This window comes from Kogia breviceps, chromosome 6 (genome assembly GCF_026419965.1).
Source record: "Kogia breviceps isolate mKogBre1 chromosome 6, mKogBre1 haplotype 1, whole genome shotgun sequence".
Taxonomy (NCBI): Eukaryota; Metazoa; Chordata; class Mammalia; order Artiodactyla; family Physeteridae; genus Kogia; species Kogia breviceps.
Window position 1 is genome coordinate 33,028,340 of NC_081315.1, and position 144,179 is coordinate 33,172,518.

Genomic DNA, 144,179 nt, shown 5'->3' on the forward strand with positions numbered 1-144,179 from the left:
ACACGCCTCAGATGAGATCACTGTAAGCCAAAGTAGAGGTGGGATGTCCACAGTGGGTTGTACCAAATGTGTCAGATGTGATGATTAGAAAATGATTGTAATCGGAAGGATGCAAATCATGCTTTATTTGTTTATTCCATTGCTCAGCTTCTCTTTAAATTCTTTCCACACAAAGTGCCAGTTGTTATTCAGTTCTCTAAATTCTTGGGGTCATCTCTAAAATTAGAAAAGAATATCAATATTAAATGTAGGATTAAGGATTAGAAAATATTTCAACATGGAATACATTGCTTCTGGGGTAGGTGTGCCATGCTATTCCAGCCCTAGTGAATAATTAATGCCTTGGACGATTCCTATCACCACGGGTTGCCAGGCCACCAGATAACGAAGCCAGTCCAGGATTCGTCCATGTAAAAATTGTGTGTGGAGGAGCTTCAAGATGGCGGAAGAGTAGGACATGGAGATCACCTTCCTCCCCACAGATACATCAGAAATACATTACACGTGGAACTGCTCCTACAGAATACCCACTGGACGCTGGCAGAAGACCTCAGACTTCCCCAAAGGCAAGAAACTCCCCACGTACCTGGGTAGGGCAAAAGGAAAAAGAAAAAACAGGAACAAAAGAATAGGGACGGGACCTGCACCACTGGGAAGGAGATGTGAAGGAGGAAAGGTTTCCACACACGAGAAGGCCCTTCGTGGGCAGAGACTGCAGGTGGAGGAGGGGAGAAGCTTCAGAGCCACGGAGGAGAGCGCAGCCACAGGGGTGCAGCCACAGGAGTGCAGAGGGCAAAGCGGAGAGATTCCCGCACAGAGGATCGGTGCTGACCATCACTCACCAGCCCGAGAGGCTTGTCTGCTCACTCGCCGGGGCGGGCGGGGGCCGGGAGCTGAGGCTTGGGCTTCAGTCGGATCCCAGGGAGAGGACTGGGGTTGGTGGTGTGAACACAGCCTGAAGGGGGCTAGTGCGCCACAGTTGGCCGGGAGGGAGTCCGGGAGAAGTCTGGAACTGCCGAAAACGCAAGAGACCATTGTTTCGGGGTGTCCAAGGAGAGGGGATTAAGCGTGCCGCTTAAAGGAGCTCCAGAGACGGGCGGGAGCTGCGGCTATCAGCGCGGACCCCAGAGACGGGCATGAGATGCTAAGGCTGCTGCTGCCATCACCAAGAAGCCTGTATGCAGGCACAAGTCACTATCCACACCTCCCCTCCCAGGAGCCTGTGCAGCCCGCCCATCAGGGTCCCAAGATCCAGGGACAACTTCCCCGGGAGAATGCATGGCGTGCCTCAGGCTGGTGCAACGTTATGGTGGCCTCTACTGCCGCAGGCTCGCTCTGCATCCATATCCCTCCCTCCCCACGGCCTGAGCAAGCCAGAGCCCCCGAATCAGCTGCTCCTTTAACCCCGTCCAGTCCAAGAGAATAACAGACGTCGTCAGGCGACCTACATGCAGAGGTGGGGCCAATCCAAAGCTGAACCCCAGGAGCTGTGTGAACAAAGAAGAGAAAGGGAAATGTCTCTCAGCCGCCTCAGGAGCAGCGGATTAAAGCTCCACAATAAACTTGATGTACCCTGCATCTGTGGAATACCTAAATAGAAAACAAATCATTCCAAATTGAGGAGGTGGACTTTGGGAGCAACAATAAATATATTTTTTCCCCTTTTTCTCTTTTTGTGAGTGAGTGTGTATATGCTTCTGTGTATGATTTTGTCTGTATAACTTTGCTTTTACCATTTGTCCTAGGGTTCTGCCTGTTATTTTTCTTTTTTTTATTGCTTAAAAATTTTTTTCTTAATAATTATTTTTTATTGTAATAACTTTATTTTATTTTATCTCCTTTCTTTCTTTCTTTCTTTCTTTCTTTCTTTCTTTCTTTCTTTCTTTCTTTCTTTCTTTCTTTCTTTCTTTCTTTCTTTCTTTCTTTCTTTCTTTCTTTCTTTCTTTCTCTCCCTTTTATTCTGAGTCATGTGGATGACAGGCTCTTGGTGCTCCAACCACGCATCAGGTCTGTGCCACTAAGGTGGGAGAGCCAAGTTCAGGACACTGGTCCACAAGAGACCTTCCAGCTCCACATAATATCAAATGGCAAAAATCTCCCAGAGATCTCCCTCTCAACGCCAAGACCCAGCTCCACTCAATGACCAGCAAGCTCCAGTGCTGGACACCCTTTGCCAAACAACTAGCAATATAGGAACACAATCCCATCCATTAGCACTGAGGCTGCCTAAAATCATAATAAGGCCACAGACACCATGAAACGCACCACCAGATGTGGACCTGCCCACTAGAAAGACAAGATCCAGCCTCATCCACCAGAGCACAGGCACTAGTCCCCTCCACCAGGAAGCCTACACAACCCACAGAACCAACCTTAGCCACTGGGGATAGAAACCAAAAACAACGGAAACTATGAACCTGCAGCTTGCAAAAAGGATACCCCAAACACAGTAAGTTAAGGATAATGAGAAGACAGAGAAACACACAGCAGATGAAGGAGCAAGGCAAAAACCCACCAGACCTAACAAATGATGAGGAAATAGGCAGTCTACCTGGAAAAGAATTCAGAAAAATGATAGTAAAGATGATCCAAAATCTTGGAAATAGAATAGTAAAGATGATCCAAAATCTTGGAAATACAAGAAATGTTTAACAAGGACCTAGAAGAACTGAAGAGCAAACAGAGATGAACAACAGAATAAATGAAATTTAAAATTCTCTAGAAGGGATCAATAGCAGAATAACTGAGGCAGAAGAATGGGTAAGTGACCTGGAAGATAAAATAGTGGAAATAACTACTGCAGAGCAGAACAAAGAAAACAGAATGAAAAGAATTGAGGACAGGCTCAGAGACCTCTGGGACAACATTAAACATGTGAACATTCGATTTATAGGGGTCCCAGATGAGAAGAGAAAAAGAAAGGGACTGAGAAAATATTTGAAGAGATTACAGTTGAAAACTTCCCTACCATGGGAAAGGAAATAGTTAATCAAGTCAGGGAAGCACAGAGAGTCCCATACAGGATAAATCCAAGGAGAAACATGCCAAGACACATATTAATCAAACTATAAAAATTAAATACAAAGAAGAAATATTAAAAGCAGCAAGGGAAAAACAACAAGTAACACATAAGGGAATCCCCATAAGGTTAACAGCTGATCTTTCAGCAGAAACTCTGCAAGCCAGAAGGGAGTGGCAGGACATATTTAAAGTGATGAAGGAGAAAAACCTACAACCAAGATTACTCTACCCAGCAAGGATCTCATTCAGATTTGATGGAGAAATTAAAAGCTTTACAGACAAGCAGAAGCTAAGAGAATTTAGCACCACCAAACCAGCTTTACAACAAATGCTAAAGGAACTTCTCTAGGCAGGAAACACGAGAGAAGGAAAAGACCTACAATAATAAACCCAAAACAATTAAGAAAATGGGAATAGGAACATACATATCGATAATTACCTTAAATGTAAATTGATTAAATGCTCCAACCAAAAGACACAGACTGGCTGAATGGATACAAAAACAAGACCCTTATATATGCTGTCTACAAGAGACCCACTTCAGACCTAGGGACACATACAGACTGAAAGTGTGGGGATGGAAAAAGATATTCCATGCAAATGGAAAGCAAAAGAGAGCTGGGGTAGCAATTCTCATATCAGACAAAATAGACTTTAAAACCAAGACTATTACAAGAGACAAAGAAGGACACTACATAATGATCAAGGGATCAATCCAAGAAGAAAATATAACAATTGTAAATATTTATTCACCCAACATAGGAGCATCTCCATACATAAGGCAAATACTAACAGCCATAAAAGGGGAAAATTACAGTAACACAATCATAGCAGGGGACTTTAAAACCCCACTTTCACCAATGGACAGATCATCCTACATGAAAATGAATAAGGAAACACAAGCTTTAAATGATACATTAAACAAGATGGACTTAATTGCTATTTATAGGACATTCCATCCAAAAACAACAGAATACACATTATTCTCAAGTGCTCATGGAACTTTCTCCAGGATAGATCATATATTGGGTCACAAGTCAACCCTTGGTAAATTTAAGAAAATTGAAATCATATCAAGTATCTTTTCCAACCACAGCACTTTGAGACTAGATATCAATTACAGGAAAAAATCTGTAAGAAATACAAACACATGGAGGCTAAACCACACACTACTTAATAACCAAGAGATCACTGAAGAAATCAAAGAGGAAATGAAAAAATAACCTAGAAACAAATGAGAATGAAAACACGACGACCCAATAGCTACGGGATGCAGCAAAAGCAGTTCTAAGAGGGAAGTTTATAGCTATACAAGCCTACCTAATAAACAAGAAACATCTGAAATAAACAACCTAACCTTACACCTAAAGCAATTAGAGAAAGAAGAACAAAAGACCCCCAAAGTTAGCAGAAGGAAAGAAATAAAAAGATCAGATCAGAAGTAAATGAAAAAGAAATGAAGGAAACGATAGCAAAGATCAGTAAAACTAAAAGCTGGTTCTTTGAGAAGATAAACAAAATTGATAAACCATTAGCCACACTTATCAAGAAAAAAAGGGAGATGAGTCAAATCAATAGAATTAGAAATGAAAAAGGAGAAGTAACAACTGACACTGCAGAAATACAAAGGATCACAAGCGATTACTACAAGCAACTCTCTGCTAATAAAATGGACAACCAGGAAGAAATGGACAAATTCTTAAAAATGCACAACATTCCGAGACTGAACCAGGAAGAAATAGAAAATATGAACAGACCAATCACAAGCACTGAAATTGAAACGGTGGTTAAAAATCTTCCAACAAACAAACGCCCAGGACCAGATAGCTTCACAGGCCAATTCTATCAAAAATTTAGAGAAGAGATAACACCTATCCTTCTCAAACTCTTCCAAAATATAGCAGAGGGAGGAACATTCCCAAACTCATTCTACGAGGCCACCATCACTCTGATACCAAAACCAGACAAAGATGTCACAAAGAAAGAAACTACAGGCCAATATCACTGATGAGCATATATGCAAAAATCCTCAACAAAATACTAGCAAACAGGATCCAACAGCACACTAAAACGATCATACATTATGATTAAGTGGGCTTTATTCCAGGAATGCAAGGATTCTTCAATATACGCAAATAAATCAATGTGATACACAGTATTAACAAATTGAAGGAGAAAAACCATATGATCATCTAGATAGATGATCTAGAGAAAGCTTTCGACAAAATTCAACACCTATTTATGATAAAAACCCTCCAGAAAGTAGGCATAGAGGGAACTTACCTGAACCTAACAAAGGCCACGTATGACAAACCCACAGCCAATATCGTCCTCAATTGTGAAAAACTGAAACCATTTCCACTAAGATCAGGAACAAGACAAGGTTGCCTACTCTCACCACTATTATTCAACATAGTTTTGGAAGTTTTAGCCACATCAATCAGAGAAGAAAAAGAAATGAAAGGAAGCCAAATTGGAAAAGGAGAAGTAAAGCTGTCACTGTTTGCAAATGACATGATACTATACATAGAGAATCCTAAAGATGCTACCAGAAAACTACTAGAGCTAATTGATGAATTTGGTAAAGTGGCAAGATACAAAATTAATGCACAGAAATCTCTTGCATTCCTATACACTAATGATGAAAAATCTGAAAGTGAAAGTAAGAAAACACTCCCATTTACCACTGCAACAAAAAGAATAAAATATCTAGGAATAAACCTACTTAAGGAGACAAAAGACCTGTATGCAGAAAATTATAGGACACTGATGAAAGAAATTAAAGATGAAACTAACAGATGGAGAGATACACCATGTTCTTTTTTGGAAGAATCAACATTGTGAAAATGAGTCTACTACACAAAGCAATCTACAGTTTCAATGCAATCCCTATCAAACTACCACTGGCATGTTTCACAGAACCAGAATAAAAAATGTCACAATTTGTATGGAAACACAAAAGACCCCGAATAGCCAAAGCAATCTTGAGAAAGAAAAACGGAGCTGGAGGAATCAGGCTCCTGGACTTCAGACTATACTACAATGCTACCGAAATCAAGACAGTATGGTACTGGCACAAAGACAGAAATGTAGGTCACTGGAACAGATTGAAAGCCCAGAGATAAACCCATGCACATATGGTCACCTTATCTTTCATAAAGGAAGCAAGAATATACAATGGAGAAAAGACAGCATCTTCAATAAGTGGTGTTGGGAAAACTGGACAACTACATGTAAAAGAATGAAATTAGAACACTCCCTAACACCATACACAAAAATAAACTCATATTGGATTAAAGACCTAAATGTTAGGCCAGACACTATCAAACTCTTAGAGGAAAACATAGGCAGAACATTCTATGACATAAATCACAGCAAGATCCTTTTTGACCTATCTCCTAGAGAAATGGAAATAAAAACAAAAATAAACAAATGGAACCTAATGTAACTTAAAAGCTTTTGCATATCAAAGGAAACCATAAACAAGACAAAAAAACAACCCTCAAGGCTTCCCTGGTGGCACAGTGGTTGAGAATCCACCTGCCGATGCAGGGGACATGGGTTCGTGCCCTGGTCTGGGAGGATCCCACATGCCGCGGAGTGGCTGGGCCCGTGAACCATGGCCACTGAGCCTGTGTGTCCGGAGACTGTGCTCCGCAATGGGAGAGGCCACAACAGTGAGAGACCCGTGTACCAAAAAAAAAAAAAAAAAAAAAAAAAAACCAAAAAAACCCCTCAGAATGGGAGAAAATATTTGCAAATGAAGCAACAGACGAAGGATTAATTTCCAGAATTTACAAGCACCCCATGCAGCTCAATATCAAGAAAACAAACAACCCAATACAAAAATGGGCAGAAGACTTAAATAGACATTTCTCCAAAGAAGATGTACAGATTGCCAACAAACACATGAAAAATGCTCAACATCACTAATTATTCGAGAAATGCAAATCAAAACTACAATGAGATATCACCTCACACCAGTCAGAATGGCTGTCATCAAAAAGTCTAGAAACAATAAATGCTGGAGAGGGTGTGAAGAAAAGGGAACCCTCTTGCACTGTTGGTGGGAATATAAATTGATACAGCCACTTGGAGAACAGTATGGAGGTTCCTTAGAAAACTAAAAATAGAACTACTGTACGACCCAGCAATCCCATTACTGGACATATAGCCTGAGAAAACCATAATTCAAAAAGAGTCATGTACCACAATGTTCATTGCAGCTCCATTTACAATAGCCAGGACATGGAAGCAACCTTAGTGTCCATCAAGAGGTGAATGGATAAAGAAGATGTGGCACATGTATACAATGGAATGTTACTCAGCCATAAAAAGAAACGAAATTGAGTTCTCTGTAGTGAGGTGGATGGGCCTAGAGTCTGTCATACAGAGTGAAGTAAGTTAAAAAGAGGAAAACAAATACCGTATGCTAACACATATATATGGAATCTAAAAAACAAACAAAAAAATGGTCATGAAGAACCTAGGGGCAAGATGGGAATAAAGATGCAGACCTACTACAGAATGGACTTGAGGATACGGGAAGGGGGAAGGGTAAGCTGGGACAAAGTGAGAGAGTGGCATGGACATATATACCCTACCAAATGTAAAATAGATAGCTAGTGGGAAGCAGCTGCCTAGCACAGGGAGATCAGCTGGGTGCTTTGTAACCAGCTAGAGGGGTGGGATAGAGAGGGTGGGAGGGAGGGAGATGCAAGAGGGAAGAGATATGGGGATACATATATATGTATAACTGATTCACTTTGTTATAAAGCAGAAAGTAACACACCATTGTAAAGCAGTTATACTCCAATAAAGATGTTAAAAAAAGAAAAAGTGTGTGTGCTCCGAGCTGAATCTCAGTTAAGTAGGTTGCTCTACCTACAGCCACATAGCAGAAATAGTCATTGTTGTTTACACTACACCTAGTTTCCAAAAATAAATCGAATCCATCCACTTTAAAATCCCCAAATATCATAATCCCAAAGAAGAATAAAAGTCAAGGGTCACATACTAAAAAAAAAAAAGAGGAAAGTGGGGAATGGTTACAGTGGAAAACCAAGAATAGTGGGAACTACCGTAGTGAGCAGAAACAGCTCTGGGCTCTCCTGCCGTCAGCTCATCAGAGGTAACTCATTGCATATTACAAAGAAAAACATTAGTTCATAGATAATACGTACGTTATCCTGGTATGTTTGATAAATTATACTAAGGGAACTTAATTAATACTTGGTATCTCTGTTAGCAATGTTCCACACAGAAAGGCAGATTTTTCACAGGTAGCTTTTATCTTACACTGAGTCTCAATAAAGAGTATATGTATTTCTTTAGCTGCCTTAGAAGAATGACGATTGTTAGGATGTTACATTCAGAAATAAAGTTCTGTATCTCATAGGGGAAAAAAAGAGTACATGTAGTATTCAAAAGTTTCTTCTCTCAAGACCATTTCTTTCTCTCAGAGAAACCAAGTGTCCTTTGTTATTTAAATGATTGTTAAGGTGACATTTATGATCATATCACCAATTTTATAACAAAGATTTATGTACTGCAGTTTCATAAGTAAGTTATTAACCAAAAGCTGTTCTGGACTCGTGTTAGGATAAGTGGAAGAGAGGAAGGCGCATGACAGGCCTTCAGCCTTGCCTGTGCCTGCCTCGCACGGACTCTGCGAGGAAGGCCAGGCCTGGGAAGGGAGCTGGTGGCCCCAGAGGGTGCTGTCTGTTGTTGGCGTGTGGCTCTGAGATCCAGGGGCCCACGCACGCTGCCTCCTCCACTGCCCTGCTTGCAAGTCCTTCCTTGGTTTGCAGTCCCCAGAGATGGGGGCGTTGCTGCCAAGGCTGCCCGTTCAAACTAAACACTTAGGGTTTGAAGAGTCGGCGGGGCAGGGCGCAGGGTGGGGGTCTCCTTCAGCACTGTGAATGCAGGTGACTGGAACTCAGAAGGAGCCGTAAGGCGGTCACTTAGGACAAGAGCGAGTACTTGGCAGGCAGAAACCATCCCCTCAGTGCTCTTCTGCTTAAGGGGGCATATGTTTTAGTTCCATTTACGCCCCTGGGAAACATACACTATGGTCTGGCGCCAATGGGGGGTTGAGGGCTAAGTGTTTGTAGTCAGCTCTGGATGGGGACATTCCCTTCCTGGGACCTTAAGGGGATTTGGGTTTATTCAGTCGGGGATCCCTGCTGTCTGTAAAAATCCTTTTGCTGCCATGTGCCGAGCAAAGCTGTAGTAGGTCTTCACTCCTTTCAATATTATTATTACTTAGGTTGGCCTAAGAAAAGATGAGCTGTAGCGAGGAATTAAAAAAGCCAAAATTCAGGGGAAAACACCCCTACTCGTGTCTGGAAATAAAACAATTTGGTACACCTTCAAAATACTTTTCTATTCTAGCTCACATTTGGGGCCTTTACAATTTCAATTCGAATCTATTTGTCTCCCCACCCACTTGTCCCAGCCACCTGTTACCTATCATCTCTCTATCTGTTTGCCTATCTATTATCTATCTATCTATCTATATCTATATCTATCTGTCTGTCTGTCTATCTACCTACCTACCTATCTTATCCTTCCATATATTCACCTATCTTTTGCGATGTCCCATCACATTTCCACTAAAGCCCTAATAGTGGAATATGTGGAATATAAAGAGTAGAAAGTATCTTTATTGGCATTTAACTTCCTAACTAGAATGGTAAGGTAGGCACAGGGGAGAAAAGAAACCAGAAAGTTGTTTTGAAATAGGTGGTTAGGGAGAACAGAATGTTTTCTGCTGTACCTATAATGAAGATAAGGAAAGTGTAAAGAATACATCTCCAGAAAAACATTTAAGATAATATTTCATAACTTTATAAAAAAGGATACAGGTTATTGATTATCCTCTTCAAATCGACCTTCTCTTTGCAGTAAGGGCATGTCTGCTTTTTACCAACAATACACCAACCTCGGATGCAGAATTCATGAAATCTTAGGGATCTTGTTAGGGAAGCTTCTGGATATTAAAGGACAAGGTCTGCTTCATGATGATGTAATGGAAGTGATCCTACCTGTAGGGCAGAGTGGTGGAGGTGGGAATGGCTCTCGGTTATGACTCGGTTGTGTCCATCACTCTCTTAGGGAGATTCTGCAGGACAAGGGAACCACCAAGTCCCAGAGGAGCCTGGAGTCAGAGCTGGAATAGTTTATGACCCTGAGGAATTTACTGATCTTCTTGGCCTTACGTGTCCTTACCTCACTCGATTCTTGTGATTGAATTAGACAAAGAATGTGGACATGCTTTTTTACAGGAATGTCTTACATAAACATATCATTATATTTCTCTGTCTCGCTTATCATGCATTTTTCTGTGTTTACTGTAGCATCTCTCCATTCGGCATTTTGTGCACCTACTCACTACCTACTATGTATGTAACCAGACTTGTCTTAGGCACTAGACAAGTTTAAATTATTTGTGATCAAGAATTTGTACAAATATTTCTGTTAGCTTCATAAGTTTTTTCTCAACTTTTTATTACTGATAAGGGGCCAGTTATTTTTTAATAGAATATAAACCTATAATGAACATCTAAAACTCTAGGCATTTACAGATTCAGTTGTATACAACCCCTTGTCCAGAAAGTTTGACCCTTTGGCCCCAAAGTTGCCAGCGAACTGTATGTTTTTCTGCAGCACCAGGGACGGAGTCTTACAGAGCACAAGTCACTCTGTGTCATGACTTTCTGTGTATTTACATGTCTCTCCTGGGCAATATGTTACCTGTGGGACCATGATTCATTCATCTCTGTGCTCAGCACCTTAAACAGTGCCTAAGTGCCTATTTATTGAACAAATATTTGAATGAATCATTCAAAACCGATTACTTTTGCAAATGTATTTCCCCCAGATTCCACAGCTTATAGATTTGGGTAAAATGATTAACTTTAATGAGATTCATCGTGTTGATTTATTTCTACAGTCGTTGACCCCAGTGTGGCTTTCTGGATCAAGATCACACGATGTTCTGTCTGACCTGCTACACACCTGTGTGAACAACAATGATGTTCCCTCTCTAACAGATGGAAGGTATGAAGGTGGAGGCAAGTCAAGGCCATGTAGATGATTCCTCAATATTAGATCTGTGTGCAACTAAGGGTTCCCACTCTTTTATGTTCTTGGCGTTGGGGTCACTTTTGCAACATGCTTGGGTTAACATACAGTGTATTATAACAAAGATTCTGAATCAAAACCCATACAGCTCTTCATTCAAAAGGGCTGGAGTACAGCCCCATCTTCCAGATAGGTATGGAGTTCAGGGGTCATCGAGCCAGCATCGAAATGTCCATCTCCTCTTTAATATTCTTTCATCTTCAAAATCTCATCTGCAAAGCTTCCACACTGGCAGAATTGCCGTAGAGCAAGACTCAGATTCCTGCCCACTTGTTAATATGATTCCAGTTTGCCCACTCCTTGTTAATATGACTCATGCTAAAGTGGGCCATTAATAATACTCCCTGCAAAGCAAATTGAAAGGTGACTACATTTTTGATTACATATGCACACATGTACGACAATCCCTAAGGGCTTTTAAAGGTGAAGAGAGAGAAATACTTCCACTTGCAAATGGTGGAAGGGGCTCTGTTCCAACATTTGAAAAGTAAATCATATTTAAAACGAGGACCAGACTTGGAAAATTTCTACTAAGAATGATAGTTTTTTGGGAAAGATATCACACTGAGAAACCACATAGACTTCCACATGGGGTATCTTTGTGTTTCTCACCTTAAAATGTTGAGACTTAAATGTTGGAATAATACATTTCAGATGCATTTGGTCCAGTTTTTGACTCTCAGGATTGAAAAAATGGAATCTGTCCAGATTAAACAGAATCAAATCATGAGTGCTGCACATCTAGGGTATTACTGATTGAGTTAGGTGGGCTTCAGAGGCAAAAGACAGATGGTTTAACCACCTCATAATGCCAGAGCTTTGAACAGACTGAGTGCATAGCAATATTATAAAATTGATATTGTACTATAAAATAAAGATAAATGATGCCTTCTTTTCCCTCTCTTAAGAAAAGAATTAAAATACTGATTGTTGGGCTTCCCCGGTGGCGCAGTGGTTGAGAGCCTGCCTGCCGATGCAGGGGACATGGGTTCGTGCCCCGGTCCGGGAAGATCCCACATGCCGCGGGGTGGCTAGGCCCGTGACCCATGGCTGCTGAGCCTGCACGTCCGGAGCCTGTGCTCCGCAACAGGAGAGGCCACAACAGTGAGAGGCCCGCATACCGCAAAAACAAAAAAACACAAAAAAACAAAAAACCAAAACCTACTGATTGTTGGCCAACGCAAACACAACTCTGGTATCCAGAGTCACTTGCTCAGGCAGGGCAGGCTGCTGGGCTCTTGACCTCAGCATCTTTCAGCACAGTGGAGATCTTCCTCACGGTGACTGGAGTCCCACAGGATGCTGGTTTCCAGGCCCAGGCTGGTCTGGTCCCTAATACCTAAAGATCCCTCAGCCACTAGACAGCGATTTGGGGTACAGCCCATAGGCGGAGGAACCAAATAGTCCAAGAATTGGGTGCTCACGTTTTGGTCCCTCCTTGTGTAACTTAAGGTGTCCTGCTGCCTGTGGCGTTATCCTCTTTTCAAGACCAAAGCTGATACTTGGCTTCCCCCATCACCACTGTTGACACAAACAGGTTCCTAAGGATTATTTCCAGGCAAAGAACACCACTTTGTCATTCTTGTTCTGTGAGACTCAGACACGGGCTCCACCTGGAGAGTCCTGAGTTCCTCCCTGCACCTGAAAGTTCACTCTGTTTTTCACTCCCCAACCCTTTCTCTCTCTCTTCCTTCTTGGCTACCGGTTCGCTTATAGCTTTGCCAGCTTTCCCAGCCAGCCTCTGCACAGATGCTGCTGCCCTCCTGGCTGTGTGGCATGTAGATTCCTTTTTAAAAAAGAAATTACTGGAGGAGGAGGAGGTTCACCTCCTGCTAATTAAGAGCAGTTCCTTATTCAGCAGGGATTGCCAGGAAGTCTCAAAAAGAAGATGGGTGGGAGGATAAAGGCTTGGGGTTTGGGGAAGAGCGTTAAGCAAGGCAGAGGGTGGGGGCAAGGGGAGGAAAGGAAGGAGGACGGAAGTGATGAGACAGTCTTCCCTGACTGGCTATCTCCCACGCCCGACACAGATTATCTGAAAATTGCCTCTTGGCACTGGCTTGATGAAGACCAAAGGGTCTCCCATGAGAAGGATACACATGCTGCTTGCTTGCACGAAAGCTGGTAGGTGTTTCCTTTTCTTTTTTGTGTGTGTACTAGGCGGGCCCCTCACTGCTGTGGCCTCTTCCGTTGCGGAGCACAGGCTCCGGTCGCACAGGCTCAGCCGCTCCGCGGCACGTGGGATCTTCCGGAATCAGGGCACGAACCCGCGTCCCCTGCATCGGCAGGCGGACTCTCAACCACTGCGCCGCCAGGGAAGCCCTGGTAGGTGTCTTCAATGAGTCCTTCTTCACTGAGCACCACGACGATCTGCTGCCCGCAGACGGCACAGATGTTGTCTGACAAGTTCCTGGTGGGCCTCCCACTGGCTCTGTAGAACTGTTGGGGGAAAGGCGCAGAGCGCCACCGTCCTCGGAGCACACGGAAGCCACTGCCAGGCTTGGGAACATAGTCTTTACTGTTTCTCTGTTGGTTTCGAACTTGAAACACTTTTTCCCATAGGGACAATGCTACTGTGAGGTAAAGGTTTCTAGGCAAAACCCCACTGAACCCCAAATGGACCCAAAGCACATCGCTAATTATAACTACCTAACCTCCCCACCAAGGAATCCTTTGAGAGGAACAGTTTTTATCCAGAGCTGTAAGTTCAGACTCACACGGGAAGCTTTTTAAGCTCACTCAGAGCCTGACCCTTCCCTTTATTTTCCTGGAGACTCTGATTCATAGATCTGGAGTAAACCCAGGCATCTATGTATCTTTTAATTAATTTTAATATAATTAAAATTTTAATATAATCCCAAGTGATTATACGGAACACACAGACTAATCCTATTAGAAGGCAATGCATCCAGAACCCTAATTTAAGACACTGCGTCTCCCCAGGGCTGTGGATGAGGAGTAATTCTCAACATTGGCAGCACATTAGAATGTCTCAGAAGCTTTTTTTTTTAAAAAAAATATTTATTTTATAATAACTTTAAACTTAAAGATACGAAGATAGTACGGAGTTCCCATACCAAGTTTCCCCTATCAGTAACATCTTACATTAGTATGGTACATTTGTCACAATTAATGAGCCAACATTGATACATTATTATGAAATAAAGTTTATACTGTATTCAGATTACTTAGTTTTCCCCTAATGTCCTTATTTTGTTTCAAAACCCCACCTAGAAAAAAAAAAAAAAAAAAAAAAAAAAAAAAAAAAAAACCCACCTAGGATACCATTAACTATCGTGTCTCCTTAGGCTCCTCTTGGCTTTGGCAGTTTTTCAGACTTTGTTTTTTTTCTGACTTTGACAGTTTTGGTGGCAGGTATTTTGTAGAATGTCCTTCAACTGGAATTTAGCTGATGTTTGTTCTCTTGATTACGCTGGGGTTATGGTTTTAGGGAGGAAGATAACAGAGGTGAAGTGCCATTCTTACCATACCGTAGCAAGGGTACATGCAGTCAATATGACGTCACTGTTGATGTTGACCTTGATCACCTAGCTTGACGTAGTGGTTGTCAAATTTCTCCACTATAAAGCTACTCGTTCTTATACTTCTTTTTATACTGTACTCTTTGGAAGGAAATCATCATCACCATGAGCAGCGCACACTTAAGGAGTGGGAAGTTATGTTATGCTCCACCTCTGTATTAGTCAGCGTTCTCCAGAGAAATGAAACTGATAGGATATGCATGAGTGTGTGTGTGTGGAGAGAGAGAGAAAGAGAGAGAGAGAGAGGGAGGGAGAGACGGAGGGAGGGAGGGAGGGAGAGGGAGAGAGAGAGACTCATTTTAAAGACTTGGGGCTGGGAAGTCTGAAACCTGGAGGGCAGGCTAGCAGGCTGTAAACTCTGCAAAGAGTTATTTCAGACTTAAGGCAGTATTCCTTCTTCTCTGGGAAACTTCAGTTTTTGCCCTTAAGGCCTTCGACTGATTAGCTAAGACCCATCCATATTTTCAAGGGTATTTTCTTTCCCTTAAAATTAATCATATCTACAAAATACATTCAAAGCAACAGGTAGACTGGTGTTTGATCAAACAACTGGACACCAGAGCCTAGTCAAGTTGACACATAACATTTAACCACACAACCTTCTTAAGGGTGGAGTATCTACAATAATTAGGTGGAATTCTTCTGCATAGGAGATTTGTCTATTCTCCTCTATTTATTTATTTAATTTATCTATCCAATCATTTATTTATGTCACTATGGACTCATGGATATTTATTCTATACTTTGAGTTATAACCCAATACTATTACTACTACTACTACCTACTATTGTGTTGCTCAAATTGTTTCAGCTTTGGCCTTTGGGATCTCTTTCAGTTGGCTTCTGTGTCTCTTTGACATATCCCCATCATTGTGGGTTTTTTCTTGTGTGGGGCTTTTTTGAGCACTTCCTTACTTTCTGACACTACAAGATACTCCAGGCTCATATTGTATATTCCCTGCCAAGATCAGAATCAGCCATTTTTCCAAGAAGCACTGCTTCCTCTTATTATAGAATCGTATTAGAAACCAAGATCTGGGTACTTGGTGTGCTCACTGCTACTGAGGTGTCATTGCTTCTAGGGCTTCGCAGCTGACAGAGCAAGGAAATATGTCTGTATATACTAACCCATGTGTATACACATATCTATAAATATTTCTATATGTATCATCTACATTAAGATACATTAAGCTAAACATGAGTTCAGACTGATGTCCTTGACTAATCCATTACTACATAGATCATTCTAGCCTTTTCTCCTTGTTTGTATGTAAGCTCTGAGAGTAAGAAATGTAGCTCCCACAATCGGTCTTCCATTTACTTGGTAGTCCAATTCCAGTATACAGGTATAGTCGTATCAAAATTGTTAACCCAGAGCCCTGAGGGAAACCACTTTATGAACTAGCATACAGTGCTTATGTATAGTTCCTTTTGCTTTTAATCTTAGATCTCCACTCATTTCAAAGTGACTTAGGTCAGCACTTTCCCCCCACTCCCTTCAGTGAGGTTATTTCATACATTTGTAATACAGTTAAACTCTTTTGTCACAGTCTACATTCTATCCTGGCATTCCCTGACATCCTAAATGATTTTTTTAAGATTTGTATACATTAAGGTTTACCCTTTCCACTGTAAAATACTGTTGATTTTGACAAATGCATAGTGTTATGTATTCACCATTAGAGTATCATACAGAATAACTTCACCACCCTAAAAAATTACCTGTGCTTCACACATTCAACCCTTCTCCCTCCGTAACCCCCTGGCAACCACAGATCTCTTTAGCGTCTCCATAGCTGTACCTTTTTCAAATTGTTGTAAAAGTGGAATCGTATAGTATGTAGCCTTTTCAGTCTGGCTTCTTTCACTTAGCAATATATATTTACAATTCATCCAAGTTTGGCATGGCTTAATAGCTCATTCCTTTTCCTAGGGAGCTTTTAAAACAAAGCAGATGCATTGGCTCCACTCCCAGAGTCTGACAATTAGTGTGGGGCTTAGGGGCTGGGGTGAGAATGGAGAGTGCTCATCCTTTGCTTCCTCTTTACCTCTGTCACAAGTGTGCACACCCCCCCCCCACCATCAGATGTTGAAGACTGGTGGGCTGGGGTCAGGTGAGAAATCTCCAGGATATTGATGCTTAAAGACTTGGTTGTCTCGCCAGGTTAAATCTCTTCTTCCTGGTCCACTGGAGAACAGAGGACATACAACTCTTCTCTTCCTCTCCTGTCCTTAAACAAGCACAAGAAGCTTTGGGAATTTTTTAAAGGGGGGATGGCTCTAGTTTTTGTTGGAGGAACTAGGAGTGAAAATGCTCCCTCCTGTGCTCACCTTAAACCTTATAAGAAAGGCACTTGTCTCAGAGATTAGGCGTAGCAGGGCAATTCCAGAATTTCACTATAGAAGTTGGATTCCAGGCCCTAGGAAAAGAGTAAGATGGAGCCTACAGAGATGGGGGATGAAGTCAAGGTCTTGTTTACTCAGTCCTGTCCCATAAAGAGAGGGAGAACAACAGTCTAGAAGTTCACTCCTCTCTTGCCACTCACACTGGCTTTTCCATTTTACATCTGGCTGTGTACCAAAAGACTGGTAGAGGGCAGAGATGTGGAATTTCTGAAACCACTGGGTCTTCCCTGGAGCCCTTGGTATGCAAGTTTTTAAGAGATGTACATGTGTTAGACACAGATGGATACTCCTAATATCTGAATCTGGAATCCATCTAACCAGAAAGTATGTCCATTCTGAGTTTTAATTTTAAGAGAGTTAAGAAAAAAACTATTAGGTATTTTTTTAAATTCCAGGGAAGAATATTATGGTTAGAATACATTTAGCACACGTTTTTTTGTCTTCTACTTCTTCAAATGCTGTATAATGATAACTGCTGTATAATGATAATGATAGTAACATCTTTATGATGAGTATTACTCTGAGGCATTGGTTGATTCTAAAGTGTTTTATGTGCATCAAATATGACTTTTGTTTGCATTAGCAGAGATCAGGTGTTTTTGTTATTGCTGAATTTTTACTAATCCTTTATTTTTATTTTTTTAGATTAATTTTTACTAATCCTTTATATGTTGGCAATTGGAGTATGCTAGACATGGTTACTTCCAGATAATCTGATGCCAGGAGAATCCAGGGAACAGTTGGGCTGAGAGAACCAATAAAGACTTATCTATTTTTGAAAATGGATGCAAATGTGTAAGATGAGACCATTTTTCCATGTACCATAATGATTTCAAAGAATGAAAGCAACACTTTCCCTATAGTAGAAGCCAGGTAATCTGAGCAGACCTCTGCAAAGTCTCTCCCCATTACTCCATAGCAGAGACCATAGAACAAGGGTACGATGCCCAAATCCATGGAATCTCTAGCCTTGATTCTATTGAAAACAACAGTGAAGGGAAGTAAGGATGTGGCATTTGCGGGGATCCACGAGGGCTGCAGCTTGGAAACTATTGGATTGGCCAAAAAGTTCATTCGGTTTGGTCAAAAACCCTGAACGAACTTTTTGGCCAACCCAGTATTTCCTGCCATGGTATCTAACAGAGCCTTGGTGGTATTTCCCCCCACTTGTTTGTTTAATGTTTTTTTTTTTTTTTTTTTTTGCAGTACGCGGGCCTCTCACTGTTGTGGCCTCTCCCGTTGCGGAGCACAGGCTCGGGACGCGCGGGCTCAGCGGCCATGACTCACGGGCCCAGCCGCTCCGCGGCATGTGGGATCTTCCCGGACCGGGGCACGAACCCGTATCCCCTGCATCGGCAGGCGGACTCTCAACCACTGCGCCACCAGGGAAGCCCCTGTATTTTTTTTTAATGAAAGAATTTAAAGTTCTCTCAATTCCATTCAAATTTTACTACTCAGGTATAAGTGGACAAAGTCATTATTGAGCGTGTTTAAAGGCTTCTTAGGACTGCAATGCTGAGAGCAGCCAACTCTAACCCTCAGTTCTCAAGCTTGGCTGCGTGTAGAAAAACCTGGGCAGCTTGTAAAAACCTCCATCCCCAGGCTGAACCCTGGGCCAATTACATCAGGGTCTCTGGGGGTGGGGCCTGTGCAGCAATATTTTTGGAGGCTCTCTAGACACCAGGCGATTGCAGTGGTCTGCTAACATTAGGAACCTCTTTAATAATCCAATGGTTCTCAGCCCTAACTGTAGATTGGAATCACCTGGAGGAGATTTAAACATATACTGATACACGAGCCCACTTTCAGGGGCTCTACTTTAAGTGGCCTGGCGTGAGGTCAGGACAGCAGCTAGGGTTGAGAATCCCTGCTATCAAACTTAGATTTTACAGAATGCTTTCAAATACTTCATCTTTCCTAAAAATATTTCAGATAGATATTATTATCCCCAATTTACCTTTGAAAAAACGGAGACTTTGAAAAAATGATTTGCTTAACATGACAATTGGTACAAAATGAAACCAGGAATCAAGTGCAAATTTTGAGGCCCTTTGCTGCTATGCCATGGTTGCCGTGTGTTAATAAAAAAAAACTTTTTGCAAGTTGGATCGTGTTTCAAGTGCGCTAGGATTCTCTATGACAACCCCTATTTCTTTTTTAAAGGTAAAGGTTTCTTTAAAAAGTAAATGATTAGTATCACCTCACACCAGTTAGAATGGGCATCATCAGAAAATCTACAAACAACAAATGCTGGAGAGCGTGTGGAGAAAAGGGAACCCTCTTGCACTGTTGGTGGAAATGTAAATTGATACAGCCACTATGGAGAACAGTATGGAGGTTCCTTAAAAAACTAAAAATAGAATTACCATTTGACCCAGCAATCCCACTACTGGGCATATACCCAGAGAAAACCATAATTCAAAAAGACACATGCACCCCAATGTTCATTGCAACACAGCTTACAATAGCCAGGACATGGAAGCAACCTAAATGCCCATTGACAGATGAATGGATAAAGAAGATGTGGTACAATGGAATACAATGGAATATTACTTAGCCATAAAAAGGAATGAAATTGGGTCATTTGTAGAGACGTGGATGGACCTAGAGACTGTCATACAGAGTGAAGTAAGTCAGAAAGAGAAAAACAAATATTGTACATTAATGCATATATGTGGAATCTTGAAAAATGCTGCAGATGAACAGTTTTGCAGGTCAGAAATAGAGACACAGATGTAGAGAACAAACGTATGGACACCAAGGGGGGAAAGCAGGGGTAGGGGGTATTGGTGGTGGTGGGATGAACTGGGAGATTGGGATTGACCTATATATACTAATACATATAAAATAGATAACTAATAAGAACCTGCTGTATTAAAAAAAATTCAAAAAGAAAGTAAATAATTAGCTTCTAATGTAATGTCTGGATCTTAATGCTTGAACTTTTGATGTGCTATCTCCGTAAACAATCTCAAATACTAGCAATGGATGTAGGTGGGTCTGACCTAGCTGGGAAGGAAGTGGAGAGAGGAGAGGTGTTGGGTAGTCTGTCTCTGGAACCTTCTTCTGGTAGTTTTTGTACTTTTATTTTGAGGAGGAAATGGTAAAGGCAGAGAGCTGTGTAGACCTAGAGGGCAGCCATCTTTCAGTAATGTGAACCGGGAATTCCAACACAGCGGGTGGTTTCATCCTTTCAATATTTGAGAATTGGGGCAGTGAGGAAGAATGAAGATGACCTTCCCTCCATGCCCAGGGGAGCACGTATTTATAATCTAATTGATAAAAAGTGTAGCAATGAACTCGTGGTTCCACAGAAAAGAATCTTAATACCATAATGCTCAACAAAAATTAGTAGTGAAAAAAATAGTTCCTTCCCATCTGAGGGGTTAGATTCTTTGAATGCCTCACTATAGGAGAATTCGTGGTTAAGGATCTTAAAAGTTGTATGGATAATAATCTTGGGGCAACTCTATCCCCAATTAACTTCATAAAAGTCCTTATGAATACTTTTACATTCATTAAAGTAATACAGACAGTATGCTGAAAAATAAATCAGTGTCTTTCTATAGCTTAAACTAATAATAATAGATCTGTACAGTTATTGTCTATCCCTTTCCTGCTAGAGAATGGTAGGAGTTCCCGCTCTGAAAGTTTCATGAAATACTTATAAAATCAGATTGCTATGTTGCCACAGGAAGAGCCCTTCCTCCAGGGCTGGCTCTCCATCTGATTGTCTTCCTTATTTAATTTATTTATTATTATTACTTTTTAAAGTAGTTTTTAAATTTTATTTTATTTTTGGCTGTGTTGGGTCTTCATTGCTGCACGCGGGCTTTCTCGAGTTGCAGCGAGCTGGAGCTACTCTTCGTTGCGGTGCACGGGCTTCTCATTGAGGTGGCTTCTCTTGTTGCAGAACATAGGCTTTGGGTGTGCAGGCTTCAGTAGTTGTGGCATGTGGACTCAGTAGTTGTGGCTCACGGGTTCTAGAGCACAGGCTCAGTAGTTGTGGTGCACGGGCTTAGTTGCTCCACGGCATGTGGGATCTTCCTGGACCAGGGCTCGAACCAGTGTCATCTGCATTGGCAGGCGGATTCTTAACCACTGCACAACCAGGGAAGCCCTGTCTTCCTTATTTTATGAGTTAAGGGTTGCTGACCTCTGCCTCTGAATTTCTGTTAAGGTCCTAGAGATTTAGAGTAACTTTGATGTGACAGATCTTCCAGGGAATTTTTCATTTGAGATGTTTTCCATGGCTGTGTGGTATGTCTTACATTCCCTTTCTAGGACATAGGTTGATTACACAGCCTCAGCTCTGCCCATGAGACCCTCACCCATAGCACATCTCAGCAACCATCTTCACAACGGGAGCACGGTTCTGAGTCATAGATATTATTATCCCAATTTCCTTTATTTCTCCTTAGACTTTCTTGTTTTTTTATCTCTTCACCTCTCTTTCAGTGAAAGTTTCAGTACTCAGTTTCCTCTTTTCCTAACTGCTCCCAGCAAAAGGGATTTCATGGATACCAGAAACAAAATTCTAGAGTAGTGCTGTCCAGTGGAAATATAGATTGGGCAAAATTAAAAGTTTTCTTGTAGCCACACTAAAAAGGTAAAAAGAAACACATGAAATAATCTCACCAATACATCTAGAGTACTATCATCTCAGCATGTAATCGACAGAAAAATTATTTTCTAATGCTGTCTTTGAAATCCAATGTGTATTTTAGACTTACAACACCTCTTATGTCATAATTTAAGTGCTCAGTAGTTACATAGGCTAGTGGCTACTGTATTGGATAACATACTTCTAGAGGTTTTAAGGAAGAAGATCTATAGAAGGAGTTGACACTTCAAAATTTTGTGCAAGGGAAATTTGTAGTTCAGTAAGAATTACTCTACCATAAATGTCAGCCTACTTTTTTTTTGGTTTGTTTAAATTTATTTATTTATTTATTTTTTGGCTGCGTTGGGTCTTTGCTGCACGCGGGCTTTTCTCTAGTTGCGGTGAGCGGGGGCCTACTCTTCATTGCAGTGCGTGGGCTTCTCATTGGGTGGCTTCTCTTGCTGCAGAGCAGGGGCTCTAGGTGTGCAGGCTTCAGTAGTTGTGACACTCGGGCTCAGTAGTTGTGGCTCACGGGCTCTAGAGCGCAGGCTCAGTAGTTGTGGCGCACAGGCTTAGTTGCTGCGCGGCATGTGGGATCTTCCTGGACCAGGGCTCGAACCCATGTCCCCTGCATTGGCAGGTGAATTCTTAACCACTGCGCCACCAGTGAAGCCCTGTCATCCTGCTTTTAATGGTGATCTTTTAAACTTATAGACCACGTATAGATTATCTTTAAAGCTTATAATTTTTGGAAAACTTTTAAATCTGTGGGTTTTCTCTTCCTTTTCTCCTGGTTTTCCCCAGTGATATCTATGATACCAATGATAGGCCTATAAATAACATGTGCATTGAAAAGTATAGGGCCAAACGTGGCTTTCAGAGACAGAGAACTTGACCAGGTGAATGTTATAAGCAAGTGCTTAGAGATATGAATGTCTGAATTGGAGATACTTACTTGAAAAATAAATTGAATCCACACATTGTAAACATGATAGCCAAATAACCCACAGCACCAAATGCACAGCTGAATTTGCAGATGAGAAGAAACCATTTGTAGACCAATCTGTGGAGTAAAAAATGGGGAGAAGCACAAAACATGATGTACTATAAAATATTTTACCTTTTTAGAACATTGTTATAAGTCAATTTTTAGTTTCTAAAATTCTATTCATTATGCAATATACAGATAATGAGTATATTATATCAGCTAAACCCCATAAAAATCTCGAGTTTTAATACACTATCAACAAGCAGTATATAAACAGTACTATCATGCACATGTTTCTGTGTATATGCATATGTAAATTTATTGTGACTTATTTATGTTCCTCATGTAAAAATGGCCTTCAGGACTGGTTATTCTCTATGGAACCCTGCCTACCTTCCTCTCCTCCTTTTCTCATTTGGCCCTAGGTTAGCTGACAGTGGTTTTGGCAGGAGTACCTTGGAGGCAAGCAAAAGATGGGAAGAGAAGTCTAGAGGGGAGACCCCCAGGAGTTTCTCTCCCCTCCTGCTCCTGTTGCCCCAGCCCCAGGGCAGGCTTCACCAGCCCTCACCCCATCGCCTCTCCACTCGGACAGCACCCCACCCCCCAGTCCTGGAACAAGAGTGCTTCAGACTTGTTCTTTCTGCTATGTGGATGGGTCCTTTGTGTGTCCCACACTCACCATAATGACTTCTAAGGCCTTCCCCGCTTCCCACAGGGTCCAAGTGGAGAAGGAAGAGTATGGAGACGGAGGGCAAGAAGTGGAGATGATCTAGAAGGAGCCATGTACCCTGTTCATTGCCCTCATTCCAGGCAGTAAAAGCCCTTAGAAAAACTACAGAAAGGCCACACGGCTGCTTTGTGCCCGAGAGAATGTGGGAAGAGGATGGGGGCACAGCTCCATTCCTGGGACACCGTGGTACAAGGGCACTGCCCACTGGAACAAGAAGAGAGGGTGGAAGGAGGAGGGCTGGGGGGCCCAGGCTTGGTGCCCAGAGAAGATAGGGGGTGCTGGCACGTTACACACAAGGGTGAACAATGGCAGGGGACCCTGTTCACCCTCAGCCCTTTCCCTCCTCATCCTCTTGAAGCCCCTCCTGCATTTCACCCCAAACTTCATTCAGAGTCTCTCTTGAAAGACTTGGCCTCCCCCTTTTACCTCTGACCCCTGGAGCACTGTCCTCAACTCTCACCTTCCCCAACCTCCTCCCTGTTGGAGACATTGCACCAAATGCTTATGTTCTATGGTATTACTGATGCAATGTTTCACCGTTATTTAATTTATTTATGAAAAATTTTTATTGAAGTATAGTTGACTTATGATATTATATTGGTTTCAGGTGTACAGCATAGTGAGTTGACATTTTTATGCATTACAAAATGATCACCACTATGAGTCTGGTTACCATCTATCACAATACAAAGTTATTACTATATTATCAACTATACAGGCAGACCTCGCTTTATTGCACTTTGAAGATACTGCGGGGGTTTTTTTTTGTTTGTTTTTACAAATTGAAGGCATGTGTCAACCCTTTGTCAAGCAAGTCTATAGGCGCCATTTTTTCCAACAGCATTTGCTCACTTTTTGTCTCTGTGTGCCATTTTGGTAATTCTTGCAAGATTTCAAACTTCATTATTATTATATTTGTTATGATGACCTGTGATCAGTGATCTTTGATGTTACTATTGTCATTGTTTTAGGGTACCACAAACCACACCCATGTAAGATGGCAAACTTAATTGATAAATATTGTGTATGTTCTGACTGCTCCATCCACTGGCCATTGCCCCATCTCTCTCCCTCTCCTCAGCCCTCTCTATTCCCTGAGACACAATAATATTGAAATCAGGCCAATTAATAACCCTACAGTGGTCCCAGTGTTCAAGTGAAAGGAAGAGTTGCCTGTCTCTCACTTTAAATCAGAAGCTAGAAATGATTAAGCATAGTGAGGAAGGCATGTCAAAAACAGAAATAGGCTGAAAGTTAGGCCTCTTGCACCAAACAGTGAGCCAAGTTGTGGATGCAAAGGAAAAGTACTTGAAGGAATTTAAAAGTGCTGCTCCAGTGAACACAGAAATGAAAGTGAAACAGCCTTATTGCTGATGTGGAGAAAGTTTTAGTGGTCTAGATAGAGGATCAAACCAGCCACTACATTCTCTTAAGCCAAAGCCTAATCCAGAGAAAGACCCTAATTCCCTTGAATTCCCTGAAGTCTGAGAGAGGTGAGGAAACTGCAGAAGAAAAGTTTGAAGCTAGCAGAGGTTGGTTCATAAGATTTAAAGAAAAATGCTGTCTCTGTAACACAAAAGTGCAAGGTGAAGCAGCAAGTGCTGCTGCACCAAGAAGCTGCAGCAAGTTATCCAGAAGATCTAGCTAAGATAATTAATGATGATGGCTGCACTAAACAACGGATATTTTAAAAATTAAAAAAAAAAAAAAAAAAACACAACGGATTTTCAATGTAGACAAAACAGCTTTCTATTGGAAGATGCCTTCTAGGACTTTCACAGTTAGAGAAGAGAAGTCAATGCCTGGCTTCAAAGCTTCAAAGGACAGGCTGACGCTCTTGTTAGGGTTTAATGTAGCTGGTGACTTTAAGTCGAAACCAATGCTCATCTACCATTCTGAAAATCCTAGGGCCCTGAAGAATTATGCTCAGTTTATTCTGCCTCTGCTCTATAAATGGAACAACAAAGCCTACATGGCAGCACATCTGATTGCAACACGGTTTACTGAATACTTAGTACTCCTCAGAAAAAAAGATTCAAAATATTACTGCTCATTGACAATGCACCTGGTCACTCAAGAGCTCTGATGGACAATGAGATTAATGCTTTTATGCCTACTAATACAATATCCATTCTGCAGCCCAGGAATCAAGGACCAATTTCCATTTTCAATTCTTATTAGTTAAGAAGTACATTTCATAAGGCTATAGCTGTCATAAATAGTGATTCCTCTGATGGATCTGGGCAAAGTAAATAAAAAACTTTCTGGAAAGGATTCACCATTCTAAATGCCATTAAGAATACTTGTGATTCATGGGAACAGGTAAAAATATCAGCATTGACAGGAGTTTGGAAGAAGCTGATTCCAACCCTCATGGATGACTCTGAGGGGTTCAAGACTTCAGTGGAAGAAGGAACTGCAGATGTGGTGGAAATAGCAAGAGAACTAGAATTCGATGTGGAACCCGAAGATGTGACCAAATTGCTGCAATCTCCTGATAAAATTTGAACAAATGAGGAATTGCTTCATATGGATGAGCAAAGAAAGTGGTTTCTTGAGATGCAATCTTCTCCTGGTGAAGATGCTGTGAACACTGTTCAAATGACAACAAAGGATTTGGAATATTACATAAACTCAGTTGATGAAGCAGCAGCAGGGTGTGAGAGGACTGACTCCAATGTTGAGAGAAGTTCTATGTGGGTAAAATGCTATCAAACAGCACCACATGCTGCAGAGAAATCGTCCATGAAAGAAAGAGTCCATCGATGCGGCAGACTTCGCTGTCTTATTTTAAGAAATGGCCACAGCAGCCCCAGCCTTCAGTGACCACGACCCTGATCAGTCACCAGCCACCAACATGGAGGCAAGACCCTCTGCCAGCAACAAGATTACAACTTGCTGAAGGCTCGGATGATGGTTAGCACATTTTAGCAATACATGTTTAAAAATTAAGGTATGTACATAGTTTTTTTGAATATATTTCTATCGCACACTTAATAGGCTACGGTATAGTGTAAGCATATATGGTGTAAACTTTTATGTGCACCGGGGAACCAGAAAGCTTGTATGACTCACTGTATTGTGAAATTCACTTTATTGCAGTGGTCTGGAACCCGATGCCAAAGGTATGCCTGTACATTGCATTCCTGTAACTTACTTTATAACTTGAAGTTCGTACTTCTTTTTTAAAAAATTATTTAATTTATTTTTGGCTGCCTCGGGACGTAGCTGCAGCACGTGGGATCTTCACTGAGGCATGCGAGATCTTTTGTTGCAGTGCGAGCCCTCTTCATTGTGGTGCGCGGGCTTCTCTCTAGTGGCGAGCAAGTTTTCCTCTTCTCTAGTTGTGGTACGCAGGCTCCAGGGTGCGTGGGATCTGTAGTTGTGGCATGCAGGCTTAGTTGCCTCGAGGCATGTGGGATCTTAGTTCCCTGACCAGGGATCAAACCTGCACCCCCTGCATTGTAAGATGGATTCTTTACCATTGGACCACCAGGGAAGTCCCAGAGTTTGTACTTCTTAATTCCTTTCACCTATTTCACCCATTCCTCCAATCCCTTCCCCTGTGGCAACCACTAGTTTGTTCTCTGTATCTATGACTCTGTTTCTGTTTGGTTATGTTTGTTTTTACCTTCATATAAGTAATTTATGGTATTTGTTTTTGTCTGACTTTTAAACTTAGTATAACACCCTCTAGGTCCATCCATGTTGTCCAATCAAAATGCAAAATTCGATACTTTTAATGGCTGAGTAATATTCCATCGTGGGTATATACCTCATCTTCTTTATCCATTCAGCTATTGATGGACACCTAGGCTGCTTCCATATCTTGGCTATTGTAAATAATACTGCCATGAACATGGGGGAGCACACATTTTTTAAATTAGTATTTTTGTTTTCTTTGGTTAAATACCCAAAAGAGGAATTGCTGGATGGTATAGTAATTGTATTTAAACATTTTTTTAAAGAACCTCCATACTGTTTACCATAGTGGCTCCACCAGTTTACAGTCCCACCCACAGTGCACAAGGGTTCCCTATTCTTCACATTCTTGCCAACACTTATTACTTCTTGTCTTTTTGATAATAGCCATTTGACAGGTGTGAGATAATATCTCATTATGGTTTTGATTTGCATTTCCCTGATGATTGATGTTGAGCATCTTTTCATGTGCCTATTGGCCATCTGTATGTCTTCTTTGGAAAAATGTCTATTCATGTTCTTAGCCCACTTTTAAAATGGATTGCTGGTTTTTGATAGAGTTGTATAAGTTCTTTATATATTTGGAGATTAACCTCTTATCGAACATATCATTTGCAAATATCTTCTCCCATTCAGTAGATTACCTTTTCATTTTTGCTGATAGTTTCCATTGCCGTGCAAAAGCTTTTTAGTTTGATGTGGTCCCATTTGTTTACTTTTGCTTTTGTTATCCTTGCCTGAGGAGACAGATCAAAAAAAATTTGCAAAAACTGATGTCAAAGAGTGTACCGCCTATGTTTTCTTCTAGGATTTTTATGGCTTCAGGTCTTATATTTAAACCTTCAATCCATTTTGAGTTGATTTTTTATATAGTGTAACAAAATGGTCTAGTTTCATTCTTTTACATGTAGCTGTTCAGTTTTCCCAATGCCATTTACTGAAAAGACTGTCTTTTCTCCATTGTATATTCTTGTCTCCTTTATTGTAGATTAATTGACCATATTAGCATGGGTTTATTTCTGGACTCTCTATTCTGTTCCACTGACCTAAGTGTCTGTTTCTGTGCCAGTACCATACTGTTTTGATTACTATAGCTTTGTAGTATGATTTGAAATCAGGGAATGTGATACCTCCAGCTCAGTTCTTCTTTCTCAAGATTGTTTTGGCCATTTGGGGTCTTTTGTGATTCCATACAAATTCTAGGGCTGTTTGTGAAAAATGCCATTGGTATTTTAATAGGGATTGCATTGAATCTGTAGATTGCCTTGGGTAGTATGGATACTTTAACAATGTTAATTCTTCCAGTCCATAAGCCCAGTATATCTCTCTATTAGTGTCATCTTCAATTTCTCTTATCAGTGTCTTACAATTTTCTGACTATAGGTCTTTTACCTCCTTAGGTAGGTTATTCTTAGGTATTTTATTCTTTTTGATGCTATGATAAGTGGGATTGTTTCCTTAATTTCTATATCTGATAGTTCATTGCTAATGTATAGAAATGCAACAGGTTTCTTTCTCTTCATTTTATATCCTGCAACTTTACCAAATTCATTAATGAGCTCTAGTAGTTTTCTGGTGACATCTTTAGGATTTTCTATGTACAGTATCATGTCATCTGCAAACAGTGACAGTTTTACCTCTTCCTTTCAAATTTAGATTCCTTTTGTTTCTTTTACTCCTCTGATTGCTGTGGCTAGGACTTCCAAAACTATCAATATGTTGAATAAAAGTGATGAGTGTGGGCATCCTTGTCTTGTTCCTGATCTTAGAGGAGAAGTGTCCAGCTTCTCACCATTGAGTATGATGTCAGCTGTGGGTTTGTCATAAATGGACTTTATTATGTTGAGGTATGTTCCCTCTATACCGACTTTGTTGAGAGTTTTTATCATAAATCGATGTTGAATTTTGTCAAATGCCTTTTCTGAACACATTGAGATGATCATGTGATTTTATCCATTGTTTTGTTAATGTGGTGTATCATGTTGATTGATTTGTGGATGCTGAACTATCCTTGCATCCCTGGAATAAATCCCACTTGATCATGGTGTATGATCTTTTTAATGTATTGTTGAATTTGGTTTCCTAATATTTTTGAAGATATTTGCATCTATGATCATCAAGGACATCAGCCTGTAATTTTCTTTTTTGGTAGTGTTTTTGTCTGGTTTTGACATCAGGGTATTACTAGCCTTGCAGATTGAGTTTGAGAGTGTTCCTTCCTCTTTAATTTTTTGGAATATTTTGAGAAGGATTAGTATTACCTCTTCTTTAAATGTTTGGTAGAACTCCTTGTGAAGCATCTGGTCCTGGACTTTTGTTTGTTGGAAGTTTTTTGATTACTGATTCAGTTTCATTACTAGTAATTGGTCTTTTCAGATTTTCTATTTCATCCTGATTCAGTCTTGGAAGATTGTATTTTTCTAGCAATTTATCCATTTCTTCTAGGTTGTGTAATTTGTTGGCATATAATTGTTCATAGTAGTCTCTTATGATTGTTTGTATGTTTGTGGTATTGGTTGTAATTTCTCCTATTTCACTTCTGATTTTATTTATTTGGGCCCTCTCCTTTTTTCTCAATGAGACTGGCTAAAGGTTCATCAGTTTTGTTTATCTTTTCAAAGAAACAGCCCTTAGTTTCATTGATCTTTTAAATTTTTTTAAAGTCTCTATTTCATTTATTTCCACTTTGATCTTTATTATTTCCATTCTTCTACTAACTTTGGGCTTTGTCTAGTCTTCTTTTTCTAGTTCCTTTTAGGTGTAAATTTAGGTTGTTTATTTGAGATTTTTCTTGTTTCTTGAGGTTGGCCTGTATTGCTATGAACTTCCCTCTTAAAACTGATTTGCTGCATCCCATAGATTTTGGATCTTTGTGTTTCCATTTTCATTTGTCTTGAGGTGTTTTTTGATTTTCTTTTTATTTCTTTGTTCACCCATTGGTCATTTAGTAGCAAGTTGTTTAGTATCCATGTGTTTATATTTTTTCCAGTTTTCTTCCTGTAATTGATTTCTACTTTTATACTGTTGTGATCAGGAAAAACACTTGATATGATTTTGATCTTCTTAAATTTATTGACACTTGTTTGACACATGGCCTAGCATGTTATCTACCCTGGAGAATGTACCATGTGCACTTGAAAAGTGTGTATTCTGCAGTTTTTGGATTCAGTGTTCTATATATATCTATTAAGTTCATCTGATCTAATCATTTAAGGCCAATGTTTCCTTACTGATTTTCTATCTGGCTGATCTATCCATTGATATAAATGGAATAGTAAAGTCCCTTGCTCTTACTGTACTGCTCTCGATTTCTCCCTTTATGTCTGTTAATATTTATTATATTGTGCTTAGGTCCTCCTAATGTTGGGTGCATAAATATTCACAGATGTTATATCCTTTTCTTGGACTGAACCCTTTATAATTTTGTAATGCCTTTCTTTGTCTTTTGTTTTAGTCTTTGTTTTAAAGTCTATTTTGTCTGATATGAGTATTGCTACCCTAGCTTTCTTTTAGTTTCTATTTGCATGGAATATCTTTTTCTATCCTTTTACTTTAAGTCAGTGTGTGTTTTTAGATCTGATGTGAAGCCAGCATATAAATGGGTTTGGGTTTTTAAAAATCCATTCAGCCACCCTATGTCCTTTGATTGGAGCACTTAGTCCATTTACATTTAAAGTTCTTATGATAAGTATGTACTTATTGCCATTTTGTTAATTGTTTTTTGGTCATGTTTGTAGTGCTCTGTTCCTTTCTCCTTCTTTTAGTCTCTTCCCCTGTGGTTTGAGGAGTTTCTTTAGTGTTAGGTTAGAGTTCTTTTCACTTTATTTTTTCGTATTTCTATTGTGGGTTTGTTTGTGGTTCATGAGTTTCATGTACATGTAAGCATATATATATATATATATATAGGTGTTTGTTTTAAGCTGATGGTCACTTATTTGAATACATTCTAGAAGTACTACATTTTTACTCCCCTTCAGCCCATGTTTTATGGTTTTGGCATCAAATTTTATATCTTTTCACTTTGTGTATCCCTTAACTACTTATTGTAATTATAGTTTATTTTACAAATTTTGTCCTTTAACCTTCATACTACTGGTGGTTGATCCACTGCCTTCACTATCTATTTGCCTTTGCCAGTGAATTTTTTTTCTTTCACATATTTTCTTATGTCTAGTTATGGCTATTTGTTTTCCACTTAAAGGAAACCCATCAACATTTCTTGTAAGTCTGGTTTAGTGGTGATGAACTCTTAGTTTTTGCTTACCTGGGAACCTCTTTATTTCTCCTTCAATTCTGAATGATAACCTTTCTGGGAAGAGTATTCTTGGTTGTAAGTTTTTTTTCCTTTTAGCACTTTAAATATATCCTGCCCCTCTCTTTTGGCTTGTAAAGTTTCTGCTGAAAAATTGGGGGTTTCCTTGTATGTCACTTATTTTTTCTTGCTGCCTTTAAAATATTCTCTTTAACTTTTGCCAGTTCAATTATGACATGTGTTGATGTGGATCACTTTGGGTTCATCATGTTTAGAATTCTCTGTGCTTCCTGGATCTGGATATCTGTTTCATTTTCCAGGTTAGGGAATTTTTCAGTCATTATTTCTTCAAAGAAATTTTCTGTCCCTTTCTCCCTCTCTTCTCCTTCTTGGACCCCTGTAATGTGAATGTTAGTATACTTGATGTTGTCCCAGATGTCCCTTAATATATCCTCATTTTTAAAAATTCTTCTTTCTTTTTGTTGTTCTGATTGGGTGATTTCCACTATTCTGTCTTCCAGGTCACTGATCTGTTCTTCTGTATCATCTAATCTGCTGTTGATTCTCTCTATTGAATTTTTCATTTCAGTTTTTGTATTCTTCAGCTCTGATTGGTTCTCTTCCTAACTATATGTTGAAGTTCTCACTGTGTTCCTCCATTCTTCTCCCAAGATCTGTTAGCATCTTTATGACCATTAACTGAATTCTTTATCAGGTAAATTACTTATCTCTGTTTCATTAGTGTTTTTCTTTTTCCGGAATTTTATCTTGTTCTATTCTTTCAAATTCCTTTGTCTCCTCATTTTGTTTGGCCTTTTGTATTTGTTTCTATGAATTAGGTGTAATAGCTACCTCCCAGTCTTGAAGGAGGTGGCCTTGTGCAGCAGCACCCCTGTGTGGACTGTGTGTGCTGGACAGCTTTGGCAGGCTGGCTAGGGCTGGAGTGGGCAAGGGCTGGGGATTTCCTAGGGCATGCTGGGGCTGGGCTGCCTTGGCAGGATGGCTGGAGTGGGTGTGGGCTGGGGCCAGTGCTATTTTAAAAGATACTGTGCTTCACTGAATTCTGGTTAGTTAGGAGGGACCTTATGAAACATGATTTAAATGGGGGTTTGTGGGCTTACCTGAGAAATGATTTGTCATTTACATTATTTCTATGATGAAATGCTTTCTCCACTTCAAGCAAGTGACATACAAGAGTTATCTAGATAGCACCTTCTCCTATAGGTGCAATCCTGCCTCATCAGAGGGGTCAACAATGGAGAGTTACTTGGAGCAGGAAACTCACATGGGCTGTACAAGGTGTCTTAAATCACTATGAGGCTGTGTCATCTCCAAAGGGAGCCAGAAAGGGCTTTTGGGGTCTTTTTGCCACAGTGACTCCTTGGGCCATCGGTCCTTATGACTTGCCAGTGCTGAGCACTGTGGAGCATTGTTCAGTGCATCGAGATAAAGGCAGAAGTTAATGTTGCCAAAAAGGGTGATGATGGGAAAAGTGGGAAAAGTGGCAGCTCTTAGAGGATATCCCCTCCAACCCTCACAACATTGGCAGCACCAGAGTGGGCTTCCCTGAGCTCCACATGTACTTTCTGCCCATCTCAAGGTTGTACCAGCATTAGAGGTGTGTCTGATTAATAACTGTTTAAACTGCAGGGTTTCTCTGTGCAAAGCAGCTGGTTGATGGAATTAAGCCACAGCATGCTCTTGGGGCAGAGGCTTTGCATTCCAGTAGTCCATGGCTTGATTCTGGGCTCCCTGGCTTACTACCTGTGGGACCTTGGCCACCCTATTTAGCATTTCTGAACTGTGATTGCCTCATTTATGAAGTGAGGAGGGTAGCACCAGATCCTAAAGCAGTCCTGAAGATTATGTGAGAAAATGTAGTAACTCAATATGTCATATTGTTGTTATGGTTGTGTTATGTTTTCCAAATGTACCCCTCCCTCCCCCCACCCAAATCTTCCTGCTTATTGGCAGTATGAGTTTGTAAAGCACAGAACTTCCTTGCTACTCAGATTACACTGGACGCAAATATGCTAGATTAAAAATTGTATTGGTGTCAGAGCAGCCTCCACAAAGGGAAGCTTGACCTTAATTTGGAGTTGATGTGATTGAGCCCAGCTCTATGTGGCTGACCCTTGACCTGTTTTTGAGCCTGAATATTGCTTGACAGACAACCCAGCTATAGTAGAGAGGAAACCCACTTCCCTTTCTCTGTTCTCTTTTCCACAGAGGAGCCCTGGTGTACTCTGGGAGAGGATCAACCAGTTTTTAAATGGCGTTGGTACTGGAGGCTCTTCTTGGGTTTGCCTTCTGCACCATGCCAATTTGCTCCAACCAGCTTTCCTCGTTTGTCATGAAATCCTCCACTTCCAAATGGAACATAGCTAATATGAGACTTACCTATAATATGATGAATAAGCAACGATCCATAAAGATCCTTAGGGTGTACTACCTCTCATGAACTGGAGCTTCTTTATCTAGGAAGAAATGGGGCCTTAATGAGCCTCTCCCATTGTTGTCTCTTAAGATGTCAGTGGAGCATCTTGGCTCTCAGCCTGTGTGAGGGCTCAGAGCTGAGCAGCCCGAAGAAGCTGGAGTGGGAGCACGGTGAGCGTGACCAGCAGACAGCATGGGCCCTGGCCATCTGAGATGTAGGAGCTGGGAAGGGCCATGAGGCCGCATTTGCATATTTTTGGTATTGGAGTTCTTCTTCCTGTGCACAGAAATACAGCATTTAACTCAGGTAATTCATTATACAGTAGAAAAGTGAACCATTCTCATTGAAATAGAATATGGATTATGTTCAGGGGATGAAAACAAGTAAATTTCAGTTCATCCAAAACTTAGATCCCTTTCACAAGTTTTAAACAACTTACATTTTGTAAGAAGGAGAAAGGGAACCATATGTCCATTTACTGATGGATAAACCAGGCCCTACAAAGGCTGTGTAAAACTCCAAACTGGCCAGTTTAGAAGGTCTCTTAATACCACCCTAAAGCTCTTCCCCAAATGGGATTAAATTAAGATACTCATAAACCAGAATTCATTTATTTGAATTTTAATCTTTATCTTGACATTTATTTATCTGGTTTCTCTCACTGAATATATTTTCCTTCTCCAAAGTAGAAGAAAAAAATTGATATTTGTCTCTCCCACTTTTCTAGAGGATTAAAAAAGAATACCTGAATGGCTAAAAAATCATAAAAATATTTCATAGAAGCTTATGATTTATTCTCCTACACAGATTAAAATTTGACATTGCCTTATTATCATTGAACACTACACATTTTCTCTTCATCTCATCAGTTTTATCTGGATTGGATTCAGATCTTGTTCAGAACAAGAACACAGAGAGCAAGAACAAACTTGTGGACACATTATGAGATTATAAGCCCTTTGGAAAGATTTGTGAATGATCTGATGGAATTATATACATTTCAAGAGGTTGGCAATGGTAATTAAAGTGAGCATTGGAATATTAAAGCCTCATTTGTTATGAGAGTAATAGCTTGTCCATTACTCATGATTTATCAGACATAAAATACATATGTAGTTGTTAGAAGTACAAACTTCTAACTCTAGCTTTATGATAAAATGTATGTGATGTGACTTAACATGGGATCCACTAAAATGCTGAGATAAAAGTCAACATGCAAATAGTGCTCTAAAAAAGTTAAACAATAGTTTCACTTCTCTTTCTCCAGGCCTTCACTAGCTGATGTCTAAAATAATAAATTTCACAGACATGTTGGAATCACCATTAAATAGGAATGTGAATGCACAGCAGTAGAACAAATCTCCAGTTTTGCTACAAAGGGTCAAAGAGGTGTAATAACCTCCTCCCCAACAGGAAAATGGAAATTCAATGTACTTTCTAATGGTTAAAATTAAGGGTGTGGTGGGGAAAGAATGAATGGAATACATACTGTGGTGTTCTCCCTGGGAGGGGTTTTTGGGTAGCGCTGAAGAGGATGTAGCTGGTAATAACTGAGAACATTCCCCACATAGACAGAAATCACCACCAGTAAAGTTTTTTATTTTAACGTCTTTATTGGAGTATAATTGCTTTACAATAGTGTGTTAGTTTCTGCTTTATAACAAAGTGAGTCAGTTATACATATACATATGTTCCCATATCTCTTCCTTATTGCGTGTCCCTCCCTCCCACCCTCCCTATCCCAACCCTCTAGGTGGTCACAAACCACCTAGCTGATCTCCCTGTGCTATGTGGCTAATTCCCACTAGCTATCTATTTTACGTTTGGTAGTGTGTATATGTCCATGCCACTCTCTCACTTTGTCACAGCTTAACCTTCCCCCTCCCCATATCCTCAAATCCATGCTCTAGTAGGTCTGTGTCTTTATTCCCGTCTTACCCCTAGGTTCTTCATGACCTTTTTCTTTTCTTAGATTCCATATATATGTGTTAGCATACTGTATTTGTTTTTCTCTTTCTGACTTACTTCTGTATGACAGTCTCGAGGTCCATCCACCTCACTACAAATAACTCAATTTCATTTCTTTTTATGGCGAGTAATATTCCATTGTATATATGTGCCACATCTTCTTTATCCATTCATCTGTTGATGGACACTTAGGTTTCTTCCATGTCCTGGCTATTGTAAATAGAGCTGCAATGAACATTATGGTACATGACTCTTTTTGAATTATGATTTTCTCAGGGTATATGCCAATAGTGGGATTGCTAGGTCATGTGTTAGTTCTATTTGTAGTTTTTTAAGGAACCTCCATACTGTTCTCCATAGTGGCTGTATCAATATACATTCCCACCAACAGTGCAAGACTGTTCCCTTTTCTCCATACCTTCTTCAGCATCTATTGTTTCTAGATTTTTTGATCATGGCCATTCTGACTGGTGTGAGATGAGATCTCATGGTAGTTTTGATTTGCATTTCTCTAATGATTAATGATGTTGAGCATTCTTTCATGTGTTTGTTGGAAATCTGTATATCTTCTTTGGAGAAATGTCTATTTAGGTCTTCTGCCCATTTTTGTATTGGGTTGTTTGTTTCTATGTTATTGAGCTGCATGAGCTGCTTGTAAATTTTGGAGATTAATCCTTTGTCAGTTGCTTCATTTGCAAATATTTTCTCCCATTCTGAGAGTTATCTTATGGTTTCCTTTGCTGTGTAAAAGCTTTGAAGTTTCATTAGGTCCCATTTGTTTATTTTTGTTTTTATTTCCATTTCTCAAGGAGGTGGGTCAAAAAAGATCTTGTTGTGATTTATGTCATAGAGTGTTCTGCCTATGTTTTCCTCTAAGAGTTTGACAGTGTCTGGCCTTACATTTAGGTCTTGAATCCATTTTGAGTTTATTTTTGTGTATGGTGTTATGGAGTGTTCTAATTTCATACTTTTACATGTACCTGTCCAGTTTTCCCAGCACCACTTATTGAAGAGGCTGTCTTTCAGTCTTGGCAGGTTGAGCATTTCTAAGAATTTGTCCATTTCTTCCTGGTTGTCCATTTTATTAGCATAGAGTTGCTTGTAGTAATCTCTCGTGATCCTTTGTATTTCTGCAGTGTCCGTTGTACTTCTCCTTTTTCATTTCTAATTCTATTGATTTGAGTCTTCTCCCTTTTTTTCTTGATAAGTGTGGCTAATGGTTTATCAATTTTGTTTATCTTCTCAAAGAACCAGCTTTTAGTTTTATTGATCTTTGCTATCATTTCCTTCATTTCTTTTTCATTTATTTCTGATCTGATCTTTATGATTTCTTTCCTTCTGCTAACTTTGGGTTTTTTTGTTCTTCTTTCTCTAATTGCTTTAGGTGCAAGGTTAGGTTGTTTATTTGAGATGTTTCCTGTTTCTAAAGGTAGGATTGTATTGCTATAAACTTCCCTCTTAGAACTACTTTTGCTGCATCCTATAGGTTTTGGGTTGTCATGTCTCCATTGTCATTTGTTTCTAGGTATTTTTTGATTTCCTCTTTGATTTCTTCAGTGATCACTTCGCTATTAAGTAGTGTATTGTTTAGCCTCCATGTGTTTGTATTTTTTACAGATCTTTTCCTGATATCTAATCTCATAGAGTTGTGGTCAGATAATATACTTGATACGATTTCAATTTTCTTAAATTTACCAAGGCTAGATTTGTGACCCAAGATATGATCTATCATGGAGAATGTTCCATGAGCACTTGAGAAGGAAGTGTGTTCTGTTGTTTTTGGATGGAATGTCCTATAAATAGCAATTCAGTCCATCTTGTTTAATGTATCATTTAAAGCTTGTGTTTCCTTATTTATTTTCATGTAGGATGATTGGTCCATTGGTGAAAGTGGGGTGATAAAGTCCCCTACTATGATTGTGTTACTGTCAATTTCCCCTTTTATGGCTGTTAGTATTTGCCTTATGTATTGAGGTGCTCCTATGTTGGGTGCATAAATATTTACCATTGTTATATCTTCTTCCTGGATTGATCCCCTGATCATTATGTAGTGTCCTCTTTGTCTCTTGTAAGAGTCTTTATTTTAAAGTCTATTTTATCTGATATGAGAATTGCTACTCCAGCTTTCTTCTGGTTTCCATTTGCATGGAATATCTTTTTCCATCCCCACACTTTCAGTCTGTATGTGTCCCTAAGTCTGAAATGGGTCTCTTGTAGACAGAATATATACGGGTCTTGTTTTTGTATCCATTCAGCCAATCTGTGTCTTTTGGTTGGAGCATTTAATCCATTTACATTTAAGGTAATTATTGATATGTATGTTCCTATTCCCATTTTCTTAATTGTTTTGGGTTTGTTTTTGTAGGTCTTTTCCTTCTCTTGTGTTTCTTGCCTGGAGAAGTTCCTTTAGCATTTGTTGTAAAGCTGGTTTGATGGTCCTGAACTCTCTCAGCTTTTGCTTGTCTGTAAAGCTTTTAATTTCTCCATCAAATCTGAATGAGATCCTTGCTGGGTAGAGTAATCTTGGTTATAGGTTTTTCTCCTTCATCACTTTAAATATGTCCTGTCACTCCCTCTGGCTTGCAGTTTCTGCTGAAAGATCAGCTGATAACCTTATGGGGATTCCCTTGTGTGTTATTTGTTGTTTTTCCCTTGCTGCTTTTAATATGTTTTCTTTGTATTTAATTTTTGATAGTTTGATTAATATGTGTCTTGGTATATTTCTCCTTGGATTTATCCTGTATGGGACTCTCTGTACTTCCTGGACTTGATTAACTATTTCCTTTCCCATGTCAGGGAAGTTTTCAACTGTAATCTCTTCAAATATTTTCTCAGTGACTTCCTTTTTCTCTTCTTCTTCTAGGACCCCTATAACTCGAATGTTGGTGCATTTAATGTTGTCCCAGAGGTCTCTGAGACTGTCCTCAGTTCTTTTCCTTCTTTTTTCTTTATTCTGCTCTGCAGTAGTTATTTCCACTATTTTATCTTCCAGGTCACTTATCAGTTCTTCTGCCTTAGTTATTCTGCTATTTATACCTTCTAGAGTATTTTAAATTTCATTTATTCTGTTGTTCATCATTGCTTGTTTCCTCTTTAGTTCTTCTACTTCCTTGGTAAATGTTTCTTGCATTTTCTCTATTCTATTTCCAAGATTTTGGATCATCTTTACTATCATTATTCTGAATTCTTTTTCAGGTAGACTGCCTATTTCCTCTTCATTTGTTCGGTCTGGTGGGTTTTTACCTTGCTCCTTCATCTGCTTTGTGTTTTTCTGTCTTTTCATTTTGCTTAACTTACTGTGTTTGGGGTCTCCTTTTCACAGGCTGCAGGTTCATAGTTCCCATTGTTTTTGGTGTGTGTCCCCAGTAGCTAAAGTTGGTTCCGTGGGTTGTGTAGTTTTCCTGGTGGAGGGGACTAGCGCCTGTATTCTGGTGGATGAGGCTGGATCTTGTCTTTCTGGTGGGCAGGTCCACGTCTGGTGGTGTGTTTTGGGGTGTCTGTGGCTTTTTTATGATTTTAGGCAGCCTCTCTGCTAATGGATGGGGCTATGTTCCTGTCTTGCTAGTTGTTTGGCATAAGGTGTCCAGCACTGTAGCTTGCTGGTCGTTGAGTGAAGCTGGGTGTTGGTGTTGAGATGGAGATCTCTGGGAATTTTTCACCATTTGATATTACGTGGAGCTGGGAGGTCTCTTGGACCTGTGTCCTGAAGTTGGCTCTCCCACCTCAGTGGCACAGCCCTGACGCCTGGCTGGAGCACCAAGAGACTGTCCTCCACACAACTTTTGGCAGGTCTGAGGTCTTCTGCCAGCGTTCAGTGGGTGTTCTATAGGAGCAGTTCCACGTGTAGATGTATTTCTGATGTATGTGTGGGGAGGAAGGCGATCTCCGCATCCTACTCTTTGCTATCTTCTCCTGTCTCCACCACCAGTAACGTTTTATTGTGAAATACTAAGGGACAACCCACATCTGGAACAGGGTCACCAGCTATCAGAGAGATAAACAGAAAGACTCCTTCAGTGACTGAGGGCCAGATGGCACATCTACTATTACACGATTCAGAAGCTACTCTGGGGCGGGGGGAAGCCACCTTCACCATCCTGTCTGGAACATGCACCTGGCTCACCACCCACCTGCAAGCTGCTCTGTACATGCACAGCTATGGAGGGCACAGTTATTTGAACATTCGTGTGGGAAATAATCCAAAATATCCATTTTCTGTCACCTCCTTCTCCAGATATTTCAGATGAAAGGAACTTTAGGGTGCAACAGCTATGTGATTTTGGACAAATGAGCTGCACTTTAGTTGTAAAATTGGGGGCCACAATGTCTGTTTCCCCTGTGTTGACTGAGGTGGGGAACAAATGAGACCACAGCTGAGAAAGTGCTCTGGAAGCAGTACTGGGCTACAGGGAGCCGAGTGGCTGTTGTTACTGTGACTGCACATACGCAAATGCACTGCAATGGCAAAGGAGGGAGTGGTGTCGATGCAGCAGCCTCTGGGGCTCTCCTACCTGCTGTCCCACTGCACTCTGCAGGGCTACTCTCGCATCCCTACTGTGGAGTTACCTTGTCACTGATGATTGGATCTGCAACCCACCATATTTCTTCTTGTCTTTTCTCTTCAGTTATTGGTACCCTGTCCAGGCAGCCCCAGATGTGGATCAGACTCTTTCGTGTCCCTCTGTGTGTAACCCCTTTGTGGCCTATACCACTGACTTAAGTCCAAGTAGCCTTCAGAGGGTCCTTTAAGTTGGCTGGCCTCAATCCCACTTGGCAGGAAGCAGGATAGACTGCTGACGGACTGTGGGGTCAATGACTTGTTATGGTTACCATAGTGACACTCTTACTCTATAGATCAGGCATAATGCCAGCTATACTCACCTCCTTATAAAAAGCACAATAGCAATAACCTTTGATCTTGTATGTTTTATCACATTCAGACTAACCACCTATGTATGCTCAGCACCAATATACGAGGAGGCTGGCAAAGAGGTTTTGTCTCAGGTGTAGACTTTAATAGGTAGTGGCACCTGGCAATACTCTGTTGAGGAAGATTCTGAGCTCAGGTCTTAGTTTAGCAGTAAAGAGTATCATGTTCAGTTAATTATGTCTGCCAGTGATGTGGAAAAAGTTGCCAGAGCACGCATGTCACATGTTTGTCATCTGAGTATAAAAAAGACTGATGTCATTTGTTTGTTTACTTTCTTCATCTTCGTGATAAAAAGAGGTGGCTTAGAAAAAAAAGTTTGTGAGTATATTTTTGGGTCCTTTAATAAGAACTTGGTTATAATAGTCTCAAGGTCAATAACCAAAATTATTTGATAGAACTTCAAGATTTAAACCAAAAAGGCCCAAGGCCACAGCCATTCTTCTTTCCATGTCAAATAAGAAGACATCTTCCAGGCTTTTTATTCTTTTTATTTCTTCATCTCATAAATGGCCTGGATCTGAAGTCTTCTTAGAGTGGCTCTAAATCTTCTTTCAGAGTACACTACAATTGTTATTATATATATGCATTTGAACAAAAATACACACAGACCAAATCTGAAGTAACTATTTGGAGAGCTCAGGAAAAAATATCTTATAACTTACTTTTTTTTGTCTTTAAATTCCAGGCAATACTTTCAGGGAAGAGTAAATACTCTTTATTTCTGTCCAAATTAGTCAGATCATTGCTTTAATTTTCCACTATACTTTGTGGGTACGGTCAAAGCTAATGAATGAGTTTGCACCTTTCTTTCTGAAATTGAGATAATATATCTAAACAGGAAAAACAGGCTTTACTTAAGGAAGTAGTTTTCATGAGGGCCACAAACCACATGCTAGGTAACCAGGACTCAAGATATGTTTCCTTTAGCACTCAGCGTCAGCAACTTTGACTCCACTAGTGATAATGAAAGTGTGCAGCCCCTTGAAAAATCTCCTCCGTATCTAGATCATTCATTTCCCATAGCTGATCATGGAGATTGTTAGCTATGATAAATGATGGATTTTGGCTTTTTTCTTAGTTTATTACTTCTGATATTAAAAGAGGAAATGGACATAAACTCCATCTTTCAAAATCTAATCATCTCTCATTTGCATTTTTCATCTTTTTGTTTTAAGAATTTGATTCACTTTTATACTACCCCATAAAATGCTGAATTTTTTTAAAATAAAAAGTTAAGATTCAGTTCAGTTTAATTTAGTGAAACTACCATGCTCCTATGTTTTATACTTTAGATTATAAGCCAAAATTTACAAGACTAATCCATTTCCTCTAATCAGTGGAGCTACACTCTTTTACAGTTTGAAGTGATGACTGGACTATATTCTTATAAAACTAGTTCTTTCCCTGTAGGTCTATAAGTACAACCTATTTCTAGTAGATGCCAAATTTCTCTTACTTGATGCCTGGATTTAATTAACAGTAAATAACAATGTTCAAATGTATACACATGCTACTTAATAAAAATAGGCCTTGGAGATCAGAAATAAAAGGAAAGCAAAAAATCATTATAATGTATTGTGTATGCAAAAATTTAATTTCTTAACTATCTTTAAAGTGGATACCCAGTGCCGTGTTTTCTCAATATGCAGGGGGAAAGGTCAGAAGTTTGCATGATGAATTCAATAATTGTATGAGAACTCATTTTGAAATGAGGGCCACATTTCAGAGCAATTTAAAAGATTCTTTATCAATTTCCAGAGCAGTTAGAACTTCTCATTTTTAATAATAACTGCCACATATGAAATGTAGGAATGTTGTGCCTCATAAATAAACACATGAAATATGTGAAATTGAGGCACATGCATGCAAAGGAGGAAGCCTGGCAGCTGGGACACATTAATAATGCCAGAGGGGTCACCATCTGGGCATGTGTGGATAAAACACATCTGCATTCCTGGCAAAGGGCAGCCTGTGCATCTGGATCACATCATCCCATCCCCCCACCCACACATCATGGCAGGAGGAATTTCCTGACGAATAAGATGCTGCCGAAAGGTACCATGTTTGTTCTTGCAGCCATGCACATAATTAATCTGAAAATAACTGCTAATCAAGTCAAAACAAAGGAATCTTTTCATTTGTCTAATTGTACAGAATGATGAATGAGTCACACAGAATGAAAGAAAGAAAGAAAGAAAGAAAGAAAGAAAGAAAGAAAGAAAGAAAGAAAGAAAGAAAGAAAGGAAGAAAAAGAGAAAGAAATTTGTGTTATGCCCATTCCCTTTGCACTACAAATCCCGAACTATCTGCAACCATTTGTGGTGTGTCTGTGTGTATGTGTATGGGTGGGGCTGGAGGGAGAACTGGGGGATGCTTAGAGGTAAGCAGAAAATTATAATTTCCTGGCTTCAGGAAATATTGCTGCTATCAGTTCAAAGTCAATGAAGGAGAGTGTGGACAAATCGAACAAGTAAAAGTATGGAATCCTGGCATATGAAGGGCTCTTAGGAATTCACTTTCTCCATATTTCTATCTTTAAATCAATTGACTGTTGATTTTGCTACTTAAATTCTTAAAGGGGATTCTGCAGTGGCATATATATATGCATGTAAGTATGTATGCAACTATGTATGTGTTTGTGTATTAAAAAGATTCAAATAGATAACACTTTATTGGTACAATAATATGTTCTAGTGTTTCACAGCTATTAATAGGCAGGAAGTTTGATTTAAATAGGGCAAAATTTCAATCTGTGGCAAATTATTTGCCTGTGTATTGAGGCAAGTTAATGTATCTGAAGCTGAAATTCTGTGTATTTACTCATCAAGCCTTCTATTAATTTGAAAGACAGTAGAAAGATTCTGTTTTGGTGTGCCCTCCTCCATTTCCTGCAGATACGAAAAACAGGATACATAAAAGAAGGTGGCAAGGGTGTTGTTGAATGAAATTTTATTTTTAATTAAATGCTGTTAAAAGCATTGGGGAATAATTTAACTTTGAGGCTTTGCCTATGTCTATACTGTATCAACACTAGCAGCTGGAAAGAGAAAAATTCAAATATCCAGATGTTCAGTCTATGTTGTGCTAAAAATGTGATCGTGTATTTGCAAACATTCAGGTATTTAGTAGTATCTCAAACAAAATATTTAAAATTTTTTACTTTCTACCCACACTTTTTGGCATCACCTAGGAGCAGTTAGTGTTATATTTTTCAACTTTATTTTCTTAATAACCTGTTTCCTTTGCTTTAGGTATTTATGATAAGCTGCTCTGATGTACACAGCTCCTATAGACCATACAACAGAATCAGTCTAGACAAATTAAATGAGCACTTCAGAAGACAGACATATTTGTTAAAAGCTGTATCTGAAAAAATTCTGAGCTTTTGGATTGGTCTCTTGCCTCTGAAGTACCTGGTCCAAATTATGCATGAAATAATGTGAAAGTAATAATACTTTATGCATAATAAATAATACCTTCAGGGCATAAATATTATGTATAAATAATAATAACACCTTCAATGTACAAAGCTGTTCACACACATTATTGTGTGTGTACTTCCTACTTTTTTTTCTGAATTCCTCCCTTTTTTATCTGTAAACTCCCACTCCCACCATTTATCATTGATTGACTGAATTGTTCCATCCCAGTACACAAATACAGGAGTATCAGAATTGTTAACCTGTACCCCACGGGAAACAACCTTACCCACTAGTGATCACATGCAGCTCCTATTGCCTTCATCTTACAGACTCCTCTCATTTCCAAAGGTACTCAGAGCAGCACCTTTCCCCCTAATTCCCTTCAATGAGGTTGTTTCACACACTTGTAATGCACTTAGATTTTCTCTTCATGGTCTGCATTTCTCCCTGGGATTCCCTAACCTTCCTAAATGATTTTTTAAAATTGGCATACCTTAAGGTCTGCTTTTTGTGCTGTATAGTTCAATGGGATTTGACAAATGCATAATATCTTGTAAGCAAAGTTACAGTATCATACAGATCGGTTTTACTGCCTTAAATTCCCATTTCACTTGATTATCCTTATCCTTTTCCTTCCCTGAGCCACTGGCAACCACTGATCATTTTATTGTCTTTGTTTTTGCATTTTCCAGAATGTCATATAATTGGAATCATACAGTATATAGCCTTTTCATATTGACTTGTCCATGTCTTTTTGTGGCTTGATAGCCCATATCTTTTTACTGCTGACTAATGCTTCATTGTATGGAGGTACCACAGTTTGCTTATTTATTCATATTTTAAAGGACATCTTGGTTGCTTCTAGTTTGGGGTGATTATGAATAAAGGTGCTATAAATATTTTCATGCAGGTTTTTGTGTGAATGCAGGTTTCAATTCAATTGGGTAAATACCTAGTAGTGATTGCTAAATCATAAGGCTACGTTTAGCTTTGTGGGAGACTGCCCAGCTGCCTTCCAAAATGGCTTTACCACTTTGCATTCCCACACAGCAAGAGTTCCTGCTGCTCTGCATCCTCATCAGCATTTGGTATTGTTAGATTTTTTATTTTAACCATTCTAATAAGCATGTATTGGTAACTCATTATTGTTTTACCTTGCAATTCCCTAATGACAAATGATGATGAGCTTCTTTTCATATGCTTATTTGCCATCTGTATATCTTCCTTGATGAGCTGTCTTTTTAGATATTTTGACATTTAACTGAGCTGATTTTTTTTTTTTTTTTTTGGCGGTACATGGGCCCCTCACTGTTGTGTCCTCTCTCATTGCGGAGCACAGGCTCCGGACGTGCAGGCTCAGCGGCCATGGCTCATGGGCCCAGCCACTCCACGGCATGTGGGATCTTCCCGGACCGGGGCATGAACCCGTGTCCCCTGCATCGGCAGGCGGGCTCTCAACCACTGAGCCACCAGGGAAGCCCCATTTATTTGCTTTTTATGTCCATGAGATCAGTAATAATGACCCTTTATTCTTTTCTTATATTAATAATTTGTGTTCTCTCTCATTTTTCTTTGTTAGCTGGCTAGAGGTTTATTAAATTTATTGATCTTCTCAAAGAACTAACTTTTGAACTAGTTTTGAACTCTTCTCCTCTTAGCATGACTTGTAATTTTTGGTTGAGAAGTTCTTATTGAGGTTCTTATTTGGGTAGTAAGAACATTTAGTGTGAGATTTTGTGTTAATTTGGCTAGGCATTGGGCTGTGTTTTTTGCTTGCTATGTGTTAGAGGCTTCGATTTCCATTAGTATAAGTGTTTGTGTCTCCCTTTTTGTCACTGGTTTCCCTAGAAATGCATTCTTGTGTAGCTTGCAGCTCTCTCAGTTGTAATCCACTGTTATACTGGATGCCTGATGATGTGGGGGTCAGGTGATGGGCTGTGGAAGTGTTCTATTATTCTGTGATTAAGCCTTGGCCTTTTAGTAGTCCCCATACTACGACCTTCACAGTGTTTCTGAACTTTTTGTTTTCCCCTGAGGTGAGACAAGAAGGCTAGAGGGGCCTGGAGTTGGGTAATTTCCCTTTCTGCACATTGGCTAAGGCTCTGATAAAATCTTTTTCCTTGTGGTCCAGGTCTTTGTCATGGTGAACACTCTGGGTCTAGTTTTCCCCTAACCTTGTCAGAAGCACAAAAGTTTTTCTTGGCTTTTTACCATGAGAAGACTTGGTGGGATCCTTGGAGGTAAAACGTACAAAAATGTGGGCGGTCCTTAAGACTGTGGCCCCAGGACTTTCTCACTCTCACACTGGCCTAAACTCTACTCCCAGCAATTCTTCCAAGTTACCCATTAAGTGTTTCCTCCAGTTTATGGCTCTTGCAGCTTCTGCTCCCAATAAGCAGATCTTAGTTTTGAGTTTCTGTATTCATCTGTCTTTCCAGTTTTGTGCGTGATGGCTTTCCCTGTGACCTCAATTATCTGATAGGTCCAGGAAAAGTCACTGACATTCAGTTTGTTCAGCTTTTTTTTTTTCTTGTTAGATGAGAGTGATGACTTTCAAGCTTCTTCCATATTAGAGCTAAAACTAGAAGGCTTTCCTATTTTTAAAAATTCCATCATTTGAAAGATCAGGAAACTGAGGCTCACTGTGGTAAGATGAGTAGCTAGAGTCGTCTAACTCCTAAGCCAGTGCTCTTCTCTTCACAGCCTGCCCCTGGTTCCTGGTAATACATCTCACAGAACCAGCTCAGGGAATACTCCCAGACAAAGCAGATGGCAGAGTAGGAGGGTGTGCTAAGGCAGGGTAAACAGGTGTGATGTTTGAAAAAACAATACATCAAAATCTCCTAACAGAGAATGTAAATTAATGGGGGGTGTATTCATTTTAGCTTTACAAAAGCATTCAGAAAAGGACTCTTTTATTAGTAAACTGCTTTTACAGTGTATGATTAAATTTGCATAAATGTTATATACAAGTCATATCACTTGAATGTATTCAGAGTTAACTAATGGTACTGAACACTCACTGTGTATCTAGAAATTCTCACAGGGAAATATTCTGAATCACAAGTCTGGTAGATGGGCTTTATCTGCAGTGTTTGCATTTTGCAGATTACGAAACCATGATTCAGAGATATTGAAGGAGCTGATCCTTGATATGAGAGCAAATAACTAGTGAGGTTGGATTCTTATCTCCTCTCTGCAACTAATTAGTGATATGACCTTGACCAAGTTATTTAATCTCTCTGAACTATATTTCACAAAGGGAAGAAAAAAATTATTATCCCCATAAGGTTAACAGATGATCTTTCAGCAGAAACTGCAAGCCAGAAGGGAGTGGCAGGACATATTTAAAGTGATGAAAGGGAAGAAACTACAAACAAGATTACCCAGAAAGGATCTTATTCAGATTCAACAGAGAAATTAAAACCTTTACAGACAATCAAAAGCTAAGAGAATTCATCATCACCAAAACAGTTTTACAACAAATGCTAAAGGAACTTCTCTAGGCAGGAAACACAAGAGAGGGAAAAGACCTACAATAACAAACCCCAAACAATTAAGAAAATGGTAATAGGAACATAAATATCATAATTACCTTAAATGTAAATGGATTATATGCTCCAACCAAAAGACACAGATTGACTAAATGGATGCAAAAACAGGACCCGTATATATGCTGTCTATAAGAGACCCACGTCAGACCTAAGGACACATACAGACTGAAAGTGAGGGGATGGAAAACATTATTCCATACAAATGGAAAGCAAAAGAAAGCTGGAGTAGCAATTCTCATATCAGACAAAATAAACTTTCAAATAAAGACTATTACAAGAGACAAAGAAGGACACTACATAATAATCAAGCGTTCAATCCAAGAAGAAGATATAACAATGGTAAATATTTATGCACCCAAAATAGGAGCACCTCAATACATAAGGCAAATACTAACAGCTATAAAAGGGGAAACCGATAGTAACACAATCATAGTGGGAGACTTTAACACCCCACTTTCACCAATGGACAGATCATCCACAATGAAAATAAATAAGGAAACACAAGCTTTAAATGATACATTAAACAAGATGGACTTAATTGCTATTTATAGGACATTCCATCCAAAAACAACAGAACACACTTCCTTCTCAAGTGCTCATGGAACATTCTCCATGATAGATCATATCTTGGGTCACAAATCAAGCCTTGGTGAATTTAAGAAAATTGAAATCATATCAAATATCTTTTCTGACCACAGTGCCGTGAGACTAGATATCAATTACAGGAAAAAAAAACTGTAAAAAATATAAACACGTGGAGGCTGAACAATACACTGCTAAATAACCAAGAGATCACTGAAGAAATCAAAGGGAAATAAAAATATACCTAGAACCAAATGACTATAAAAACATGATGACCCAAAACCTATGGGATGCAGCAAAAGCAGTTCTAAGAGGGAAGTTTATAGCAATACAATCCAACCTCAAGAAAAAAGAAAAATATCAAATAAACAACCTAACCTTGCACCTAAAGCAATTAGAGAAAGAAGAACAAAAACCCCCCAAAATTAGCAGAAGGAAAGAAGTCATAAAAATCAGATCAGAAATAAAGGAAAAAGAAATGAAACAATAGCAAAGATCAATAAAACTAAAAGCTGGTTCTTTGAGAAGATAAACAAACTTGATAAACCATTAGCCAGACTCATCAAGAAAAAAAGAGAGAAGACTCAAATCAATAGAATTAGAAATGAAAAAGGAGAAGTAACAACTGACACTGCAGAAATACAGAGGATCATGAGAGATTACTCAAAGCAACTATTCCAGGTTACCAATAAAATGGGCAACCTGGAAGAAATGGACAAATTCTTAGAAATGCACAACCTTCTGAGACTGAACCAGGAAGAAATAGAAACTATAAACAGACCAATCACAAGCACTGAAGTTGAAACTATGATTAAAAATCTTCCAACAAGCAAAAGTCCAGGACCAGATGGCTTCACAGGTGAATTCTATCAAACATTTAGAGAAGAGGTAACACCTATCCTTCTCAAACTCTTTCAAAATAGCAGAGGGAGGAACACACCCAAACTCATTCTACGAGACCACCATCACCCTGATTCCAAAACCAGACAAAGATGTCACAAAAAAAGAAAACTACAGGCCAATATCACTGATGAACATAGATGCAAAAATACTCACAAAATACTAGCAAACAGAATCCAACAGCACATTGAAAGGATCATGCACCATGATCAAGTAGGGTTTATCCCAGGAATGCAAGGATTCTTCAGTATAGGCAAATCAATCAATGTGATACACCAAATTAACAAACTGAAGGATAAAAACCATACAATCATCTCAATAGATGCAGAAAAAGCTTTTGACAAAATTCAACACCGATTTATGATAAAAATCCCTCCAGAAAGTAGGCATAGAGGGAACCTACCTCAACATAGTAAAGGTCATATATGACAAATTCACAGCCAACATTGTTCTCAATGGTGAAAAACTGAAACCGTTTCCACTTAGATCAGGAACAAGAAAATGTTGCCCACTCTCACCACTATTATTCAACATAGTTTTGGAAGTTTTACCCAGAGCAGTCAGAAAAGAAAAAGAAATAAAAGGAATCCAAATCGGAAAAGAAGTAAAACTGTCACTGTTTGCAGAAGACATAATACTATACATAGAGAATCCAAAAGATGCTACCAGAAAACTACTAGCGCTAAACAATGAATTTGGTAAAGTAGCAGGATACAAAATTAATGCACAGAAATCTCTTGCATTCCTATATACTAATGATAAGAAATCTGAAAGAGAATTTAAGGAAACACTCCCATTTACCACTGCAACAAAAAGAATAAAATACCTAGGAATAGACCTACCTAACGAGACAAAAGACCTGTATGCAGAAAACTATAAGACACTGATGAAAGAAATTAAAGATGGTGCAAACAGATGGAGAGATAGTCCATGTTCTTGGATTGGAAGAATCAGCATTCTGAAAATGACTATACTACCCAAAGCAATCTACAGTTTCAATGAAATCCCTTTCAAACTACTAATGGCATTTTTCACAGAACTAGAAGAAAAATATGACAATTTGTATGGAAACACAAAAGACCCTGAATAGCCAAAGCAATCTTGAGAAAGAAAAATGGAGCTGGAGGAATCAGGCTCCCTGACTTCAGACTATACTACAAAGCTACAGTAATCAAGACAGTATGGTACTGGCACAAAAACAGAAATCTAGACCAATGGAACAGGATAGAAGCTCAGATATAAACCCATGCACATTTGGTCACCTTATCTTTGATAAAGGAGGCAAGAATATACAATGGAGAAAAGATAGCCTCTTCAATAAGTGGTGTTGGGAAAACTGGACAGCTACATGTGAAAGAATGAAATTAGAACACTCCCTAACACCATACACAAAAATAAACTCAAAATGGATTAAAGACCTAAATGTAAGGCCAGACACTATAAATCTAGTAGAAGAAAACATAGGCAGAACACTCTATAATATAAATCACAGCAAGATCCTTTTGACCCACCTCCGAGAGGAATGGAAATAAAAACAAAAATAAACAAATGGGACCTACTGTAACGTAAAAGCTTTTGCATATCAAAGGAAACCATAAACAAGACGAAAAGACAATCCTCAGAATGGGAGAAAATATTTGCAAATGAAACAACTGACAAAGGATTAATCTCCAAAATATACAAGCAGCTCATGTAGCTCAATATCAAAAAAACAAACAACCCGATCCAAAAATGGGCAGAAAACCTAAATAGACATTTCTCCAAAGAAGATATTCAGATTGCCAACAAACACATGGAACAATGCTCAACATCACTAGTCATTAGAGAAATGCAAATCAAACTACAATGAGGTATCATCTCACAATGGTCAGAATGGCCATCATCAAAAAAATCTAGAAACAATAATTGCTGGAGAAGGTGTGGAGAAAAGGGAACCCTCTTGCACTGTTGGTAGGAATGTAAATTGATACAGCCACTATGGAGAACAGTATGGAGGTTCCTTAGAAAACTGAAAATAGAACTACCATATGACCCAGCAATCCCACTACTCAGCATATACCCTGAGAAAATCATAATTCAAAAAGAGTCATGTACCATAATTTTCATTGCAGCACTATTTACAATAGCCAGGACATGGAAGCAACCTAAGTGTCCATCAATAGATGAATGGATAAAGAAGATGTGGCACATATATACAATGGAATATTACTCAGTCATAAAAAGAAACGAAACTGAGTTATTTGTAATGAGGTGGATGGACCTAGGGTCTGTCATACAGAGTGAAGTAAGTTAGAAAGAGAAAAAGAAATATTGTATGCTAACACATATATATGGGATCTAAAAAGAAAAACGTTCTGAAGAAATTAGGGCAGGACAGGAATAATGATATAGACATCGAGAATGAACTTGAGGACACGGGGAGGGGGAAGTGAGATGGAGTGAGAGAGTGGCATGGACATATATACACTACCAAATGTAATATACATAGCTAGTGGGAAGCAGCCTCATAGCATAGGGAGATCAGCTCAGTGCTTTGTGACCACCTAGAGGGGTGGGATAGGGAGGGTGGGAGGGAGACACAAAAGGCAGGGGATATGGGGATATATGTATACGTATAGCTGATTCGCTTTGTTATACAGCAGAAACTAACACAACACTGTAAAGCATTTATAGCCAATAAAGATGTTTAAAAAATGTAAAAATTAAAAAAAATAAATAAAAAAAGGGAAAAGAGCCAGGAACCTCATGAACATGTTCAAAGCTCTAGCTCTGGTAGGTCCTACATAATCTTAAATGACAAGGGAAACAAGTTAAAAGTTAGGTTATTTTTGGATGATAAGGCTATTTAGGTCAGCTTTTGTGGAAACATGTTCAGCAAATTCCATCCCAAAGATATTAAACTGAGTAAAGTATTAGGTTCAGGTTTTTGGATACCGTTCATGCAGAGCACAATAAAAAAGCTGGAAACCAATGCTGGAATCAACTACTGGTGCTCTGGGGCCCATTTCCAGGCCCAATGTTTGCAAATGTCACCAAGAGTTCCTGAAATGACTGAGTTCTGATGTTGGCTCTTGTAGTGAACCTCTAAGTACGGATGCACAGCACGGGGCAAAGTCAGAGCTGCAGCATGGGGAAAGCTCAGCCTCACGTGCTGGATCTCACCTTGAGCTACAGATTGTCATCAGAGACATGCAGGGGAAGGGGGTTACTCCACCTGTTCCTTTGGGGCAATACAGTAATAGATGGACAGATGGGCAAAGAAGTAGAAAATACTCCAACTGTATTTTCAGCTGTATCTATGAGCCAACCCAGAGCAGTTCCAATGGCACCACAGTTCCAATGAGACCCAAATCTGTCCTTGACCCCTGAGGGCATCTTTAGACTCCTGGCTTTGTCAAAGTGCCAGACTGGGTCATCTTAAGAGATGCCAGGGTCACAGTCACCTGGTTACCTCCAAGGTATCCTTAGGACCACAGAGGCCCTCTGGGTAGCCATAAAATAGCACAGCTGTGTGACAGAAGGACACAGAAACAGGAACCTCAGGGAGAAGTGGGGTGACTAAGGGAGTCTAGTTGGGGTGGGGGAGTGGAGCACAGTCAAAAGCAACGTCCCTGGAGAGGCATTCTAGGCAGTACAACTTGTGTAGTGAGCAACAGGAAACAACTTGGGCAGACCACTCCAGCTAACCAACAGCTGTAGCCTGAGCCACTAAGGGTCGGAACCTCCAATGGCAACAAGCCCTTCAAGGGGCCTCTGACTCATGGGCAGGTGTATCTGTGATATAGCCAGTGTGTGAACTCCACACTGACGGACGCAGTGAAGAAAATTTGTCCAAGTGGAATATAGAGGGTGTTCATTTTAATTGACAAGGCAATGGTGACATGGTAGCACATGGATGCATTTGCTTAAAAAACAAACAAACCCCTCCCCCCAAGATTCCCCTTTCTAAATAAATGGTCAAAATTACCTAAATTAACATATTATAGGGAACTCAAAAGAATTCCTTTAGATCCCGTGCTATGTAGGAGGTAATATTTATGATGGGTAAAAAGAAAATAAAATACTGGTCTAAGCCAGCCCTTCATATGTCACAGGCAAGTCTTCTTATACAACGACCAGTCCAAGACCCGAACCATGGAGAGCGTTAATTGAGGACCTTTCTCCTCTGCAACGTTTCTCCACTCACGCCATACTCAGGTCTAAACCATGGGTTCTCAGCATGCGGTCCTAGGACCAGTAACATCAGTACCACCTGGGAACTTGTTCGATGTGCAAATTGTATGGCCCCTATTGAATCAAAAACTCTGGGGATGGGACCTGGGAATCTGATTTAAGGAGTCCGCCAGGTGATTCTGATGTGCCCTGAGATGTGAGCACCGCTGCTCTCCACATTGCAGTAGCCTGGTCTCAGGTCCAACGAGCCCGGGGTATGACTGTGAGGCCATGAGATGGGAAGGCTTCAGTGGGCGTGCTTGGGTGAGATTGGTCTGTGACAACAGGATCCCGCTCTGTGTGGCCAAGGTCAGCGCAGTGTCTGCCTTATCACGCTTCCTTGGATATGGAAACCATCGACGCCAAGACAGTTTATTGCTAATGAAGCAAAGTTAGACAGACTCAGTCTTTTGTTTCGGCCATTCCTAGTCTTCCTGTCCTGGGCCACTGACAGAAGTAGTTCATGCCCAAAAGGAAAATTGGGTTACTTAAACCAGGGTTTCTCAGTCTTGGCACTATTGACATTTTTGTCATGAGGAGCTGTCCTGTGCATTTTCAGTGGCGTCCCTGGCCTCTACCCACTACATTCCAGTAGCAGCTCCTATCCCCCCTCCCCTCCCGCTAAGACGTGACCATCACAAATGTTTCCAGATGTTGCTTCCGAGAGCAAAACTGTACTGGGTTGAGAGCCACCAACTTCAACCAAACCATTTCCTTCGAAGTGATAACAAAGGAGGGATGTGATGGGAAGAGGAGCAGGCTTCCAGCGGCCCCCGGGGTGACCCACGTTGTAGGAATGACCCTGCTTCTGTCTCCACTGCACCAGCACTATCTGGGCAATGACCAGGGCACAGAGGAAGATCAAGTTCATCTCCATGTGCATGGACTCATGGCCCCGGTGCATCCTGTACCTCCTCTCCTGCTGCAGGCTGGAACCAGCAAAGGAGGTCAGCTGAAAAAGCCCTCAACTCTTACACATTTTTTAGCAGAACAAGAAAAATTGATGGGACTCATAAGAAGCAACTGGAAATTTCAAATGTAGGGTTTTTGAAGCTTTGATTACAAAGTTGTCCAAAGTCCTTGTTGGTTCCTCCCTTTCCCCTGGGCTTGGGGAAGGGACAGCTGAGAGGAGGAGCCTGAGTTTGTCAGCAAAACCAATTCCTCTCAGCCCTTAGCTTTCCCACGTGCTTTTGGCCTCAGCCTTGTCCTTTCAAGGAAAGTGATGGGGCCAAAAGCTCACCTGATGGGCCCTGGGAGGACCTGGGTTCTAGCCCCTGATCTGCCACGTTGATCGCCTTGGGAAAGTCACTTATTCTATGTGAGCCTCAGTTTCCTCATTTGCAAATCTCAAATAATGACCCCTCTGTGACTTGCAGGATTGGTCTAAAACTGTAAAGCACATATATATTTTATTTGTACCTATATGAGGAATAATAATTGCTATTAGGTTGAATTATATGAAATTGCCCTTTTTGAAAGTTAAAAAAAAAAAACCCAGTCAAATATTGGTAATTTCAAGTAATTGCTAACATTCCCAAGTACAAGGATATCCTAAAGATGGTGCCTGTGAAGAGAATATTATCCGCAGGGCTACAGAAAACTCCTGAATTGTATAAATCATTTTCATTATAAGGAGAAAGAAGAGGCCTAAGTATTATCTTAGGCACAAACATTCAGAGGATGGCTAAATGCTTCAGTGTTTAGTTGGACTCTTAATTTTATACAATGGTAGAGAAAACCACTAAAATATTATGTCATCTGGTTTAACTTCCTACAGCAGAAGTGGTCTCTAACAGAGTCTAGAGCAGAGGCTCTTGACTTGGTCTGTGAGTTGGAAATTACTGGGGAGCTTTTAAAAATCACAGTGCCCAGGCTGGACCCCAGATCAATTAAGTGAGCATTGCTGGGTGTTCTGGGCTGAACTGGGTCCCCTCAAAATTCATATGTTGAAGTCCTAACCCCTAGGACCTCAGAATGTGACTGTGTTTGGAGAGGGAGTCTTTAAGGAGGCAATTAAGGTAAATGAGGTCATTAGGACGGGTCCTAATCCAACATGACTGGTGTCCTTATATGTGAGGACACAGACTCCCACAGGGAAGACCATGTGAAGACACAGGGAGAAGGTGGCCACCTGCAAACCAAGGAGAGAGGCTTTAGAAGAAAACAAAGCCTGCCGACCTCTGGATCTTAGACTTCTAGCCTCCAGTCTGTGAGAAAATTGATTTCTGTTGTTGTAGCACCCAGTCCGTGGTGCTTTGCTATGGCAGCCTGAGCAAACCGATAGAGATTTCCAGGATGGGATCCAGGCATCAGTAATTTTTAAAGTTCCCTGTGTGATTTTAAGGTGTAGCCAAGATTGAGATTCACTGGCCTAGAGGAGAGAGCAGTCCGGGATCAAGATTAGGGAAAAGGGAGAAAAATATGAATCTTGCCAATCAATTATTTTATAAATATTGGTCAGCATTATCTTTCACCCCAAGTGGGGAACCATCAGTCACAAAATCTCTCAGTGTCCACTTATGACTGGTCACAATATATATTTAGTTAGAGCACTGATCAGAAAGCACTCCAGGGTAACATTCTGTGACCTTTTAAAGGCACTTGTTGGGTACCTGGGTTGGGTTTTTGTCTTTACCAGCATTTCTCCAGAGCTGCCTCAGTAAGAGCCCCATCCAAATCCCAGGGGTGCCCCCTGCTGGAGAATGCACAGAAATGAGCCCACAGACCCTCATAAATATTCCTGCTTGAGTTCAACTTTTCTGGGATGGAATCTGCAAATGTTAGTTAGTGCTGGGAGGTACCATAGATGTACTGAGACTCCTTCGTTTATCAAATGAAGAAGCTGAAATCCACATCAGGTAAGCAACCTGAATAAAATTCCATGGCTATTAGTTTCTGTGTTGGAAGCTGAGCTTAGGAGCTGAGAATGATTTCTAGAAGCTCTTTAAAAAATATATTCATTCTTCTGAAGAAATGGGAAGTGCAGAAAAAAAAAAGGGTACAAGCACTTAGTTATAGATTTTACAGCCCCAAATCCCAAATAACTATTTAATATTCTCTGTAATGAGTGGACTTCAACTTAGGCCATGTAGATAGAAGAGTGAATTTATCATCAGTCTAAAATAGGGCTTGCATAGATATCAAACAAAATATACTTTATGACATTAATCTATTTTGTGCATATACAGTAAAATGTATGTCAGATGGCTAACCTATGTGAAAGTACTTTGGAAAGTATAAAGTAGTGTACAAATGTAATAAATATTTCCACTTTGATTAGGAATCCATTCATAATTGATAACCATAATGCAAAAAAGGAGGAACATTTCGCTTTTATTTCATTGGTGCCCATAGGGGTCCAATGGTCCCACAGTAGGTACCATAGCACAGGGGAAACAGCCTATAAAGAAAACCAGATGTGTTTTGTGCCTCAGAGGACAAGGACATATAAGGACATGTATTGAGGGACATACACATTTGTGGGACTGCATGGAGCCTACTGCAGAAAACAGATGAAATCCCTGTGGTTTTGGTCTATATAATCACTGTGCACATGGCCATGCTAACCCACCTTCTATCCTGGGAAATTTATAAATAAAATGATGGCTTCATTTAATTTCTCAAACTGTGAAGATGGAAGTCTAATTTTTAGTATACCAGCTATAAAAAAGTACAAATCACTTACTTCCACTCATCATCTGCAGAAAGCTTTGTGTGAGAGATCTGAAAAACATAAAAAGGGCCCTTCTCAAATTTTTCTTGTTTTCTTAGCTTGCATTTTACAGCATTACATGAGAAACCCAAACCATGAAAAAGAGTGATGTTTCTTAGGACTGGAATAATTTAGGATGAAGGTGCTAATAAAATATTTGCTTATGGAACTAAAACATACATACACACCCTAAATAAAACAGCAATCAGGTCACTATTAATAAATACTTGATTCTTCTGTCTAAGGTCAGAGAACCAGATGAGGCCCCATTCCGGTGGTTTTGTTTGGCAACTCAGTCAAGGTTGTAGATAGCGGCCTCCTAATGGGCAATGTTACTCTGGCTTCTGGTATATGATCTGTGAATTGGAGAACCTCTAAAAAACATCTGTTTTGCTGGTGTCTTAAATGATGCCAATGAGTAAATATCATCTCCAAGTTCAAGGTTTTAGAGTCAGAGCTGACCAGCTACTTGTTTGCAGCGTTTTTGTGTCCTCCTGTTAATTTAATTTAAACCCTGACCCCAGGGAAGGGGGGTAATGTGGCCTTGCCCTTGCACACTGAGCGGGACAGCATAGAGACCATCCCCAGGAAATGCTTTAGGCTGATCTACAGAGTGTTCCCACGCGCTGCCTGCTTCCTGTTGGTCACTGCTAATCCACTACATTGGGTCATCTGAAGCCTTTAAGGCCAATCTTCGAAAAGACATCATCGTATAACCTTCATGGAGAACACAGGCTGCTTAATCTCTAGTCCAGTAACATCAAACGCTAAAAATCCCTAATGATGGCAAAGAAGAGAAGGCAAATAAGACATATGTTACACAAATCTGACATTAACTAGCTTTTTCCCCTTTGTTTTCTTCAAATAGCATAAGCAATTCCGACAGATGGAAAGAAACAGCGCCATCCATATTTCAGGCTAGGCCTTCTCTGACTTGAGGTCAACAGGTTCCGTAAAACACCTATACCTTGGTCAGAGGCTGGAGGGGTTCCCTTATAAGAGAGATGAAAGCTCCAGGTGATACAGCTAAGCAGAGGCTTGGGCAGTATTTGCACAATGCGAGGGCTGGCTGGATGATGCCAGGAGAGGAAGTGGGTGAGGCAGCAGGGGATGCTGGCAGCTTCCCGGGCTCTCTGTCCACTGGTGTTCCCAGCAGGTGGTCCCTGATATCCAGTTGGAGGTCACAGCACCTGGGCTCAAGGCTGCTTTCCAGGAGCAAAACCTTAGTGGCAACCTTTAGGGAAGAGCGGTACCTGAGTCCCCTCCTTTGTCTGATAGGGCCCACTCGTCTGACAGCTGCTTTGGGGGAGAAAACACCCGATGGGCTTGGAGCCCTGAGCCATGCAGCCACCCAGCACTAAACATGGAGCTGACTGGGGCTTTGGGTGATCCAGGGCACATCACCAACCTGTGTTTGTCTCCATTTCCTTCTTAGAGACTGGAGATTGACATAAAAGCTGCTCTTGTCTACTTCACTGGAACACTGTGAGTATAAATAAGACAATAGATGAGAGTTTTGTAAGAAGGTGCTTCATCCAAGGGCCAATTATCTCAGTAAAAGTTGTAACCAAAGACTCCCTGGGTCCTTTTCTTTTTGCTATTCAAGATCTTTGGGTTCACAGTGCTTTTTGTTCAGATAACCTTAAAACAGGGAACTGGGTTTTTTGTTGAGAAGATAAATTCCCTTTGACTTTTACAAGCTCTATAGCCCTGGGCATAAATGTGTAACTATCAGATTCTAAGCCTTTTTATTAAATTGAAGTATAGTTGATTTACCGTATTATATTAGTTTCAGGTGTACAGCATAGTGATTCAGTATTTTATAGATTATACTCCATTGAAAGTTATTACAAGATAATGCTATAATTCCCTGTGCTATACAGTATAACCTTGTTGCTTATCTATTTTATACATAGTAGTTTGTATCTCTTAATCCCACACCCCTAATTTGCCCTCCCACCTCCCTTTCCACTTGGGTAACCACTAGTTTGTTTTCTATATCTGTTAGTCTGTTTCTCAAGTCATTTTAAAAGAAGTATGATAAATTATTCTACAGAAGACCAGGAAAGCTTAGGGAGTAGAAATTATAGCTGAAAAGATTTCTGCTAAATATTGGATACAGTTAAGAACTTCCTTAGATCAAGTGATATTGAAATAATATTCTTATTTCCTAGGGAAAAAGAAAACTATTATGATGATGGAAATGATAGTGATATGCTTAGAGACATCTCTTTCCTAGTAATAGTTCCCTATAGTACAATATTTTTTTCTAGGGTAGAATCTAGTTTTTGACAATTTTTTCTGGTATGTAAGTCCATCTTGGATCTTAAGAGGATTTATTTTGGAAATTTAAATGACACTAAGACTTATGCTTATCTGAAGGATAAGTATAAGGATAGCCAGGAAAATTCAGAAGAGGAGTAAAGACTTGGCCTATCAGCCACTGAAATCTACAATACAGCCACAGAAATTAATTGAAAGCATTACTGGCCCAGGAAGAAGAAGACAGGTGAGTGAACAGGACACAGAGGCCAGGAACAGACCCAACTACATATGATAAGCAGTGAGAAATCAGTGAGAAAGAAATGGATTGTTCAATAAATGGTGCTGAGACCATTAGCTAGTCATTTGGGAAAAATGTAAAGCCGGATCCATACCAGACTTCAGAAGGATCAAATATTTAAATGTAAAAAGGAAAATCTTAAAAGGGCTAGAAGTAAATATGGGTAAATATTTTAATAATCACGCAGTGAAGAAGGCATTTCTAACTATGACGTGGAGCCCAGAAATTGTAAAGTAAAAAAATTGATGAACTTTGAGGACATAAAAATCAAATACGTTAAAATCACCTATATTTGAAAGACAAATTAAACTAGAGAAGATATAACATATGTGAAGGCAAGAAGTGAATAACCTGAATAGAAAAATAGCTTTTACAATTTAATCCAAAAGAGACAAAACATTTCCAAAGGGCAAGGCACATGAACAAGAAATTCATGAAAGAGGAAATACAAATGGCTCATTTATGAAAAGATGTTTCAACTCACTAGTAAAAACTTTGGAAAAGCCTTTGTGAAAGAAGACTGATTGTGCTGAAGACCCTTGGGAGGGCTGAGGGGTGAAGGGGTCCTAGCACTTCTGGAAGTATGGGTGCAGCTGGGTGAAAACAGAAGGTTCAGTTAAGAGTGGTGGGAGGCTTTGTGTCCTTCTCCCCTGCACCCCACCCCTAGGGCGATTGGACGGGGCTCAGAGGCCCAGGAGCTGGGAGGGAGGGCGGAGGCATTGAAAGACTGTGTCTGGAGGAGGGATCTCAGGCCCATCCTCTATCAGGCCCCACGGGCATTGCCTTGCTCTACAAGGCCCTGTGCATCTCAAACCTGGAAACACAAAAACTTTTTGTTTTCTTTTCTAACTCTTAAGAAAATATTTTGAAAGTTTTGTCGCTGATTGAGTAGAAATTGACAGAAGAGGGCTGGTGTAGGGTGGAGGCCCTCAGGTGGGTTGAGGGAGAAGGGTGGAAATAAAGAAGAGCCCCAGCGCTGGGAAATCAGAGACAGAGTTTTAAATTTGCCCACCCCCCACCCAGGCCACCCGAAGCTGGTGTCTAAGCAGCTGGGGTCCCCCTTGTAACTGCACTGCCTCTCTCCCTCCACTGCGGTGGGGTAGTTTGGAAGGAGCTAGGAACAGCCTGGAAATTCTGAGTCTGAGAAGTGAGGAGGTAAGGTGTGGGGGGGGTCCCTTTCAACCCGGGTCCTTGGGGCATCTCATGGGACCAGTCCTCCTCCCTGGTTTCCGTGCTGCAGTGAGTTGAACTATGTCCCTCCACGTCCCCCCCCCCACCCCAAAGATATGGCCAATTCCTAACCTCTGGTACCCATGACAGTGATCTTATTTGGAAATAGAGTCTTTGCAGATGTGATCAAGTTAAGGATCTTGGGATGATCATCAAGGATTTACAGTGGGCCTTAAAGCCAACGGCTGGTGTCCGTATAAGAGAAAGTCAGACGGAGATTTGACCCCCAGAGACACATAAGCACAGAGGAGAAACATGCAGGAGGAGGCCACCTGAAGACAGAGGCAGAGACTGGAGATACGCAGCTATAAGCCAAAGACACCTGGAGTCCCCCGAGGCTTGAAGAGGCAAAGCACCCTAGAGTCTTTGGAGGGGTCATGGCCCTGCCTATACGCAGTTTTTGGACTTCTGGCCTCCAGAACTGTGAAAGAGTAAATTTCTAATGTTTTTTCCCCCTTTTCTATCACTATTTCTTTTATTTTCTGTATTTTTAAAATATTTTTTATCAGAGTACAGTTGGTTTACAATGTTGTGTTAGTTTCAGGTGTACAGCACAGTGATTCAGTCATACATATAAATGTATCTATTCTTTTTCAGATTCTTTTCCCATATAGGCCATTACAGAGTACTGAGTAGAGCTCCCTGCGCTATACACTAGGTCCTTATTAGTGATCTGTTTTATATATAGTAGTGTCTGTATGTCATCCGAATCTCCCAATTTATCCCTCCAGTAAATTCCTATTGTTATGGCAGCTCCGGGAAATGGATACACGCATGTCCAGCCCTAGCAGGTCGTTATACACTCCGGTTTGCAAGCAGCGGGGCGGGTGGGGAGGGCGTGACCCCTGTAAGCTCTGGGTCAAGCAGGCTGCGCAGGTCCCGGGTGGACGCTGCAGGCAGGCCTGGCAGAGCAGCTTGGCTTATAATCTTTAGACGTGTGGCATGTGGGACTTTATTTGTACTCTTGCCCTGGGCCTATCGGATGCGGGCCTGCCACTTGGCTGGGGGTGCTGGCTGCCAGGCAGCGCATGGAAGACCAGAGGACTCTTTGTAAAACCAACCAGGACAAGAGGAAGGACTTACAGATGTGGACCGTCATCATTCTTCCCGTGAAAAGGCCCAGGTAGGTCCCCTTCCAGCGCAGCCTGCCTGTCAACAAGTTCTCTCTGCTTACGGGAGCTTCTGAACAGTGTTTTAGTGTCTCCCCTTAAATATAAACAGATGGCCAAAGATCACCAAGTCCTTGAGTCAGGAAAGGGTTCTGCAATGATGACAAGGACCCCAGGCTTTAAAAATGGAAACAAACAAAAGCTCTTAGAAATGAAAAATTTGAGAACAGAAATTAAAAATCTAATGGAAAAGTTGAAGATAAATTATGAAACTCCCTCAGAAAGAATAACCAAAAACCCCCAAAGGAGATGGAAAAGAAGAAAGAAAATATATGAAAATTAGAGAATCTGGCCAGGAAATCTCAAACCCAAAATTGAGTAGTTCCAGAACAAGAGCACAAGATAGCTGAGAGTAAGAAATTTCAAAGAAATTTCTACAAGAAAATTCCCAAGGATTGAAAGACACCTGTTTTCAAATGAAAGGACTCACCAGGTGCCCAGCACAATAAAGGAAAAAAGAGCCATGTCAAATCACACCAGTTGGAAATTTGAAAATTGTGCTTCAGAAGGAAGGGCCTATTCAGAGAGAAAACGCAGGTCAAATGTAAAGGATCAAAACTCAGGATGGCACTGACTCCTGAACACCATCTCCACAAGTTACAAAGAGAGCAGAACAAAGTGTTCAAACTTCCAAGGGAAAATTACTTCTATAGACAAACTACCAATCAAGTCTGGAAGCAGAATGAAGATATTTATGGACATGCAACATTTCAGAAACATTCATCTCCCATGTGTCCTGTCTCAGGAGGCTCAGAGTAAATTGAGAAAGAGAAAAACCGGATTTCCAGGAAAGAGGGGTGCAACCAGGAGAGTCCCCTCCAGGTGAAGGGACGCCCCAGGAGGACGGTGGAGGGGCGTCCAGGACTGGTGTCTGGGCCTCAGACTGGGGATGCGGCCAGCCTAGACTGAACCAGGCGTGGGGGTTTTCTCCAAGTGCATCTCCAAGAAACAGATGAAGCTGAGAGATCAGCCAGTGTGTCCTGGCATGTTGAGAATATCCATACAATTCTAGCAGTGGGTTTGGGGATGAAAGGGCGACTGGTACAGAGATAACTAAGGAAAGCAGAACATGAAACTCAAGGGAAAGCGGAATAGTACAGAGTGCATGTGTAGCGGCCCGGCTGGGAGTGACTAGTACTCATCTGAGCCGCTCCCGTAGGCAGTGAGTGAAGACTTAGCCAAAATGTGTGATGTAACTAAATGGAGAGGATGGAAGAAAGGAAAGCAGTGGGGGTTGGGTGGACAGGCTGGTGGGAGAGAGTATAGTTCTCATCATCCACACTAGGGAATCAATCAGATAACACCAGTGACTAAAAATCAAGAAATGCTTCATGATCGTGTTATTGAAAATATGGACCACGTACCAGAAAAAAATGGGTGGAAGGGTTGAAAATTGTTCCCTCTGGGGAGTGGAAATCAGGAATGGGGAAAGGTGAGTGAAAGTGGGGATGCTTGTTTTGGTTTGTTTTAAGTCTTACAGAATTATGTACGAGTCTTTAAATTGGGGAGGTACAAAACTTTGATAAAAATTAACAATAGAAAGAAAAAATTCCCATAACAACAAGGTCTAATTTTCACTGAAAAGAATGACAAGGGGGAAAATAACCCTCTCATGCATGTCACGTGTGGGTGTACATTAAGACAGTGTCTCTGGAGAGAAATTTGGCAATGCATATCAAAATTGTAAGTGTTTATCTATTCTAGTGTAGAATGTTCTAGGAATATTCTCTCAGGAAATGAAGAGACAAGGAAGGATGACACAGGTGTTCACGTAATTTTATTTATAATATTGCGAAACTGGCAACAATCTATGTGTCGGTGTGTGGTGGATGAGTTAATGAGTTATGGTATCTCTCTGCAAAGGAAATCCATGTAGCTCTGTAAAATGATGGTGCAGAGCCCTATCTATCAACGCAGAAATATTTCCATGACGTATGGTTAAGAAAAGATGCATATGCTCCAAAAACAGTTGTGTATAATATGAGCCTATCAGTGTAAATGTGCAGTTATATAGAATGAAGAACAGAGACATCCAGAAGAGAGAGAGATCCAGAACAGTTACCAAAACGTAACTATGACCCATGGGTGGTGCTGGATCTTGGGATATTTACTTCTTTTTTTTATATTCATCTATATTGAATATATTCTACATGAACACGTCACTTAAAAGAAATCAAGCAGTCACGTTTACTTGGCCCTCTCCTTGCCCCTTCTCCTTGTCTGTCAGTTGCCAAGCCCTTTTCTTCCTATCCCTGCATCATCGTTGCAATCGACCCCTCCTCTCCTTTTAAGCCAAATCTCACTTTTGAGCTCTGGATTCTTCTACTGAAGTGACTCCTACACAAATCCACCTGGATGTCCCTCAGGCACACGAACTCAACCTGCCCCAAACTGAATACATTAATTTCACCCAAACTGCTCCCGTGTCAGCGCCCCCCACGTCCCCCAGCAGCCCCACACCCCATGTACCCAATCGCTCAAAGCAGAAACCTGGGACACCATTGTTGATCTAACCTTCCGCCTCCAGCCTGTCACCCTCCCTTTGACACTACCTCTAAAGACCTCGCAAACCACTTCTTTCCACCTCTATGGCCTCTATACCATCCATGTTTTCAGTCATTCAACAACTATTTATTGACCACCTCCTGTGTGCTAGGCACTGGGTGGGGCTGGCATACAATGGAGAATAAGACAGACAAGGTTCTGTTCTCATGAATGGAGCCTTGTGTGCGACTGAAAGGGTGGACAATAAACAAATAAACAAAACAATTACCTAATGGAGTAAATCCTAGAAGAAAATAAACACAATGTGTGATAAAGCATAACCGGCGGCGGGGGAGGGGTCCTGACTCTAGATGGGGGGCGGGGAAGGCGCTCTGAGCCAGGAGAGATGGAGATGGAGCCAGGCACCAGGGCGCTCCCCTCCTCCCGGGGCCCTTGCCTTCGCCTTTCCCCTCTTCAAACAGTGAGGTGATCTTATCAAAAGCCGACTGATCACATGAGCAGCCCCCCGGCCACCCTTGTTAATGTCCCTCATGAGGCCTCGTGTCTCTTTCTGGCCTCACCTCCGTCCACTGCCCCTGCACACCCTCTGCTCCAACTAAGCAGAACCTTCTGTCTCCTGAATGCTTTTTCTGCACCCCCAGCCTCCCTGTGGGTGGCTCTGGACCCACTTCCTCCAGGAAGCCCTTCAGGTTTGGCCCGTGAACACTGTTGCCGCACTGCACCGTCACTGATGACTGTTTCCGTGTCTGAATCTGCAGGAGGGCAGGGCTGGGCCACCCACCACCAGTGAACCCCCACTGGTGCCAGCTCTCATCCTTTCTCACCCCAGCTGCTACCTTTCCCTTTCAACTCTTCCCTTATGACAATCCATCTGATAGAAGAATCTTGCTAAAACAAGCGGCAAAAGCAGAACAGAGAACTCAAACTATTGATGTCCCTAGGGCACACGTGAGCCGGAGGAAAGGGTGTTAGGTTTGGAGCGCAGCGTCCAGCGATAGGGAATTCGTGTTACAGGAGGAGGACAAAATTCCCCATGCATAGAGGGGAGGGCAGGGCTGTGAGGCAGAGAGCAGTTTTGGAGCAGAGGTGGGTCTTCTCGGGGGACAATAGAGCCCGCAAAGCTGATCTCAGTCAAGCAGAGGAGGGAACACGTGAATCCACACTCTCTGCTCTCTTGCACTCCAACTTTGAGGCGGCTCAAAAGCACACGAGGCTAGCTGGCTCAGCAGACTCCAGGGGTGCCGCTGAGCTGGGGGGAGTAGGATGGTGGTGAATGGGGTGGACCTCTGCCACAGAGAGGTTCACTGGGAGCTGCACAGACTGTGTCCCAGGTCATGGGGTTGTCTGCTCATTCGGCCACTCATTCATTCTTTCAGTGAATATTTCTTGACATCCTGCCATTTGCCAGACTGTTTTCAGTGCTGGAAACATAGTAGCTAGTAAAACAGATGAAGTGCCTGCTCTCTTGGACCTTGGGAGGTGATGGAGGCTCTTAGAGAAACAAATACACAAATAGACTACTTCAGGTGGCAATGGAGAGGAAGGAAAATAAAACAGGGTGAGGTTTAGAGTGAGAAGGTGATATAATATATAGGGGGGTTAGTAAATTTTTACTGGGCGCTCAATAACCCTATCTATTTTTCTTTTGTTATCCCCGGCTCTTGTAAAGTCTGGTTTAAACCAGCACTTCTCAAACTTTGATGTGCAGTCACCCAGGGGTCTGGTTAAAATGCAGATTTTCTGCCTGCCGATGCAGGGGACACGGGTTCGTGCCCCGGTCTGGGAAGATCCCACATGCCACGGAGCGGCTGGGCCCGTGAGCCATGGCCGCTGAGCCTGCACGTCCGGAGCCTGTGCTCCGCAATGGGAGAGGCCACAACAGTGAGAGGCCCGCATATCACACACACAAAAAATAAAAAATAAAAAAAATGCAGATTTTAATTCAGTACGTCTGGGGTGGGGACTCAGACTCTCACTTCTAAATAACTCTCAGGTGACATCTTGGCTTCTGGTCCCTGGACCACACAGCTCTGCCTTTGGGGCTAAGGGGAAAGCTGTGAGTCCCTCCCAGTTAACAGAGGGACCATGCCTCCTGACGGCGACGGCAAGACAGTGATGTCAGCCTTAAGGGAGAGCAAACAGCAGCAGCAAAAGTGTCCCTTGCCAGTCTTCTGCCCCTCCTGGTGTGCAGAGGTCTTCATCCATAACTCTCTCTGCATGATCCGGGTTTGAAACCAGCAAGAAAGCCATGGAGTTTCCTTAGAGCTTCTCCATTATGGAGACGAACTCCCAAATGCATAGTGCGGGACATGAGGCCTGCAGCAGCCTAGCTCTCTCCCTTACCTTTCAATGCAAAGCTTCATGAACCCTGGATTTCTACCAGGGTCACAGCGAGTACTGTTCCCTCTCTCCTTTCCCCAGGGTCTCCATCCCCCAACAATGTTTTTCGCCTCCAAGCAATTTGGTACTGCTGTTCCCTCCGTTTAGAATTTCCATTCCACAGCGTCAGATCTCACCCATCCTCCAAGGCCCAGCTCAAATGCCATGCCCCCCACCAGCCTTGCCCATCTCCCCTGCCAGGAGCAATCCCTTGCTTCTTTGGAATCCTACAAAGCTTCACTTGAAACTGTTTTGGGTTCAGTAATTTCTTCCTCCCCCCAATGAGTAAGTTGTGTCCTAGTTTTACTTTCCTTCCAGGATGTGAGCTCCCAGAGGAAAGGCCCACCTCTAATCGCATTCTTCCCTGCCCCCACCCCAGTTCCCAGTACCTGGTCATGACCTAAGAATTGTCCTATGAGTGAAAAATAAATGAACGATTGGGTTTGAAATCACCACCAGCAGGAGGGAGAACGTGCTAGCCCAGTGATTCTCAAAGCTCAAGCAGTAGCACCCCCTGGGAACTGGTTAGATTGCAGATGGTCAGGCCCTACACCAGAGGCGAGGCTTGGAGACTCTGGGGGCAGAGCCCAGCAATCGATCTACATCTAATTTTTTTTAAATTTATTTATTTATTTTGGGCTGTGTTGGGTCTTTGTTTCTGTGCGAGGGCTTTCTCTAGTTGCGGTGAGCGGGGGCCACTCTTAATCGCGGTGCGCGGGCCTCTCTTGTTGCGGAGCACAGGCTCCAGATGGGCAGGCTCAGTAGTTGTGGCTCACGGGCTTAGTTGCTCCGCGGCATGTGGGATCTTCCCAGACCAGGGCTCGAACCCGTGTCCCCTGTATTAGCAGGCGGACTCTCAACCACTGTGCCACCAGGGAAGCCCTACATCTACTTTTTAACCAGCCCTCACAGTGGCTCTGATGCTTGCTCCAGAGTGAGAACCATAGAGTTGAGCCTGATGTACATGCATCATTCCTTAGCTGTCCTCCTGCAGTGCCGTGGCCTTCACCCGGTTCTGCCAGGCAGCAAGGAGGAGAGAGGGGTGCAGGCAGCATGGAGAGCAGGGAATGGGTAGGGCTGAGCAGAAGGCTCATGCTGGAAGAGATGGAGTGGTGGGGAGACATGGAGGGAAGGGGGGGGCAGGAAAAGAGGGTGAGGGGCGAAGGGAGGGGCGAAGAAAAGGAAGGAGGCAGAGAGGGAAATGGAGAGGAGCCCCGCCTCCTGGGGTGGGGTGGGGTGGGGCGAAGAGACAGCATTTTCCAGAAGGTCATGCCTCCCTCCATCCCTGGCCAGTTCACACCGGGTGCTGGCGGGGGACCCTGGAGACCTATCTGTGCGGCCTCCCAGCCCCAGGCAGTGCGGTCCCGGTACCAGCGTGGGGAGCCTCCTGCAGAGCAGGGACGCTCATGATGGTCACCATCACCGCTGAGGAGACCCTCTGGGTCTTGGGGCCCTCAGCAGGGTAGCCATTTCATCAGCCACCATCGCTAGTGAAACGTCCTGTGACCCCCCACTGCCACCTTCCTGTGCTCTGGGCTGGACCCAGTGGCTCTGTTACCAGGCTACAGGAAGGGTAAGATATAGGGAGTCTAAGAGTGAGCAGTGGAGATAAGAGAGGAGTGAGGACGAGCGAGGTCGTTTTCTCCTCAGTTCTGTCCCTCAGAAGTGTTTATCAGAAGACAAGAGTTCAGGTGATGGTCCACATGCCCGGAGACTGACCCTCTGCTGCCTGCCCAGCCCCGTGCGCCTTCCTCCTCAGTTAACTGCAGCCTCAGTCAGGTGAAACAGCTCCCTGGAAGAGTCCCATCGGCCCCTCCACAGATGACAAAGGAGGGAAACTCCACTGTGGGAGAATGCAGAGCCCCTTCACCCCTGTGCTCCTCCAGGACCTGGGCTTTCCCCTGGGAGATCACCTGAACTCTTGTCTTCTGGGTCCAGCCCGTGTAATTTGCAACTTTGTTTCTCAAATCAAATGGTTGGCAGCTGACTCTGTCATCAATGCAGAAAAGATGAACTTTAGTCCTGTTGTTTAGCTGTAATTTCTTCAGCATGTTAGCCCCAGTCTGCTGCCCCCATCCTCTCCTGGTGTAGAGCCCCGAGGTGATTGTAATGATGTAAGAGAAGAAATGAGATAATGTCATAAAGGTGCTTGAAAAACAAGGTGGAGTCAAGACTAGATAGACAAATATGGTATATTGTACAAGAAGAGAGAAATAGACCCATGGGACAGAGCAGAAAGACTCCAAATGGACACATGTGTTGACAGGAACTACTTTTATGAGAAGAATGGCAAATCAGTGGGAAAGGATGGACTGGGTAGTAATTAGCTTATCCATGTGAAAAAAGTTGCAGCATAAGACAAACAGATGGTTTAAAAGGCAAAACTTTAAGAAGACAATTTAAAAGAATATCGTTGTCATCTCAATATAGTAAAGATATATTAAACAAGAGTCAAGAAGAATAAACCATGAAGCAAAAGATTCATAAGTTAGTCTATGTTAAAATGTAAAATTTCTGTACAATGGAAAGTTGCCATTAAAAAGAAGCAAGCCGAGAGGGCAGACAGCAGAAGCAAGAAGAACTACAATCCTGCAGCCTGTGGAATAAAAACCACATTCACAGAAAGATAGACAAGATGAAAAAGCAGAGGGCTATGTACCAGATGAAGGAACAAGATAAAACCCCAGAAAAACAACTAAATGAAGTGGAGGTAGGCAACCCTCCAGAAAAAGAATTCAGAATAATGATAGTGAAGATGATCCTGGACCTCAGAAAGGAATGGAGGCAAAGATCAAGAAGATGCAAGAAATGTTTAACAAAGACCTAGAAGAATTAAACAACAAACAAACAGAGATGAACAATGCAATAACTGAAATGAAAACTATGCTAGAAGGAATCAATAGAAGAATAAATGAGGCAGAAGAATGGATAAGTGACCTGGAAGACAGAATGGTGGAATTCACTGCTGTGGAACAGAATAAAGAAAAAAGAATGAAAAGAAATGAAGACAGCCTAAGAGACCTCTGGGACAACAGTAAATGCAACAACATTCACATTATAGGGGTCCCGGAAGGAGAAGAGAGAGAGAAGGGACCAGAGAAAATATTTGAAGAGATTATAGTCGAAAACTTCCCTAACATGGGAAAGGAAATAGCCACCCAAGTCCAGGAAGTGCAGAGAGTCCCCTACAGGAAAAACCCAAGGAGAAACACACCGAGACACATAGTAATCAAATAGGCAAAAATCAAAGACAAAGAAAAATTATTAAAAGCAGGAAGGGAAAAATGACAAATAATATACAAGGGAACTCCCATAAGGTTAACAGCTGATTTCTCAGCAGAAACTCTACAAGCCAGAAGGGAGTGCCATGATATACTTAAAGTGATGAAAGGGAAGAACCTACAACCAAGATTACTCTACCCAGCAAGGATCTCATTCAGATTCACTGGAGAAATCAAAAGCTTTACAGACAAGCAAAAGCTAAGAGAATTGAGCACCACCAAACCCGCTCTACAACAAATGCTAAAGGAACTTCTCTAAGTGGGAAACACAAGAGAAGAAAAGGACCAATAAAAAAACCCCCAAACAATTAAGAAAATGGTAATAGAAACATATATATCAATAATTACCTTAAACGTGAATGGATTAAATGCTCCAACCAAAAGACACAGGCTCACTGAATGGATACAAAAACAAAACCCATATATATGCTGTCTACGAGAGACCCACTTCAGACCTAGGGACACATACAGACTGAAAGTGAGGGGATGGAAAAAGATATTCCATGCAAATGGAAACCAGAAGAAAGCTGGAATAGCAATTCTCATATCAGATAAGATAGACTTGAAAGTAAAGAATGTTACAAGAGACAAGGAAGGACACTACATAATGATCAGGGGATCAATCCAAGAAGAAGATATAACAATTACAAATATATAGGCACCCAACATAGGAGCACCTCAATACATAAGGCAACTGCTAACATTGATAAAAGAGGAAATCGACAGTAACACAATAATAGTGGGGGACTTTAACACCTCACTTACATCAATGGAAAGATCATCCAAAATGAAAATAAATAAGGAAACAGAACCTTTAAATGACACAGTAGACCAGATAGATTTAATTGATATTTATAGGACATTCCATCCAAAAACAGCAGATTACACTTTCTTCTCAAGTGCTCATGGAACATTCTCCAGGATAGATCACATCTTGGGTCACAAGTCAAGCCTCAGTAAATTTAAGAAAATTGAAATCATATCAAGCATATTTTCTGACCACAAAGCTATGAGATTAGAAATGAATTACAGGGGAAAAAAAAGGTGAAAGACACAAACACATGGAGGCTAAACAATACGTTACTAAATAACCAAGAGATCACTGAAGAAATCAAAGAGGAAATCAAAAGATACCTAGAGACAAATGACAATGAAAACAAGATGGTCCAAAACCTATGGGATGCAGCAAAAGAAGTTCTAGGAGAGAAGTTTATAGCTATACAAGCCTACCTCAAGAAACAAGAAAAATCTCAAATAAACAATCTAACCTTACACCTGAGGGAACTAGAGAAAGAAGAACAAACAAAACCCAAAGTTAGCAGAAGGAAAGAAATCATAAAGATCAGAGTAGAAATAAAGTTAACAGAAGGAAAGAAATCATAAACATCAGAGCAGAAATAAGTGAAATAGAAACAAAGAAAACAATAGCAAAGATCAATAAAACTAAAAACTGGTTCTTTGAGAAGATAAACAAAATTGATAACCCATTAGCCAGACTCATCAAGAAAAAGAGGGAGAGGACTCAAATCAATAAAATTAGAAATGAAGAAGGAGAAGTTACAACAAACACCACAGAAATACAAAGCATCCTAAGAGACTACAAGCAACTCTATGCCAATAAAATGGACAACCTGAAAGAAATGGACAAATTCTTAGAAAGGTATAACCTTCCAAGACTGAACCAGGAAGAAACAGAAAATGTGAACAGACCAATCACAAGTAATGAAATTGAAACTGTGATTAAAAATCTTCCAACAAACAAAAGTCCAGGACCAGATGGCTTCACAGGCGAATTCTATCAAACATTTAGAGAAGAGCTAACACCTATCCTTCTCAAACTCTTCCAAAAAATTGCAGAGGAAGGAACATTGCAAACTCATTCTATGAGGCCACCATCACCCTGATACCAAAACCAGACAAAGATACTACAAAAAAAGAAAATTACAGACCAATATCACTGATGAATATAGATGCAAAAATCCTCGACAAAATACTAGCAAACAGAATCCAACAACACATTTAAAGGATCATACACCATGATCAAGTGGGATTTATCCCAGAGATGCAAGGATTCTTCAATATATGCAAATCAATCAATATGATACAGCATATTAACAAATTGAAGAATAAAAACCATATGATCATCTCAATAGATGCAGAAAAAGCTTTTGACAAAATTCAACACCCATTTATGATAAAAACTCTCTACAAAGTGGCCATAGAGGGAAACTACCTCAACATAATAAAGGCCATATATGACAAACCCACAGCAAACATCATTCTCAATGGTGAAAAACTGAAAGCATTTCCTCTAGGATCAGGAGCGAGACAAGGATGTCCATTCTCACCACTATTATTCAACACAGTTTTGGAAGTCCTAGCCACAGCAATCAGAGAAGAAAAAGAAATAAAAGGAAAAGAAGAAGTAAAACTGTCCCTGTTTGCAGATGACATGGTACTGTACATAGAGAATCCTAAAGATGCCACCAGAAAACTACTAGAGCTAATCAATGAATTTGGTAAAGTAGCAGGATACAAAATTAATGCATAGAAATCTCTTACATTCCTATACACTGATGATGAAAAATCTGAAAGAGAAATTAAGGAAACACTCCATTTACCATTACAACAAAAAGAATAAAATACCTAGGAATAAACCTTCCTAGGGAGACAAAAGACCTGTATGCAGAAAAGTATAAGACACTGATGAAAGAAATTAAAGATGATACCAACAGATGGAGAGATATACCATGCTCTTGGATTGGAAGAATCAATATTTTGAAAATGACTATACTACCCAAAGAAATCTACAGAATCAATGCAATCCCTATCAAGTTACCAATAGCATATTTTATGGAACTAGAAAAAATCATCTTAAAATTTGTATGGAGCCACAAAAGACCCCAAATAGCCAAAGCAATCTTGAGGGAAAAAAGCGGAGCTGGAGGAATCAGACTCCCTGACTTCAGACTACACTACAAAACTACAGTAATCAAGACAGTATGGTACTGGCACAAAAACAGAAACATAGATCAATGGAACAAGATAGAAAGCCAAGAGATAAATCCATTGACCTATGATCAACTAATCTATGACAAAGGAGGCAAGGATATGCAATGGAGAAAAGAAAGCCTCTTCAATAAATGGTGCTGGGAAAACTGGACAACTACATGTAAAAGAATGAAATTAGAACACTCCCTAACATCATACACAAAAATAAACTGAAAATGGATTCGAGACCTAAATTTAAGACCAGACACTATAAAACTCTTAGAGGAAAACCTAGGAAGAATACTCTTTGACATAAACCACAGCAAGATCTTTTTTGATCCACCTCCTAGAGTAATGGAAATAAAAACAAAAATAAACAAATGGGGCCTAATGAAACGTAAAAGCTTTTGCACAGCAAAGGAAGCCATAAACAAGACGAAAAGACAACCCTCAGAATGGAAGAAAATATTTGCAAATGAATCAATGGACAAAGGATTAATCTCCAAAATATATAAACAGCTCATGCAGCTCAATATTAAAGAAACAAACAACCCAATCCAAAAACGGGCAGAAGACCTAAATAGACATTTCTCCAAAGAAGACATACAGATGGCCAAGAAGCACATGAAAAGCTGCTCAACATCACTAATTATTAGAGAAATGCAAATCAAAACTACAGTGAGGTATCATGTCACACCAGTTAGAATGGGCATCATCAGAAAATCTACAAACAACAAATGCTGAAGAGGGTGTGGAGAAAAGGGAACCCTCTTGCACTGTTGGTGGGAATGTAAATTGATACAGCCACTATGGAGAACAGTATGGGGGTTCCTTAAAAAACTAAAGATAGAATTACCATCTGACCCAGCAATCCCACTACTGGGCATATATCCAGAGAAAACCATAATTCAAAAAGACAAATGCACCCTAATGTTCCTTGCAGCATTTTTAGCCAGGTCATGGAAGCAACCTAAATGCCCATCGACAGACGAATGGATAAAGAAGATGTGGTACATATATATAATGGAATATTACTCAGCCATAAAAAGGAACAAAATTGAGTCATTTGTTGAGATGTGGATGGATCTAGAGACTGTCATACAGAGTGAAGTAAATCAGGAAGAGAAAAACAAATATCGTCTATTAACGCATATATGTGGAACCTAGAAAAATGGTATAGATGAACCGCTTTGCAGGGCAGAAAGTGAGGCACAGGTGTAGAGAATAAATGTAAGGACAGCAAGCAGGAAAAGCTGTGGGGGGTGGGGATGGTGGTGTGCTGAATTGGGCAATTGGGATTGACATGTATACACTGATGTGCATAAAATTGATGACTAATAAGAACCTGCTCTATAAAAAATAAAATAAAATTCAAAAATTCAAAAATAAATGTGGTATACACACACACACACACACACACAAATAAAAATAAAAAAATAAAAAGAAGCAGGCCTTGGACCGAGAGAATATATTTGCATTTATCTAGCTGTCAAAGGATCAGTGCTCAGAATAAACAGAACTGTTAGAAATAATTTTTTTTTTAAATTCTAAATCATTAGAAAATGGTCAAGGGATGTAAACCAGTTGGAAGAAATAGTTATGAGATGTTTTGTAATTTAAAGAGAATTAATTACTGCATTTACGTATATGAGTTAATCTAAAGTGCATGCTTCTTATGCACTTTAGAAGAAATGCATAAGAAGCATGCACTTTAGATTAACTTGTAGATGTTAAATTATACAACTATATGTTATTGTATATGTTATGATATGTTGTATGCCTTGTATATGTTAAATTACTGAATGCAAAGTGCGTCCCTTCCACCCATTCTGACCAAAAGTTCTGCACTTCAGTTATTCTTGGGGTCAGGGGCAGCCTGGGTCATTGATGGGGGCAATCATCCCTTAAAGGAAAGCGGCCCCAAAGCCAGGTTCTACCTTGGAAGATGGAGCGGATGCATAGAGATACTTAGGTTGACTTTCCATCCCGGCACTTCAACCCCCATCCTCTCATCCACCTCTGGATGATAGGTTAGCCTTCAGGCGTAGACGCTGGCAGAAATCACTCAAGCTCGTCTGATTGCTGGCTGCCTGGTCTCCTGACGACAGTAGCAGTGTTCCCAGGCCCCTCAGCCTCACGGGGTAGACCTTTACATTTTCCTTTAATTAAATCTGCTTTTGCTTAATCACTAGTACTCAAGACAAATGAAAGATGCTCAACTTTATTATCTCATTCTTTAATTATTAGTATTGTAACATTATTGACTTCTATTTTTTTGGCTAAAAGGTACAGTATTTCACTATATTATGGTTACATGGAGTTTTGTGAGCTGGCGTGTGGCCCTAATCACCATTTATAACATCGCTACTTTGGGAAAGTGTATTCTGCCTTTCAAACTACAGCCTTCCAAATGCACATTTGGAACACAATCCACTTGTGAGCTTGGAACTCTCTGTACTGATGTCTCTTGGCCCAGGGCAGCCCCACTACCAAATGACATGTGGTTTAAAGTTCATGTAACAGTTGGTTCATTTAAATAACGTTAGCTGGAGCTCAGCTTTTAGGTTCTCGGGTTTCTGGTTAATTTAAAATCGAGGTGGCAGCAGAGTCGCAGTGATCAAACAATAGCATGTATGGGGCTCCCGCTCCCTATAGAGAGATGGCACATTCCCGCTCTTCATGGTTTTCCCTGCAGGTTTTAGGACTAAGCTTCTTCTGAGGGCAAGCTTTCCAGTTCTGCTGAATAACTGATCTTGAAAAGACCTCCTTTTTAAAAACCAACTATACTTTGAAGCCTGAAAGTTCAACCTGGGTCATTTCAGTTTATTGAGTGCAGGGGTCCTCTCAGCAGGAGGAAAAACCACATTTAAATCCTTGATGGGGGTTCTTCCCTCTCCCCTCTCCTTGTTTTCCTTTCCCAGTGCCTCCTCTAAGAAGTCTCATCTTTACTAAGTTAGAAGCCAGACATCCTGTCCCAGGCAAGCCAGCCTCTCTCCTGTCCTATCAACAGAGTTAATATTTATCAAACACCTACAACATGCCATGCTCTGGGCTAAGCAGGCTACGTGTCTAATATCACTTAATCTTCAAAATGACCCCCAGTGACAGGCATCAGCATCTCCACTTTGCAGATGAAGCCATATAAGTTAGAAGAGGATAATTGTTTCATCTAACAATGCTGAGCTGCGACACTGCCCCACTAGTGCCCTAATCCCTGGTGGGGTAGGAGGTCCCCTGCTTCATGGAGGTGCCCCCAGGAAACCCCGTCCTGGTGTGGAAGTTGTATCTGTCATTTCTAGTTAAGACCAAGGACTTGCCATCGTAATTCCTCTACCTCAGGTTAATTGCCAAGATCACGCTGCACCTTTTTTCCACAAAAGTCACATTCTCATGAAAGAGAAGTACTAACATTCCTATTTTCTCTTGACTTTAGATATTTGTCCTACTTGGGGGCTTGGAACAAGATCAGTTATAGAAGCAATGCCAAGAGGACACAGTTATTATTTTCTGGAGTAAAAAGCCTTCCAGTGTGCCTTTCTGGCCTTACTTACTTTGCTCCCTACCTGCCATAAGAGCTAAGACTTTTTCTAGTGCCTACCAGTGCCAAGTACTTTACATATATTTAATCCTCAAAACCACCTTATGGGGTAGGTGTACTATTCTTACCGTTACTTACAATTAAGGACAAATAAGGGCTTCTGGGCCATCCCCTCTGCTTATAATGCCCTTTCCTGTCCTCATTTGGATCTGCCCAAGTGTCACCCCTCACCCAAGGGCCTGGACAATTTTGTTCTCTCACCCGGCTTTCCCAGATCCCAGGTGGGAACACATCTCTCTCAACCCTGTGCTCCCACAGCATTTTGCATTTGCCTCTCTATTCCAGACTGCTTTGTGTTCAAGGTGCTGGCACATATGTCTCTGTCAGCCACCAACTGCAAAGGCCTGGAGAGCAGAGACCCATTCTCATCTTTATTCCACCTCTGCATCTAGCGCGATGCCTGGCCTGGAGCCAAATGGAATTGGTGGTGTGGTCACATTCCCAGGACGGATGTTTTCATTTTTTCCTTTTTTTATAACATCTTTATTGGAGTATAATTGCTTTAAAATGGTGTGTTAGTTTCTGCTTTATAACAAAGCGAATCAGCTATACGTATACATATATCCCCATATCTCCTCCCTCTTGAATCTCCCTCCCACCCTCCCTATCCCACCCCTCTAGGTGGTCACAAAGCATGGAGCTGATCTCCCCGTGCTATGCGGCTGCTTCCCACTAGCTATCTAGTTTACATTCGGTAGTGTATATATAGGACGGATGTTTTCCCTTAGCCCATTGCCTGCAGAACTTCCTTCAGGAAGGGGACGGAGCTGCTGTCACTGTGGCCACAGACTTTCATCATCTACGCATTACAGGACCATCGAGAATTCTGTACATCGATACGGACTTAAAATAAGAGGCCTAAACTGTGCCCTGAACATAAATCCATCCAGTTCAGAATGTGCGTATACTTCTTGCTTTATGATGTGGCATTGTTCACCAGGGCAGGGACATACTTTTGCCATCACTTAGAGATGCTGACATGGGATTGGGAGAAGGAAAGCCGTGCTTGGTTAAGGCTTGAGTCTGTTCCATTCTTCTTATTTTATCCTTGTGTCGAAGGAACATAAGTTTTGGTGTTTAGCCACATAACTGCTGAAAATATGTGGCACATGAGTGTTGATGATATAGTTGCTTTTCTAATTTATTCCATAAATGCAGTAATCCTAGCACATCATATAATAGTTGGAATAGTGCATGGATGGAAATAAAACACATATTTATATTACTTTAGAGTATGAGAGAAATGGAATATTAGTGTCTTTGGTTGATTGTTGTTGATTTCACCTTTTTTGCGGGGGAGGATGAAGGATTTCAATTTCCAAGTAACTAAATAGTTATAAACAAAACTTTGGGGCTGGGCATGTTGTCTAATTATGGCTATTTTTAAATTTTAATATCTTGGCATAAAATTACTTATGTATGTTTAATTTTTATAGCAAACATATTTTGCTAGGTCTCAAAAGAAGGAAAATTTTAGAAGCTATCCTAGATACAATAGTTAGTGTATAAGTCAGGGAATAGTTCGACTTTACCAGTTTAAAGTTTTCCTGAAGATATCCGCCAGAATGCCCGTAGTCTTGGGATGACTTTAAGAGAACAACTCAAAGGAAGTTTCATGTGGAGACAAGCATGTGTGATCCCAGTGAGCAGCAAGACTTGAGTCCAGGTCCTACTTCCACTGCTGGCTCTCTAGAAGTTTCTGGAGACAGGGTCTTTATCATTTCCTCTTAGTTGCTATTGTGTTCATATCCTAAAGCATTATTAATGTGAAATAAGGATGAGAAATCTCTTGGGAATATGTCATCTGTGTGAAGAGTTAGCAAAGAGAATGGTCAGAGCTGGTAACATGAGCCTGAACACTTGATCATTTACTGGACTTGGGGGGAGTTAATTATCTTTGCTTTCCAAATAGCCTGAGGAATGGAAAGGACAGCAGCCAACTAGGAATAACTCCCAGTGAGAGCTATTCATAAAAGGAAGATAAGGTTGTGGAAGGTGAAGTTAAATTTGGCTTAACACATGTTGATTTTTTTTCAAGTATGTTCAGTATCATTTTATTGACATCTGAATACATAGGTTGAAATAACTGGAAAAAGATGTCGAAGGCAGATCATGATAAGACATACATTGAATAAAATGATAATGATAATAATAAAAATCAGCAGTCACTGATTGCATTGATATGTTATACATTGAGTTAGGAATTTCAGATAATTAATTATTTATAGTCATTTGTATCTTTGCATATTTATAGCAGCAATTCTGTGAAATGGATTAAGAAATGCTTGTTCTAATTTTACAGATGCATAAATTGAGGATATACTTTAGGCATTTTATTTAAGGTCTTATGGATTGAGTGTCTGCCCTTCATACAGACTTTAGTTAATTTAACACATGTTGATTTTGAGGCCTCTCTAGGCCATGCAGGCAGAGTAGTCCACAGTGAGAGACAAGTCCACTCAGGAGAAAAATAAGGGATAGAGATAGAGATCTGGTGTTGGCCAAATTCACTCTATAGAATGAATGGCATTGTCTTGAAAGTCTGTAATGTGAAAAAAGAAGGCAGCCCAGGAGTATAGTTGATAGTTAAAGACAATGAGTTTCAGAATCAAGCAAGCTTCAAATGTCACTTACAACATACACACTGTGTCACTTTAAGCCTTGGGATACCTGACATTTTTAAAAATAATAGACTTGAGATATAATTCACATACTATACAATTCACCCTTTTAAAGTATATGATTCAGCAGTGAAACTATCACCACTATATAATTTCAGTACATTTTCATCACCCCCAAAAGGAAACCCATATTCATTAGATGTCACTGCCCATTTCCCCTTTCTTCCACCCACTAGCAACCACTAATCTACTTTCTGTCCATACAGCTTTGCCTGTTCTGGATGTTTCATATAAATTAAATCATACAGTATATGGCCTTTTGTGTATAATGTTTTCATTTAGCATAATGTTTCAGGTTGTAACATGTAACAGTACTTCATTTCCTTTCATGGCCAAATAATATTCCATTTTACAGTTATACCACATTTTGCTATCCACTCAGCAACTGATGGGCTTTTGGGTTGTTTCCACTTTTTGGCTCTTATGACTGATGTTGCTATAAAAATTCAGATACAAGTGTTTTTGTGGATATATGTTCTCAATTCTCTTGATCATAACATCTAGTAGTACAATTGCTCTGTCATATGGCAACTCTATGTTTAAGATTTTAAGAAACTGCCAAACTGCTTTTCAAGTTAGCAGTACCATTTTACAATCCCACCAGTAAAGCATGAGGGTTCTGATTTCTCTACATCCTCTGACTTTTTGTTTCTAGCCATTCTGGTGGGTGTGAAGTGGTATCTCACTGTGATTTTGATTGTATTTCCCTAATGACTAATAATGTCAAATGTATTTTCATGTGATCATTGGCCATTTGTATATCTTCTTAGGAGAAATGTCTTTCTTTGCCCATTTTTAAATTGGGTCATTAGTCTTTTTATTATTGAGTTTTTATATATTCTGGATATCAGTCCTTTAGTAGATATATGATTTGCAAATATTTTCTCCCATTCTGTGAGTTGCCTTTTAATTATTTTGATGGTAGGCTGTGAAGTGCAAAAGTTTTAAAATTTACCATTTTTTCTTTTGTACCATGTTTTTGGTATCATATCTAAGAAATCATTGTCTAATCTCAGATTGTACAAGTTTACTCCCGTGTTTTCTTCTAAGAGTTTCATAATTTTAATTCTTATATTTAAGTCTTTGATTCATTTAAAGTTAATTTTTGTGCATAGTGTGAGGTAGTGGTCCAACTTTTTTTTTTGCATGCAGATGTGCAGTGTTCTGGGTACCATTTGTTGGAGACTATGCTTTCCCCATTGAATCATTGTCTTGGCACCCTTGTCAAGAATAAATTGACCATAAATATAATGGTTTATTTCTGGACTCTCAGTTCTATTCTTTTGACCTACAGTTCTATTCTTCTGTCCTTATGACAGTACCACACTGTCTTGATTACTGTAGTTTTGTATTAGGTTTTTAAATTGGGAAGTGTGAGTCCTAGAACTTTCTTCTTTTTTTCCAAGATTGTCTTAGCTACTTTTGGTCTCTTGCATTTTCATGAGAATTTTAGAATCAGCTTGTCAGTTTCTGCAAAAAGTAGCTGGAATATTGATAAGGATTGTATTGAATCTGTAGACCAATTTGGGAGAGTATTGCCATATTAGCAATATTAAGTCTTCCAATTCATGAACATGGATGTCTTTTCATGTATTTAGTTCTTTCATTTGTTTCAATGATGTTTTATCATATTCAGTATAGAAATCTTACACTTCATTTGTTAAATTTATTCCTAAATATTTTCTTCTTTTTAATTCTATGGTAAATGGAATTGTCTTAATTTCATTTTTGGATTGTTCAATGCTAGAGTATAGAATTACAATAGATTTTTGGATGTTGATCTTGTATTTTATAGACTTGTTGCACTCACTTGTTAGTTCTGATAGTTTTTTAGTGGATTTCTTAGGATTTTCTGTATACAGCGTCTTGTTATCTGCTAATAGAGGTAGTTGTTTTACTTCTTCCCTTCTGATCTGGATTTTTGTACTCTTTCACTCTCTTCTTTTCCATTCCCTCCCTTCGACCTTTCACCTTCCTTCTTTATGTCCCCCCTCCTCTCTTCTTCTTCTTTTTTTCCCTTTTTTCCTTATCATGCTGGCTAGAATTTTCAGTAATATGTTGAGTAAGAGTGCTTAGGGTGGATATTACTCTTTTTTCCCCCTGATCCTAAAGAGAAAGCATTTATTTTTTTCACTGTTAAGTATGATGTTAATTGTGGCTATGTACATGGCTTTATCAGGTTGAAGAAGTTCTCTTTTATTCCTAGTTAATTAAGTGTTTTTATCCAAAAAGTTGCTGAATTTTGTCAAGTGTTTTTCTGCATCTATTGATATGATCATGTGGTTTTTGTCCTTCATTATATTAATATAGTGTATTACATTGATTGATCTTTGTATGTTAAACCAAGCTAGCATTCCTGAGATGAGCCGAATTTGGTCATGGTGCATAATCCTTTCAATATGTTGCTAGATTGTTGAGGCTTTTTGCATCTATATTCATAAGGAATATTGGCTCGAAGTCTATTTTCTTGGGATTTCTTTGTTTCATTGTGGTTTCAGGGTAATATTGGCCTCATAGTATGAGTTGAGAAGTGTTCCTTCCTCTTCTATTTTTTGGGATGAATTTGTGAATGACTGATGTTAGTTCTTCTTTAATGTGTGTTAACATTATCTAATTTATTGGGTTAAAATTGTTCATAGTATTCCCTCATAACTTCTGTGAGGTTGGCGGTAATGTCCCTCTTTTCATTCCTGATTTTAGTAATGTGGGTCTTATCTCTTTTTATTTTGGTCAGTCTAGCTAAAATTTTGTCAGTTTTGTAGAGTTCTTTAAACAATCAGCTTTATTTTCATTTATTTTTTCCATTGTTTTTCTATTCTCAATTTTATCAGTTTTCTTCTCTAATCTGTGTAACTTACTTTTTCTGCTCACTTTGGGCTTAGTTTGCTCTTTTTGTTTTTTAAGGTGGAAGATTAGGTTGTTGGTTTGAAATCTTTCTTCTTTTTTAATATAGGCATTTACATCTATTTCTCTCTGAGTGTTGCTTTAACTGCATCTTACATGTTTCGGTCTATTGAGTTTTCATTTTCATTCAGCTAAATTTCAAACACACTTAGAAATGTGGTGTTTAATTTTCACATATTTGTGAATTTCCCAAATTTCCTTCTGTTATTTATTTCTAATTTCATTCTTTTGTGATTGGAGAACATTCTTGACATGGTTTTGGCCCTTTTAAATATATTGAGCCTTCTTATATGGCCTAACATATGGTCCATCCTGGAGAATGTCCCATGTGCATTCACTTGTGTGTTGAGTTTGAGGATTTGGGGGCTGATCAAGGAAAGACTGGAGCATGAGATGGCTGTGGTGCACAGTGAGCTTATTGGGCAGTATTTGGACAGGGCTGCATGAGAGGGGAAGAGCCTCACAGCAGAAGATTTTCCAGAGACAGGGGCCACCATCCAAAACGGGAAGAGGGTAAGTGAACTCCCAGAGAAGAGGGAAATGGAGAGGGGGCTTAGGTGTCAAGGTGATGTCACTCAGCAGCAAGGTAGGGGGGTTTCTGAGTCAGAGAGCTCTGAGGGGCAGCAGTGGTTCTGGGTCCTTTATGCCTACAGGGTTTGTCTTCTCTATGGCTTGCAGATATTGGGTGCAGTTTTGCAGGGTATACAAAGCAGGCAGGCTCTAAAGGCTAAAAATATGTTTACTTTGGATATATTTTAAAGCAATTGGGTATGTAAAAGTTTGAGTTTGGCTTTGGGTTGATGGTGCCAACTTCTTGTGAAAAAGTAAACAACATGAGGGCCAATATACAGAGGTCACTTATAGAACAATTGGAGAAAAATGTGTATTCTGCAGTTGTTTGATGGAAAGTCCTATAGACGTTTGTTTGTCTGGTTGGCTTATAGTGTGTTGGAGTCTTCTGTTTGCTTTTGATCTTCCAGCTATTCACTCCCTTGCTGAAAGTGGGTTTTGAAGCTTCTATTATTGTTGAGTTGTCCATCCACTTTGTCCCCTCCCACCTTCTCCTTTGCCTAGATAACTCCTTCTCATACCATAAACAGTCATTCAGGATTCAGGTTTTTGGTCTGGACCTGTTGACCAGGGGGTAACTTTACTGGTCTGGGTTGGTTTTAGTTTAAATTTTATTTTCTAGTCTTTCATCACAGGCCAGTGTGCACATTCTAATCCTCTGAAGGACAAGAATTTAAAGGAGCTAAGCCAGGAAGCATGAAGGGACCATGCTACACTCAGAACCTCTCCCCTTTCTATATCAGCAGTAAGTCAGTGTTCAGATTGTTAGAAGTCCAAAACACTAAAAATATTGTTAGGACCTCCCCACATCACCCCCATATTTTCATGCTGTAAACAAACAAACCCCCCCACCCAAAACAAAAAAACCCACTAACTTATTTTAAAAGGTATAAGTAAGCATACAATGGTTTGGTTTTCTTCTATGGTGACTATGTTGATGCTTTTTTATAAAATCAAAACCCAAAATCATTTGTTTTCCCCACAGTTGTCCTGTTTTTAGGACCCCTGCTTTACTGGCACGCTAAACACACTGTGTTGCCCACCATAGAATCAAGTACTGCAAGTCTCCTTTGCTCCCTAGGGCCTGGGTGGCAAGCATCTGGGGCGTGGCTACCACTCCCTCCTCCCAAGCCCGTGGTAGATACCATCAAGGCCACATGTATATCCTCTTCCACTGAATGTCTGTTAATGTCTTTACCCATTTTCTAAATGCATTGTTTGATTTTTTTACTTTTGACTTCTGAGAGCTCTTTATATATTCTAGATACAGGTCTTTTGTCAAATATGTGGTTTGCAAGTATTTAATCTGTAATTTATCTTTTCATTTTCTAATAGGGTCTTCCACCACCCCTATGTTGAGGTATGATTGACAAACAAAATCGTACAATATTGAAAGTGTACAATGTGATGAATTGATATACATTTAATGGGGTTTTCTTGAATAGCAGAAGTTTTACATTTTGAAGAGGTTTCATTTATCAGCTTTTCCTTTTATGGATTGTGCTTTTGGTATCAAATTTAAGAACCCTTTGCCAGGTCCTAGGTCTTGAAATAATAAATTTATCTTGTTTTTTCAAAAACTTTTATAGTTTTACATTTAAGTTAATGACACATTTTGTGTTAGTTTTTGTATACCATGTGAGGTTTAGATTTTTTTTTTTTTTTGCCTATAGGATATTCAGTTGCTCCAGCACCATTTGTTGAAAAGGCCATCCCTACTCCATCATGTTGCTTTTACATCTTCTTAAAAAATGAGCTGGGTTCATTTCTGGGTTCTGTATTCCATTCCATCGATCTATGAGTCTATCCCACAGTACCATACTGTGTTGATTACTGAAGCTCTAGAATAAGCCTTAATATTAGGAAGAATGATTTTTCTTGCTTTATTCTTTTTCATAAATATTCTGGCTATTCTAGGGTCTTTCCCTTTCAATACAAATTTTAGAATAACATTGTCCATATTTACAAAGGAGCTTGCTGAGATTTTGATAGAAATTGCATTAAACCCTTAGATCAGTTTGAAGAAAGCTGACATCTTCACCATGTTGAGTTTTTCAATTTATGAACATGGTATGTCTCTCCAATTATTTAGGTCTTTTTTGATGTCTTTCATCAGTATTTAGTAATTTTCAATGTACAGAACCCATACATGCTTTGTTACATTTATACCTAAATATTTTAATTTCTTTGGAGCAGTTGTAAATGGTATTATGATTTTGTTTTGATTTCTACTTGTTTGTTGTTAGTATATATAAATACAATTGATTTTGTATGTCAATCTTGTATCCTAGCTCCTATCCATTCCTAGTTTGCCAAGAGATTTTATCATGAATAGGTATTGAATTTTGTCAAATGCTTTTTTTCTGCATCAATTGACACGATTGTATGATTTTTTTCTTTAACTTGTTGACATGGTGGATTACATTGATTTTTGAATATTGAAATAGCCTTATATACCTTGAATAAATCCAGTGTGTTTGTAGTATATTATTCTTTTTACACATTGCTGGATTTGATTTGCTAATATTTTGTAGAGGATTTTTGTGTCTAAATTCATTAAAGATATTAGTCTATAGTTTTCTTTTTTTGTCCTTTATTTGGTTTTGGTATTAAGGCAATACTAGCTTCATAAAATGAGTTGGGAAGCAGTCCCTCCTCTTTTATTTTCTGGAAGAGATTATGTAAAACTGGTGTCAATTATTCTTTAAATGTTTCGCAAAATTCTCTAGTGACACTTTCTGGGCCTAGAGATTTTGATTTTTAATATTATTTTAATGTGAACTTATCTGTACCCATAAGAACAAATGGAGCCTAGGAAGACTGTGTTCAGGAAAGTCTGGAGAATTTTGGGTCTCAGTTAATATTGTATGTCACATGTGTATATGACACATTAGCCTTTGTTCTTCTTGAGAGTAGTCATGTATGTTGGTCATTGTTGGGACCTCAGCACCTAGGACAGCACCTGGCACATAGTAGGTATTCAATGTAAGGTTGCTGAATAATTGAAACGACTCTCAGCACTCTGCTGCAGATTGGAAGCCTGATGCTGTTAGAGGGCAGCATGGAAACACCCGAATCTCCTTTGGGGGTGGAAAAATCTTTTGGGAAGAAGGGAGGAGTAGATAGTACTTATGGTTCCATTTTTTCCCTCTTATTTGCCTAAGCTGCTTCCAAGCAGGCCATGGTCAGCCATACCACCTAGAGCAACCCAATGTTCTCAAGAATTTGAAGAGCATGGGTTGCTGGTGGGGCAACAGAGTGTGTCGGGGTAGGACTAGGGCTGGTTGCAGACTGGTGCTCCTTCCTGTTCTGGGTGCCTCCATACACAGAAACAAGCTCTGAGAATTCCACCTTAAAACAGACGATGAACAAGAGATGAGAATGTATTGAGATTAAGCTTAACTTATAGAGTAATAATTCTTAATTATTTATTGATGAGTAGTCTCAGGCTTGCAGAAACTATTGACTTGCCTAGGTCTCTCTGAATTTCGAAAGCTACACCAAGGTGCTTGCCACTTGAACTGAAGTTTCTAGTCTGGTAAGTGGTTTGTTCTGACATCCCTTAGATTATACAGTTATAGATTTCCTTCCAGAACTACATTTGTATGTGGGTGTACAGGAAAGCACATGCATGCATGAGGAAGTGCATAGGTTTTTAGGTATTGCTACTGGGAGCCAGTAAATGACAGTAAGTTCTCGTGCTTTGCACATTTCATGGTATAGTAGAATGTCTGGGTTGTTAAATTAATAATTATTATTACTCTCTTCTGGGACATCTTGGGACAGTTAAATTCTTTGGTTTTTTCTTCTAATGCTATCTGTATTAACTGCTATTTTTATCAATAGATTTTTTTTTTAAGCACCTATCTATCTGCATTATTCTCTGGACAATCATGGACGGCTTTAAGAAATATTTTATTATGCTCACTTGCTCTTTGTTTCTCAGCTAACTGTGAATTCATTTGTTTGTCATTTGAGGGTGTGGGGATTTTATTGATTATAAAGGCAAAGGGCCTTATGCCAGGTTTATTTGTAGTGTCTAGAACAATACCTTCAGCACGATAATTGCACAATGTTGAGTCGTCAATATGTAAAACTGATGATAAATACTTAATTTCTAGGGCTCTGTCCTATTAGAAAATATTCTGGTACAACTCAGTGAAAGCTCTCTCCTTGCAAGCACCTTTACCTGAGTTCGACCTGAACCAAACATTCTATTTTCTACCCGAGTTGATCCAGTCTCTCCTTTATGCCATCCCTAGGCATGTGCATACCTCCCTCTTAACACAGCATGTTGGAATTATTTGTTTGCATGCCTCTCTCTCTTACTGGATTGAGAGTTCCTTTTGGGAAGGATCTGCCTATCTTCAGTGCCTAACACAATTTCTAACTCTAGAATAGAAGCTGAAGGAGAGCGTGATCACTGTGTATTCACCACCTAGAACAGCACCTGGCATGTAGGGTAAGCACTCACTACCTGTTATTGAGTGAATACATCGATGGTGATAGTTGGTGCTCAGAAAATCTTTGCTGAGTTAATGAATTAATGTGCATTTGTGCAACAATTTCATGGGCAAAAATCACATTGTTTCATAATCCAGAGGCAGTGACTGCATGCGGGATACATATGCCTGGACTTGCTTTCCAAGGTGACCCCTCCCGCCATCAAGAACATTGTAAACCTGGTAGTAAACAAGATTTGAAAGGTAAAAAATCAAATTATCATTTGATGACAGAATAGGGAATGAAGACTGGAGGGTGCTGTTAGATAAAATGGATCTTTTTTAACTCTATGAATTTCAGTGCATGTGGACAGAGCCTTTGAACACTTAGGAAATGTTGCCCCCAAAGTCTTATAAATGTGTTCTTGTACACAACTCATTTCTCAGGTTATTTAGAAAAGGGAAGAGGAGTTACATGTGTAGTAGATGTGTAGTTTTTATATCTCTAAACTTTCCTGATCTCCTATTTGGGGCATTTTAGCAGTTTATTAACAGGTCATGAATCATCTTAGGAAACTCAGAAATCCAATGTTTTCTGATAGCTTGCTTTCTTTTTCCAATAATGGGTGAACATTTGTGTTTTTATCTGCCTACAAAAGAAATCTAATAATTGAAAACCTAATGAAGAATACAGCCATGATTATTTCAAAAATGAGCCATATATATATTTGAATCATCGTGCAAAAGAAAACAATAAAACAGAATGAAAAATGAACCAAAAACCTACCTGCTCTGTCCAAACATGTCTCATTGGCTTATAGGCTTGCCAAAGATGGGAACAAGATGTGTGTGGGCATTGGAAAGTCCATAGAGAGGCCCATAAGGCAGGATGCAGGCACGGGAGTGATGCCTCTACTACTTCTTTACAACATGACCAAAGGAGACTGTGTCTGGCATTAACGAGCTCTCCAGAGAGTTTGCATCCCTTAACACCGGCAGGTGGCTTTTGTTTTGATTGGAAAGGGGGCATTCAGACAGGTCAGTTTCTTCCAAATGGTTTCTTTCCACTACTTTTGGATGTGTTGTACCTATTTTCACTTTCTAATTCCTAAATCCTTGGTTTACTTTCTTTTGTCTTTTATCTCCCCCCCACCTCCCTTTCTCTCACCTTTTCCAGGGTTCCTAGCTTCCTGTTTCAAATGTTTACAATGAGTAATGGCCTTGATCATGAGTGTCCCTTTTCCAGTCCATGCGTGCCTTTTAGGAAGAGGGTTGTGCCATGAGTTTGTGGAATCGGTGAGAAGCAGAGTCAGGTGGTAATCCAGAGAAAGATGAAAGGAATCGTGCAGCTCAGGTAGGCAGAGGGCTCTATTGACTTTTGGAGCTAGAAGAGCTTGAAGCGCTGTAGAGAGATCATGGCTGTATGTTCAGGAAACTTTTAAACTAAATCAACAAAATGCTATCAGATAAAAGTCTTCAGACTAACACCACTAAAAATTTCAGATTTGCCGAGGACACTCTGTTGCTTTCATGTATTACCTGTCCTTATGCTTCATGTAACTTATCAGTAGTAAATATATAATTGTAATTGTGGTTATTTTCTTTCACTCTCTCATGTAAACACCATGAGAACAAGGACTGATGTCCATTTCCACAGCACTTAGAACAGGGCCAAGCATGCAGCAGATGCCCAATCAGTATTTGTTGAATAGATGAGTGCCACCCTGTTCCTATAATCCATCCTGGATTAAATAGAAGGTACAATTTGTCATCTGAAAAGCCTGAGTTTTAGCTCTGACTCTACCTTGTGGCGGTGGGTCCATGCCGCCTAACCCCTCTGAGACTGTTTCCTCGTGTGTTTAATAGAATTTCTCTGGAGGCTCCTAAAATAGAACAACGAAGCGTTTGGATGGACGCTTTGTGGATGGGTGCCCTTCTCACCTTCATGCTGTTTTTTCACCATCCCCTCCCTACCCTCTGCCTTCCAATGGCTACTCTTCAAATCATGGCTCTGTTTAGCTGAGCATTAGAGTTGAAGTGGGGAAAGAATGAACATTTTTGCAATGGTGATTCTTTTTCATTATAAAAATCTGCAGAAATGAAAAGCACAACTGTCAAGCTTGTGAACCGTAGGCTAAGACTAGTGTCCCCACGAGCTGCCGCGGGACTGCTGAGACCAGACAAAAGCCTGCCCATCCCTGCCTCCCAGCAGGGTCCGCAGTGGTAAAACCTGAGTGAGATGGGAGGTAGGAGTGGGTGATGGGTGGTGTGGGGAAATGCACTTCCTGAGTCACAGAGGAAATGGGCACTTCAAACTGTGGGAAGGCTGGGCCTCAGGACAAAGGAGGTGACAACTCTTGTTCAGCTCCCTTCCCAGTTCCTCCCACAAAGAAGACAAGACCCAAGACCAAGAGTTGGTAAAGCAGGAGGTAAAGTTTATATACAAGAATATAATGTTTATCTGAAATATTTACAGTGTTGGTTAAAGCAGTATTTTTACAACTTTTTCAGGTCAACTACTATGTATATTACAGGTAAGCTACAATGGTTTAATTTGCAAAATTAAGTAAAAAAAATGTTTTAAACAAAGCTTAAAGTACTCGGGTCAATCATAACATCAGTCTGTCTTGCCCTTTATTTGAAGAACTCATGCTACGGTGGTTAATGTGGTTTTTATAAATGGAAGTACTCTACCTGGAAATGCAAAATGTAATACATGCTAGAGTTGTAAGTTCCCAACAGGGATGTAAAATGACAGGTGAATTGTTATAAGACTTAGATGCCGAGTGTCAGGCTGGAGCGGACAGAGAAGTTGAGATAACAGCCAGCTTTATCTCAACTGGGTTTTGGACCCACAACAGAAAAGTGAAAGTTTGGGCCACATAGAAAAGTAAAGCTATTTGCACGTTATGGCAACCTCAGCAGAGAGTGAAAATCAGTTGACCCAAACCAAACAACCAAAAAAATTCAAACCCAAGTCACAGTTGCACGTATTCAAAACTAGCTTTTCAGTGAGCTATTTTAAAACTTCATAAAAATCTTCGTGATTTTATTAGTTGGAAGATTTCGACAAGATTTGGGTGGGTTATTCCTTTATGTGAAAACAACTCTTTGTTCCTGAGGCCTCCTGGGGCCTTATAACTCAGAAAATGCCAGGGGTGCAAACGTGCAAAAGACAGGGGAAGCCGCTCCAGGCTGGGGCTGGAGCTGCGGGGACTGTGCTTGGGAATTGAGTGCTGAGGTCCCACAGCGGGAGTGGAAAGGGTTAGGGTTAGGGAGCCCGGGGGTGGCCCCGGGACTAGCACTGCAGCTTGCGGATGCTGCGGGAGATGCGCTTGAACTCTCTCTGCCCCTTCTGCCACCGCTTAACAGAGGTGATGACCAGCTCTCCGCCCAGTTTCTGCCCCATGACCAGGTAGGGCGCATTGATGTCATTCATCTCCTCGCACGTGCACTGCAGGCTGTCTTTGAGCCACAGCACCGACTTCTTCAGGTCCCTCTCGGACACACCGTTCAGCTTGTAAATGGTCTTGCTCTTGGTCTCCAGGATGATTTTGGTATCTCTGTTGATGTAGGTGATCTCCTTCACTTTTATTTTCAGTGCTACAAAGACAAGAGAGGACAGGGTGCTAAGGAGGGAACACATCCCACTGCATATTTGTGACTCGGCTTGGGAGAGGGAAGAAGAGCTTCCCAGGGCTGACGGGACTGTCAGGGGCTGCGGGTAGGGGGCTGGGAGTTGAGGGCAGCAGGTGGCTCCATTTCTAAAGCCTCAAAGGGTTTGTCAGGCACTTTGTTTCAAACCAGCCATCCTTTAAAAACTCTCTTTGCGGGGACTCAATTGACTTTTTTCCCTGCCCTTGTGTTCTTGTGTTTGTACGTAGGCTGCCTGTGGTGTGTGCTCTCCTTGACAAATGACTTCCCCTATTGGAAACTTCAGCATGAAAAGAAATGCCTGACTCTTAGGTGAAACACGATCCTTCTGTGGCCGTAAACGTTAAACTCAATTTATTACATCGGAGAGGTTTTTGGACAAACCTGTAAGGAAATTATATCACAAAATCATTGTTTTCTAAAGAACGAACTACAGGGAAGGAGAATTGATCTTACAGCTGCATTTGATTTGGTAAAGTAACTCAGAAAAGACAGCCAAGACTCTTTTTAAGAGAACAACATGTTTAGCTGTAAAAGTGTTTTTCTGAAGACCTCATCCTCATATGCTATCATTTGCCTGTCAGAGGCCAAGGCGTTTACAGATCATATATGTACTGTTTCCAAGATGGATATGTAGACTCATTAGAATGCTAAGACCAAAAGTAAGTGGTTTACGATAAAAGACACATTTTATAGTCATGAACAGTATGCTTTGGGAAAGACAACCCTACAAACATACATGCTGGAATTAAATTTCAAGACTCCATGAAGGCAGGGAAAGGATAGAATTTTAAGGTTGGAAGGGATCATCCAGTTAAAATCTCTTCTTGGTACACAAAGAATCTGAAATCCAGAGAAGTTTAGTGACTTAACATGAGGTCACCCAGTTAGGCTGTGCCCTGGCTGAGTCTAATTCCCAGAACTCTGGTCCCCAAACCTCCTCCTGTAACACCACTGTGATCTCTTAGGCATAGTATCGAATTTCTTGTCCTGGTTGGTGCATTAATACGCCCACTGTAATGTGTCTTCAGACCCTTGGTGACATGAACAATTGTTCCATATAGATGACATGCAGGTGTGACTTCCTGACTCTGATGGAGTTTAGTGCATTGTTTAAATTAGTAATAGATGAAGAGGTTTTTTTGTGTATATCACTTTTCTGGAAACTTCTTCCTCTTGCTTTCTTTCTCTCTCAGAAGGAGAATTTGACTAAGCGTGGCTTTTCTAGTCAACCAGGAAATGACTGAGGCTCAACCAGGTAAATCAAGGATACTGGGACTGGCCAACCATTATTTGTCTGATATGCATCTGGGCTGTAGTACTGAGTTCTCAGGGTTTATCATGAGATAAGCCACATGGCAATGTCACATGTTCCTATGGCCTCTGCCTAAGGGCTGGGAGTGGGGAAGGCATATGGTGGGAGAAGTGATTGTAATGTTACCTGGGAGCCTCATCCATAGCACAGACAGAGCATGTGTGAGATTTCGCCTGGTCAAATTAGACATTCTTGTGCTCCACATATCAGAAGAACCATCACTTTTAACATGGGGGGAGATTTATTACTCATCTTTCTCTAGCTATGAAATAACCAACTTTGTAAGAGCTTACCATGGGAAAACTTCAGACATTTCCTCCCTGGGTTTTCAGCTGGGACCAAATATAGGGAATCAAAGCCCTCAAATAACTTTTCCTGCCCTGGAAGATGTGAACGGAGATGCCACACATGGTAGGAGGCAGGGGTGTTGATACTTGTCTGCTCCAACAATAGGCTGCATACAGAGGCAGGCAGTTCTGGGCTATTCTTTCTCCACCAGTACTTTCCCCACTGTAATAAGGAGGTCTTCTTCATCTTCCCTGTACTCCAAGTGCAGGGGGGAGAGTGTCATGCTTTCATGGATGATTCAGATTTCTACCCTTGTTCCTTCTACTCTTTCATTACTCCCCCAGAGTACAGAGGCCATGTGGAGAACCACTTATAAACCAGTATAACATGCACCCCCTACAATTTAGGTTCATTATCCCCTTTGGGACAAATTGAATGTGGAGAAATAGAAAACAAAGCTTGTGAGGTAACTGCATGTGTGATACCTTAAGTGCAATGACTTCCAAGTTGTTTTGAAAGGCTCTCTCCTCTAAGGAGAGGGAACGTTGAACACACACACACACACACACACACACACACACACACACACACACACACTTCTTTGGCCCAGGTCTTGATACAGCATCCTTAGAAAGGAGGTCTTCTGTAAGGTAAGCCACAAAGCAAGCAGGTAATGTGTGTGTGCGCGCGTGTGCTCTAATTTCAACTTTTTTGGAGCCCCACTAAACTTTTTCATGGAAGTCAGGAGAGAGATCTGTACTAAATCTAGTGCAAAGGTCATAACTTGCCAGAAGAAAATGATATTTTATATACATTTTTATAGAAACTTTATTAAAATTATATTAAAAAGTTCTTAATCAAATCCTGTAGCATGGAAGCTAAGAACGTGTTTTGGGCAAGGCTCTGGAGCTTTAGGGTTGCTGCTGCCAACATGCCTGGCCCTCTCCTACTTTGACAGTTGTATGTATTAGAATATAGAGATTTGAAACCCTATCATCCATCTGTGGCTCTCACTGAGGGGAAGGACTGGCTAGGACTCAGAGTTACATCCTTCCTTTCCCCTTCCTCAGCTGTTTGAAGCTTCTCCTATAGCTACGGCTGTCCCGGGACCTGCTAAGGTTAAGCCCAGGGCCCTTCCTGCAAGAGACCTGGGGTTGTAAGGGGCAGTGATTGGGTTGTTTCCAGTTTCAGGGACCTGGCCACGTCTGAGATTTCTGGGCTGGTAAGTTGTAAGGAGAGGGTGGGAGGGCAGTCCTCCACAGTGGGCACTGGAGTGATTTCTCTGTCTCCAGGACTTAGTTGAGTATGTAGAAGTGTTCATACAGATCTGTTACAGTCTGTTATAGTTAGCTAGAACAGGGACCACATCTGTTTACCAGTAAATTCAACCTTCTGCCTGAATAAATACTTTTAAATACCAACCCCTCAAACACACCCCAAAGTGCCTGCTCTTGGAATGGGAGGAAAACACAAATGTCTCAGGTATCTCGGCAAAGTTCCTGGACACCCCCAACTCCTCCCCCAACACAGCACTGATCCTGTGTCTAGCTGGCTCCTCTGCTCCCCTTGGAGGCCTGAGGACACAGATGAGGTGCTGCTGGAGCTCTCGGTGGACAGTCTCCAACCCTCCTTCCTCTTATAGTTCTTTCTTAAGGGGAGTGACCCACACGCCGTGGAACTTGGGTATCATAGCTCGCACATTATTTACTGTCCTCCAGAACCTTGTCATCACGACACCTTGCATGTATCTTGCCAAAGTAAACTCCTAGCTTTATTGTTTCTTCTTTTTAAATTTAAGGAAACTCTCCCCGACATATTATTAACCAGTACCTTGGATATATTCACTGAGGGTGGAACATGGGAAGCAGAGCATCATGGGTTACAAATAACATAAAAATATTTGTTTGGCACTGGAGTAAATTTCAATTTTTGGCCAACTTCATGCCTTGAATCTGTTTTGCTGAGGCTAATATTTACATGTTCCCATCCCTGGGACACATGTTAAGTGACTAAAAGAGAACATGGTCCAAGATTATGCTTGTTGGCAAGAAAAAGCCATAGTGAAATGAAAAATGTGCCATCGGAAATTCATAATGTAAACAATTCTCATTACTTGATTATTGCTTAACGGAGCAATGACTCTCACCTAAAAAGATACAACTCGATACAAGATAGTTACACAGGGAGGAAACTAGGATAACACAGATGATTAGCTCAAGGAAAGACGAGCTGTGACGATATGTCACCCAAACTTTTATCTAGTAACATCTTAATGAATAGTACCTTTAAGTTGTACCGGGCAATAAAACTTCTGTTGTTGGTGGGGTAGTACTTACCAAAATCATTTTTACAAAGAGTTTCCATTATGTCGTTGTCATCTTCATTTTTACTTTTGCAGGCTTCACATACCTTTGGAGCTAGAAATGTGAGAAGTTAGTAAGTTTGCTTAAAATGAAACAGCAGATGGCATTTGTAAACAACTCACAGGGGCTTATTCAGGCAAGAGTAGCAATTGTCCTGTAAGACCTCAGCTTCTGCCTCATTTATGAAAGTAGGACCACTCATTCCTAAGAGAGTCTCCCATGTCTCCCATCTTTCGGACAGGCAAAAATGCCCACATGCTGTGTATCGTGTATGATGACTCCCCAGGCAAAGGGCGCCCTGGTGGAGTGTGCAGGTGCAGCCGCAGGTAACTGAGACACGCTGCAGCTTTTCACTCTTCCTCCCACTCCTGGGACAAACTCGGTCTCTGAAAAAGTTAGTCCCAAAGCCTCTCTGAGGAGAAAGCACCAAAAGACCCTTAAGGGATTTTGGAAAACTAGCAACCACAAACTACGGCCAGAAGATCATCTTTCTCAGCTGCAGGTCACTGGTGCAGCCTGGCCTCTGCTGGGCTCTTCAGCTGACTTGTCTCTCGGGGGAGTCATTTCAAGATATTTTCAGGTCTGGACAGGGCGGGGTGGCTAGCATTGTAAGGCTCACATCTGGGAAGCACACCTTGGAAGCACACCTTGCTAATGACTATAGCCTGCTCTAAATGGTTCTGTATCACCTCGTGCTCTCTGCCAAGTTTGTGCTTGAGTTAAGCAGCATTTATTTCACTGTTATCTTCATCCCTGGTGCAGATTCTTCTTGCCTCTCTTTGCCTGTTTCAAACTCTCCAAAACAAACAGACAAAACAACAGCAACAACAAAACCCAAACAAACAAAAACCCAAAGCTTCTCCTGAAGCCAGTGAAAATCTGACCAAACCCAGGAAGGTACACTAGCACAATCATGAGAGAGCCTGCTAAAGGCTCTTCGAAAAGAGTCTGATTCCTTGGGAAAAGGGAAAAAAGAAAACATTCATTTTCTCCCACTTATAAATGTACTAATGCTGTCTTTAAAATTTAGGTGAAATTTCATTAATATGAAATTGCATTTTCGCAGGGAAAAAACTATATGACTCATTTTAGAAGTAATTTATCAAATAAGAAAAAGCACAGAGCAGATTTTGAAACACATAAACTTTTATTTTGAAGGGAGAAATGCCTTTTTGGAGAAATGTAATATATAATGTTGGTGGGACTGTGAAAAATAAAACCAAAAGCAACACACATAAAACTGCCCTTAACTCCCCTGTATCAAACAAAATGAAGCTTTTCCAATTAGGAGCTCTAGGAGTGTATATAAAATGTTACTAACCTGTGTTGGTTGGTCTGTGGTATATGTTGGACAAATGTTTGAAATATGCCAAACATTTGCAATAAATTATAAATCTAACCAATAAGATGATTGCAAACTCACGGTGCCTGCCAGGAAAGATTGCTAAGCAACTTTGCATTTTCTTTAGTTAATGATGGCTGTAGGAAAACAATTAGAGATGGAAAGGGAGATGCTGGAGGAGCCCTGAAAGGGATTAGGAAGCCCCCTTTCCATCCAGGGGGGACCTAAATCAGCTCAGACACATTGTATATGTTTTCCTTTCAGGAAGACTATCAAGAGCCCATGAGGTTTTCATTGCTTTGATGGTTTCTGCACAGGAACTCCCCCTCTATTTTCTAAAAAACTTGGGAAACTCTCTTTTGCACGATTTTCTCCAGTTAATTAAAACCACTCCTAAGATAAAAGCTGATTAGCGATAGAAAAATGATTCCTGGAGATTCCCTTTGTGCCCTCTTTCTTGGACTTCTGAGCAGTTACAACCAATGCTCAATTTTCAACACGCAGGAGCCCGTCCTGCTTTTTATTTTCAAAGCCTAAATAGGCAAAGAACAAGAGAGTGCCTTAAACGACTATCTGTTTGCACATTTTGGCGATCGTGCCTGTAGGGAACGTCCCTGTGCCTAGAATCCTGCCCAGTGGTAAGAACGTGCTGCGGGAGGCTGAGGCCAGCGTGCTCTGGCCAGCGTGCTCACCGCCAACCCCTCCTAGCAGGACCACTTCCAACACTCTCAGTTGCGGCCCCCGTGCTAGCATCTTCAGAAAGAATTGTACATATATCTACACGGGAAAGATCTCTTCCAGTTCTACGTTTTCTCCCCCCACCCCCCTTTTAAACTGTCCCTAAGAAAGAGCAACTGGTATAACTCGGGAAGGGAATGAGAGACTTGGCGTGTGTGTTTCGGGGGAAGGGTATCTCAGATTTGTCACGATGACACACCAGGGCAAGGAGAGCGTCTGCCCTGCCTGGGACTGGCACCCTCGGCGGGGAAGCATCGCGATTGGGGGGCGGGGGCCGCGAGAACACCCCCGGAAAGTCTTAGTGGAGCTGGTGGGGGGGGTGTAATAAGGAGGAGGGCTTACCTTCCTCGGTGGCCGGCAGGAGGTGGTCGCTGCTAGCGAGGGGGATGCAGAGATCGTTGTCCTGCGGGAAACGGTCGCACTCAAGCATGTCGGGCCAGGGGAAGCCGAAGGCGGACATGACCGGAGCGCAGCGGTCCTTCACCTGCACGCAGAGCGAGTGGCACGGCTGGATGGTTTCGTCCAGGTCATCGAGGCAGACGGGGGCGAAGAGCGAGCACAGGAACTTCTTGGTGTCCGGGTGGCACTGCTTCATGACCAGCGGGATCCAGGCGCCTGCCTGCTCCAGCACCTCCTTCATGGTCTCGTGGCCCAGCAGGTTGGGCAGCCTCATGTTCTGGTACTCTATGCCGTGGCACAGCTGCAGGTTGGCCGGGATGGGCTTGCAGTTGCTGCGCTTGTAGGAGAAGTCGGGCTGGCCGAAGAAGAGCCCGCGCGCGGAGCCCAAGCAGCAGTGCGAGGCAAGGACGAGCAGCAGCAGCGAGCCGGGACCCTGCGGCATCGTGGGCGCGCGACCCCTGGTGGGGCGGAGGGAGCCAAGGCGGGGAAGCGCGAGGCGGCAGGGGCCGGAGCTCTTCCCGGCCCGCTCGTTGCGCTCGGCGCGCCTCGGGGCCTGGGAAGCGGTTGGTGGGAACGCCGGGACGCCGGGCGCGCGGACTGCGGCGGCGAGGTGCTCTGCGTTCGGCTCCGCGCAGCAAGTCCGCGCGCAGCTCCAGGGGCCTCCGACCCGGGGGAGCGCAGTGAGCCACTGCTGGGGCCCGGCCAGCGTTTTCTTGGCCTTTTTAATGCAAATCTGGAGGTGGGGGGAGCGAGGGAGGAGCCAGTGGAGAGTAATCCGAGGAGGTTTGGTCACTACTCTCTGGGTCTGGTTTTCCGTTGAGAATGCCCCTCACGCGCTCCCTGGAAGGAAATTCTGGCTGCGCCCCACCGACCCCCGTTCCCCCCGCCCCACAGGATGCTGCCAAGCGCGCGCTCTAGGACTGCTGTAAACAACAAACAAACAAATAGACCAGCCTGGCAGCTGCTCCCCAACAGTGAGCGTGCAGAGCACGGGCTGCGGGAGATAGAGGGACGTGACCAGCGGCCTTGTCGCCAGGTCCCTGAGGGAACGCGCTCCGCCCCCCGCGAGGCCCGGGCGTGGGTTTGTTTGACCCCAGCACGAAGTTTCTGCTCGGGCCCCGGGGCTGCGGGGCGGAACTGCGTTCCAGGCAGTCGCGAGCCAGCAGCCGGCAGGCTTTTTGTGCCCCTGGCCCGCGCCCAGGACCTGCCCGCCAGAGGCCGTCTCGGCCTGGTTGCTCTCCTCTCGGATCCCCAGCCTCGGTTTCCAGCCTGGCCCAACCCGTACAGTGGCTCCCGCCTGCCCTTTCAAATATCAGAATATATATAAGTAGAGTCGTATGAGCAAAACTTTTACATGAAAAAGGAAATATCGTTAAAACCTTGGGGGTGTTGTTGTGCTGGGGTAGGTCTAGAAAATTTGGCCATTGTGGAAGCACCTCTACAGGGTTTCGTCAGAATCACACACGACTGCCCACCATTTCCCAGTTTGGGAGAAGAGACCTGCCCTCCCTGCCTAAAGGAACGGGTTGACTCAAGGCTCGAAGGCACCACGCGCCCTAACCTACTCTGGCCCTGGCGGCGGGCGCTGAGGAGTGTGTGCCCTCAGGGCACGGTTTGGAAAGGCTGGTGCCCGGCACAAGGGACTGGTAGAACAGGCTGGGAAGGGGTGGGGACAGAGGAAGAAGCCCTGCTTAGACAGCCACGAAGCCTGGGCAGAGGCGGCTCCTTCATGCTACATATGCCGGCGGGAACCGGGTGTACGGAGGCGAACAGGCAGAGGGCCTGTGCGCTCGCGGAGATGGGGATCTCGTGCCCCGGATGACTCCAAACTAAGTTCACAGCTGTATACCGGCACTAGGGTGTCAGCAGGAGGAAGAAGGTGCGTGTGTATGTGGGGGGCCTCCTTTCTTCTAATCTCCCCGAGTTTCCCCTTGTGGCTGATCGTCTCCTCCCTCTTAGCCACTCCCCCCTCCCCGCAGGTTGGCAGTGCAGCTCCAAAGAGAGAATCCCCGGAGAGCGAGACTCCAAGGTTCTTTCATATGGAAGATGGGCGCATTGTTATCACTTCACGGTCACTTAGAGCCATCAGTGGGCTCCGTCCGCAGCTTCTTTATTTCCCTCCTTCCGGAAGATGCTTTGGCCCTGGCGGCCCCCCAGGCCCAAGTCGCCCAGCTAGCTTTGTGGTCCCACTGCTTAGAGGAGGGGGTTAACGTGGGATGGCAAAAGCCCACTTAGTGTTTTCTCTTACCCCATCCTGGCCGTGAACCCACCAGGAAAATCGCCACCCGGAAGGAGAGTATCTTTTGATTCTGACCCAATAATCTGGGTCCTTAAAACCCCAGCTTGCGTCTTGTCTCCTTTGACGCTGGTGCTCTGCAGGAGAAGGGCCGGGGGCGGCAGCAAAAGGCCGCTCTTCCGCCGAATGGGTCCTGGGTCTTTTTCGTGTCTAAGTAAAGCACTAAGATGCCTAAAAGCCCCGCTCCCCAGTACAAACTACTTTGAAAATAAATCCCCAATAAAACGGAAGCACATCGAACCAAGCAGCTAATCAGAGCATCTCTGAGAGATGCTAGGACTTGGACCCGGGGCTGGGATGAAGGCCCTCCCGCCTCCACCGCCCCCAGCCCCAACGCCTTCCCCTGGGTCCCCTCCACTTCTCAGACCCCCTCGGGGGTCAAGGAGCCCGAAGCCGGTCGGGCTGCTTCGAGGCGGTGCGCGGCCGTGCACCCGAGAGAGGCTGTGGGCCCAGGAGCCCTTGGGGCCCGCGCGGCCGGCCGCATTGTTTCGAGAACCCGCTGCCACACTGGCCGCCAGGGGGCGTCGGGAGCCGCACTAGGAGCTCCATCGCGGCCGCGCCTAGTTTCGCGCTCGGGCCTGCCTGGTTCCGGGGTCGCGGCCCCTCCACGCACCCGCGCCGCCCAGCCTAGACCTCACCCTGCACAGGCTGCGTCTTCCTCCCCCACCTCGGGTCGCAGCCCGCTCCCTTTCCCTTCCGCCGCTCATTAGCGCCTGGCCAAACGCGTGCGCGTGTGACAGGCTCACCAGCCAGACGAGCAGATTGCAGACGAACAGGAGAATAACCTCTCACCGAGGCCCGGACGCAAGCGCGGACTGTTGTCTGTGTGACTAATGCTCGAACACAGATGCTTGGCGCGTCTCCCCCGCCCGGGTCGCTATGCCACCGCAGAGAGATGGACGCACGTGGTGCAGCCCAGCGGCGCCTTCAGTAACCTGGACTCTTCTGCCCTCCATGCCGGCCCTTGGGCCTACAGGTCTCCTCCGATCCATGCGAGTTATCAAAATCCGCCAAAGGCTTTTGTTTTCCACAAATGGAGAATCCATGCTTACCCTCCTCACCCCTCCAGCCCCCACTCCTCCGGGGTCTATTTAGTACTTGACGACGTTTTTAGGAACGGAAACTATTCGCCCAAACCCAGGATAAGTAGTGGGGGTGACCACTCCTCTGAGGACCGAAGTACCTCGCCGGGCGACCTGCTTAAAGGGGTGGCCCATGGGCCCCAGGTGACGGGGTAGGGCGTGCTCGCCCCCCACGGTGAACTACACCCCACCCGAATGCTGCAGGCCTGAGAACCTCAGCAACCTCATGTTCTGGATTTGGCCCCGCTTCTCTGCTTGTTTTCTGTTGTCAAGGCACTAAATAATCTTGAGGCACAAAGAAAGTTCCTGCCAATCTCGCCAAAACGATTCGGCTGCTTGGTTAAACCTGTGCTGGCTGGAAGAGTTTCTGGGCAGGCAGGACCCTCATTCTGCGGCCCAGAGATTCTGCCCTGGGGCTGGGGGCGGTCTCCAGGGGGCCTCCAGACCCCTGCGTCTGCTCTGCTTCGGCGGAGAACCGGGGAAACCGAGCCTTCCAACGCCCCCTCCCTCGAGAATAGTTGAGTAAAGGCGTTCAGACTCTTATTTCCGAGAGGGAGTGCAAGCAAGAAGGGAGGGAACGACACGTGTGATAAACCGACGTCTTAATTTCTCACAATCCAGCACCGGTGGAGGGGCAACCTCTAACTGGAAACAAGCTTCTTAGCCCCCACTAGATTGGAAAGCTTGGCTTTCGACGCTCCCTGTTAAAATGTACGGCCTTTTGCGATTTAAGCCTTTACAACAACTCGTGAGCGAGGAAGAATGCAGTTACAGAGGGCAGGCCCGGAGCGCCCTGGGTAAGCACGGAGGACGCCCCGCGCCGAACCCCTAACAGACCGGCTGAGCGCTACCCCTGTTCCCGGAAATCCTCACTACCACACGGCAGGTGGGTGTGATTATTATCATTTTGCAAATAAGTAGTCACGAAGAAACTGAGGCACGGAGGGGTTAAGGAACTAGAACAGGGTCACACAGCGTGTGGCACAGCTGGTGGTGTTGCACGTGCCTCGGCTGGGTGAGGTTCCTGCCCCGGCGGCTGTGGGGATGCACCCTGACCTGCCTGGAGAGCGCGGTGGTTTGGCTTTCGTCCACGCGCAGGCCGGCGGGGTGGGTGACGTCACCTTCTCCTAGTGGGAATGGGGACCCGGGCCTTCCCTGCTCCCCGGGGGCGGAGCGGCGTGCCAGCCCCAGTATCTTTCGTGGGATTCGCGGCAGCCATCTGGGGGCGCCATTACCGAAAACAGATAGTTTCCCCAAACGCCTTTAGGGTTGCACATCGGCTTCCTTTACTCTCTTGAGGCTCTGAGATCTTTTATATTTTTACACGTTGGGCGTCAGGGTGTTTTGTTCGTTTGTTTTTTAAATGTGCAGCGGGAAGGGATTACCTGGTTGTTTCGCTTTTGGCGCTCCACTGCACCCACCGCCGGGACACCGACTGCCGCCGGCCGTGAAGGTGCCCGGCGCAAACGTGCGCGGGGCAAGTGCCCGCAGCTCCGCTGCCGCCTACTCTGTGCTCCCCTTGGGCCCTCGGAGTCCAAGGGTCCAGTCGCGGATTTCCAATACTGAGGTCCGTGCCTGCGACCGCAAAGCCTTTGCCTCGCGTTTTAAGAAAAGTCAAGGCTGAGAGCGAACAGTTTACCAGCTGCTAACCCAAGCTCTCGCGCTTATCTCCTTCTTTAAGATTTAAGGGGCTGATGGGCCCCAGATCCGCGCTGCAAGAGCAAACGAAGGGTCCAGAGAGGCTCAGACTCGGCGAGCTGGCCGAGGAAGGGAGCGGGAGGGGCGGCGGAGACTAGACTGTGGTCGGTGCTCTACCGGAGCCCTGGCTCAGGGCTCGGGGCGACGATTTCCTAGGGGCGAAGCAGGAGTCGTCCCCGGGCCCTACTTGGCCGCGAAGGAGCCCGCCGGCGAGAGTTGTAATTGCTCGGGTCTGTGTGAGCTCTCTGGGCGTGGCGGTCCAAAGCCAGTGCGAACCCCTGGTTCCCGGGGCCTCTGGGTGCCGAGTACAGTGAACTAGTTCTTTGAGAAAGGTCTTAAGGCATTGTGGATGGATACTTCTGGAGCTCAATAGAAAACTATTGAAAAACAGTTGCTCCAAAATGGTAAAAAACAATTACACCTACAATGATCATCTACTAGTGTAACAGATCATTTTCTTGCCCTTCCCCAGTCACTGGAGTGTTTTAGTCAAAGCTGACTTGGGATGGACTGAGAAAGCAGTTTGACAGTGTACTTTTCTCAGGAAAAGCTAGAGGCACATTATGGAGGCTGTCTGCCTTGGGAGAGACCAATTTCCGTTTCTTCTCTTGTGCCCTCAATGGGAAAATGGCCCTAGACGTTTTGGGAATAAGGATGGAACTGGGGCATGGTATGTCCTACTTGCATCCCTGGGCTGCTTCTGCTTCAAAACAAAAACAAAAGAAAAAACAAAAAGAAACCCACCCAACCAAACAAAAGCTCCTGAGGTGGTTCAGTGGCCTGGACATCTGGGAAGGAGATTCTATTTCTGTGCAGTGCAGGTATCCTCCTCAGCAACTTTTTGTTTACAGCAGAAAGTCTCAAATTTGCTGGACCAGTAGTAACTCCTTGGTCTTGGGGATTCAAAAACTTGGAGTTCGTGCCACCTGTGTACAGCTAGTCCATTTGGCATTCTTAAAGAAATACTTACTGAGCACAGCTTGGATGCAAGGAACCCCGTGGATACTTGCCCTTTCCTCTCCCCTGCCCCTTTCTTCCCAATTTTCCTGTCCCTTTCTGGGGTCTCAGTAGTTCATTGCTCACCGATGTGTTGCAATTGGTGATGAGACTCTTGAAATGAAGCATCTGCTAATTGCCCACATTAGGAAATCCTGAATGGAAAGTGCAGAATCCCAAAGCTATTCATAGAGGGCGGTCCAGAAGCCACAGAGTGTCTCTGGGAAGAAAGACCTGCTCCATTGTCTGATTTGAACAGCAGGGGTCACTGGCTAAGCTGGTGTTTCACTCTGGTGGGAATTTATTGCCATCAGATAAGAGCACAAAGTCAATACAATAAATTCTGTTGGCTCTAAAGCAACAGATGGAATCTGAGTTCCTGCACACATGTACGGTCTTTCCAGATACAAATCCCAGAATCAAAAGCCTTTTGTCATTCTTACCGAACTGACTTTTAGGGACACCTTTTCATACTCTGTGTGTGTTTGTGTGTTTGGGTCTTTCTCTATAATGGTAGATTTTTATGTTGCCCCAAATAAGACATTTGTCAGATTCATTAAAGTGATTCATCCTTTTATGACATACTCAGTAACTCACAGGTATTCACAGCAACAAAGAAATCTGTAAATTAGAAAAAGCATTTGTTTTTAGTTAATTTAGGGCTAATAGTGTAACCTGTAACTTCAAGCTACAGTCTCCAAACACACAGACTCAGCACTCTGAATGAATTCATTGGCATTAAATGTTAAAGTTTCATTAACAAGCCTAATATTTCTTAATAGCTTGTAAATCTCCAGTGGTACAATAGGGAGTGAAATATTACATAGAAATAACAGTTCCAAATGTTAAATTGGGTTTCTGGGAGATGGCCAGTCTGTGAAGTGTCTAGGAATCATCTTAGACATGTCGTCCACAGCTTCACTGTTTCCCCTTAGTTTCCTTGAAATCTTAATTAATTAAAGACATTCATGACAAGTTCTGCCCTGGAAGAAAATAAAGAAGAAAAGAGAGCTTTTATGAGTACAGTTAATTTATTATAATCTGTACTAGTTCAGAAACCCTTCCCATGTCCAAGTGTGTCTGGATTAGAGCTTCAAAATGGGCAAGATTATCTGATGTTTTCTTTTATCAGTTCTTCCCTGGAAGAAACAAGTCTTTAACTCTAAGCTGTCTGGTATTACTAAGTTGAAACTTTTACTTCTTATGCTAATTATCATTCCGTTCAGAGCAGTTGGATGTGGTGGTAGGGGGAAGATGGAGGGGGGTTGTCAATTTTGCTTGTACCCTGCCTCACAACCAGATTTCTTTTATTTGGGATATTTATTTATTTATTTATTTTTGGGGTGAAAGAATGTATTATTCTGTAGGATATTCTCATGGTATCTGAAAGACTTAGCCAGGTAGTCACTGAATTATTTCCATGGAATGTTGCCATATCACCAGAGGCAGGACAAATATTCTGCCCTGCTCTTCTCTTTAACCATAGATGATGTAATTAGCAGCCTAATGCCATAAAGAAGTAATTCCTCAAGTTCCTCGGGGTTTAATTCCATCCATCCAATCAAAAGATTATCGGGCCTCTACCACATACTGTGGGAGTAATCAAAAGGTCCCCCACCTTTAAAGGGTTTATGGTTTAGCATTTGCAGGTAAAGGTAAAATTTCCACTTCCCTGCATTTAGCTTTAAAGGTGAAGATAGCACATATTTCTGAGGATAAAGACTTTTCCCCGCTGCACTTGGGTAAAAGGCTGTGAAAGCTATGAAGATTCGTATAGAGCGAAATATGTGTTGTAGGTCATGTCTGAGAACCTTAGTTCCTTTTTGAATTGTGATAGAATATAGTCATAAGCCTTATTAGAAAGCAGACAATCGGAAAAACCTGTAAAAGATCTTGAGAGGAACAGATGGACCAGCTTAAGCTAACAAAAGGAGATTATATTCTGCCCAGTTTATGAAGTTACTTTCAGAGAAGAATATTCAGTGTCTAAGAAACTCTGGACTGTAATAGATACATGGGAAATTCTCATTAACCACCAGATAAATGATGGATCCTGCACAGCTGCATTTCCCAAATCAACAGCAGACAACTGGATAGAGGACTGAAGGAATGAATTGAAAATTAAATCAAGTTAATATGAAACTTTCATTTTTACTCATGAATTGCTCCCCCCCCCACCAATGCCTATTTTTTGTAAAGGTAATACATGTAAAAAATTCAGGCAACACAGAGAATTATAAAGAGGAAAGTGGAAATCTTTTAATTTCACTGTCCTGATTTGCCAAAAAATGAGAAACGTAATTGTATTTTTCTAATTTAAGAGAAAATGAATACACACAAGCTTTATAAAAATGCAGTCAAACATACATACTGTTTATAACAACTTTCCATATGTCAACAAATGCTGATCTATGTCATAATAAATTACCTTTGAATATAATATTTGAAACATATTCAATTTCATGAGTGAATTCCTCTGCATTGATGTTTCCTCTCCAGTTTCTTACCAGCTCATAAGTGGCACTGCTTTTGCAGTGACTGATCTGTGCCTATCATGATTAACATGGGTCTGGGTAAGCACCTCACTGTCCAGATTTCTTCCAACATATTAGTTTGATCGTAATGTCTTCTGGCATTTGGACAGGTTGGCCACAACGCAGAAACTGTTTTTCTCATATTTCCCATATCAACTTGGTTGAAAAGAGGAATTTTAGATTTGCAATGAAAAAAAAAAAAAGCAACTGAGTTTTGCTTTTAACCTCAAAAATGGTGTGGTTAGAATTTGAGAAGGGTTAGCTCTTATTTTTCTGAGCCATTTTCCCCATTCACGTATTTCAAATATCCCTTTGTGCAGAGAAGAATGTACTTTGGGAACCAGAACTTTCTGGTTCTTGGAGAACATCCTTGGAAGGCTCATTTCTGTCTACCACGAGGGCGATCCACAGGGAAGGTGAGGGGAGGATGAGTCATGGTTAAGGGCTGCCATTACATGAGTTCATGTTTTCTGGAGAAGAATGTGTTCACTCTCAGATGGGTGTAGGTTTTTTTTTTTTAATTGAAGTAGAGTTGATTTAAAATGTTGTGTTAATTATTGCTGTAGAGCAAAGTGATTCAGTTATACATACATATATATACACATTCTTTTTAAAAATGTTCTTTTCCATTATGGTTTATCATAGGATATTGAGTATAGTTCTCTGTGCTATACAGTAGGACCTTGTTGTTTATCCATTCTATATATAAAAGCTTACAGCTGCTAACCCCAACCTGCCACTCCATCCCTGTCCCAACCCCTCCCCCTTGGCAACCACCAGTCTGTTCTTTATGCCCATGATTCTGTTTCTGTTTCATAGGTAGGTTCATTTGTTTCATATTTTAGATTCCACATATAAGTGATATCATATAGTATTTGTCTTTCTCTTTCTGATTTACTTATATGATAATCTCTAGTTGCATCCATGTTGCTGCAAATGGCATTATTTCGTTCTTTTTTATGGCTGAGTAATATTCCATTGTATATATGTACCACATCTTCTTTATCCATTCATCTGTTGATGGACATTTAGGTTGCTTCCATGTCTTGGCTGTTGTGAATAGTGCTGCTATGAACATAGGGGTGCATGTAGCTTTTTTAAAAAAGTATTTATTTATTTATTTGGCTGCGCCAGATCTTAGTTGTGGCATGCAGGATCTAGTTCCCTAACCAGGAATTGAACCCAGGCCCTGTGCATTAGGAGCATGGAGTCTTAACCACTGGACCACCAGGGAAGTCCCTGCATGTATCTTTTTAAATTATAGTTTTGTCTGGATATATGCCCAGGAGTGGGATTGCTGGATCATATGGTAATTCTATTTTTAGTTTTCTGAGGGACCTCCATACTGTTTTCCACAGTGGCTGCACCAACTTACATTCCCACCAACAGTGTAGGAGGGTTCCCTTTTCTCTTCTCAGGTGGGTGTAGTTTTGGAAGGAGACAGTGTCAGGATAGGTCTGACACACTCACGTGAGTGATGCTCCATCTCTTCACATAGTGTGTGCCTATAAGACCTTTAGTAAGGCTCTTCACGCTGGCATGAAATAGCTGGACACTGTCTGATATGTTGTGTATATCTATGTTCTACTTCTAGAACCATTTTAGCTAAAATAGATTTTTGATTTACAAGATGTAATGAACTCTCCTTTATGGGTGAGGATGGTCCTATTGAATATTATCATTAAGATATGTGTCATCACTCGCTTTTATAGAAGTCAAGGGAATGTACACTTATTTATGCAAATTATCTTTCTCAGTTTTCCTTGTAACACACATTAGTACTCATTTTCAAGATGGTAGGGTTAAAATGATGTTTAGCCATTGACAAAGCAAATTGACCGGTTTACTTAGGAATTACACACATGGCCCTGGTCTTCAGTGTGATGCAAATCATGCATCACATGCAATACCATATCAGTCAGGATAGGCTAGGTTTTACTGCTGTAACAATCATCACCAAACAACAGAAATCTGTCTTTCACTAATGCAAAGTTTGTTGTGGGTCAGGGTCAGAGGGGTCTTCCAAGGCAGCTGCTTTCTCAGCTCAGCATTCCCAGATGCTTTATTTTATGGCATTTCCATATCAAGATGTGCTCCCATAATCACTTAACAGGCAAAGGGCTGGTGAATCCATTACTGGAAGTAAATGCTTCCATTGGGAAATGATACATGTCACTTTCACTCACATTCCATTAGCGAAAATGAGCAAGAAGGTCACCCCTAACTTCAGAGGGGTCAAATGTGCACTCCTGCCCTACGGCTGGAAGTGGAGAAGAATTGGATGTCAGAGAACGGTAGCAACATCTATTGCGTATATGTACACACTCCACATCTAATTCCATGCTTTGTACCGTGTTTAAGCTGCTGTTGTTAATCAATAAATGTCAATAAATGTCAAGTAATAAGTAAATACTGGTAAGGTTTATATATTATAATATGCTGTAAAGTTGGAGTTAGTGAAAAAATTGACAATTGGAAAATATTACATGAACCTTTTTCTATGGTTATGCTTTGATTTGTATCAGAGCAGAATCTATATGACAGCAAGCTAGGTTATGATCTGAGTCTACTGCATTTTAACTGGCATTGTCAACTTACATGAAGAAATAAAAATAGGCCACTGTTAAGAAGTCTAGAGAAATATAAACCTGCTCCCTGGAATTGAGAGGCCTGAGTTGATGGGTGGTATAGAATTTCCCCTGCATTTCTAGTTGGTAACTTTAATGAACTCCTATAGGTGTTTCCAGTAGTATAGGAAATAAGAGCATTACCTAAAGGACCTATCTATGGAAATTTGCTTTAATAATATGTTTCCACTATGTAGCTTAGAGAATGATTTCTCTGGGAGAATGTAATCTGGGAGAATATAACTTTTAAAGAAATAAAATGACTTTGTGAAATAATTTCCTTTAATAAAATAAAATCCTTGAGCAAACTGAAATCTATCAGGGCTCTAGCCAGGAATACATATTATGATGTATTTTGTATAACATGCATTTCTGGTCTTCACAGATTAGATATTTTTGGTGGCATTTTAAGGTGATCCGGCTATGCAAATATATTCAATGAAATGTAAATTGCCAGGAAATTAGATAAAGATGGCAGATTGAGGGAAGGAAGATAAAGGAACCCTCCGAACTATTTTGATTCTCTTGTTTTCCAGGGACCGAGGAATGCCAAAAAGAACAGGCTTCAAGACTCCCCAGGGGAGGGGAGTCAGAGTCTTTCTTGTCACAGAGGGGGAATGAGGATTGCAGATGTTTTCTTAGAGACTCTTGCAACGGGGTTACAACCCAAGAAAGCAAATCCTGTGGCTTAATTTGAGATATCCATTTGGTACTGGGAGAGATCAGCTTCTCCCAGGCTGATTCCTGGGGCTGCCTGATGGTCAAAACTCAGACTGTTCAAATCTAACTTCACTGTTTTCTAGCTGAGAGATCCTGGACAGGTTACCTGAACTCTCCGTGCCTCAGTTTCTTCACCAGTTGAACGGGATACTAATGTACCTGGTGACAGGAATAAAGCACTTAGCAGTACAGTTAAGTACTTTACGTAAGTGCTGTTTATTATTTTTGTTCTACTAGGTAGTCATTAGTGCATGATGTCAGCCAACTCTAGCCACGAGGCTTCCTCTGGAAACTTCTCATGTGGGTGTAATGAAGTGTTAAGAGACTTGCCCAGGTCACAAAGAAAGCCCTGAATCATTAGGAAAGGGGGAGTGACACTCAGCTGTGAAAGACCAGGCCAGGGGTGGACTCCACACCTGCATCCCGGGAAGGGGCAGGCAAATCCAACTTACGCTTTACACAGGTTCAAAAGAAAATCAGACTCACTAAGCTGGAAAGAGATCTAATTATTTTTTAAATGTCGTTACTGTTGTTGGAATTTGAATTTGAAGTCAAAATTGTATTCCAAAATAGATGACAAGTAGTTGAAATATTAACTGAGGGAAACAGTTTTGGCACTTCAAGAAAAACCCTTGTAATTAATCTTCACTGGTAATCTCAGGGTAACTGTTACTAATTAGAAACACATTTTCTCAGCCCATCCAGAGTCTAGGCCTGGGGATGGCAGGAGTGTATTTTGGGGGGTACTGCCACAGCCCCAAGACTTAGTGGTGTGTTGTGCATACAGCAAGTGCACAATCAAAGTAGTTTGTTACTACTCTGCAGTGAGAGTAGGACATCAATCCTAGACTTCAAACATAGAACAGAAGGGTTTCCTGGAGCAGAGCCCTTTCCTTTTCCGGTTACTTGCCGGTGCTCAGAGACAATCCAAGTGGGAAGAGTGAACTTGGGTCTGACAGGATGAGCCTCACATCTGGGCCTTCACCCTGGGCCTTCACCTTCTCCTTCCAAAACAGTAGACAGACAGTGCTCGTAGAAAAATGATTCAAACAGCATAAGAGTGTAACCTTGTAAAACCTACCAGGGCAAAGGGACTCATGTTTTACAGACAAGTTCATACTGAGTGCTATTCTCAGCATAGAGACTTCAAGTCTCTTTAGGTACAGATGATATAATTCTCAACTCTACATTCCTATTCCCACCCCAGCACTCTGACCAACAGGGCTTTATTTATCCATTACCTACCCTCTTAGAAGGCTAACAGGCTTAGAGGTGTTATTTTATTATGTGCTTAAAACTTGGTGTTAAATTTTTAAAAATTGTGGTAAAATATATATAACCTAAACTTTACCATTTAATCCTTTTTAAAGTGCACAGTTCAGTGACATTAGATGTATTAACTTTTTGATCAAAGTGCCATTCACATTTTGGGGAATCTACTGTTCATTAGCATTTTTACCAAAGAGAGGGTACAGAAGAGCAAGGACACCCTTATCATTTAATGGGTTCTCTCAGCAACAGCTTTGTAAAATGATTTGTTGGTGTAGGAAATAGAATTTATTGACCAAAATGAAAATGTTGTATTATCAATAGCCACTATTCTTGCTATTCTCTTCTTACAACAGAATTGGTTAGACTGGCTAATAACTTAACACAGGTCACAGTTCCCTAAGGTGAGTGACTCTTTACAACCAGCAAGAGTAGATACAAATCTGCTGACTCTTGAGCCTGGCAGAAGAGTCTAGAATACTTGTAACTGTAGCTGTTCAAAGATCATCTCAGCTCTCTGTGACTCTGACAGTAGAGACAGGGGTTCATCGCCCTCCTTCTCCTCACCTGGAAAGACAACTCCCAGTCCTTTCCCTCCCACTTGGTAAGGTCCCATCGGCCCTTCAAGTTCCATTTCAAATACTCATCTCCAAAAAGTGGGAGAAAGATGATGGCAGCAGTAAGACACTGTGTGTTTGAGAAATTAAGGAGTCAAATGAAGGAGGGGCCAGAGGGAGTCAAGTGAAAGTATTTAAATGTGTTTCTGTTTTGTTTTCAATTTCTCGATAGGAGACCCCAAAGTATATTTGATGCTGGAAGAGATAATTGCCTTCCACGGATAAGTTGGGAGTTTGTAGAGAAAAATGATAGAATCTAAGTGTTGGAAAGAGGTTCGAGACCAGCTGGTCCATTTTCCCACCCAGTGTGATGTCCCTGACAAGGTTTCACCCAGTTTCTCCTTGAACACACACGGGGATGGGGAACTCCCTCATGAGCTGCTTTTCAAGGTCTTCTAACTCCCTTCACTGTCTCCTGTGTTCACCAAGGAACCCTGGTACAGGGAAGGATGCTGTATTAGTCTGCCAGGGCTGTCATAACAGAATACCATAGAGTGCAGGCACTTAAGCAACACAGACTTATTTCTCACAGTTTTGGAGGCTGGAAGTCCAAGATCAAGGTGGCAACAGGCTTGGTTTCTGGAGGCCTCTCTCCTTGGCTTCAGATGCTGCCTTCTCGCTGCCTCTTCACGTGGTTGTCCCTCTGTGCACGCACACGCCTGCCCTCTCTTCCTCTTCTTTTCTTTTTTTTTTCCTCTCTTCCTCTTCTTATAACACCAGTCATATTGGATTAGGGCCCCACACTAATGGCCTCATTTTATTTTATCACCTCTTTTTTTTTTTTTTGCGGTATGCGAGCCTCTCACTGTTGTGGCCTCTCCCGTTGCGAAGCACAGGCTCCGGACGCGCAGGCTCAGTGGCCATGGCTCACGGGCCCAGCCGCTGCACGGCATGTGGGATCCTCCCGGACCGGGGCACGAACCCGTGTCCCCTGCATTGGCAGGCGGATTCTCAACCACTGTGCCACCAGGGAAGCCCTATTTTATCACCTCTTGAATGACTGTATTTGACAGTGAGCTCCTGAATGACAGGAATCCTGCCTTCTCCCTCTTGGGCTACCAGGGTCTAGCATGGTACCTAGTACATAGTAAGCACTCAATTCTCACGTGAACTCTAGAGAAATAAACTGAGATGCATCTCTTTATTCTTTGGGCTCACCGGTTGGAAGCCAAAACAGATGAGATTAAAAACATTGGAGATGTGAGAGAACAGCCTCATGAGGGTGCCTGGGTACATCAGTACTTTTGCTGCTTTGAAAGGGAGGTGATGTTCCATGTAGTTTAGCGCCTGATCCCATCAGGCAGGCCTTACTGTGGGACTGTCTTTTGGGATTTCATACTTATCAGTAATGCAATGAATTTTCATTAAAGTTGAAGAGCATTCTTATTGGAAATACGTGCTGATTATCCTGTGATTTCTTATTTCCAAATGGCTAGTGGCAAATAATTGCAGATATTTGATAAAGCAAACAGATTTGCTCTACATGCTTCAGTGAGCTGCTCTTTCTATTCTGTGTAGACAAATGTTATTTATTTATGACCTTTGGGTAGGTCATTATAATCTAGATTACTTATATTCAATGAGGCCTCCTCTTTTATTATGTCTTTGCCCTTCTCATTTAACGATATTTACAAACTCTTGGGTATAGTAGGTTCTTATTTAGCAGCAGAAGATTCGTCCTGCTTTGACTAATGTTGCATCGCTTGTTTTCACCCATGAGTGCTCAGTTGGTGGAGCCTGCGTCTGGCTTCCCTGTTTGTTCTTATGTATATTTCTTCCTAATGTCACAGATGTCCTTACGTAGTAGGCACTTACATTTTCTCTGTTTGCTTCTGTTCGGATGTTCCTTCCTACTTTTTCATGTTGCTGTTAATTTTGAAAGGTCAGTTGTTAAAAATAGATCTATCTCCATAAAATAAATATTTCAGTGCATGTGTTATTTCCACGTTTACCACCAATTTTTTCATTTGGACCTAGTTAGATGAATATGGAGGATAAAAGTTGTCCTTATTTGGCAACATAGAGTGATGATTCCTCGCCTTGGCCTTTGAATATCACACACCGGACGATAAGGAAGTAGTCCTCTAGAACTGAGAATAAGGTACAAGTACATTGACAGACTGCGTTATTGCTTTAAGCCATAAGAAACTGTGTTAATGATCAAGAGAAAGGCTGCCAGTCTTGGGAAAACTTCACCTGTTATTTACGCAGTAGTTATAGGATGGTTTCAGTATTATATCCGTTGTGGCTTGTGGTTCATGGGTCACACTGCTTAATCCCTGGAACCACAAGGGACATCTGTGAATCCACTCCAGTTCCTAAGCTAAAGCCACAGGCAAAGAGACCATTTGTTGATGGGCAGATTGTTACACAAATTAGCAGATGAAATTTATTCTAATGTGGAGAAAGCTCGATGTTGGGGGTATCTAAAAATGACGTTAATTTCCATAAACACCTCATAAGATTAAACAATGAAGCAAACCTCACATTGGTTGTGAACATAAAACAAATAAAAATAGTGGCAAGCTAGTAAAGTTATAACAGTGAAATACTTTTGTCAAAGGAATAGAAAATCCTCAACAGAAATATTAGAAACGTATGTAAGCAATCTTACTTGAGGGAATAAACAATTAATGATGACCAGTGTTTTATTCCACAGAACTAAATAGGGTTAGAATAATAATTTGAAAGTGCTTCTCCATATGGAACTTACTTGACTTCTCCATATGGAACAAACTTTCAGAAAATACTCTGAACAATACCTTGCTAATTTTTTTCCAGATTTGTACATTCCTGACTTTTTACACCTTTATCTACTGTACAAAATATGGGTACAAAATATGTATCATTTTCTTAGAACTGATGACATGGTGGTTTTCATATGGGAAGGGTGGTTATCAAAGTTTTGTAAGTTTGGAACCCTGTTGCATTCATGTAGCTGTTGGCAGAGGTGAGGGTATGTGGTTGGTGGTGGGGTGGGTGTCGTCGAGAGAGAGAATAGACACTTGTCCCGTATAATCTCCCTGTTAAATCTTGTTTTGGTTCTATAACTGAATATTGACATTCAACCCCTGCGTTCCTGAGCCCCGTGGCTGGTGATTACCAGACTCCTGTGAGGAGTTTTCTGGGTGGCCCAGATCTTTGCTGTGATAGTCCAGTGATGGCAACCATACTGTCACGCCCTGAGGCTTGTAAGAAACTTGTGGTGCTTCCTAGTAGACTGATAAATAGGTTTCCCCACTCTGTCCCTTAAGGCGATAACTTGGGGACATTTTCAAAGGGGATGGGCTGTCAAGATTAGGCCTCCCATTGTGTTACCTCACTCTTGAGAAGTTTCAGCAAGTTATTGAGCGATTTCATTTTATTTTTTTACGAGGAAAATGTCAATTCTCCATTCCTGGACTGTTCTACACACATTACGTGGAGACCTCATCTTTTGCTTGGCCTGTCACTGCACCTGTGACAGGCTGAGCCGAGTGGCAGCCTGGAGTGATAACGAACAAGTAGATCCAACCAAATTTGGCTTCAAGGCCTACAAAACATTTCACTGACATGAGTTTTCCAAGAGCAACAAATATTCCGATTAACTGAATATCTGAGTAGATTTGTGCATCACCTTCTAGTGTCCTTTGGGTTGGCACTGGAGGTTGGGAAGGTGACCAGATGTCGTATTGTGTAGAGCATTTATGTTCTTCTTCGATCACCAGCTCACCTCTGGGCTCCTGGGAGCAGTTTCCAGTGGAATGGAGAGCAGAGAGAATCATCATTATGTTTCAGCCCTGGTTCATCACCCAATAGGGACTTGTATTTCTACATGTGCCCTTATAAATCTTTTAGCTAAAACAGGGCTCAAATGTAAAACTCAGTTCCCTAGGGAACTTTTTAATATAAAGTCTGGTTTACACTGATTTTTTTTTTTAACTTTCTGACAAGTATTCACTCATGATAGTTACAGATTTAGTACAAAGTCTTATTTATTTTGCATGAGACTAAAAACAAAACCAAAAAACAACAAATGAACAGAAACATCCCTCGAACACCTTACAGCATATTGATAAAGTTACATTTAAATTTATATCAATGAAAATATAGTTTAGAAGCTGGTAGACTATTCAGAGGAAGCATAATATTTCTGGGCAATGCTGCCATTGTTATTTTGCCTGGTTTTGCTTTTCAACTGAATAATGTTTTTACCTTCTTATAATACAGCCCCATAAAGGGATAAAGTAATGGAAATGTGACAATCTTGTCCTTTCTGTTTTTTTTTTAATTGCTTGTTTTTAATGTCCTGTGATAATCATAAAACCTCATCCTCATTCAGTTGGGTTCATTACAGGTTAAATCCTGAGTAAGTAGTATTCTAGAGTTAATCTCCTAAGGAGCTCTACCCTGATGTTCCGACTACCCTTGAAAGAAGAGATTCTGTCTGGTCAGCACTCTGGGAGCCAAGTGCTCTTTTAAAATCTGGGTTGGTTGATGCTACATGTCAAAATCCAGACAGAGTGATAAATTACTCATAAATGAGAAGAGAGAAAATTATTGCAGTGATGGTCACTGGCTATGATCTTGGTAATTCCAGTGCTATAGCTGTTCTTTTAGCTACAGATATTTTTTATACTGAACATCTGATTCCCAAGTTGAACCTCTGAATTTGAACGGCAGAATAAGTTACTGGAAGCTGTTAGGAAAAGCTATGCTGTCTGGAAATGAACGTTGGGATCTCTAGAATCCTACGAAGAAATAATAGAAAACCCAGGGACCACTAAATGCCCTGTGAACTGCTGGGAAAAAGTAGCTTACATTTTCTGGAAGAAAAGTAGCTCTCTGTATTTATGTAATCATTTCAATTATTATTCTGCTTATTAGCTATAAACCCCAGAAGTCATGAGGTTAACAGAAACCTTTCCAAAGACACATACATTAAACTTGGGTAGTAAGGTCATACGTTTGTGGAATTCAGGGTTTGTTGGGGGTGGGTACCTGTCTCACATTAGAGACTTTGTAGGGAACACTGGCTCCTGGCACATACTCTCTTGGCATCTGTATTCTTTTTGTTTGCATCAAATTCCATTTGTTCCTCAAACCAGCAGAAGCTATTTAAGCCTAAAGGGGTGGATGCCTCCTACACCTGGCATCATATAAGCAATAAGACGTGTTCCATTTCCCTAATTAAGAAAGGACCTCAACAGGCAAGCTTGTAGTATTAGTGATATGCTTTTATATTTTAGTACACTGCTTATGTTGGAGTCATTTTTTGAGTGTTTTTCTTGATTTACTTTGAATTTCTAGCTTTTAATTCAACTCAGGTCAAAATTTCTTTGCTGTTTTCAATATGTGCTAGGCACCATGTTCAAAGGCTGTAGAGGATGCTGTAAATAAGGCAGAAGAAATACACGTAAATAATTAACATATGAAACAATTTCAATCTCATGCGCAATTGATAAATATGCATTAGAGTAAGATTTTTCCCTTCTATCAAATGATCCAAGATTAAGAAAAAAGAATGTCGGGGAGGCGATGATGCTAGGGCACCCTGCTGTGCTGCACTGAGAGTGAGTGTCATAGAGATACAAACCACAAGCCCCCAGGGAAGGATCAAAGTTGGAAACAGCAGGGAAAGTTTCTGGAAGGATTTTGGAGGAGAGGTGGAGTTTAAACAGATGGAGGATGGAAATGGAAGGCGAGGCGCAGAGCTCAATGAAGGGCGGTGCTTTTTCATCTCCCCATGTCTTGGAGGTTTATCTATCTTGAAACATGAGCTCTGTCTTATTCATTTTAATGTTTTTATAGTATTCCATTGGACAAATATATAAGTTTCACCCATTCTCCTACTGATGGACAATTAAATTGCTTCCAAATATTTGTTGTCACAAACAAAGCTATTGTGAACACCTTAGCATATGTTTTCTCTTGCACACTGGAGAGTGTTTTTCAGGATATGTACTGGGGGATAGGATTGCTGAGTCTTGGGATGTACTAGATAGTCCAAATTGCTCTCCAAGTGTCTGTGCCCATTGAAAATCCCACCAGCAATGTTGGAGGGCTCCTATTTTCCCACACCCTTACATTTAGTGTTGCCAGAGATGCATTTTTACCAATTTGATGGGTGTGAATGAATATTGTATTAATTTTTTTTTTCAATTTCCTGATTACAACTGAGGGTCAACATATATTTTGTAATATTTATGGGCTGTTCAGATTTCTTCTTGAGCCAATTGCGTGTTTTCCCCTATTTTCTATTTTTTTGTCTTTTCTATTTCTTTAGCTGACTTATAGATCTTCTTTATATATTCTGGATGTCATGTTTTAAAAAAAATCCATGAAATAAATTGCAAGTATTTTCACTTTCTCTGGATCTTGTCTTTTAAATTTTTATAATTGTCTCATTTCATCTAGAAGTAACTTTAATTTAGGCAAAATTATAATTCTTTCTGTTTATGGTTAAGAAATCCTTTCAACATAACTTCATAAGAATGTATCCTAATATTCTGTTTAGGAATTTTGCTTTTCATAGTCTTTAATTGACCTGGAATTGCTTTTTGTGAATGGTCTGAGATAGGGTTGTAATAGCCAACCCTTCAAGTCCATAAATAATTCTTTTTATATTTTATTTTTATGTGTTATCACATACCAGGCAACTTTATACAGACTTCGGTGAGCAAACATGGTGGAAATCCTCTCGATGGCAAAGTGTGTCCAAGTATCCCCGGAGTCACAGGTGTTCTAGAAGCAGCTAAAAAATGGTGACTACAGATCTGATTGAGTTTGAATTCAAGCTCTCTCACTTATAAACAAAGTAGGATAAAAAGAATGTTAACAAAATGAATCAAAGTGAAAAACCTTGATATTGAAATAAATATAATTGGACAGAAGTTTGGGGCAGAAATCTGAGCTGTCTGTATCAATTTAAAATGGTTGGAAGATCTGGGCCATAAGGCTCTCACTGGACTCTAGAAATACTGGAATGAAATGAAGAGGACCCTTCATCACATTGCAACCCAAGAACCTGGACTAAATAAATAGAACAAAACAGCATCAGCAAGTTATGTGAAAACCATTTATTCTTGGGAGAAGAGCTGTTAGCACATAGTTCCAGGGCTTGGCTCGCTCAACCCCATTCCCAACAGGCATGTCCCTTGCCTTCCCCCTTTAAAGAGGCCAGGATGCTCAACACTCGCTTTTCTTGGACATATTCTGTCTGGGGGGGCCACGTGGCTCAGTGCTGGCCAGTGATTCAGGTGCCCGGCACCCATGCCCAGGCAAAAAGACCAAGCTGCCTGGGGAAAAGGCCATTAGCCCTCGCACGGCCTTGCTTCCTGAAGAGTGGATTTGCCATCTGGAAGAGCAGTGGCCATCTGGTGATCCTGAGGACAGAGACTTGTGGCATCCTGAGCTCCTCTGCCAGCCTGGTGTTCCTCCCTTAGATCTCCTGTGGCCAGAGACAAAGTAAACCCATATCTGGGTAAGGCCTTGTGGTGAAAGTTTTTAGTTTTTACATTCATTTATAGCCAAACACATTCATTCATTCATTCAATATTGGTTATCACCAAAAACATTTACAGTAATGGGTGTGAGTTAGTGAGGTGAGGGAGGATCCAACAGAGGAAGGGAAAGAAGAAGACAGAACGTGTTTCTTGTGTATCCAGAATTTAACTTCTAACAGGAGGAGTGAAACATGACTACAGATTGAGAGGCAGTTTATGATAAGTAAGTGCCACATGTGCCAACAGTTGGTTCCAAGTTTTCCTTAGATGATCTTTCTACAAACATCTTGGATTCACTGTGGCAGCCTGGGTACCACAAGGATATTTTTGTGCATCAAATACTTAGCCTTCAGAGCACATGTCATGTGCTCCTAAAGTCACATTATAAAGACTCGCAGGACGACTTTGTAGTATGAGATGTTCAACAGTGTGTTTTCTACTACAAAATGATCCATAGAAAGTTCCTTTTGGAACTCTAAGGCATTTGCTTCAAGAGACACAAGCGTTCCAATCCACCTGTCATGGCCACAGGATGGTCTCTATTCTATTGGTGTGGCTTTGAAAGAAACAAGCATCCTGCTGCTATCCCATGTCACCATCTTGTGCAGGCAATGCACAGGAGACAGGAGACAGAGAAAGGCACACTTACAGCCAAGGCTCAGAGGTGGGATGTAAACTCCTGGCATCTTGTTGTTTTGTATCCTGGTATCCCTCATTACATACATACATATATATATATGTGTGTGTGTGTGTGTGTGTGTATATACACACACACACACACACACACACACACACACACACACACACAAAGATATAATCCAACTTCTTGCATTTCTGGCCAGTCCTAGGTTTAGATTTGGCAGTGAACACTCGGTCCAGTTTCTGGTTCCCTGACACAGATGAATGAATTCCCAGCAAGGACAGGTCATGCCACCTGCCTTCCCACAGAGTGTCCTTTGGTTCTGGTCAAGGGCTGAAGACAGAGTAGCAGGGGCAGTGGCATGGATAAAGGCATGAGCGTGGAGCAGCCCAGCCCTGGGTCATCCTTGGCTGAAAGAGGCTCCAGGAGCATTTGTTGAGGGGCACTTAGGATTGTTAGTTCTCCTCAGATTTCCTTAGTGCTCCTGTGAGGCTAGTATCAAAGGTTTTGTGGCAAGCCTGGTCATGCCTTGAATGTGTGGTTTGTGACTCAGGCTGCCGCCTGGTCTATCCCTGGCACTTTCAATCTGGCCAGGCTTGGGATAAGGCTACAGAAGAAGCAATTGAAAGTATCAGGGTGCAGGACTGAAGTTAGGTAGGAAGTTTGCCAACTTATTTCTACAGCACTGAAATGTCTTCCCTTGGAAAATCCTCCAAATAAGATTTCCATGCCATACTCTGCTCAACTTCTCAGACCAAGATGGCTTATCTGTGGGAATAGGATGCCATGGGTCTTGAGGCTTTGATCTCTAGCTTGTGGAAACACACTTTGGGATGATGTAGTTTTAGCCTATTTGGCTTTTCCCACCTTTTTTTGAACATTACCCTTCTTGATTAAAAAATGGCGTGCTTGTAAGATCAAAAGTTGGTGATAAAGATTGTTAGTCCATATGAAGTCATTTAAACTGTTTTTGTTTGTTTCAGAGATTGCTTAGTGCATCTGTGATTGCCTCAGTGCAGTTTCCTTTGATATAAACAGAAAGGCTTTAAAAACTTGGATGAATGCCAGTGTTGTTTAACGTTAGAATTGGCTCATGTGGAAGTTCATATTGACCTCAAAGTGCAACTTTATCTTTTGAGGTTGACTTTGGGGAGGCTAGATACTGTAAATTTCCATGGAGAGTACTGCTTGGTTGACTTGTTTTACTTCTCCATGATGTCTGAAGGAAAATCTCCATGACCAGAAGGCTTACTTCCTCAGCCAAAGTAAAGTGGTGGTCCATCTGCAGTATCTCTGGCTGTACAATCTCAAGGTCAATTGATCAGGCACCCAGCCGTTGGCTGGGAATTTAGTGCTTCTGCTGTTTTATAGGTGATGTACCTGAGGTCCCAAGAGGGCCAAACAACTTAGCTAAATCACTAGGAGATGAAGCTGATAGTGTTTGGAGATGCAACAGATGTGGGGGGGGGGGGCAGGTCCTAGAATTCCTGATTCTTAATTCAAGTCCACAAATCCATGGAAAGCTGTGGCCATGTCAGCCTGTCCGGTGCTACTGATGCTGGTCTATGAGAATCTGAGACTGAGGACCAGGCTGGATGGTGAGGGAGAAAAAGCTGGGCTTGCTACTCTCTCCACTCCCAGGCTGCCCCTTGTCTTTCAAAATCTCCTTATTAAAATAGTAAAGAAAAATGTCCCTGTATTTTCCTCTAAGACTTGAGTCAGTTATCTTCCATGTCTTCTTCATTGACCTGTTCTTTAGTAATCTCTCTTTACCATATTTCTAATCTCTCCTTCTTTGCCGGGTCTTCCCTGTAGTTTACAAAGATATTCAAGTCCCTCCTATATTAAGAAAAAGACCTTTATTCTGCGTCCCACTATCCTTTTATTCTTTCATAGCCTAGCTTCTTGAATGAGTTGTCTACACTTTTTCTTTTCATTTTTAAAAATCAAAATATAGTTAATGTATCACATTGTGTAAGGTTAAGGTGTACATGTTGATTCTATACCTTTATATTTTGCAATATTATTGCCATTGTAAAGCTTCTACACTTATTTTTTCCACTTTCTTACCGCTAATTCATGTTAAGCCCTCTGCAATCCTTGCCTTGACCATTTCACTTAACTGTCTGTCAAAAGTCACCGTGGTATCCTGATTATCAAGTTGAGTAGATTCAGTTTTGGATCTCCTTATTTGACTTCTCTATGATATTTAACAGTTTATCCCTCAGTTTTTTTTGGGGGGTGGTTAATGCAGATAAATTATAACATTTAAGGTAATGTTTAGCATCTTTTTGTGTTAATCTTCATTCATTAGTATGCATATTAATTGAACTTAAGTTACTAAATCCTAGTCTTAAAAATACAATTAACAGACTTTATTTTTTAGAGCAGTTTTGGGCTTACAGAAAGATTGAATGGAAAGTACAGGGAGAGTTCCCATATACCTCTTCTTTCCTCTCTCATAGTTTTCACATCTTGTATTAGTGTGGTATATTTGTCACAACTGATGAGCCAATATTGATACATCATTAACTAAAGTGCGTAGCTTACATTAGGGCTCGCTCTTTGTGTTGTACGGTTGAATGGGTTTTGATAAATGCATAATGTCTCGTATCCACAGTTATGGTACCAAACAGAATAGTTTCACTGCCCTAGAAGATCTCCTGTGTTCCACCTATTGACCACCACCCCTCCCCCCTGCCCTGAATCTGGCAACCATTAATCTGTTTACTGTCTCCATAGTTTTGCCTTTTTCAGAATGTCATATACTTGGAGTCACACAGTGTGAGCCTTTCCAGACTGGCTTCTTTCACTTAGCACCATGCATTTCAGGTTCCTCCATGTCTTTGTGTGGCTTCATAGCTCATTTCTTTGTTATCACTGAGTAATAGTCCATCGTGTGGATGTACTCCAGTTTGTTTATCCATCTGCCTGTTGAAAACATTGTGGTTGCTTCAAGTTTTGGCAACTGTGGATAAAGCTGCTAGAAACATCCGTGTGCAGGTGTTCTGCTCATTTGGGTCATGGCCCCTCAATTTTGAAAGCCCGTCCTTCCTGACTTCCACAGGTGCCCTTCTTCTTTGATCCCCTCCTGTTCCCCTTTGCTGTTGCCTCCTCTGTTAGCCTCTTAGATGGTGCTGTTTCCCCAGAGCTCCGTGTTGGGCCTTCTCCTGTTTTCAGCCTATCACACACGTTTCCTGCACGGTCCTGTCCACTCCCAGGACCTCAGTCATCACCTCCCGATGTGCCCTAAGCCTGTATTTCCACTGTAGATCTTTCTCTTGAAAGAAAGTGTGCACTTCACTTCTTGAATGTCTCCTATAGGGAGATGTGGGCGACACCCCAGAGAAGAAGGACATCCAATTCTGGGGACTGTTTCTCATAAGGAAGGAAAAATTCCTGTGTTTCTTTCGTACATGTACGAGCACTGAGGCTTTTCTACCATACTTCCTCTAACTCAGGGTTTCTCAACCTCAGCCTTGTTGACATTTTGGACCAGGTAATTTTTCACCCGTCGAGGGACCGTCTGTGCCTTGTAGGATGTTTAACAGCATCTTTGTCCTCTACCCGCTAGATGCCAGTGGTACCTCCCCTTTCCCCCAGGTTGTGACAACCAAAAATGTCTCCAGACGTAGCCAAATGTCCCTGGTAGTAGGGGTGGGGGAAATCACGCCTCCCCCCACCAACTACTGCTCGGGTGGATTACACTTCCCACTTCTCTGTCTTTGCTCACATTTCTGCTTCTTCCTGTGTTGCCCTTTCTTCGGTAAACAGCTGAGAGGCTTCTACTTACCTTTTAAGTCTTGGCTTACCTCATTTATAAACTCTTTTCTCATCTTCCTTCCCCTTACTTTCTCTCTAGATTTCCCTCTTCCTGGTGCCTCACTGGCTTCCCCTGGGCACGGTGCTTGCTTGTTTACCCACGTGACCCCTTTCTCTGCATGGTGAGCTGCCATCATGCTTTATTCAGTCTTTGAATCCCTGGCACTTTCACAGTGTGTGGCAATTCATGTGCCCAATTAATACTGTTAAATAAATGAACCATAATGGCCCCTTCTGGTCAAAATCCGCTGTGAGAAATTCTCATAACACTATGTACAGCTCCTTCAAAGCACTTATTACAGTTACAATTTTTCTTTTTTAGTGTGATTATTAAATTACTGTCTTTCCCCCTCACTAGGCAGACCTTAAAAGGCTCCATGAAGGCAGAAGCTATAGTTGTTTTTGGTCATCACTGAGACATGCAGTGCTTGGCAGCCCTTCACAGGGGCTCAGAACGTATCTGTAGAATGAATATATGATCTCATGAAAGAGTAGCCTTGGGAAGTTCAATCTGGGCTTATTAACAACAACAACTACTACTACTACTACTACTACTACTACTAATGTTAGTTTAAAAAGCATAGGTATTTTTCTCAATTAATCGCAGAAACCCTGGTAAAAAGGTATCATTTCTATTTTACAGATGAGAAAACTGAGGAAGCTCAGAGAAATTAAACATCTTAAGGTCTCATACCTCATGATAATTGTATTACAAATTTTGTGCCCCATATTTCTTGTCTATACAGCCAGATTTAGGGACATGTGTAAATGTTTTAATGGCATGTTAAGTGAATGAGTAACTATGTGATTACTTTGTATTTCTTGTATATCAGTTCAGAGAACAAGAGTGTTTACATCTAGATGAGAAAATGTCACTGGAATTTACATTAACTGCTTATGGCCCCTATCAGCCCTGTAGGAACACAAGCATTATCTTTAATTCATATTCCAGGGGCAGCCAGAGAGGGTCAATACAGGGAGTTTTATGGGTCCAGTGGAAGCAAATACCAAATGGGAGAAGAATTTTGATGTTTTGAAGAATAAAATACTTTCTCTGTGTTAACATTAATGTAAATGATTGACAACCTGAATGAGATAAAGGAAGCTTGATGGGACCAAGAATAATACAGACACATTCATCCTGTCCTTTCCTACCACTAGAAACATGGGGTTTATAACCTTTACCCCCACTAATCTGGAAGTAGTAGAAATAATGGATTTACATGTCTGAGAGCCTATTGTGGGTAAATTATTAATATATTCCTGAAATAAGTATGGACATGAGTACATTATGAATTTGAATGCTATAGAAGACCAGCTGAAACTCTTCTGTAGAACATTGGAATTCCCTTGTCACATCTAAATGTCACTGACTAATCACTTTTTACTCAAGAATGATGGGTTGAATCCTGAAAATATATGTACATAGAAGAGGTAAAAAGGATGTCAAATCTGTACTAATGCCCTTTAGAAGATGCATTGGAAATGATAATAGATTTTTTTTTAACTGACGTATAGTTGATTTACAATGTTGTGTTAATTACTGCTGTATAGCAAAGTGATTCAGTTATACATATATATATACATTCTTTTTTAAAAAATATTCTTTTCCATTATGGTTTATCATAGGATATTGAATATAGTTCCCTGTGCTGTACAGTAGGACCTTGTTGTTCATGCATTCTATATATAAAAGCGTACATCTGCTAACCCCACCCTCCCACTCCATCCCTCCTCCAACCCCCTCCCCCTTGGCAACCACCAGTCTGTTCTCTATGTCCGTGATTCTGTTTCTGTTTCATAGGTAGCTTCATTTGTGCCATATTTTAGATTCCACATATAAGTGATATCATATGGTATTTGTCTTTCTGAAATGAGAATAGATTCTTCATTGGGTGGATAAACATTACCACCTAATACCTCTTTGCATCACCATGCTGGTTCAATGAAGGCATTCAACAGTTATTTGCTGAATAAAATGGTAACTCTATCCTATCGTATGAATGCCTGACTAGAGAAGAATTTCCAAGGCCAAGAAACTAGCCTGTATTCCAGATGATACTTGCTGGGGTGTATGGAAAGTTGTCTGTGATGATACCAAAGCATAGTCTATACCATATCATTTTACATCTGACAGAAGAAGGATGGTATCAAAGGGAGTGTGAGAAGACGTGTGGGGTTCCAATGGAACTTTCTTGACATTTGGCCCACCTTTGAGACAAATGGAAAGACTGATGGTAAATGTGAGTGAAGGGAGGCGATTCTAATGATAATAATATAAAAGCACGAGGTATTGATCTTTGGGGTACTGATCATTGATTGATTTCCTGGTGAGATCTTTATCAAGAGATGACCTTGTTGCTGAAAATTACAGTATTGGGAAAACATATAACCACTGATGAAAGCATGTGAAGATTTACTTTGTGTGAATGTGTGTGTATGATACATGGAGATATTGTCTCTCTATCAAGGCAACTGTTTCTTGTTCTTGAGTCAAGAATATAATGGAAACCCAAGGGAATTTCTTCTTAGCCAGAAGAAATTATTTTATTTTGTCCTTTCTGAACTTATATTCACACTTTTGAGTACCCACAGGCAAATCCAAGACAACTAGATATAACTTTCATAGACTGGAAAACCAGAATGAATTTGTGTACATTTCAATTTAAAATATGTGGTAGAAGTAAAGCAAAATGGACCCAGTGGTGGGAACCAACCCGAGGAGAGGCTGTGTTTCACTTTTCTAAGCATCACCAACAGAGCTGCTTATTCTCTGAGTTTAGAAGAGATCCAGTGGGACTTAGTTTTATGAGGTTTACTGTAAAGGTGTTGTATTTCATGAGATGAAATCATAACACAGTGGGTTGCAAGAATTTTGAGAGATTATTTTTTTCAGAGTGTTGGCAGGCACCATCCTCTAGAGAATTTTGTGTCTAAAAGAGAAATATAGATATTCTTTCACAGGATTGAAATGATAACTAATCTTTAATCCTTTTTGGATGTCCAGGGTTCGACTGGTTAGGTTGACTTGGAATGCATGTAGTAGGTCTGGCCTCTCTGGTTGGCCTTTTTTGAATCTATGTCTTCCAATGCATCCTAAAATATCAGGGTACATGGACAATGTATTTTGGGGAACCCCCACTCCTAACCCATGATTAAGGAGTTTTGTATTTATTTATAGGTCATACTTCACCTTTAGGCTTTGCACACAGTTTGATTCTCCATGAATTTTGACAATCCGCATGAACATTTGGCCAAGTCAAGAGAATGCTATGGAGCTCCCTCTCAGGTTTCTTTCCTCTCTTGCAATTATTATGTTTTCAGCTGAGAAAAGTTCCCTGTCTCTATTTTAGAGAAAGCTGAGCCAGTCCCTTGACTTAGGTTTGACTTTTTTTTCCTTTGTTCTGGAACACATATAAGTGTCCTTAGGCTAAACATCTCTCTACTTTTGTGACCATTTCATCTCCAATTTCCTTGCAATGCAACATCTTGGACTGGGTTTCTCATGAATGGCAGGAGGGAAACAAGACACTGTGGGGGGAAATCTGGTGCCTGTTCTGATTTCCTGATTTCGATGTGTACGGAAGGGAATTTGTGTTCTCTGTAGCTAAGAGCCTTCTTGAAACGTGGTTCAGGCAAGAATGTTTTGGAAGTGCAATTAATTCAGCATGGGAGTCTAGCAAAAGTAATGTATGCCCCATTGTATGTAGCTCCTTTCCCAGGGAGATTTGTTTCCTCCCTCGTTTCAAAAATAATAGATGCAATCTTAAGACTTTAAAAACATTCTGCAGCGGCCCACATATCATCTGTAGTGATAAAGAGCTGTGCACATCAGCACAGATGTGTTTGTATCTAATCGTGTGGGTGATGTACCTCATGTGGCGCCTCTAGTGAATTCTCATGGTAACACGGATGAAGTTAGTGTTGTGGAGGAAGGGAGGGGAAAGTTTTGAGTTATTACCATCAAGGAACAAATGTTACGTAACTTATCTTTCTCAAATGCTTTCCTGCAAATTCACGTCAGAGCGGCTGTCATCCGGAGAGAGTCCAGCTGAGGGAGGTTACCACAGGGCTGTAATCAGACAGAGGAGCATGGTCATTTGCAGCTGGAGACTGTCCCCTATCACCTTGTTTCCCAGACTCACCTGCTCACCTGGGGAGTGTGTTCACTGTGGCAAGTCCTGCACACTCATCAAATCAGAGTCTCCAGTTGAGGAAATGGACCAGCTGATTGCTATGATTAGGCAAATCTGGGAATTACTCACCAATATAATGTCCAATATAATGAGGACAGGTATTTTAAAAGGGGTGGGTTTTGTGACTGGGTGTGCGTGGGGGGGGGTCGGGGGGGGGATGATAAATATTGAGTAACAGTTGGAGGAAGCTTTCTGCCTCTGTTGAGAAGATGCTGAAAGAACGTTGCTCTCCTGTTTCTCAAAGCTCTCTGTCATGCCCCACTCAGTGTATTTCTCTCAAAGTTGGTCCAAGAAAGACCTTTGTCTTTCCTAAGGAATGCTTTGTGTTTTCTCTATGAGAATCTTTCCCTCTTTTCTTCCCTCCCCAAACTTCAGTTGCCAGAAAATGTGATGCTGGCTATGCTCAGTCACAGGTACCACAACCATTACGATGACTGGCCTTTAGATATCCTCTTTTTACCCTTGTGTTACCTTTTTCATCCCTATTTTGAGGTATTTTATGATATTGGTTTTGTAAGTGACTTCTAATCTTTTTTTTTTTTTTTCCTGAAAAATGGCAGAGTCTGAATACATTACATGGAACTATTAATTACTAGTTGTTAATGCAGGGAAAAAAAGACAATGATTTAAATGGTTCCCAATTTAAACCACTTTCATTTGGACTCTGACTGCAGTTCTTTTTTTTTTTTTTAAAAAAGATGTCCAGCTTTATTTAAATGACATTCAAAAATTTACTGATTAAATAATAGACTGCAAATATCAATGTTATTTAACTAGAATCTCTTCTGTCTTCATAATTTAGCAGTTAGAAAGGAAATTTTTAAATGTCAAATAGTATTTATTTTATTTTTTTTAATTTTATTTTTTATTTATTTATTTATTTTTTAACATCTTTATTTGAGTATAACTGTTTTACAATAGTGTGTTAGTTTCTCTTTTACAACAAAGTGAATCAGTTATACATATACATATGTTCCCATAACTCTTCCCTCTTTTGTCACCCTCCCTCCCACCCGCCCCTCTAGGTGGTCACTAAGTACAGAGGTGAACTCCCTGTGCTATGCTGTAGCTTCCCACTAGCTATCTAATTTACATTTGGTAGTGTGTATATGTCCCTGCCACTCTCTCACATCATCACAGCTTACCCTTCCCCCTCCCCATATCCTCAAGTCCATGTGCAGTTCTAACCTTATCACACAAGTACGCATTTCATTCCCGTTCCTGCCGACTAAAGTGGGTCAGTGAGAGAACCAAAGAGGCCCAGGCCCATCACAGGTATTCGGGAAAGTGCATATGCTGAATCAATTGACAGAATTTGCTTATGCAAATAACACTTCTGTAAAGGTCTCTTATTCAGGTATGGGTTTGACTAGAAATATGATAGAAATACTCAGTCCCCACCCCACCCCACCCCACCCCACCCCTGCCAGCAGCAGCCCCTGTCAGAGGCAGTCACTTTGAACTGTTTGCAGATTTCAATTCTGTGGCTGCCCACCTTGATGATTCCGTTGTCTTGAACTGATCTTCTTGTACTCTGTGCAGTTTTTTTGTTTGTTTGTTTTGGGGTTGTTTTTTTTTTGCGATACGCGAGCCTCTCACTGTCGTGGCCTCTCCCGTTGCGGAGCGCAGGCTCCGGACGCGCAGGCTCTGCGGCCATGGCTCACGGGCCCAGCCGCTCCGCGGCATGTGGGATCTTCCCGGACCGGGACACGAACCCGTGTCCCTTGCATCGGCAGGCGGACTCGCAACCACTGCGCCACCAGTGGTTGAAAAATGTAAATTTTGTTGAAGCGTTAACTACGTAGAGAGAGATTTCTCTTTTTATAGTCAATTACATTTCCTCTTTTTATATTGTTTGTTCAGGTAACTTTTACATTTTCCTACTGGAAATCACTGATTTTTAAAAAATGAACTCTCCATATATTAAACCAAGTATTCTTTGGCTAACTGATTTTATCCTGTGCTAGCGGTTTGTTTGAAAACACACCGACTTGCTTTCAGTTAACCAAGAATTGATGGGTACTTTATCTTCTCTCCTTTGCTTTTTTAGTGTAACAGAGGAATAAGCTGTAAATTCACTTTAGGGAACTTACAGTTTCTCTTTTCTCTTTCAAGAGGTTGCGGACAAGAGCTATCTGAGAAAGTTTGTTTAACAATTTTGCTTATAGCTAGAGGAGTGAGTGGAGAGTTTAGTTTAATGGAGAAAGATCAGGCAGTCTTAGCGTTGAGAGATAGGGGTGTGTGTGGCAGGGGTGAGGGGAAGCAGAGAATAAAAGGTGAATATTGTTAGAAATTTAGAGGTGAAATGGCTGGGGGTGGGGGGAGTATGTAGGGGGAAGAAGGCTGTCAAACCAGGTCATGAGACTGGGAAGCTAGTTATGAAGGAATGACCATGAGTGTTTATTGCAGAGACAGGCTGGCAGAGGTCTGCCACAATCAGAGCTCCAGCTAAAGCCAAACAGGGGACTTAATGACTGTGAAAATCATTAAGGAAAAGTGCAACCTTGTCAGTCTTTTATACTTCAGTCTCAATGAGCTAATGACTTGTCCTGATTCTTTCCCGAGAACATACTCTGTTAGGAAGGAGGGAACAAACTCAAGACCCCTGGAGACTTGTGGCCAGCAGATGACACTGAAGAAAAAAAAGGTGGAGAAAGGGAGGGGTGGGAGAGTCAAAGCAGTATTTTCCCTATTTGGTTGGGGTGCAGTGACTCAGGGCAATGGGCCCGGGGTGGGGTGAAGCCGGAAAGGGGGCCTGTAAGGGACGGGGCGTCTGCAGACGCTGTTATCTGAGGAAGTGCTGGCCAAAGTGCCACGGCTCCGAGAGAAGCAGTGGTTTCTGCGGTGGGTCGGATGCAGCTGTGTGTGAAGACCGTGCCAAGTGGAACCAGCTGCCTGAGTTGCTTCTCTGGCCAACAGTATCTCAACAACATCTGTGGATGCACTGCATTTCAGAGGCGAAAACCACAGGGGCAGATCAACAGTGGGATTGTCAGGGATGCCTCTGCTCCTAATTCTTTCTGTGTTGAAACTTACCAACTCTGCCAAAAGAGCCCAAGCAAAAGATACAGCCGATTTACTGTGTCTAGGTTCAGAGTAGACGTTTATATTTATGTTGGTCAGTGATACAGAGAGAGCCAAAAATATGACAGCAGGGATTAAATGTCAAGCTGAATGTGTCTTGTGTGACCATTTCTGGGTGATGTTAAAGAGTACGCTATCTTTGGTTTGGAAGCATATTACCTTATTTGGAATATTTTTACTTGAGTGGTAAACTCTGGTATTGAGGGCTCCATTTAATAATTCAACGTAATGGCTAGACCCTACGTAGGGTGAATCTTTTTTTGTACTTTAATATGTGAGAGAAAAGAGTAATTTTTTCAACTAATTTCCTGATTTCCAATTACTGTAGACCTCTTAGAGCAATCAGGACTGTTACTGCCTGGAAGAGGCTTGGTGAGCAAAAGTGAGTCACTGGATTTCCAATAAGTGAAATAATCAGTATTAAATGCCTCTATGTTGGATTTCTTCCTGATTCTTTTTTTTTTTTTTTTTTTTTGCGGTATGCGGGCCTCTCACTGTTGTGGCCTCTCCCGTTGCGGAGCACAGGCTCCAGACACGCAGGCCTAGCGGCCATGGCTCACGGGCTTAGTTGCTCCGTGGCATGTGGGATCTTCCCGGACCAGGGCACGAACCCGTGTCTCCTGCATCGGCAGGCGGATTCTCAACCACTGCGCCACCAGGGAAGCCCTCTTCCTGATTCTTTTGAAGCTCCAGTAAACCCTTATAATCTCTTTTCTCATGCACTAAATTATGAGTATACTCTGGAAAGTATCTGATCATGAAGCAGATATAATACTGGCTAATTTATATTAAAAACTGTTAGAAACCATTGCTTTTCAACAACTCTTAACTCATATCAATAATTTGTCTTCAGTAACCTAAACGCATACATAAATAAATGATATCCTATTGTTCTAATTTCAGCTGCTGCCCCAAAGCTGAGAACAAAGCAGTAAGTAACTCCTACTTTCCAAAGAGGGGGCAGGAGACCTTCCTGCTGCACTGAGTAAGAGGCTAGCAGAGCCAGTCATGAAAACCTGTCACCCACTCAGCCTATCCAGGATAAGGCTAGACCTTTGGAAGATGGCTTGAACACAGCCATCAAAGTAAAGCGTAAGGAGTTCAAGATAGGGTTGTGCCAGCCTAGGAGGTACTGGCTCTGTGTGTGTGTGTGTGTGTGTGTGTGTGTGTGTACGCACACGCGCGCTTGTGCATATGTGTACATATTTCGCGGGAGGAGGTGGGCGTAGTGCTTCAAGAGAACCACTCTTGGAGGTCGGGCATCCTCTTAAAGAAGGAGAGCTGCCTGACAAGGGGGATAGGATGGCAGCAGCAGGGCCTGTCCTCTCACTGGAAAGAGTGGCAAGAGTTGACTTTCCCAGGGGCCAAGCACATACTGAGTGTGGACCCAGGCTTGAGTCATTTAATGGGACCTTTCTAAGAGGATGAGCTGCAGGCCAGAGGCCCAGAAGCCACTTAAGAAGGTTTAAACCTCATTCACAACTGATGTTCGGACCTATCCTGACATGACAGACTGACTACACAATCCAACTAACTATCCCTGTAACAGTTCCCCCACTCCTACCCCTTGGAAACCTGGTTCAGGGAAGATTGGGAGCAGGGTCCCTGTAAGAAAACCACCAGGAATGAACAAGGAGTTTGAAAGCATGGGTCAGACCAAGCCCGAGAGCTGATGTCAGGAGGACACAGGGGACCAAGGACCACTGTGGTCCTCCCTCCTTCACCCACATGTTTTGTGAGAGAGGGCTACAGCTGAGGACGAAGTGACATAATCATGCCACAAGCACCCCCAACCCCAGAGCTGAGACTGTCTCTCACTTTTCTGAACAAGGAGGACATTTTCTGTATCAGCTGTTTTCTGTATCAGCTGGAGGAAGGTAGCATGGCCCTCATAAGGCGGAGACCGTGAGGAAGGTGGAGACTGGCCGTACAGAGAGGGCTGAAGCCGGGGGCAGCTGTGGTCACGAGACAGTCAGCACAGGATATGGTGGGCCTGGCTACCACACGGCAGTGGCCTGGAGCCCAGGGAGCCCAGAGCTGCATGATGGAGGAAGCGGTTGGAGCGCGGGGCCAGGCTGAAAAGACACTGGCTCAGCTCTTGTCACAATACATGCAAGATCACCACCCCGTCTGCCCTTTCAGGGCCTCTCAGAAATCCTGGGAACATAACCACTGTAGTGGATGAGGGCCACTCACAGAGCCAAGACATACCGTGCTCACGTGTTCTTCTAGGGCCTGAAGACCGGACAGGGTCCTGGGAACCCTGCGTTACCCAACAGCTTCAAGTGTGACCCAGCCCAAGGAGTATGTTTCTTCAGAAAGCCATGCGGGTGCTCATTCCATGGTACTTTGCAACACTGATAAGGGTGGACAAGTTTGGTGACGTTCAGCATTTGGTAGGCTTTAACAAAGGTTTGCACAGACTATTATTTAAGATGAAAGTCTCTAGAGTTCATGACGTCCCCATGGAGCAAGTCTCTGGCTGAGTAGAAAAGGAAAAGAGGGCCGCCCCCGATACTTCGAGGTGCTGCTCCTTCCCTGGAGGGAAGCGCTCCACAGGAGGAATGCATGGCGGTAGGCTTGACAAGCCACAGCAGCTGGCTTTATTGGACCGCAGTGGCACTCCATCAGATAGATTTCCTAGCTGGCGTTGGGGTCAACGCACAGTCTCTGATATATGCACCCACGTATTGGAACCCAAACAGAAACATGAAATGATTTCTTTGTCCGGGGGAAGTTCAGCGGCAGAAACCCCATGACCCTCTAACCGCCCAATCCCTTTCCTCTATGTATCCTCTCTCCTCTGGCCTTGTTTTGTTGAGGGATTTTCTTTTGTCTTCTGCTTCTGCTTCATTTGACCAGCTCTCTGCGGGTCTTTGGCACCTGGGAAGGTCTGACTGCGGCCTTTGTGTGTGCCGGACTGCGCTGTGCCCAGCCAGGCAGAGATGATCGCGGGGCTTTTCTATGGCTTCATAACTGCAAATTGCTCAGCCCTTTGTCCTTTAATCCTCAGAAGCCCTTTGTGCTGGAGGCCGAGCCCCATCATCATCACCCTTCATTTTCCAGTCCAGGAGACGCGTGATATGTGACCTGTTCACGAACGCAGGTTGGGTTGAGAATCTGCCCGTTTGGCCCGTAGGAGCCTTGAAAGTGAAGATCACAGCAGTGAAGCTGAACTGGGGAGGGAGGCTTCCATCGGGCCAGGCTGAGGTTTGCAGCCTTTGGAAGAACTCCTGACACCCGAAGTGGGAGGTGGGAATGACTTACTGGTTTAAGACCTCAAGGGGAGCTTGTGCGGTGGAGAGGGGCTTGTACGCTCAGATTGCTTCTGGGTGGTAGCACTTACAGGGAGACCACTTTGAGGCTGGTGCCGGCTGGCTTCTTTGGTTCCTTCGGGTCGTCTGTCTGGCCCAGGTCGGGGCTCTGCCTGCCCTCACCCACGCACAGGCATCCTCCCGCCTCGGTGCCACCTGCTCTCCCATCTTTCGAAGGGACCCTTGTTTTCTGGGTCACTGGGAAAACCTCGATCATCAGGTTTTCCACTATTCTCCTTTCCACTGCTGCTGAGCTGTCCTTTCTTGAATCCCTTCTCCTTTCCTCTGTTTCCAAGAAAAAGATGACCTAGCCTTCCTTCCTGGGAAGGGCTGCATTTTGACCTACCTTCTGAATGACCCCTCGCCCTCTCCTCAGCACCCCTTCCCCTTGGGCATCTAAGTCTCCCCCTGTTGCTCTGGCCTCCACACGTGTCCACATTCATGGAGCTCCTTTATCGATTTCACTTGCTCTGAATGGGTAGTTCAACTGTCTGGGTAGTTCCCTCTCTCCTCCACATGCAGACTCTTTGAGTCAGTGGACCTGACTTCATGGCTTCACTTTCTTGCCCCCCCCCGCCTTCAACCCCCAGCCGTCTTGCTCTCACCCAACCTGCTATGGATGCTGCCTTCATCCTAGTATCTTTTTGGTCACCAATGATGTGTGAATGGCTATACCCCGGTTTTTATTTTCTGCCTTAATTTGTGATTATTTTCCTGCAACATTTGCCATTATAGATTATGCCATACTCTTGGAATCTCTTCTTCTCACTGAGTCCTGAGACACAGCCTGTCCTTGTCCCTTTCTGTGTTTTCCTGTCTCCTTCACAAGCCCCCTCGAGCATAGCCAAAGATGCTTTTATCTACTTCATGTCCCTCAGACAATTCACATGTCACCTTCCCTAATGACCCACGATGATATGACACCCAAATCTCTGCTTCTACCTTGAACTTCTCTGCTGTGTTCCCATGCCTAATTTCAGATGTGTCACTGGACATTTCCAAGTTGATGACGTGATGGCAGCTGAAGCAAAATGTATAACCTGCTTCTTCCTCCTGACTTCCCATCTCTGTTAATTATGTCACTAAGCACTAAATCTTGCTGCCATCTTTGATCCCTTTCTCTCCTCGTCTCCTATCATCCAATTAAGTCCTGTCACTCCCTCCGTCACCCTGTGCCTGGAATCTGTCCTTTGCCCTCCCACTGCCGTGGCCCTGGTTCAGCGTCTCTGACCTTTGCCCCGTTCATTTTCATCACCTCCTCACTCGCCTCCCTGGGCTCCCTCTCTCTCCAGGCTCTCCCCTGCAAGCCCATACCACACTTTCTCTAGATGAATTTTTCTAAATTTCCAGTTACAGAGTTATAGTTATTTGGTCCTATCATTTCCTGGCTCAAAAATTATCAGTGGTTTCTTATTGCTTCTGAAATCAGCTCCAAACTTAATTGTCATGGGTCCTTCTGCCTGGGGGCCCTGGCCCACATTTCTGACTCACTCTCCCCTCTAATTTTCTCCAGGTCTCTGCTCCATTCAAAGTTAAAATCCCTGAAATGTTCCTTGCACCCTTGCCTTGGTGTATAGCATTTCCACCTCCTCCAACACCCTTTCTCTGCCTTCTCTCCAATGCTTCAAGGCCCCGCATTCTTCATGGCCCCGTGTACATACTGCCTCTCCTTCAAGGGGTCAATTCAGGAAGGAAGGGAGGGAGGGAGGGAGGGAGGGGATCTCTACAATGTGCCACAGCTATTGAACTGACACCCTCAACATTCAGACACCTCTGGGCTCCCGTCACTGTGGTCCTATGTGCTTCTCAGCCTCAGCACCATACAGAATCATCTGGGAGCTTTTAAAAGCACCAATGCCCAGGCTGCATCCCAGAGCAGTTAAGTCAAAATCTCTGTGGCTGTGACCCAGTTATTAGTACTTTTTAAAGCTCACCAAGTGATTCCTATATGCAGCCAAGTATTTGTGTCTGCTAATATGTGACATTTTTGTAGATTAATTTAGTAGTACTGCAATTTTTATTTTGTCAAACTATTGGTCCTTGAGGGATTCTTTGTTTTCGTAGCCTCCATGATGTCTAGCACTGTTTCTTATCCTCAGTGGTCCTTCAGAGGAAAAATAACACTTTGAATGAATATAATAATGGAAAACAAGTAAAAAGAGTCATTTTTTAGGGAGGAAGGCAAATTGGCTCAGTAGCTATCCCACACTGGAAATGGTGAATTGAGAGTCTCTTGTATGTAAAATAACTCATTTCAAGTATTTTGTATAATCCATTTGTATCCAAGCAGTTAATAGGCCAATTAAGTATTTATTAATATTTGTCTAGTGAGGCTATACCTTGCCCGTATTATAATAGCAATTAATAAAATGGTTGAGTACCTGTCCTACCCCATGGATAGTCATCAAGGTTAAATGAGTAGAGCTTCTGGGGAAAAAAGCTTTAAAAAGCATAGTTAAAATATTATTTTTAATGAAGTTGCATTTTTGAAAGAACTGAATGTAAAGAGCTCACCTGTGATGCATTCCTCCTTTTATGAACATCGTTGACTGGATTAAGTCAGATGGAAAACTAACATTATCTCAGGCATTTCCACTTCTTTTCATATGCTGTATTTCTAGTAACAACGTGGATGTTGGCAAAGCTTAGTTTAGTCTGTGGTTGTGGGAAGGAAATATATTTGTGCCTGGATTGTTGCTATACTCAGACTGAGGTGGTCCCTTACAGAAAAAAAAAAAAAAAAGAGAGAGCAAAGAAGGAAGACTGCTCAGGTAATTCTTTTCTCTAGTTTATAAAAGCACGGGGTGTTTCATGGAGCATGATTTAATGGCCTGGACTCTGGAGCCAGACAGATTTGTGTCCAAATTCTGGCTTGGTTTACCAGCTGGGTTGACTTGGGACAAAGTGCTTTAGCCTCTTTGAGCCTCGGTGTCCTCAGCTGTGAGACAAGGAGTAACACATCTCAATGTCATAGGGAGGACTGAGTTATACCGTGTATGTATAGGACCTCATGAAAAGTTCCTATTTCCTTAAAGCCCCATGGATATCAGGGATTTTTTTTCCTCCCATGAACTTAGCATACTTCCTCTTAGTGTTTTCCAGGGCATGCATTTTATTGGTAAGTTTGTAGACAAATGTGTAGTTTCATTTTGGATCTGAGAGTTTTTCATTTTTTCAACCCTATAATGATTTCCTTTTTTTTTTTCTTCTGTAAATGCATTGAATATTTGAATTCCTTTGCGGTGTCTTTGCTGTAAATTCTACTTACCACATATAATTTAAGTCAAGCAGGAGAAATGTAATGGTATAACATAGTTACCCTCATACCGAGAATGTAGGGTAGTATGCTAACTTTGCTTCCAAGGAACTCACATTTCCATTTGAAAAAATTTTGAAACTGAGTCCCATTTGCAGAAGTTTCTGGAAACTCAGACTGAGGTGTCTCTTTGCTTTTGTAGGAAACAAGTCTTTGGTGGGCTTCTGTTTCATTTATTGCCTTGTATGTAGATGGATTGAACTAGTCACAATAGTCTCATAAATCACTGACAGGACCCTCACTCTAGTTACAAGTCCTACATACCAGTCAAATCTTATCAAAGGCCATCTTAGAAACCTTGAAAAAAGTCTGATGTTTTGTTAAAACAACTGGCAAATAGATTTTTCAAGCCTCCCTTCCACATTTCTTTCCTTATCCACAACAATGCAATTTGTATAGTGATATTTCCAGTCTTCCTTATTTTTCCTTACCTATGTACCATCTATACAACCTGAAATTAATTTTTCAGACATGAAACTGGGCACTTTGCTGCCCCACACAGAAAGCCTTTACAAGCCCAGCTGGAATAGAGCCAAAGTGCACACCAGGTTGATGTCAAGGCCTACTTACATTGAAGTAAAATTAAATTTATGGATTGGAGAGGGAAGCCTAATTTTTACATGCCTCCTCTCTAAACGCTAACTAAAATCTAGGAAGATGGAAACTATCTGAGCTGGTTTGAGTAGACCCAACCCATTTCATTTTTTAAGGCTGGTTTTGGTTCATTCCTTATGGGGTGAAGGCAGAGACTAGTTCCATGGGATTAAGAACAGCCAAGAGAACCCCTAACACTAGGCTGTAATCGTATTAGCATTTTTTAGTACCTTGCCCAGATAGCCTAGGTCTGTCAAAAAAGATTTTTTAAAGAAAGAGATAAAATACATTTTCTGTCTACCCCAATTTTAATTCTCTGAATTTCATTCCCTACTCAGCATTTCCAATTCCTGGAAAACTCATTAGATTTTTATTATTATTATTATTATTTTTAGCTTCCTCCATTACAGAGCTATGCTTCCCCAGTGGACCACCTCATCTTTGAGTTTCCACTTCTTGGAATTTCGCTTTCCAGTTCCAAAGCTCAGGAGCCAACATGCATTCCTTCCTTGTCTCAAAGTCCTTTGCCTTATTTTGAATACCCCAACTTGTCTAAATTTATCAAGGGGGAGAAGGAATATGTCACTTTGGTCTGAAAAATTTCTTGCTGAGTCCCTACTCCATGAAAATAACGTAATGATATTTGGAAGAAATTGCCAATCCCAATTCAATGGCCTGAACAGACCAGATAATTTCAGAGAGAAGCTTTCTGTGATTGTTCCTGTTCACACAGCGACTGAAACAATTCAGGCGAACTACACGCTTTAATTGCCAGTTGGTATACAGAAAGCAGAGCTAGCAATCATGCTGATCTGAATTTTCCCCATCCTAACCTATTTCAGATAAAAGAGTTAGTGTAAAGGACAAGCTCTTAGACAAGGGTTTTCAACTGCTAACTGAGATGTGGTTTTCATTCACGCACCTGGGAAATCTCAAAGTTTGCTCTTTAATTCACGCAGTTTGACCACAGTTCTTACACATATTCTGTGGTTGAATTCTGTGCCATAGTCATAGAATTTTGGAATTAGGAGTAACCTTAGAGGTGCCTAGTTAAAAACCTTCCTCCCCATTCTACGAGTGAGAAAAATGGAGTTTGTATGAGATCTCAGAGAAGGATGAATTTGAGATACTTTCAGTTTAACTTCCCTCCCAAGGAAAGAATCTTTGTCTCAGTATTTTTAAAATTAGATCATCCATTTCCCTCCCCCCGTCCTTGACACCCTCACTTGCTTTTGAACAAAACAGGTAAGACCAAATTCAGTAAAATGATAGACAAAGATGTTTATTAATTAACATAAGGATGTATCCTAAGTGGAGGCAAGGAGGAAATATTATTGGTATTTATTGGTATTTAAACTGCCCTCGAGGGACGTCCCTGGTGGCGCTGTGGTTAAGAATCTGCCTGCCAACGCTGGAGACACGGGTTTGAGCCCTGGTCCGTGAAGATCCCAAGTACCGCGGAGCAGCTAAGCCCGTGTGCCACAACTACTGAGCCTGCGCTCTAGAGCCCATGAGCCACAACTACCGAAGCCTGCACGCCTAGAGCCCGTGCTCAGCAACAAGAGAAGCCACCGCAATGAGAAGCCCGCGCACCACAATGAAGAGTAGCCCCCTTTTACCGCAACTAGAGAAAGCCCGCACGCAGCAACGAAGACCCAACGCTGCTGAAAATAAATAAATAAATAAATATAAAAGAGTAAACTGCCCTCAATTAACGCTGTATATTTTACATTCCGTAATTTATTCCCTGAAAAGCAGTCAGTTGGCATAAAGCCCCACCCTTCACTGCTGAAAATAGTATCTGCCCCCACCCCCATTTCTCTGTCCTTTTCTCCATATAAATGAGCCTGTAGAAGAATGCACCTTCAATAATAATATTTTTGTAGTACCTTTATTGAGATATAAATCACATATCATACATTCGCACATCCACTCGTTTAAAGTGTACAATGTTTTTTAGCGTATTCACAGAATTGTGCGATCATCACTGTAATCAGTTTTAGAATATTTTCATTACCCCCCAAAGAAACCCTATACCCTTTAGCCATCACCACCCCTTGATCCTTATTCCCCCAAACCACTAATCTACTTTCTGTCTTTACCTGATGTGCCTATTCTGGACATTTCATGTAAAAGGAATAGTATATTATGTGATCTTTTCTGACTCACTTTCTAACTTAGCATAATGTCTTCAACATTCATTCAAGTTGTAGCATGTATCAGTACTTAATTCTTTTTTATGTCCAAATAATATTTCATTGTATGGATATGCCATATTTTGTTTATCCCTTCATTTGATTTATTTCCACCTTTAGGGTATTATATATAATGCTGCTATGAACATTTGTGTATAAGTTTGTGCGTGTGTGTGTATGTTTTTATTTCTTTTGGCTATATGCTTAGGAGTGGAGTTGCTGGATCAAATAGTAACCCTATGTTTAACTTTTTGAGGAGCTGCTATATTGTTATCCATAGTGACGGCACCATTTTACATTCCCACTAGCACTGTATGAGAGTTTCAGTTTCTCCATATCCTCAGTAACACTTGTTATCTGTCTTTTTGATTAAAGTCATCCTAGTGAATGTGAAGTGGTATCTCATTGTCATTTTGATTTGCATTTCTCTGATTAGTAATGGCCTTGCGGACTTTTTCATGTGCTTTATGGTCCATTTGCAGTTCTCTGGTGAAATCTATTCAGATGATAATAATATCTTTAGGGAGAAAAATGCATTGGTAAATCAGATAGAAAGAGATTTGGAAAAGATTAATAGGAGATTAATATTTAGTTAGAGAAGTCCAAGGAAAGATTTCATTCTATGTGTTATTGTGACTTTTGTGATTGAAAAGAGACATCAGGAGAAACAGGAATGTTTGTATAATCATATATGCACACATATATGCATATTTGTACACACATATCTAATACACACAACTGTATATCTAAAACTATATGTAAACATAGTTATATTATATTTCCTACCTTCCATAAAGTGACCTGAGGCAATAAAAGAGGAATTAGATTCATTCACCTGTTCAGTTGGCACCTGCCACATTCAAGGCATCATGCTCAGTTCAAAGGACATATTGAATGAATAAAACAGGTTAAATAACATTTAGGCAAGTAACCAAAGCACCTTATAGCATACATGTCACCTTATACCCTGTATATAGTCTTTTACATATGGACTATAAAATCCTGAAGTAGATGGAGTTATTTTGACTAGTCCAGTTGTACTCAGCCCACATAATGGGTCCATCAGAAAGTCTTGTTGATTTTTTTAAAAATATGATTTCATTTCTACCACTATAACCCTAGATGAGGCATTTGTTACTTTATGCTGGTATTATTGCTTTAATTAACCTCAGAACTCTAGTCTCTGCACTTCATTTTATTCCAAAGACACAACAAGATGAATCTTATAAAACAAAACAATAAACCCCTCAGATTAAAAAAATATTTATTTATTTGGCTGCACCAGGTCTTAGTCGCAGCACGCAGGACCTTCATTGTGACATGTGGGATCTTTAGTTGTGGCATGTGGGATCTAGTTCCATTATCAGGGATTGAACCTGGGCCCCCTGCGTCGGGAGCATGGAGTCTTAACTGCTGGACCACCAGGGAAGTCTGCAACCCCTCAGATTTTATCATTTCATCCTTTTGCTCAAAACCTTCAGTGACTCCCTTTTCCTTATTTCATTAAGTCTGAATTCTTTGCCAAGTTTAAAATTCTCAGGTTGCCTCTCCTTGCCTCTGTTAATCCACTCATCAATTCATTCAGTATATATTTCTGGTGCCTACTCTGTGCCAAGCACTATGCCAGGGCTGACAAGAATACAGTGGATGGGGTCCCTGCCCTTAGGGAGTGTGCCATCTAGCAGAAGCCTGGAGAGTAAGCCCGTGATCGAGGGAAGCTTAGACCATGGTGGGAGGGAGCTTCAAGGATGGGTATACATCACTTGGGAAACCCTGGAGGAAGTGGCAGAATGTGAATCCCAGTCAGTGAAGGAGGAGAATAACATTGTCTCAGGTGGAAGAAGTTGTGTAGTAGAGAACCAGAGGTGAGAAATAGCCTGCTTTCCTGCTAAAGGGAGAGAAAGTTAAAGACAGAGTTGAAGGAGTGGGTTGAATGGGACTCAGGCCGAAGTGGAGAAATTAGTCTTAGAAAGGAGGAGGAAAGGATGGAAAGATGGGATGTAATTTTATAGGGTTGGTGATGGGAAGCAGAGGCCGTTGCTCTCTTTTTTGATGGCTCTTATTTTTCCTGTAAAGCAGGAGTTGAGGGGCTCAGCTTCAGGTGGGAGGTGATGGTTAGAAGTGGGAGGTCTGAGTAGAATGAAGATTTGGAATGGCTGCTGTGTTATGTGGGAAACAACACCATAGGACAGTTTAGGGCCAATGGAGATGAAAAACAGTGACCCTTCCTTGTGGTGGTAAGGAGCATGGGCTTGAGATAAGACATGCCTGGATTCAATCCGCCATGAGTCACTACGCTGACACTCTGTGTGCTGCTTTGGGCGGGTATGTAATGTCTCTGATACTCAGTTTCTTCATACAGTAGAGATAACATTAGTTCACTGGGTTGCTAATGGGGTTGTTGGGAGGATTAAATGAGATAGCACCATGTCTGGCATGTAGTAAGCAGTTAATAAATATTTTATTAAAACATTTAAAATCTAAGTATAGTTGATGTATAATATTATACAAGTTACAGGTGAACAATATAATGCTTCACAATTTTTAAAAGTTATACTCCATTTATAGTTATTATAAAATAGTGGTTATATTTCCTGTGTCATACAATATATCCTTGTAGCTTATTTTATACATAGTAGTTTGTACCTCATAATCTCCAACCCCTATATTGCCCCTCCCCACTTCCTTCTCACCACTGGTAACCACTAGTTCGTTCTCTATATCTGTAAGTCTGCTTCTTTTTTTGTTATATTCACTAGTTTGTTATTGTACTTTTTAAGATTCCACATATAAATGATATCATACAGTATTTGTCTTAGTCTGACTTATTTCACTTAGCATAATGCCCAACAGTTCCATCCATGTTGCTGCAAACGGCAAACTTTCATTCTTTTTAATGGTTGAGTAGTATTCCATTGAATATATATATATATATATATATATATATATATATATATATATATATATATGGCACGTCTTCTTTATCCATTTATCTGTTGATTGACACTCAAGCTGCTTCCATATCTTGGCTATTGTAAATAATGCTGCTATGAACATTGGGGTGCATGTAACTTTTCAAATTAGTGTTTTTATTTTTTTCAGATATATACCCAAGAGTGGAATTGCTGGGTCATATGGTAGTTCTATTTCTAGTTTTTTGAGAAATCTCCATACTGTTTTCCACAGTGGCTGCACCAACTTACATTCCCACCAACAATGTAGGAGGGTTCCCTTTTCTCTGCATCCACACCAACATTTGTTATTTGTGTTCTCTTTGATGATAGTCATTCTGACAGGTGTGAGGTGGTATCTCATTGTGGTTTTGACTTGCATTTCCCTGATGATTAGTGATGTTGAGCATCTTTGCATGTGCCTGTTGGCCTTCTGAATCTCCTCTTTGAAAAATGTCTATTCAGTTCTTTTGCCCATTTTAAAAATTGGGTTGTCTGTTTCTTTGATGTTGAGCTGTATGAGCTGTTTGTGTATGTTGGATATTAATCCCTTATTGGTCATATCATTTGCAAATATTTTGTCCCATTCAGTACGTTGTTTTTTCATTTTGTCAATGGTTTCCCTGGCTGTGCAAAAGCTTTTAAGTTTAATTAGGTCCATTTGTTCATTTTTGCTTTTACTTTCTTTGCTTTAGGAGATGGAGCCAAGAAAATACTGCTATGATTTATGTCAAAGAGTGTTCTGCCTGTGTTTTCCTCTAGGAGTTTTATGGTATCTGATCTTACATTTAGGTCTTTAATCCATTTTGAGTTTATTTTTGTATATGGGGTTAGAGAATGTTCTAATTTCATTCTTTTACACATAGTTGTCCAGTTTTCCCAGCACCACTTGTGAAAGAGACTGTCTTTTCTCCATGGTATATTCTTGCCTCCTTTGTCGTGGTTTAATTGACCATAAGTATGTGGGTTTATTTCTGGGCTCTCTAGTCTGTTCCATTGTCTGTTTTTGTGCCAGTACCATACTGTTTTGATTACTATAGCTTTGTAGTATAGTCGGTAGTCAGGGAGCATGTTCTTCTTTCTCAAGATTGTTTTGGCTATTCGGGGTCTTTTGTGTTTCCATACAAATTTAAAATTTTTTTGTTGTAGTTCTGTGAAAAATTCCATTGGCATTTTGATAGGGATTGCATTGAATCTGTAGGAAAAAAATTCAAAGTAAAAGGGAGAGGG

The 144,179-nt window shown here is 41.6% G+C and overlaps 2 protein-coding genes across 2 annotated transcripts; both read right to left on the reverse strand.

Annotated features, from left to right (window-relative positions):
* Positions 1-312: 312 nt before the first annotated feature.
* RNF175 (ring finger protein 175) lies at positions 313-58,445 on the reverse strand. Its single transcript, XM_059066099.2, is given in 11 exon segments — positions 313-432; positions 2,062-2,068; positions 9,886-10,009; positions 13,485-13,602; positions 17,963-18,086; positions 22,669-22,776; positions 35,312-35,431; positions 39,716-39,774; positions 54,178-54,319; positions 57,076-57,113; positions 58,356-58,445. Coding segments are annotated over 11 exon segments (1,050 nt in total).
* A 31,384-nt stretch (positions 58,446-89,829) lies between these two features.
* SFRP2 (secreted frizzled related protein 2) lies at positions 89,830-100,605 on the reverse strand. The gene is made up of 3 exons (XM_059066697.2): positions 97,458-100,605; positions 95,009-95,089; positions 89,830-91,018 (listed from the first exon to the last, which is right to left on the reverse strand). Exons 1-3 carry the CDS (start codon positions 97,954-97,956, stop codon positions 90,714-90,716), a joined length of 885 nt encoding a protein of 294 aa, XP_058922680.1. The 5' UTR covers positions 97,957-100,605; the 3' UTR covers positions 89,830-90,713.
* Between the last annotated feature and the right edge of the window lie 43,574 nt (positions 100,606-144,179).

Excerpts from the sequence above, each read along its gene's own strand:
- SFRP2 (XM_059066697.2), bottom strand. The coding sequence starts at position 97,956 with ATGCCGCAGGGTCCCGGCTCGCTGCTGCTGCTCGTCCTTGCCTCGCAC. Across the intron at positions 95,090-97,457 it reads CCTGCCGGCCACCGAGGAAG|CTCCAAAGGTATGTGAAGCC; the intron begins GTAAGCCCTCCT and ends TCACATTTCTAG. Across the intron at positions 91,019-95,008 it reads TCTTTGTAAAAATGATTTTG|CACTGAAAATAAAAGTGAAG; the intron begins GTAAGTACTACC and ends TTGTCTTTGTAG.